This window comes from Glandiceps talaboti, chromosome 9, assembly GCF_964340395.1.
Source record: "Glandiceps talaboti chromosome 9, keGlaTala1.1, whole genome shotgun sequence".
In the NCBI taxonomy this organism is placed as follows: Eukaryota; Metazoa; Hemichordata; class Enteropneusta; family Spengelidae; genus Glandiceps; species Glandiceps talaboti.
The window spans coordinates 10,569,910-10,714,088 of NC_135557.1; the positions used below are offsets into that span (position 1 = coordinate 10,569,910).

The 144,179-nt window shown below is 35.8% G+C and overlaps 4 protein-coding genes across 5 annotated transcripts in view; 1 reads left to right on the forward strand and 3 right to left on the reverse strand.

Moving 5' to 3' along the window:
- The window catches only part of LOC144440136 (protein unc-13 homolog D-like), a 27,553-nt gene extending 14,048 nt beyond the window's left edge, over window positions 1-13,505 (reverse strand). Inside the window, exons 1-10 of one of the 2 annotated variants that reach the window (XM_078129402.1) lie at window positions 13,369-13,505; window positions 12,348-12,447; window positions 9,292-9,405; window positions 7,157-7,216; window positions 6,326-6,392; window positions 5,587-5,788; window positions 4,449-4,571; window positions 3,211-3,403; window positions 624-698; window positions 91-194 (exon numbers count right to left, since the gene is read on the reverse strand). In XM_078129402.1, the coding sequence (XP_077985528.1) occupies window positions 91-194; window positions 624-698; window positions 3,211-3,403; window positions 4,449-4,571; window positions 5,587-5,788; window positions 6,326-6,392; window positions 7,157-7,216; window positions 9,292-9,405; window positions 12,348-12,404 (995 nt within the window). In that variant the 5' untranslated portion in view covers window positions 12,405-12,447; window positions 13,369-13,505. The remainder of the gene's footprint in view (window positions 1-90; window positions 195-623; window positions 699-3,210; window positions 3,404-4,448; window positions 4,572-5,586; window positions 5,789-6,325; window positions 6,393-7,156; window positions 7,217-9,291; window positions 9,406-12,347; window positions 12,448-13,368) is intronic. The other variant, XM_078129403.1, reaches the window with a different exon arrangement.
- A 14,894-nt stretch (window positions 13,506-28,399) lies between these two features.
- Window positions 28,400-39,654, forward strand: LOC144440455 (zinc finger HIT domain-containing protein 2-like). Its single transcript, XM_078129825.1, has 11 exons — window positions 28,400-28,492; window positions 29,373-29,451; window positions 30,331-30,401; window positions 30,873-30,994; window positions 31,639-31,763; window positions 32,584-32,753; window positions 33,602-33,671; window positions 35,439-35,531; window positions 36,271-36,433; window positions 37,748-37,912; window positions 39,285-39,654. Exons 1-11 carry the CDS (start codon window positions 28,410-28,412, stop codon window positions 39,395-39,397), a joined length of 1,254 nt encoding a protein of 417 aa, XP_077985951.1. The 5' UTR covers window positions 28,400-28,409; the 3' UTR covers window positions 39,398-39,654.
- Window positions 39,655-47,889: 8,235 nt separating this feature from the next.
- On the reverse strand, window positions 47,890-53,805 carry LOC144440351 (uncharacterized). The gene is made up of 6 exons (XM_078129712.1): window positions 53,702-53,805; window positions 53,187-53,312; window positions 51,787-51,945; window positions 50,418-50,696; window positions 49,015-49,149; window positions 47,890-48,019 (listed from the first exon to the last, which is right to left on the reverse strand). The coding sequence occupies exons 1-6, from the start codon at window positions 53,754-53,756 to the stop codon at window positions 47,988-47,990; spliced, it is 786 nt and encodes a 261-aa protein (XP_077985838.1). The 5' UTR covers window positions 53,757-53,805; the 3' UTR covers window positions 47,890-47,987.
- On the reverse strand, window positions 53,779-60,966 carry LOC144439785 (uncharacterized). The gene is made up of 7 exons (XM_078129018.1): window positions 60,893-60,966; window positions 59,580-59,888; window positions 58,237-58,311; window positions 56,862-56,995; window positions 55,853-55,999; window positions 53,830-55,133; window positions 53,779-53,782 (listed from the first exon to the last, which is right to left on the reverse strand). The coding sequence occupies exons 1-7, from the start codon at window positions 60,933-60,935 to the stop codon at window positions 53,779-53,781; spliced, it is 2,016 nt and encodes a 671-aa protein (XP_077985144.1). The 5' UTR covers window positions 60,936-60,966.
- Window positions 60,967-144,179: the final 83,213 nt, after the last annotated feature.

A 144,179-nucleotide genomic window follows, 5' to 3' on the forward strand; every position in this document is an offset into this window, starting at 1 on the left:
CGTTACCATAGTTACGATGACGAAAGTTCAAAGAATGAGCAAGATTCTAAAGTAATTTTTCAATATTTATTTTTCTTTTGCCTTACTTACATCATACATCTATTGATGTCAGAGATTCCATGATGGATTGCGAACTGGTAAAGTGTTATGGAACTTTCATTACTTAAAAAGCTATCGACATCATCTTCGCCAAGCTGTGAAAGAGAAAAATGATCATGACCAAAATACGTCCTGATTATAGTTTATAGAAGCCCCACCCCTCTCTCTCTCTTTCTAAATAAAAATCTTTTAAACCTCTGTCTCCTGTTTATCTGTCGGTCGGTCTGTCTGTCTGTCTGTCTGTCTGTCTGTCTGTCTGTCTGTCTGTCTGTCTGTGTCTGTCTGTCTGTCTGTCTGTCTGTCTGTCTGTCTGTCTGTCTGTCTGTCTGTCGGTCTGTCGGTTTGCCTGCCTAACCTAGCCTGCCTGCCACCTGTCTGTATCCCTCTCTCTTCATCCACCCCCCTCGCTCTGTCCATGTCTGTCTGTCTGTCTGTTTGCCTGTCAGTCTCGCTCGAATAAAACAACAAATACAATTATACATAATGTATATATTACATTTATATATAAGAGCAATATGACTCACATTGTTATTCTTGTCAGCATTGAACTTGTAGATTTGTGTTGCAAGTGCGTCATATCCCTCACAGCTGAGACTTGTCTGTATAAACACCAAAACAATTGTAACACCATACATAACTAGTAATAACTTTTTTAGTACCAAGGAGCCAGATGAATAATTCAATGAAGAATAAAAAAACTCGATTCTTTTAGTTAGGGCTCAGACCTCTTTTAAAATAATCGTTCAGAATTAATAATAATTGCATACGTAACAATGAATTCAAGTATGTAGTACAATGTATTAGTTTGAATACACAGTCAGTAGGTAGTAGTGTGTAGTGCTTTAAATACACAGTCCGTATGTCGTGCTATGAATACACAGACAGTATGTAGTGCTATGAATACACAGACAGTATGTAGTGCTATGAATACACAGACAGTATGTAGTGCTATGAATACACAGTCAGTATGTAGTAGTATGTAGTGTTATGAATACAAAGCCAGTATGTAGTAGTATGTAGTGCTATGAATACAAAGCCAGTATGTAGTAGTATGTAGTACTATGAATACAAAGCCAGTATGTTGTAGTATGTAGTGCTATGAATACAAAGCCAGTATGTAGTAGTATGTAGTGCTATGAATACAGTCAGTATGGAGTAGTATGTAGTGCTATGAATACAAAGCCAGTATGTAGTAGTATGTAGTGCTATGAATACACAGACAGTATGTAGTGCTATGAATACAGTCAGTATGTAGTAGTATGTAGTGCTATGAATACGCATTCCGTATATAGTGCTATGAATACAAAGCCAGTATGTAGCAGTATGTAGTACTATGAATACAAAGCCAGTATGTTGTAGTATGTAGAGCTATGAATACAAAGCCAGTATGTAGCAGTATGTAGTACTATGAATACAAAGCCAGTATGTTGTAGTATGTAGTGCTATGAATACAAAGCCAGTATGTAGTAGTATGTAGTGCTATGAATACAAAGCCAGTATGTAGTAGTATGTAGTGCTATGAATACAAAGCCAGTATGTAGTAGTATGTAGTGCTATGAATACAAAGCCAGTATGTAGTAGTGTGTAGAGCTATGAATACAAAGCCAGTATGTAGTAGTATGTAGTGCTATGAATACAAAGCCAGTATGTAGTACTATGTAGTGCTATGAATAGAAAGCCAGTATGTAGTAGTGTGTAGAGCTATGAATACAAAGCCAGTATGTAGTAGTGTGTAGAGCTATGAATACAAAGCCAGTATGTAGTGCTATGAATACAAAGCCAGTATGTAGTAGTATGTAGTGCTATGAATACAAAGCCAGTATGTAGTAGTATGTAGAGCTATGAATACAAAGCCGGTATGTAGTGCTATGTAGTGCTATGAACACAAAGCCAGTATGTAGTTGTGTGTAGAGCTATGAATACAAAGCCAGTATGTAGTAGTATGTAGTGCTATGAATACAAAGCCAGTATGTAGTAGTATGTAGTGCTATGATTATGAATACAAAGCCAGTATGTTGTAGTATGTAGTGCTATGAATACAAAGCCAGTATGTAGTAGTATGTAGTGCTATGAATACAAAGCCAGTATGTAGTACTATGTAGTGCTATGAATACAAAGCCAGTATGTAGTAACTTGTGTAGAGCTATGAATACAAAGCCAGTATGTAGTAGTATGTAGTGCTATGAATAGAAAGCCAGTATGTAGTAGTGTGTAGAGCTATGAATACAAAGCCAGTATGTAGTAGTATGTAGTGCTATGAATACAAAGCCAGTATGTAGTAGTATGTAGTGCTATGAATACAAAGCCAGTATGTAGTGCTATGATTAAAAAGCCAGTATGTATTTGTATGTAGTGCTATGAATACAAAGCCAGTATGTAGTAGTATGTAGAGCTATGAATACAAAGCCAGTATGTAGTGCTATGTGGTGCTATGAATACACAGGATTGGCCAGGTTAATTCAAAGCTATTTCTGTAATATATATATTATATATAACTTTACACTGAGGTTCTATATATAAATAATACCATAAACCATACAGTTCTGACTCAAATATTTCGAAAAGACTGAGCTCCTCTATATCGGTTGGTCTCCAGTTCTGTCAAACAAATCAAGTTCTGTTACACTTTAAATACTGAAGACAGTGGTTATTGTCATGCAAAATAGTGTTCTTGTCTTGGAATGGTATGAATATTGCACTTAGGCAGCTGTGGAGTACTGGTGACTACTGGCTGCTACGTTACTGTTTTCTATTGATGCCATTGGTGCATGAAAATAACTACTGTCTTCAATATTTAAAGTGTAACAGAACTTGTTTGACAGAACAGGAGACCCACCGATGAAGAGGAGCTCAGTCTCTTCGAAATATTTGGGTCAGAACTGTATGGTTTATGATATTGATATATATGTATATAATATATTAGAGATACATATATGAAAAAATATGTGATAGTATGTAATAATGTAATACATAATAATGTAATGTATGTATGAAAATATATGAAAAACGCACACACGCACGCAGGAGCACAGACATACACACGCACACATACACATGTACGCGCACACACATGTACGCACACAAACACAGAGAAAATGATCGCTATCTTACATCTTTTAACGAGAGTTGTAATCGAAGACGGACATCTCCTGTAACCGGTGCACTGGACAGAGTCTGTTTGTGTAATTTAAACCACCTATCACAGCCAATACTTGGGATATCCCGCACTGGAATATACACTTTACCAAGAAAATCGTCCATTGGTTTACCGTGCTCCACAGTCTGACGTAGTTGTCTGAAAATACTGTATGACAAACATCAATTTAACGAAAATTGTTTTTGTAATAAATACAGATTTATATATTAATGAATATTCATTAGATGAACAATGCATATTCATGACTATTTATCAAAAGTGAATACGTACACACTTATGCACTGCACATTCAATTTGGTGTTCCTTAGCAAGCGAGTGAAATTTATTATGTGATGTGAAATCATGAAATGACTTTTCAGAGTACAACGTTATGTTTATGAAAATACCTATATTTCCTGGGAGGCTTTCCTCTTTAAATAAGTGTACGTAATATTTTTTATCCAAAAACATAAATAATGAATTTAACGTGTGTCACTTTAAAAAAAAAGTATTCATACTGGTTAAAGGCTTTAATTTTCAATCTCGGGTCAGTGTCTCAACATCTCCAATGTGTATCAACTCAAAATTTTCAAGAAAGAATTCTTCTAAAGCGCGATTATTTTCAAAATTACAGTGGCCGATTTTTTACTAATACCATAGTCCAATATGAGGACCTAACAAATCTGGAATACTCTATAAAAGGCAGTTTCATGAGCCCTGTGAGTGTGTTACAAAGGTCAAAGTCATCATCTAACTTATACTGAGTGTCATCTTAATTCGACCCGCCTATATATTTATATGCTGAGTAGGCCTTAGTATGTATCTATGAATGAACTATAAGGTTCACAACGATAGTTTTCAGATGTCCTAAAATGCATCAAAATAATTGGCAATCAAAGTTGATCATATCACATGGATGAGAATTGGGTATTTATTTGTGATTTTTGACAAATCAATGTGAAACAACATTGACAAAGTCTGTGTTTGTAACTCAATACACATTGCAAAAAGCTAAAACATGTGTAATAAGTTTGTAATTCTACATACAATAACAAATATTTCAAACATTTTATTAATCTTTTGCAGTTTATTGAGTTACACACAAAGGCTTGGCATATTAATTTATAAAATTGTTTTATAAATTAAAAAATCCAAAATAAGTCAACAATCCTCATCCATATGGCCAATTGAAAGAAAATATATATAAATTTACTTTCTCAGACCAGCAAGGCGATGTTCTCTGTCAAACTGTCGGATACCGTCGATTACTGAACTTTCTTCGTCATAGTCCCACATATACAGATGTAGTTCCTCTATATCAATATTTGACACATCTCTGGAGGGAAGAAAAAATAGAAGTAGAAAATAATAAGATTGTTATTGACCATTTACTTGGATAAGAATATGAACAGTTGATTATGATTGTAAAATAGAAATAAATCGTAATTTTTAATAACATTAATAGTATAATTACAAAAATAGTGTACGTTGGTTTCTGGTCGAAAATAAATTTGTTATATAATTTAACCTATTCTAACCTAATCTAACCTAACCTAACCTAACCTAACCTAACCTAACCTAATCTAATCTAATCTAATCTATTATTCTCATAGAGCGCATTCCATAAATTATCATACAATATCTCAACGTGCTTTACAAAGCACAAAATCTCGAGTGCAGTCCATGTACAAAACAGAATCAAACAGACGTCTTGGTGTACAGGTAGGTCCCAAGACCAGATTTAAATGACTGAAATGTAGTGACACTCTGCAGATACGATGGCAGAGCATTCCACAAGTGTGGTGGGTACAAATTTAGAATGCCCTACCACCATAATAAACAGTATTACTAGGTGGTTGATGTAGATACATTTCGCTCCTTGATTAGGATTATCACTTTCTCTCATATTGGTTACAGGCTTTTAAACTCTCTTTCATAGAATATACAGAGAAAATGTTGTGTATTTTAAAGTGGATAAGGATAACCAATTCTTATTTATTTTGTATTTTTAATTCTTCAGAAAACTCAACTATCATGTTTCCTACTTGAAAAAAAAACAATGAGAAAGAGCATTGACCAAGTTCGTGTTTGTAACTCTATAAATTACAAAAAGATAAAAAGTGTCAAGAGTTTGTTGTTGTATATACAATAGCAACATATTTTACAAAATTTTAATTTTTTGCAATGGAATTACAAACAACAACAACAACAACAACAACAACAACAACATGTTGTTTTTTTCAAGTATAAAAACATAATAGATTTGCCTTAAGAATTAAAAAATAATACAAAATAAATACCCATTTTTCATCGATCCATATGGCCACTTTCAATAATGAATAGATACTTACAATACAAATTCTTCGTCCCATTTTGGTTTTAAAGTTTCCCATTTTATTTTAGTCTTGACAGGTTCACAGATGTCAAAAGAGCCGTACTTTCTCATCTTGTGCCTGAAACTTCGTCTGAGATGATGTGACTGTTTAGGAGGAGTTCCCGAACTTAACTTGGATGGGTACACCAAACTTAACATGCAATATGGATCACTAAGACCTAACGAAATGAAAGTTATTGTAGGATTACAATATGAGAGAGAGAGAGAGAGAGAGAGAGAGAGAGAGAGAGAGAGAGAGAGAGAGAGAGAGAGAGAGAGAGAGAGAGAGAGAGAGAGAGAGAGAGAGAGAGAGATGAGAGAGATAGAGACGGAAGACAGTGCTTCAGATAGAGATGAGACAGACACAGAAATTTAAAGACAGTCGATCAGACAGACAGACAGACAGAGACAGAGGCCGCTATTGAGACGGAGAAAGGCAGTCATAGAGAGGAGAGACAGAGACAGACAGACTGAGTGTGAGGCAGAGACAGAGACTGGGAGCACCAGTGACAGACAGACAGATAGATACATGAAGAGTTACAGAGACAGAGAGAGAACGAGACTGGGAAAGCCAGAGACAGTTAGCCACACAGAGAGGAGAAGAGAGGCTGGAGTTGACACAACAATTAACAAAATCAATTCCCAATCAAAAAATAGAAATAAATATGCATATAAAGCGTTTTACTTTTTTCCATAAAAGAAACAGGGACACTCACCATTTGCATCCATTGCCTTGATGTCTTTTGCCTCCATTACAGTTAGCTTTAGTACTACATTCTCTGACTATAAACAGAAAACAAAACTTTTAATTGTATTTTGTCTGCCTGCCTGCCTGCCTGCCTGCCTGCCTGCATGTCTGTCTGTCTGTCTGTCTGTCTGTCTGTCTGTCTGTCTGTCTGTCTGTCCATTAATACCATAAAACAATGGAACACATTTACATGATAGTTGGTTGGTTATACGTAGTGATACAAACTAATGAAGGTCGCCACTAAGTGTTTCATATAATCGCTCAATGCTAGTAAAACCTACATCCAAATGGAAACGATATTTTCAGCAAAAAACCTCTCCATTTGTAAGATTTGTTTTGGAGAGGGGTAATTCCAGAACCTGTAGATGTCGGGTTTAACATTAAGGTGCAAAGACAGAAATTTTAACTCCCCCCCAAAAAAAATAAATAAATAAAATAAATAAATAAATAAATAAATAAATAAATTAAAAAAAATTAAAAAAATTAGACACGTCAAATTCATTTCCCAAACGAGGAAAGTATGTGTTGGAATCACGATGACAGATTTGCTGTGGCATTAACATTTACTCTCACGATGTCCGCTTTGCAATTGGTTGCCTGCAAATATGACACTTGCATGTTAAACCTGTTGTTTCGCGTCTAGCCTCGTTTTGGACCGATGTTGGGAATGTAAAAATGATAACAAGTGTACAACGAGGGGGTTTCCCTTGATTTGCATATGTTAAAACTCATAGTCGGCTAGATGTAAAGGGCGCCACCTCGCGATAGAAATTGGCAAAGCGCTTAATAGAGATCTTACCTTGTTTACCATTGCTTCGCCTAAACACTGTTCATGCGTAGGCAAGTCAACATGAAATACCTGTGAAGATAAAAAAAAAAATTCTTTGAACATGAATTCGAAGTTGCCCTGTCAATATTTCATCAAGGATTTTGCTTGTGACAAAAATTCTTAGTCGTCATGAACTTGAGAGATAAGCTTATGTGGCGTCACAAAAATATGAACAAGGAAAAATAAAACAATTTTTATATTCCTATATCAAAAATGTTTTTGATTAAATTATGTTAATGTTCGTGTGTGCCTTCTATGACATTGTACGTATCGTTTGGCATTGTTAGAACAGTTAATTGCTTAGTAGGGATTTCCTCAACAATTTTTCATACGTAGAATAAATTACGTCATCGGATCATTTATAAGTTATATCTATATATCAGGTTTGAGGTCAGTCAGCTGTAAGTCATGATTACGCGTGCTTCTGTAAATAAAATACTACGAGTACCTTTGAAATATGTAGCAACAATTACGCCACCCCCCCAAAAAAAAAAAAAAAATAAATAAATAAATAAATAAAAATAAAACAAACATAAAACAAAAATAAAAATAAATAAATAAATGAAAATAATGCTTCTTTAACCTTTGAATAATTAGAAGGTTTATGATCAGAAACACAATCGTTATACGCATGCGCATTCGGAACATGCGAATGAGGGGATTTCCCCGAGTTTGCATATGGTTATAACGAAAGAGCTAAGAAGATTCACCTAAAGGGCGCCATCGCGATAAAAATTGGCAAAGTGATATTAAAGTTTCATTTTACCGTAAACTTCGTTAAAAAGTGAAGAGTAAACGACTAGACAATGTTTTTTTCTGATTCATATGTGATATTTCAAATATGAACAGCGCAAACACTCCCGATTCTGAAAAAAACTTTACAACATGTAAGATACTTTAGCCCTTTTCAATTCGGTTTAGTTAGCAGTGAACAGAAATTAGTCGAATGTCAGCGAGGTCATGAACACAGTCGAACTCTTTATACATCTTTCTATAAATAGACCGACACTGTATGACTGCAACAGAGTGGCCAGGAGTATTTCAAACACTGTGGTCATTGTGAACGCCATTTTATCACCATTGCTCCACTCACTCCATACACCCTCCGTGAAAAGTTTCGTAACAAACATTTAGAATTGATAATGTTTCTCGCTTTGCTTTCCATCATGATTTGCCCATCAATTCATACTATTGGCGTGTGTACAGAGACATTTAAACAACAAATTAGGCAAACTAAATAGTATATCAGTCTTAATCAAGACATGTTGTTTTGATGCCTACATACTCAGTGTGGATGGTAGTGCCACCCATTTCGGATAATTATAATACTCGTGTCCTGTCCTTCTTTATCACACACAGTAAAAAAACCTTGGTATTATTTTAATTAAAAGCACGGAAATCACTATTTAGACTTTATGCAAAGTCTTGGCGTGTATGATAAGTGATGGTAAACTCATTATAATGACGATATGTATGCCAGTATGGAATAATCTTGGTTACAATGTCTTCACCTGCGTTCGAGGTTGGATTAGTATTGCGCCCCCACCCCCACAAGTCTTTGAACCTTATTCAAGCAAGGTAAAACAGCCAGTACTTTGTTGCATAGAGAGTGGGTAATTTCTTCATTCTCCATTGTCTATGATTTATGGACCATTTCACTAAAGTAGTAAACACACACACACACACACACACACACACACACACACACACACACACACACACACACACACACACACTGTTTGAAAGATGTTCTGATTTTACGACTGTCCATCGTGGGTGTAGTTACCAAACCATGCCTATCCTTCGCAGTAAAACACTGCAGTCTAACCCAATCTTCCGAAGGTCAGAGGTTACAACCGTGCTAGCAGTATTTCACACCTGTCCACCGATCACACAGCAGACTATACATACAATTCATATATGCAAAAGCTAGTGTTGACATAAATATATTATACATGGCAATATTTATAGGCCTACATATACGTCATTGTTACAATGTATATTACTACATGAGTAAAGGAGATAAAATCGGTAAAAGTAGCTCCCTGTCCACTCTGTCGATATGTTCAATGGTCAATTTATGTAAATGTTAAAGACAAACTTACTTCCCGAACATGGTTGGTAATTTCAGCTACGCCGACTTCAGCATCGTTGTCTTGGTTACCAAGCGGATGTACAAGATCATGTAGAAGTGCTGTATAGAAGTCTAGACGCAACTCCTGGCAGTGGATATGGGTGGTTGAGAAACAAAATAATGCAACATTTTTTTTAGCTTTCTTAAATCTTTAAGGAGTAGGGACAAGAGAGGGTGAAAGAAAGAAAGAAAGAGACAGCCAGACAGACAGACAGCCAGACAGACAGACGGACGAACGGACGGGCAGACAGACAGACAGACAGACAGACAGACAGACAGACAGACAGACAGACAGACGGACGGACGGACGGACGGACGGACGGACGGACGGACGGACAGACAGACAGACGGACGGACAGACGGACATGAAGGAGACACGGACAAACAAACAGGGACAAAGACAGAGGGACGGCCAGACAGAGACAGACATGCGTGCACGAACATACATACATACATACATACATACATACATACATACATACATACATACATACATACATACATACATACAGACGCACAAAGTGACAGAGAAGGAAACGAATACATGCATATTGACTGGTGTATGGGTAGGCAGACAGATCTAGATAGAGTTAACGTTTGGTAGAAACAGAGACGTTATTTTGAAAGTAATAACGCACATTCATACTTGAATATACAGTTAAACAATGGTCCACCCAATGATAGAAATTTACAGAGAAACCGAAAAGAAAACCAGGATCCACATATACGCGAGTGTTGTGTTTCGTGTGTTCACACAAACCTTGTGTCAACAACTTAAAGAAATGTAGCTGTTTGCAGAGTTCCCCAGGGCATGGTCATAATGTATATGCTAATGAGGTACTTTGGAATAGAATAGAATCTTTATTACTTCTGCAATGAGCGTTTATGGCACTGCGGGTCATTAATTCGACAAAAGGCGAAGGTCCGGGAATGCACTTTGGTTCATCCATGTACATTATTCTTTGTAAACTACCCCTCACTTCGTGACTGTTCCACTTTTTCACTTAAGCTTGTTACTCGTTGACGGTAATTAATGTTATATGCAACAAACGTCGCTTGTTGAATTTTCTGTTATGAATTGTAGGTAAAATAAACGAAAGTGCTCGTATAAGCTCAGACTAGACAAGCATGCAATTAACTTCGCGTGATGACTTTCCGGGAGGTCATAACATGTCAATTTGTTCGAGGTTCAGAGATGACCTTCTGATCTCGTGTTGTTAAATTGAGTATTGAAATGGGCTAATGTTTTGAATAATTGTAACACTTGGGGAAATTGTTGTCACTCACTATGTAACTTGGAGTCGTAAATAAACAAACTTTGATATAATATTGTTGGCATGTGTATGTATGAATGAATGAATGAACGAACGAACGAACGAACGAACGAACAAATAAACGAATAAAGGAATTAATTAATTAGTTATTTGATTAATTAATTAATTAATTAATTAATTAATTTATAATTATTTGATTAATTAATTAATTAATTAATTAATTAATTTATAATTAATTAATTAATTATTTATTTATAATTAATTAATTAATTAATTAATTAATTAATTAATGACTACGTTTGGGCATCATATGTGTTTGGAATACCATTACAAATTTACATGTAATTATCATATATATTTGACACCGTTGGAGAGACTCTAAATAAGCTTATGAATATATATATGTATGATTTGGACGAGTTTATTGATAACCAATTAATGTGTGCGTAGTTGCTTAAAGAATAGCTCTGGATGTATATGTTACGAGGGTCGACACGCCTTTTGGAACCTGGTTGTAATTGTGTAGTGGTCATTTTTTTTCAAAACAACGTACTGGTTTCGAACACCTACGGAGAGAGGGCTGGCCCAGGAGATGACACCGTCCAAAACTTTCTCATTATGTCAATATTAGTGTGTAGTGTACCACAGTATCCTAAGCTGTTACCAGTTAGGCACCACTCCAAAACGGGAGGTTACAATATCGATAAACTGCAGAGTTGCAGTTGAAATTACGTGCGTGCACCACGGAACGACATCACATTCTGGTCCCAGTCACTAATTTGCATAGCCTGCGGGCTAGCGAACTCAACTGATAGCAAACCGAACTGTGTGATGCAGTCACCAAAACATGCTTTTATCTTCGCAGTGATCATCCCAAACCACAAAGTCTAGCAATCGATGGCACATCTAATTTCATAGTGTACGTTAGAGGTGTTTTGAAGGCTAGCATATTTTCATTTTAATTTTCAGTGGTCAAGAACGAAGTTAGTGTAATATTGCATAGATTGTTGTTTCCCAGGTCTACATACTAAATATAACAACCTTTTGACTATATATTCCAACCTGTAAGGAGAAAAGAGAAATGAGGACATCGAGTCACGATCCTGTATAAACTCCTTTGTACGTCTTGCTGTTTTGAATAATCAGCTCGTTGCCAATTGGCTGTTCGAAACTACGCCTATGTAAAGAAAGCTCCTGGAAACAATCACTAATTAAATATGGGCCACTAAAGGTGAAATCAATTCCAGTATTAGGTTGACAGTTTGACACAATGAAAATCCAGTTGTATTGGAAATCGTACATGTAGACTCACCAGGAAGCAGTCGAGAACGTTTGGCAATCCATGGTTCAGGGTTTAGTGAGGGATGTGCTTCTGGTTTTGAAATGCAGCGGTCGTCTGACGTCATTAGCCACCGCCTCATTCTCAGCCAATCAGCAGTGAACAGAGGATTTTATACAGCACTCGCTAGTTGTAAAGGTCATTTTTTGCCCCAGTGATAGTGTATAACTTAATTTGGCACCTAGTCTTCATGCAGGTATGTTTTTGTCGAGCAAATGTGTATGTTTTGTTCAAATTTGAAAGGTTAATGAAAGAAGATGTCCCCGATGTCCACCCTTCTAATATTTATACTAGTATATGTAGCTAGGATGCATGACGTGTAAATGAAGAGAGTAAATGCTGCTAATCGGGGATTACTGTCCGCCACGACTCAATGTGTATGCAGTGTAATAAAACAACCAACTTTAGACTTACGGAAATTTCTGCGTCATCACTCGCCGTGGGTTTGCTCTCTGGAAAGTGTGTCGCCATTTCTCAGAGTGTTTTAGGTAACATCCCTAAATTCATGTCAACACTGCAACGAAATGCATGTAATGAATGTCTGTTCGAATGTTGGTATCGCGTAGTGCTTGCCTCACCTAACCACCCACTCGCCCGCCAGCCCCCACCCTTTCAAATCTCTACATACAGGTACATATTAGATTAGATTTGACTTTTTGCAATTGCCCGCAAGGTGGTAATATTGTTCGCGCAGAAAACCGGCTAAGTCATTCATAACCTAGCTGCTTGATCTCGTGTGTTAATTATTTCGATACAATACGACAAGCGACCGAAGGTCGCTTTCTGGGGTGGAACACTTGCCCTCACAGCGCACTTCGTTCGCGCAACGCACTTTGTTCGATTATCGTATCGGAAGAAAGCCTGAACGTCTACCCAACGAGTACTCTACCAGTTGATAAATATCATAAGTCAACATATACATATAAACATGTAGTTGGAATACTATTGTAAGTATATCTCATCGTAATGCAAGACACGTATAAGCTACGCAGCACATGAAGTCGCAGACACTGTTCTTTCCAAAAACATACCCACCACCTTTGTCGATAGTCAACGACTCTGTCTTGTTGACGGACAAAACGACTCACGTTGTCGCGTACGTATGTTAGGGCACAGATAAGTAATTATCTGTGGTTAGGGTCACGGGTGGAATGATACACAAAGAAGCCCAAGTGCTGATAGCAGTTCTGAAGGTTGTGTATGTCTGCAGGTACACAACAAATGTCTGTAGGCAGTGTGACAGTGTGTTCGGATACAATGAGCAGCGATAGTGTAGTTATTATTCACTTAGATACATATTACCATTGAAGTACTAATACTAGTTTCACCGATGGTAATACTTCCATGAAATAACCATGTCCAGCTGTTTGAAAAGGAGTGGAAAACTTTGCGACAGAAAGTTTCTAAAACTAAGTTAGTAGATCCGAAGTCCTACCTTGATAAGGGTTAGCATATGTACATGTATATACCACAGAAGTTGGTCTCTGCTAGTTACGAATTGTCTGGTGCGTATAACGCTTCTTCCCTCCGTCGCTTGACCACATTCTGAACGCTTTTTTTTGCGAAGAGGTCATCACTCTATTCTCGTTTATGTATACCTTTTGTGTTAACTGACCCAAATCGTATACGTGTTTACCTTTCAATTCTCTGACCTGAATAGTAGCACATGTACTAATAGCTTTCACTTTAATATTCAAAGTAGATAGTCTGAACCTGTTCAACAACGTTTCGCTGCTTACTCTAGCGAGCATGCCTCCTATCGCTTGACAAAACATTAATGACTGCCAGTAACTACGACGCTTAGGTACAATTATGTACGTCAGCATCCCTGTAGGAAGTGTTATATTTTATAATTATCAAACATATAAAAGTACATCTGTATGTATGTATGTATGTATGTATGTATGTATGTATGTACATTTTGTATGTATGTATGTATGTAGGTAGGTAGGTAGGTAGGTAGGCAGGCAGGCAGGTAGGTAGGTAGGTATGTATATATGTATGTATGTATGTATGTATGTATGTATGTATGTATGTATGTATGTATGCATGCATGCATGCATGCATGCATGCATGCATGCATGCATGCATGTATGTATGTATGTATGTATGTATGTATGTATGTATGTGTGTGTGCGTGCGTGCGTGCGTGCGTGCATGTATGTGTGCATGTATGTATGTATGTATGTATGTATGTATGTATGTATTTTTGTATGTGTGTGTGCGCGCGTACGTGCGTGAGTGCGTATGTATGTATGTATGTATGTATGTATGTATGTATGTATTTATGTACGTACGTACGTACGTATGTACATGTATGTATGTATGTATGTATGTATGTATGTATGTATGTATGTATGTATATATGTATGTATGTATGTATGTAGGTAGGTAGGTAGGTATGTAGGTAAATAGGCAGGCAGGTAGGTAGGTAGGTAGGTAGGTAGGTAGGTAGGTATGTATGTATGTAGGTAGGTATGTATGTATGTGCATGTATTGTTATTATTAATGGGATATGTCCACCTACGCATATGTCCAAATGTAACATTTATAACTGTATAGAACATAACAGTAATGGATGGATGGATGGATGGATGGATGGGTTGACGGACAAATATAGTGACAGACAGACAGAAACATACATACATACATACATACATACATACATACATACATACATACATACATACATACATACGCACGCACGCACACACACACATACATACATACATACATACATACATACATACATACATACATACATACATACATATATACATACATACAGATAGACAGACAGACAAACAGACAGACAAACAAACAGACAGACAGACAGACAGACAGACAGACAGACAGACAGACAGACAGACAGACAGACAGACAATAGACAGACAGAATATATGACAACTATCAAACCCATCGAGACACCCAGAAGGATAGCAAGTCTGTATATCGATTGGATCCAGCCAATAATGTTCATTACATGAACAGACACTAACTGATCCGGAATTACCCGTTGAGCACACCTGTTCACAGCCACCGTTGTCTATTGCACATATACCTTCGTTTAAAGTAGATCCAGACATAGGTGTATCATAAAACATATTTTCCTTCCAAATGGATTGTTTGTCATTATCTTATCAGCTGTCATTTGGTATAGTTGCATCGATTTCGACGGAGTATAATGGAGTATAATCAATCAACATATGTTCTTTTTATTTTCATATGTGTACTGTTATATAATGTAATATAATATTTTATATATATATATATATATATATATATATATATATATATATATATGTGTGTGTGTGTGTGTGTGTGTGTGTGTGTGTGTGTGTGTGTGTGTGTGTGTGTGTGTGTGTGTGTGTATTATATTCTCGGTGAGTATCAATCTGCTAAGACAGTGCTCTATACCGCAGTGGCAGAGCGCAATAGTTTTGGTAGTACTGGAACTCTTTCTTGGTTGTAACTCGCTATTAATACATTAGCAGTTGTCTGATGATCGCGCAATGCGTGAAGCTCCGAGTTACACCCAAGAAAGAGTTCCAGTACTACCAAAACTATATATATATATATATATATATATATATATATATATATATATATATATATATATATATATATATATATATATATATATATATATATATAATCAAACATTTTAACTATATTCTACCACTTTAACGTGATTCCCCATGGCCCCGTATGGCATACATCCTTTAATTTATTGATCAATTGTCTATTGTTGGCATGCATGTACCATTTGTACACAACAGATTGCAGTATTTCTTATACAATATTGAGTAGGAAAGTCTCTCCTTTTAATAAGTGACGATGACATCAACCTGTACCATTAGCTGCTTAAAACAGATCAACTGTCACCACTTCTGGCCTAGCAATTTTTTTAATAACCCGAGAGTAGTATCGACCATATTAGATTTATTGTAAGACAGTTTATGTTCATGTGAAAATTATTCAATAAAAACATTTTTGGTTTCATTGAAAACAGGAAGGTACGTGACCTTACATATTTTTAGTTCAGTATTTAAATGTGACCCAGAACAACGTTCAAATGGCAAAGTTTCGAGTTGTCACAAATGGAAAATTTACTCAGTCGAAAAATCCCGAACGTCTTCACTTGTGGATTCCAATACATGTACATCGATAGTGACAGTTATATCAGTAGATTCGATCTCATCAGTGTCAAACTCACCAGTAGATTCTGCCACTTCCGTTGAGTCAGTATCCTGTGGTCTTGAAGTTGACAACATGTTGGTGGAAATTTCACTTCCAGTATATATAGCAGTCGGCTCCGCTCGATACACAAAGCTGTGGGTCTGCATATTGACTGATGGCCAAGCTTGTGTTGTAACCGCCGCCTTCTCTGCATTTAACCTAATCCTTGCTTTCAATTCAGCTATCATGTTTACCCCCTCACAACAGCAACATTGACCTGTTATATATTGAACAAAAACATTGTATTAATAGTCGAAGACACGGTCTAAAATTACATATAATTTAGAATATACATAAACCTTGGGATTACATTCGAATAAACGTATTTAGCTTGGGTTTTGGCAATCTTAGGTAGGATGTTTGCATTACTATGCAATGGTAGTTACTAAATTGTGTGGTAAAAATATCCTCCACGAGAATACATTCTAACCTTGCCCCAGCCACATTAAATATCCAATCAACGGTATATGCATGGGTGGATGTGTATTGATGGATTGAGCATTTGTGACAATTAACTTCCACTACACGTCATTATGAGTTTAGACATAGTACTTCACTTAAAAGCTGGAATTATCATAGAAAGATACCTTACTTTCTGTATGTACCTAGATTTTATTCCGACATCAATGTTTTAATATTTACGATATTGAAGTTTTGATGTCTGTCTGTCTGTCTGTCTGTCTGTCTGTCTGTCTGTCTGTCTGTCTGTCTGTCTGTCTGTCTGTCTGTCTGTCTGTCTGTCTGTCTGTCTGTATGTATGTATGTATGTATGTATGTATGTATGTATGTATGTATGTATGTATGTATGTATGGTAACAGTATGTGTTCTTGCACACATGGAAATATACCTTAATGTATGTATGTATGTATGTATGTATATATGTATGTATGTATGTATGTGTGTATGTATGTATGTATGTATGTATGTATGTATGTATGTATGTGTGTGTGTGTGTGTGTGTATGTATGTATGTATGTATGTATGTGTGTATGTATGTACGTACGTACGTACGTATGTATGTATGTATGTATGTATGTATGGTAACAGTATGTGTTCTTGCACACATAGAAATATACCTTACTTTGTTTATTATGAATAATTATGAATAGGCTTAAAACATTTGTTTCCGGTAACCCGACCACACCTAGTTTTCCACTGCCACCCCTAAACGTATTCGTAAAAAACTAAAAACAATAGCGAAGTCTCGCTTGAAACAATATAAAACTGTTCTTCTAATTTGTAATGGCTGTACATCTGATGAGAAGAAACCAATAATACAGATAACATATGAAAAACAACGGAAAACATAAATACCTGAAATATATACACTCTTACACATGATATTCTTTTTTAAATCTACCTACCCCCACCTATTCTAACATAGCGCGTAATCGGAACCAGACAGGGTTTTAGGCCTTAATATTGTAAACAAAGGCAATGATAATTCAATGTCCTTCATATGCAAATCCATAGTTAAGAAAATGACTTACCATGTCCAATATGGCTAAAATATATAAAAGGCAACATGACAATACATCCCCATACGATGGATATAAACGCCAGTAGCGGTATCACAATAGAATGAGAGACAATAGCCATTCTTTAGTTTTCACTGTGGCAATATCTGTACACACGATGCGCATGTAATACTTTCTGGAATAACGTAAGTACCAAATTAAGTTGATTGCAGAAAACACATTGACGCACTAATATTTTATGGTCTTATGCTCTTATACTCATTTTATGACGTATGAATGTATTAAATGTGGCATTATTTGATTGGATAAGACTTACTTTTTAATTTATGTGCAGATGTATAAGCAATAAATACCTTTCATCTATATAGTACAACAAATATCAGCTCTTTCTGTACATTTCCTGCCTTACAGTATAATAAGGGAAATATGTATTATAATACATTATGGTTTAACAGAAAAAATGGTTAAGTACTAGAAATAACTGTGCAATTACGGATCTTAGAAGTCGATGAAACGGTGGTTGAATGGTAGCCTGCTTCGGATAATTTATTAATCAATATTATGTCTTAATTTTATTCAGTAATTTTCAAGGCTGGAGGACCGAGAAAAATGAAGTCCGGTCTTTTGCACATATGTATAGATATAGCATATCACAGGAATTTGTAAATATTCACAATGGCCGGGTTGTGCAATCTGTATATAAGATAATGCTTAATTAGTCGATTCCAAATGACCAAATTAACAACAACAGATCTCGCTCAAACAAACAATCACTTCTAGTCATTACCCCTAACATTATATTACCAAATTTCATTATAATTGACCCTACCGTGTATAAGAAAATGATGTCACAGACACAGACACACTGACATACATACATACATACATACATACACACATACATACATACACACATACATACATACATACATACATACATAATAATAATAATAATAATAATAATAATAATAAACTTTATTTAAACTCGATAGCCTCATAGGTAACAGCCTTTTTTCATGAGGGTCGAGAACAAAAAAGAACAAATTAAAATACAATGGCAGAAAAGGAGACTACATACAAATTGCAAAAAAAATGCAATAACGGCACAAAACGTCCAACAGACAAAATACAGACAGCAAGTGACAGAAAAAATACGACCATACTAAAAATTTACATTGTCATCTATGAAACCCTGAAAGTAATGTTTATGACATACATACATACATACATACATACCCACCCACCCACCTACAGACAGACAGACAGACAGACAGACAGACAGACAGACAGACATCAAAACTTCAATATCGTAAATATTAAAACATTGATGTTGGAATAAAATCTAGTTTAACCCCCCCCCCCCCATCAACAAAAACAAACACGTCATTTTCATTTGGCTGTTTTTCAAGTATTTCCTTAAAAAGGCTTATATAATCCCTCACAGTGTTCATTTACTGTCCAGTCCGATCCAGAGTCCACAACGTGCTCTGATAGACGTTGTATTGACATATGACGTGTTTAGAGAAGTAAATCCTGATGTCCACTCTGAAGGAAAATTGTGCACAATTTAGTACCTTCAAGAGGTGGGGGTCACAAGGGCCGAACTACAAAAACGCTAATCTGAGAAAAAAGATCATAAAATGCACTCTCGTCACTATTCCCTTATGAACATAAGTCAATTTTATATAATTTTGTTTACCATTGTCTGCCTTCATCAAAACCCCTTTGTAATGAATAGAATCCCGCACACCAGTGGGCTGAGGTGGAATATCTTTAAACGAGTTACAGAAATTGCCCAATGAGTGTGAGATATTCCATTCCATCATTGCCCATTGGTGTGTGGGATTCTTTTTCTCGTGTCCTTTTAGGAAAACAGGTTAAAACCAGGTTATTACTGATTAAAAATAAAAACACCAAGGACGTCTTAACTCTGTGTATTTTGTGTTTCTCTGTAAAAACATAGATCTTTTGATCCACATTCATAACAACTAATTCCAGACATAATGATTGAGATCAACATTGTCTTTATTTCCAAAGACTCACATCAGTATAACATACAGTTATAAATATTAATTTACTAGAAAATATGCTCTCCTCTGATTTTTTTTAAATATATTCTTTTATCAAACTGTGATGGTTAACATGTTTACCAACAACAAATCTAAATAGATATCATGTTTTAATATATATATATATATATATATATATATATATATATATATATATATATATATATATATATATATATATATATATATATATATATATATATATATATATATATTGACAGAGAGACCAAAAATGTATGACCAAAAATTCCAGTGTTACCGGAGCTCGAGTCACACGATGGTTTACTTTTAAACATATTACACAGCGTGAGATCAAATGGACCTCACACTAGCTTTCCTACACTCTCAGCTTGCTGGAATGTGAGAATCCTTTATCCTGTTCAACCTGTCAGCATGTTGTAACTGTACTTAGCATTCAGCTGCAAAGAAATATAGAGAACATCTTGTGTTAAGGTCAAATTGTCTATTATCATTAAAGTGACCATATGGATGAAGATTGGGTATTTATTTGGGAATCTTGATTTATAAAAAAAATTATAATGGCTTCCTACTAGAAAAATTAATGTCAAACATCATATGGCAAGTCATTGTGTGTAACTCAATACATTGCAAAAGATTAATAAATTTGTAAAGATTTTGTTATTGTGCGTGCAATAACAAAGATTTTACACCTTTTTATTGTTTACCTTTTTGCAATGTATTGAGTTACACACCCAGACTTGAGCCATGATAAAAATGTTTTATAAATAAAAAAAAAATAATCTCAATCCTCATCCATATGACCACTCCAAACTGTAAAATCTATTACCCAGACATATTATAGTTCACCATTACCATGGGCTAATAATTTGTGCAGTATTTTAATACACGGTGGAACAATAATTACGTCATTCATGATTCAAAGTACATTCAGAAACATAATGTAAACTAGCCATTGAGTACAGTATTATACAAATTACTTACATATCTGGCATATTATCCGAGGATATGTCAGTTCACATAGCTCGTCATTCCACTGATAAAAGAAGTCTGGCCTATATGTTAATATAAAACAACAACTCAGTAGAATACTCCTGAAATGACGCTTTCTTTCGGGGTGGGGTGGGGTGGGGTGGAGAGAGAGGGGGGAGGGAGAGACAGAGACAGAGACAGAGAGAGGGGAGGGATGGAGAGGGATGGAGAGAGAGAGAGAGAGAGAGAGAGAGAGAGAGAGAGAGAGAGAGAGACAGAGAGAGAGAGAGAGAGAGAGAGATAGTGGATTCTTTACAGTACTGGTATCATTTCTCATGGCCTACTTGGAGTAAAAGCAAGCAGTTGAGTTGGCAAAAGTGGCCAATTAGCTAATCTATGAAGGATATGAATAATTTTGAAAATACTACTATATCTGATTAATGTGTTTGACGAGAGAGATGATACGTGGGCCTAGCCATAATCAATACAGCATTTTTGTTAATGAGGTTTTCAATGCTTACTTCATCACGATGCAATCTTCCCCGCTAGGTTCACCAGGTCTCCAGTAACTGTGTTCCATTCTGCTACCATCACTGTACACCCATTGACCTTCATTTGCCAAGTCGTTGCCATCGATTCTTGTACCATCTATTGAAATTTAAAATTGATAAGTAATTAAGTAATTAGATTTTAGTCCGAACATATTGTTGCAAGCTCATCTGTCTAGGCTTCGTTATCAAAATAGAACTCAACCTTTATAAACACTGCACATATTTGATAATTAGTGAAAGCAAAACTGAAAGCCTTCGTCCACACTTGTGGACTTGTTCACCAATCTGATGGTCATTCAATTCTTTTGTCACATGATTCCAGCTTTGAGTAATGTGACCAAGCCAGAATATCCCCCAAATACATAAACAGGGTCTCCACTGAGACCCATAGTAAGCAGCATTGATTCTATCACATATGCCTTTGCTAAACACCTTGCTGAAATAATATCTTGAGGGAAAGGCGAGAATGGTCACAATGTAAAGACCCCCAAACAGTTTGCTGACATCATGAAAAACTGGCTCATCAATGGGGATGAAACATTTCCACAGTTTTCTCTAGTGTTCCTGTAAACAAGGGCACAGCGGTAATTCAACACGACGTGGAAACAGACCCTACCCTTTGGGAGAGAATATCAATGTAACCAGAAGTTGTCGTTGGACTTCTGACCTGTTGTCTTGACTGTACACATTTTATGTATAATGGTCAATTCTATAGAAATTTCCATGGAGCGGCTTTGGGATTACACATCTCTCCTATCACATGCAAAACCTACATGGAAGACCTGGAAATCAAGGCGATAGAAACAGCAGAACAACCCCCACCCCATGTGGTGGTTTAGATAATGTAGATGACACACACCCAATCATTTTGTACACATTCTCAGTTTTCGGACAGACCCAGTTGGATAGATATCGACCCTATCATGTTTTGTTTTAAAAATTATCTCATGATTACGCAAACGTATCAACGACCTGTTGAACGCTATATAGTGAGGTGACAACTGCTGTATGTAGTTGTCACTATTATAAAAGGAACATACACTAAAAATGGTCAAGAGATGAGCTTGTATTTTGATCAGCAGTATTTATATATTCAATATTATAATGTATAAATTGTTTAAATATGTTTAATTGTGATATCAAATGATTAATTTATATTTACGTATTTTACTTTATCTATCTATCTATCTATCTATCTATCTATCTATCTATCTATCTATCTATCTATCTATCTATCTATCTATCTATCTATCTATCTATCTATCTATCTATCTATCTATCTATCTATCATGCATTGAGACTGGTTGCCGTTGATTTTGGTCATAGCACTGCTGTATCTATAGCCTAGATTTTATTTCCAAGAACACCGATTAAATTAATTCGCCGTCTTCGAAAAATGCAATGAAGTTGGGAGGGGGGGGGGAGTGAGTGCCCTTAAAATTAGCTATGTGTTGGCAGTTGTGGATTATTGAATCCTTACTACCGAGTACAAGACTTGGACTCCATTCAATTCTAACTACATCCTAACTCATGTTTTTTTTAAACGATTGAGCATGGGAATGGTCGTGTTTTAGAGATAAGAAATTGGGGATGGCTATTAATGCGACAGACACCACTAGCCTTTTAAAGCTTAAATGATCCCTATCTCTACACGACTGGGCTTAAGATCCCGTATATTCTGATCTAAGGTTTTTGCATGGTATACTCGATTGCAACGTACTGTACTAACCGTCAATCCCATGAAACTTCAATAAGGTTTCCAAGAACATATGTATGTCCTCGCTTCTTACTCTGGCGAGATTGCCTCCTCTTTCTTCACAAAACAATACCGACTTACTGTAATTACGACCCTTGGGTACAATTATGTACGTCAGCATCCCTGTAGGAAGTGTTGCAGAGAGAAGTTAGCGAAATTACAAAATGTATGCATGTGTGTATGTATGTATGTATGTATGTATGTATGTATGTATGTATGTATGTATGTATGTATGTATGTATGTGTGTATGTATGTATGTGTGTGTGTGTATGTATGTATATATATATTAAACCCACCGTGACACCCAGCATGATAGCAAGTTTGTTTATCGACTGGATCCAACCAATAATCTTCATTACATGTACAGACACCAACTGATCCGGTATTACCCGTTGAGCACACATGTTCACAGCCACCATTGTCTACTGCACAATTTGCCTGGGAGAAAACTGTTCAAATTTAAAAAAATTGAAACGTATTTTTTTTTAAATTTAATGAAGCACAAAATTGAATCAGGGGTATCAGTACATTGAATTATTAACAAGGAGCTCAAAATGATATCAAACTCAAGCCATTTCTTTTCACCCAACTATGTTCTGATAACAATGCCGTTTTATAAACAAATACTTCTTTATCTATCAAAAATTGCAACTGGCACATAAAACATGTTTTGCTTCCAAATAGCCTTTGCTCCATTGGTGTACATCACCATATGTAAACAACAGATTGCAGTCTTTCTTCTAAAGTGTTGAGTAGGAAAACCTCTCCTTTTAATACATTAACGATAGTGTATTGTCATGCCCCACATCTGTTACGATCGCTGTGTGACAACATACTGTTATTTCCATTTGTTAGAACACTGGGTGAGTTTACATTCATCTATGAAGACTCCGTTTTTATTTGTGTAATTGATAATAGAAACAGCGCTAGCTAGGCTGCCTAGCTGACATTACATTTTGCATACGCATGCTGTCGTTTGTACTGAGCGCTACTTTTAACAATCGTTATGTGAATTTTAGAAATAGAACATAAGGGTAACACCTTCCATGTGTGTCATTCTGTTTATAGACAGTGCATGCAATAATACGAACAGAGGACAAGACAATACAGAGAGGCCTCATGACAGTCTTATATTTTGGAAAACCATAAAATGTAATGTAATTGTATTGTTTAGGGTATGTATGCTGTTTTGTTCTCCCAATGTACAATGCTCCTCTACAGTATAAATTTTATTTTTTCATGTTATTAAAAAAACATAGTCCTGTTAAAAAAAACTACTTCGTATAAATTGTTGTCCAATTGCTATCAAAATCAAAAAGCATTCTAAGAATCCAATATGGCGCCAAAATACGATCTCAATCGTACGTTATCTAGGTTGGCTGATAAGAAATTGCTTGCACAAATAAAAGACATGCAATGTGGCAAAATACTAGTCACGCTGACATCAACCTGTACCATTAAGCTGCTGTAAAACAGATCATCCGACACCACTTCTGGCCTAGTTTTTTTTTTAAATAACCCGAAAGTAGTATCGACCATATTGGATTTATTGTAAGACAGTGTATGTCCATGGACGGGCGACAATGGTGGTGCATTCGTCATATAGTGCCTGTTATACTTGGATTTGTATCTGACTGGCCACGCTTAAGCTTTTTTTGACTTGGTTCGCTTCTTTTCAGAGGGTGGGTTAGTCATGCCACTTCTTTGGACCATGTAGTCACACTATTCATGTGAACGAGCTACCTGACCCCCCCCCCACCACACACACACACACACACACACACACACACACACACACACACACACACACATGAGAGAAAGAAATAGAAAAAAAGAACAGATCTACCTACCCAACTATTCTTAAATTGAGCGTAATCGGAACCACAGAATTTCTTTTATTAGGCCTAACCTGTTTTTTTCTCTGTCAAAATTGAATTTGAATTTGTTTCTCAAATATATTCAGTCGAAGAAGCTCTAACAACTTCACTTGTGGATTCCCAATACATGTACATCAACAGTGTCAGTTATATCAGTAGATTCGATCTCATCAGTGTCAAACTCACCAGTAGATTCTGCCACTTCCGTTGAGTCAGTATCCTCTGGTTTTGAAGTTGACAACATGTTGGTAGAAATTTCACTTCCAGTACTTCCAGTAATACTAGTCAGTTCATCTAGATTCGCAAAGCCGGTGGTCTGCATATTGGCATTAGGTATTGGAGATTCTATTGGACAAGCTTGTGTTGTAACCCTCGCCTTCTCCACATTCAACCTGAGAATTTTGGCTTTCAGTTCAGCTCTTGTACGTGTGCTTACCCTCTCAGAACAGCAATTTCGACCTGTTATTGAACAAAAAACATTATTTATTAATAGTCGAAGGCATGGTCCGACATTACATTATTTAAAATACATAAATCTAGGGATTTTTAGTTTGGGTTTTGGCATTCTTCGATAGAATGTTTGCATTACTATACAAATGGTTGTTAATAAATTGTATTAAATATGTATAGCAACAGTATTAGTTCTTGCACACATAGAAGTAACATATTGTTAACTATGATTACGCCTAAAAAAAATTGTTTGGTTCCGGTTGCCGGACCACACCTAGTTTTTTCACTGCCGAATCTACAATTTGTTTACGTATTCGAGAAAAAAATAATAAAATTGTGAAGTCTTGCAAGAAATAGTGGATGCGGAAACTGACATCGATTTAAAAAAAGACAATATAAAACTGTTCTGCCAAGCTATAATTACGGTACATCTGATGGCAAGAAATCAATAACACAGAGACCTTATGGAAAACAATGCAAAACGTAAATATAAATACCTGAAATAAATAGACTTTTACACATGATTTAAAAAAATATCTACCCCACCTATTCTAACATTGAGGGTAATCGGAACCAGACAATGTTTTAGGTACTTAATAAAATTAAAAGTAAAAAAAAAAAGGGGGGGGGGAGATAAGATAATTCAATGTCCTTCATATGTAAATCCATAATTACAAAGAATAACGTACCTTGTCCGATGTGGCTAAAATATATACAAGGTGAAATGATAATACATCCCCATACGATAGAGGTAAACACCGTTATCACAATAAAACGAGAGACAGCAGCCATTCTTTAGTTTTTCCTGTGGTATTATCTGTATATAGATAACAACGTCAGGACTTATTAGTTGAGTTGATTGCAGTAAATACACTGACGAACTTGATAATATTTTATGGACTTCTACACTGACTTATGAATATATTAGATGTGGCATTACGTGATTGGATAAGACATAATTTTAATCTGTGTTAAGATGTATAAGCAATAAATACCTGTCATCTAAATATTAACTACACAACATATGGCAGCACTTATGTGCATTTCCTGTCTTGCAGTGTAATAAAGGAAATGTGTATTAGTATACATTATGGTTAACAGAACGAATGATTGGGTAATAAAAATAACTGTGCAAGTACGGATCTTACAAGTGGATGAAACGGCTGTTCAATGGTAACCTGTCTCGGGCTATTTTTTAATCAATATTAAGGTCCCTTCAGTAATTTTCGGAGTTGGAGGACCGAGATAAATTAAAATCAACTTCGGACTGTTGCATAAAATGCAACCATCCTACCCGACTCTGCATAGATACAGCCTATCACACGAGTTTGTAAACATTCATACTGGGTTGGAATCAAAGAACCCCCCCCCCCTCCCCCGGAAGAGGCAACCTTTCCATGCCACCACATCTACCCAAATATCTTACCATTCTGTTATCCCTTTACTCATGTGAGACCCACTCCTCTGCTTAAAACACAATTCCAGAGTGATTCACTGCATGGTTGTTATGTGGAACCGGTGGCAGCAATGGGATGCCAAATTATAGATAATAAATTGGGTCAAAGCATATGTCACCGTATTCTATTTATACTATTTTATTCTCTAAACTATGACATTCTCCCAAACAATCATTTGTAAAATGTAGATAGTTTCAGCTACAATTTTCTATTAAGCCTAACTAAAAACAAGTGTGTGGTTCCGTTTATGTTCAATATTAGAAGGTGGGGTAGGTAGTTTTTTTTTTTTTTATATATATATTTTTTTCATGTGTGAGTGTCTTTTGTTCAGGTTTTCCGTTATTTTCCATATGGTCTCTGTGTTATTGGTTTCTTCCCATCAGATGTACAACCATTAGAGATTGGAAGAACAGTTTCCGCATCCACTATTTCTTGCGAGACTTCTCAAGTTTTTATTTTCGATCAAACAATTAAGCTTATCTCACTAAGTACCACATACCACTATCAGGATCATGTTTATCATTAGAGATCGATCAGTTTCTTCGGCTGGGTGGGGAGGGGGTGGGGGTGGATTCGTAGTCTAAAATTACCTTAAAACTCAACTCCAAATCTCCCCTACCAATGATACTATCATTGGATGTTCTGACCTTTACTATAATGATGTCATTATAAACTATAGTTTCTGATACTTGAATATGGTGCTGTCTTGTAAAGCTTAGAAATTATTGTCTTAAAGTGTCTGAATAGTCTCAAAATTGACATTTTAAGATTAAAATCCTCCAGGACTTCTAAGGAGAGATCCCCCAAGGACCCCACAAGAGACAGACATATCCCAATCTCAAGCTCTCTCCCTACCTCTTACTGTCAAGATGCTATTAAACTTTATTTCAAACATATTTCAGCCCTATGTAGTTGCTTTTAAAATGTTGTTGTTGTCTTGTAAAACTTGGAAATTATTGTCTGAAAGTCTCTAAATAGTCTTAAAATTGACGTACAAATCATCCAGGGCTTCTAGGGGCCGGGAAGACCTCCTCGAACCCCCCCCCCCATGAGATGTGTACATACCCCCTTCTCAAGCTTTCCCCCACACCTTTCACTGTTAAGATGTTATTAGACTCCTTTTATTTAGAATATATTGTAGTGTGTAGTCATAGACCCTCCACCCACCGTGTAGTCAATAACCATATGATAGTGCTATCCTGGGATCTTATAAAGTATTTGCAAGATGGTCAAGCAGTCCACACTGAGTCACGATAAAAAAAATACCTGTCATGTGAATTTGATAATTATGGGAGGGGTTATCATGTTATAGAATTAAGTGATGGGGGGGGGGGCAGCCTTATTTCAGTTTTACATATGGAGGGGGAGGGTTAGCGACTTTTTGTCTTGCCGATCCGATGGAAAAATCCACCGACAACCCCCCCCCGCCACTGGGGACACTGACCGGTCCCTTACTCTGCCTTGACCAACCGATATGACAGCGACACGACTCTGGTTCGTTATTCATTTACTTCAATGTGCTGTACAAGAATGAATGGTGCCACATAACTTATTCATTGGAAATTCAGCGCCTAGAACCAAGGAAAAAAAATACCTGACGAACGAGGACGGGAATTCCCTTTGACCTTTGACCCGGCTTCATCAGCATGGCGGACAACAAAAACAGTGACACCTCCTGTGGGTTACTTTTGGCGGATAATGGAGAGCAAGACAGAGTTACGTGCAAATTGTAAGTTTTATATTTTGTGAAATGTGTTAACTTTGAAAAGATAGAGGATAAAGAAATCATTGTAATGGTTTCAGGCACGCGTTATCGTAAACAAGGTACCACGTGTTGTCATACGAAGGTGTTACGTACATGTGTTAGTCCTGACTCCTGCTTGCATTCGGAGTAATTAATTCCTTCTCCGTACTGCGAAGAGCCAGCCGTGAAACCCGAGCTTACCAGAAATGCTGGTAACTAAAGAATGTACGCACCCTGTGGTTAAATATTAGCAATAAATCGACTATTTAGTAATTGTTGAGGGTACGTATTCCTGCTTGCAGACGGTGGTGCACGGGTCTAGATAGCTCTGGATTTATACGCTTCGGGGTTTCGACACGTCTTCTCCCACTCCGAGAAGACGTGTCGAAACCCCGAAGCGTATAAATCCAGAGCTATCTAGACCCGTGCACCACCGTCTGCAAGCAGGAATACGTACACGTGTACATGTACATTTCCCGTACGTTCAAATTGTTCAGCGATCTGAACGCGGAGTTACACAAACTTTCAAAACGTTCGACTGTGCGATAACCCTTTAAGCAGCCGATACTTTGAAAACTCGTTAAGATTTTGCGCCTATTTTCTGACCTGGCTGACACTTGAGGCAGATTCTGGCAACTGATTTTAGAACCTCGCTAGCTTGGAGTAATATACTGAAAGTATAATTACTCCAAGGTAAGAGAGAGCAGGCAAAAGGACTAAACACTATATGTCTATGCTCAGGCCACTAGTGGCCTCAGGTCTAGGCATAGACGCTATACGTGTGAAGGGTCTATGGTCTATGGGGTGCTTCTCTGTTTTGACCTTTTAATTAATTAAATTGAATTTTCAACACATTACATTGCAGGTGTTTGAAGCAGTTCTCAAAGTACACATGTCCACGGTGCAATATTGGGTATTGTTCCATTGCTTGCTATAAAAGTGAGGTAAGATTGAGAATAAGTTACTAAAGTTTTGATATTGCAGTCAAATAAGGGCAGTACTGTATTTATTTGTTCAATTCGACACTTTCTTTACCGCTGTGTGATCCACATCTGGGCATTCCCGATGGCTCATTAATTAAAACAAAGAAATATTCAATTCAAACAAGAATTATTCGTTCTTGGAAGAGACATTGTGGCAATTGTGAGGAAGACAACAGCTTGATGGAATGTTTACAGTTAGATGTAAATTTATTCAAAAATGACACCTGACATGTACTACATGTATTTTAGGGTCACAAAAAGGTCATGGAAGCTGACTACAGTTTTTCAGATAAGACGTACTGATCATTTAATAACGATAGTAGATCAAAAGTGTTTTTATAACGCATTCAAATAATTTATACTATGAACGAGCCAGTCAACAAAAAATATGGATTTATAAACTGTCAGTTGTCATGATAACACATGTCTACGTCATTGGATCTGATGTGTTTGAAATTTGAGTCCAATCGCTCTGAAAATTGCCATTACTTTGAATAGGATAATTATATTACTACCCATATATTACTTCATTCAGCCGGGAAAAACTTGTGACCTAAAGGTAGACTGTAAGATAAGTTGCGACGTTTCGCCCTCACCGGCCTCCTCTCATCTGTCAGGGGTTGGCCGATGTTTGAGGGTGTACCTTACAGACTAACCTAAAGGTTGCTAAAGGGGATTAGAGAGAAATAGACAAACCTGCTGACTAAATTTGCCAGAAAACTACAGATAAAATGAATCTGACATTGACACTTTTGTTTACATGTATATGGCCTGATGTTTCCAACCTCTACTTAACTGTGCAGTAATGTCCTAATTCATTATGTTTGTAATTTATTTCAGCAACACTCATCATGTTCTGAGCAGTTTTACAAAGAATGTTTTATGGAAGCATTAAAAGAACAGAGAGGAAGGTCAGTAATGTTTCCTTGTTTTGTAATTTGCATAAACACAAAAATATTAGTCATTGAGGACATTTTAGTCAATCACAGTCACCCACTACACTGTATATGTTAGTGATTAGAACAATCATTACAACATTTTATTTCATTTATTTCTAGATGAGTTGTACAATACAGTAGACTCTCTCACAGTCCTCAGGGCATTGCATTTTTCTTGTTTTGTTTTACCCTTCTAGCATGAGGTAAAATGTTATTACAGATACTTAGAAATGGGATGAATTATGTCTAAACCAACTCTATGTTATCCCCAGGCTAGCCCTGGCCCCTGTTTTAGCATGTGTATAGCAACTGCAGAAGCTCTCAGTGATAACACAAAACTAGCCTTATCAGGCTGTTAACTGGGCAATGAAAACATATACTGGGAGTCTTGAGGTCTACTAAAGACACAATGTGAACAACTGATGTGTACTTGTATCTCAACAGTGATGAGGAAAAGAGGAAGATGCTAGAGATGTTGAAGAGAGTTGAAGATGAACACAATGATCTCGATAGTGATGATGAACATGTAGAATCTATAGAAGAAAGAATAGCTGGGTTAGATTTAGGTATGAAAAATAGAGATGTTAAATATTATGTAGTGTAATCATGTTTGTTTGTTTGTCTGTTTGTCTGTCTGTCTGTCTGTATATCCGTCTGTCTATCTATCTGTCTGTCTGTCTGTCTGTCTCTGGCTGGCAGTCTCTGTCTGTCTGTCTGTCTTTCTGTCTGTCTGTCTGTCTGCGGACAGAGAGGAAAATCTTGTAATACTTGACATACAGATTTCCATTCTCAACTTTTGACCAAATTATGAGAACACTATATTGAGAACTATTCAGTGATCCACTCAAGACCTATCTATGGTTCATATAACTGAATGTTAGAATATGTTTTTATTCTTTGAAGGAGTGTTTTTTTTTCTTTTTCATGGTAACAGTAAAAAGCTACCTGGTCTCCAAGCTATTTTACTGTAGTTTTCAAACCAAATAATGTGAGAAGGTATGGAAATTTATACAAGTATTACCAGATTTGCCCCTTTGTCATTTGGGTTCCAAAACTTAACAAAAAATACTGTACAAGTGCAATGAAAATAGAACATGATGGCAATCTGAATAAAGCTAGAAGGGTTATGAAGCAAGGAGATTTGGAACATTATTTTGTTTTAATTTATCAAAACAGCTAGACCATTCCAACCATCTTATTGATCTTACAGATAGAGATACAGATGCATTGTGGGAAAAATTGACTGCTGGAGAAAAGAAGGAATTTCAATCTTTGATTAAAGAAGGAAACATAGAGAATCTGGTGGAAGTCTGGGAACCATGGTGGAATAAACAGGTGAGAATCAATTTAGTATACAATAATGTTGAATTATGCAAATTAGAGAACTTCTTGAAAAAGCTCACTAAGGTATGAAAGTAGTCAATGACTTGAGTCATCATGTACTTGAACGCCAGGGGTTTCAATCCAAGATATTTGCATTACTGTTACAGTGTAATTCAAATGGCCAGCGTGAAAGGAATAGACACAACTGTGATTTTCAAGATAAACTCAATTGATAAGACCCCTGCATATAAACAGTTACACTGTTTGGAAAGTCCCATTCAAACTATCAATGCCAAGTGTGGTATCTGATGATAACAGGAGGTTGTAAAATACAAGACGTCAATATCTAAACTCAGTGAAGTTGACCTTACTAGAAACTATTGTTATAGATAATTTTGCAATACAATGGATTGAGATTGAACACAAGACATCTATTTTACAACCCCCTGTTATCAGATACCACACTCGGTGTTGATTGAATTGGACTTTCCAAAGAGTGCTAATTGTTTATACATGTATACAGGGGTTTTATCAGTTGAGTTTATCTTGAAAATTGGAGTTGTGTCTATTTATTTCATGCTAGTCATTTGAATTACACTGTATCATATCACTAGTTCCAGGAATAAACAATCCTTCAATCGAAGACATAGCTGGACCTGTTGAAGCAGCACTAAAAGTATTTTGTGTCTGAACATGTGTATAGTTTAGATTGTAATGTGGCTGCCAATTAGTTTCCAGTTTTCAGAACTTGACAGAATAAGCTCAAGCCATCATGAAGTCTTGTTATAATTCAGGTGTAAAGTAAGAATTCTACTTTATTTTTGTTTTCCAGGATAAAAAATTAATTGAGGAGTTTGACTTCAAAGAAGACCCTAAGGAAGATTTACATCAAGAAACAGAATGTCGGTGTCCAGCTGTACTTGAAAATATTCCAAAGCTAACTGAACTTTTAAAAAGTAGGAAACCTGCAGACCGTGTACAATTTAATCTCATAGAAATACTGTATCCTTTGTCACATCATTAGCAAAAAAAAAACCACAAACATTTTGTATCTGAATTTTCTTACAGGGGTCAATTACCATGCTAAAAACCCAACTATTTGCAAATGGGACATTTTATTTTTCACAATATTTATAATATTTATCAAAAATGTTTTTCTTCACATATTGCAGTTTATCACAATTCTTATTTACAACTTACCTGGTATGTTGTTGTATGTGCTAAAATTAAGTGTGTGTGATTCACCTAGTGGTCACACACACCATATCAGCGCCCCACAAATTTAATATTTGTCAAAGTAGTACATAGTTCTTACTCATGTATTAAGTTAACATTTTTTTATTAGCGTGGTTGACAATTTTACCTGTGGTACAATTAATGTATTAATGTTCTGAGTCGATACTGTTTATTGACACACACATTTCCTTAATATTGTTTTATTACTTTTACCTATGCCTATATTATTCACCTAGAGGTCAAACCATATCAATGTCCCACAAATTTAGTATATGTCAAAGTAGTACATGGTTCTTATATACCATTCTACCTATCATTTTATGATGGTCATTAGGACATCTCTAGACATGCATTTAGAGGGTGATACAACTGCCAGTCATCTACATGTACATCAAGTCTATATTATTGTTAAGCTCACACGTCCTATTATGTCACATGTTCTGATTAATAGGTCAACTTGTTGACACAAAATGAAGTATACAATAGAAAATTTCAGGGAACACATTTTGAGTTTTTGTTTTGAACATGAGCTTTATGTAACACATATATTTAGTGGTAATGTTCTGACTTGATTCTGTTTATTGACACACATTTCCTTAACATTGTTTTATCAGTTTTACCTATGCCTATATTGTTAGATTGTACAATGGCTCACACTTTGATCTCCCTTTACAATCTGTACAGGTAAGTAGTCTCCTTTATTAGAATTAGAAAAATTATTGTATGATTTATTTTAAGGCCTTTCTATTGAGAATGGTTCTAGATCCCATCTACATTTACTAAGTAGAATTGTAAATAGAGTGAAATAATCATTAACCCTTTCATGACTGGAGACGAGTTTTAAATAATTTTGGGACCCAATTTATATGAATATTTTCATAATTACAATAATATTACTTTATTAGGAAGTAACATATCTTTAATTCTAGTCTAAAATGAAACTGATATATGCCAAAAACTTGCATAAAAACAAGAATTTTGTTCAAATAATTTTGGCGGCAAAGTTTTCAGTACTGAATGGGTTAAACATTGCCATATGGATGACAAAAGGTTTTTGGATTTCTTAATTTATAAAACAACTTTAATACGTTTTTTCTACTTTCTACAAAAATCAATGTGAAACAATATTGACGAAGTCTGTTTGTAACTCAATAAATTGCAAAACATAAAAAAGTGTCTTAAAATGTTTGTTATTGTACGTGTAATAACAAACGTTTTGCATCTTTTATCAATTTATTGACTTACAAATAAGGACTTGGTATATGTTATTTCACAGGGTTTTTTTTCAAATTGAAATTTTAACATAGTAAAGTTGTTTTATGAATTTAAAAATTCCGTAAAAATAAATACCCAATTCTAATCAATATGGCCATTTTGAATGGAATACCAATAATTGTGGAGGTTTGGGGAGCATAGAACATTGATAATTAGGATAGTAGTGTGCCCTCTGTGTTTGTCAACTTGACATTTTTTGGTAACATTGTCATAAATGATGATCAGTGACTTGCTTGATCAGTCACAGACAAGTTTATTAGTGGTCCTATTTGCATTGTGCAGTTCATCAAGGAGATTTGAACTCTGATCAGGGAAATTTACTCAAGGAAAAACGGTTCTGACTGCCAATGTTCACCACCAGTGAGTCTTCTAATGATAGCCAAATTTTGTTGTTGTGAGTCAAAATGGGAAAAGAAAAACTGGGAATTGTTGTGAGTCAGCACATAGTAAGAGATGGGGGAACACCAAATTTTGGTGCTTCATTACAAATTGTGTGCATCAGTGGCACATCAAATTGGCTTAAAGGGCACACTGTAATCAAACATCTGTAATGAAGGGTTAGTCAAAAGTTGGCAGTAGGACTAGTCATCATGTTGTTGCAGTTCATCACATCAATGAAGTCAAATCCCAAGTCACAATTATAAATTATGTAATACTCAGTAGTAATAGTGATTACTTGCATCAGAGCACATATTATTGGTATTTTCATGCGTGGCAGTGTAATACTGAACATATACATAATATTATTGTATACCTCAGGTGGCATTTCAGTATACAGAAAATGACATTAATATATGGTTAATGTAGTTTTATGAAATTAATATAAATTTATTCTTATCGTTTTGGTTAATTATATGTATTTATACTGTACCCCATAACATGTGAGTGGCAGCGTGTGGTACTCAGTACAGTTAATTCCATTAATGCAGTATTTCTTGCTGCATTTCACTCACTTTGCCAATAAAAATATGGTTGCATGCAAAGAGTACCAGAAGCATTCATGCAAATACCCATGTGCAATACATGTACATTACCACCAGCAATCATGCAATATACAGTACCACCAGCATTCATGCAAATATCCTTGTGCAGCACACTTGCACAAACATCATGATTGGGTTTTGTTATGTAGTTGAATGTCATTATATTTTCTTTATTGTTTTTTTACCCCGACAGAGTATCTTGAATATTTCATTAGTTTTATCTGAAAACCAAACACACGGAAGTACAGTAGAAGCCGTACATAGTGCAATACACAGAATTAATCAGGTAGGTGTATGTGCCATGTATGTGATTTGTGTCAATTTTATTTTATTTTGTGTACGTAGTTAATAGTGTAAATATGTGCTTCAATACTTGTACTACTCTGACTATGGAGGTGTTGAAGGGTCAGCTTCTTTTCATTGAGGCCCTCGCACATCAAATCTCAGACAACTGAGATCAAATTGACAATCACTCAAAGGTCCAATTCTCGCTACCTGCAATACAATTCTACACATCACTGTGGAGTCAAATGGAATGAAGTCGCGCGACAACGCGTTCTAATGTCGACAACTACACTTCCGGTCGCCTATGCTAATACACAGGAATGTTTCTTTCCTATTTTCAGTTGTAGACATCTCTTGTAATTTTGCTCTGGAAAGATACTGTACATATTTAAATTTCCCACCTCCATAATTATATGAGCTTAAAACTTGCGTTTATCTTATTTGTTACAAATTAAACTGTTTGGAAGAAACATTCACATGTATTGACATAGGCAACCAGAAGTGTAGCTGTCGACAAATGCAAGTGCGGTCGCGAGACTGCGTTCCATTTGACTCCTTAGCAATGCATAGAATTGTATTGCAGATAGCGAAAATTATGAATTCTATTCTAAAATACATTAAGACATAAAATACACACATTGTGCCATTAAGCCTCTATGTGTGACATTGTTTCAGAGGTGTCTGGTGAAATGTATTGTGAAGTCTGTTATATTGAACATTTCTTACTTCCATCACTGTAGGAGAAATCTCTCACCAGCAGTGTATCATTTACAATTTCAACACTGGTAGATGTAATAAAAATCCTAACGGGACCAAACAAAAGAGAACCTGTGTTATATGTACTAGCTGCCTTATCTGATTTACACAGACTACTCACGTCAGCCAAGAAAGTAAATGAAAAAGGTGAGGTGTCTTACAGTGTATATAGAAAGTTCTTCAAGTCTTATAGATAATGCTTTCCTGCAAAGACAGTGTAATGAATAATGGAACACTTTTGAGTATTTTACAGGAGAAATAAAGATGCCTTGGTGTTTGACTGATGAGACACAATGTATTTACACTCACACAGACACACAGATAGACACACACAACTTTAAATGTAAGAGAAGCAATTATAGATAATAGAGGTACAGTGGGGATGTAGAAGTAGATAAGTTAGCATGCTGATTATCAGTTGGAAAATAAACAATTAAAGACATTAAAATTATGTAATTCGTGTATTTTTTTTCAGCAGAACCATGTTTTTTCTGCATTTTAGAAGAATTACAATGCTTTATAACTTTTCAATGTGATTAGGTAAAGGTGTGTGCAGTCTAGAATTGAATTGTGATATCTTTATCTTTGTGTTAAAAAGATCATGTCCCATGAGTGAAACACCAAGGCAACTTAATTTCTCCTGTAAATTTAATATTCATAAATTAAATATGTTACCACTGCATCATGACCTAGTGTTCTGGTATTAGAGCAAGAGGAAACTGAAGTACTGGGAATATCCTCCAATTGGTCAGTAGGGTCAAACTGAACAACATTTCTCTAACTTTAATCAAAGTAAATTGTCATTTGATGGGTTTGAACCCATAATGCAGTAACAGGCTTGTCTGGATGGTACGTCTCCTGGTAGAGCCCCCAGTATTGAGAGTCAGGGTTATTGTAGACCAGCTAATTAGCTAACCACTTGCCCATTAGGCCAGACTTGTTGTTGGCATTCTACATGTAATCTAATGACATCAATACTTTTGTATAGGAAATCTGCGAATGTGTGTAGGCATGCATAATACAGCAGAAATATCTGAGGGTCGCCGAAAGACTGTGCGTACGTATCATACATGTACACATTTTGTGTACCCCAAGAACAATTTGCAGGCACTGTATGTGCACACACATGCCATGAGGAACCATGCAGACAGATTCAAATTCTTACTATCAAACTATATAAATCTGAGCCTGCAATGTGATGACTTTCAATAGCTTCTTTGTTTCAAGGACTTGTTTATGCTTGTGTATCAGTTTGGGTCTGATGATGTTGTTTATATTTGCACTGAGTGGTCTGTGGGAAGCCTGTTTGTTATCTATCTCAAAATTGTTCTTGGGGAACACAAAATGTGTATGATATGCACAGTTTTTCGGTGTCCCTTCATAATTTTTGCTATATAAGGCTGACCAAAAGCTTTGATTACAAGTCTCTGAGTTCTTTGTTTGTAGAGATGAAAGCAGCAGAACATAAACTGACAAGTAACAGGAGTGATAGAAGTGAACATGGTACTATGAATATGAAAACACTTTTATTTCATGCTAAAAAGAAAGTGGTCTTTCTTCTGTCTTGGTGTGGTTGCCATGGGGATCTACTGAAACCACTGGCACTGGAAGTCCACATGGAATATGGTAAGTAACTTATTATTGGCTAGAATTCTGGGTAGAATTCTGGGATTAATTAACAAAAAAAAGACATGGTGTTAATGACTGTGTGAGTAGCTTGGTTGAATTTAAAATTTCATGCCAGGACCTCATTTAGCTAGACATGAAGAGATTCAAAGCCAAGGATAGCAACTAGACTACCAGTCTTACGACTGCAGCTAATTCTTGAAGTCTAATTTTTGCGAATGGAGTTACCAGACTAGTATATTGTGTTCATGTACATATAGAAGACGGTGTTTTAGTCACTACTTATTTTTACTAATAACCAGACTGCTACCTTGTGTTCATGTACCAGAGAGCATTCCAGTCACGACTTATTTTTGAATGTTATGTTTTTCTAGTTCAGCAAAATAAGCAAAACCAGGTCTTAAGCAACAATTGTCAGGTTTACTTTAACACCGACGAAAACTATTAATAGCTGACCTTTGACCTTAACAACAGCGACATTCCTATTTTATACCACTGATGTTAGCACGTCTAATTTTGTCCGCGATCTTGGTGCTTATTTGAATCATCGTGCAGATATGAGTACGCACGTTTCGAAAATATGTCAAGCTGCATCATTTGCTCTCCATAGAATTGGCCGAATTAGAAATATGTTAGATCACACAAACACTGAAAGACTTGTGCACGCTTTTGTAACATCACATCTCGATTACTGCAACAGCTTGCTGTTCAATATCGAAGACAAGCACCTCTTTAAACTCCAATTGCTCCAAAATTCTGCTGCACGTCTTGTCACATGCACAAAAATGCATGAGCACATCACGCCAGTAAGGCGCGGGACCTTCACTGGCTGCCTATCCACGCTAGAATTGAATTCAAAATTCTTTTCTTTGTCTATAAAATCTTACACAATCAAGCACCTGCCTATCTTTCTGATCTGATCACAGTCACAGTCCAAAGCGGTTGATACGCTCAGCGTCTGCACCCATTTTGGAGCCTGTGGACTGGGAACAGAAGCACTTTGGCTATCGTTCTTTCTATAATGCAGCTTTATGGAATGTTTTACCTACAGAAATTAGAGTGTCACCATCTGTCGCTTCCATTAAAACATCTCTTAAAACGCACCTTTTCCAAAAGCACTATGGATAAATCATTGAAATGTTGTCCATATCATTCTTTTTAACATTTTACATTAGTTGAACTGGTCTTACTTTTATCGTTGTATTCGAGCTGGTCTTACTTTTATCATTGTATTTTTAAATCATTTGTTATATATTTTATTATGAAGCGGTTTGATATTTTTTTGATGGAAGTCGCTATAGAAAAATAAAGTATTATTATTATCTCCTAGTTTTCATCTAATGACTTCTTAGTTTGTTTGCTTTATCCACAGTTTCTATGGCAACAGAACATGACCAACAGCAGCAGCTTCAGCACAAAATAGAAGATACCTGGGGTGACACTAAACCCCCTAGGCAAGTGAAAAAACTCATTGAAGAAATCTGAACACTGAATGCACATGACTATCTGATTTATTTATAGAATGGAAGTAAATAAAAAAAATAATATTGATGAGAGAGACTGAGTAGCATTGTCAGATGATGATTAACATTTGTCAAAATTCATGTACCTCATTTTAAACCAAGTCATACGGTGAGCATGTGTTCTCGCTAACAGCGCTGTTCTTATACAACAGTATACAACTTGAACTTCATTTGAATAGCAATGTGAAGAATGTGATGTTAAAGTGGCCATATACTAGTAAATGAGGATTGGGTATTTATTTTGATACATAAAAAGAAATTGTCATGGCTTCTTACTTTTAAAAGTCAGTGTGAAACAACACTGAAAAAGTCTATGTTTGAAACTCAATACATTGCAAAAAGCTAAAATGTGTGTTAAAATTCTGTTATTGTACGTACAATAACAAACATTTTACACATTTATTAATCTTTTGCATGCACTTGGCATATGTTGCTTCACATTGACTTTTCAACTAGGAAGCCGTAACAAAATTGTTTTAAAAATTAATACCCAATCCTCATCTATATAGCCACTTTAAAGAGCTAAAATGATTACATACCTTCTGGGTCTGCCATAGAATCTTGGAGAATTTACTCTTCCTTCCCATGTTTTCCCTGATTTGTCTTTTTTCATTTTTTTTTCAAAAAAATGTAAACATTCAAGGAGAAATAAGTACTCTCAATCTGTATAACACCATGTCTGCATATATACAGAGAGTCCCTTCCAGATTCCCATGCACCATCATTTGCATAATCCCAATTTTCACCTCTTCACTTCATATCCAGGAATTTGACATGTGGTGTATGGATATATACAAAAATAGGATTGATTTGTATATTTTATTATTTCTTTCAAGTTCAAGTCGATAACTGTAGAGTAGGTAAGATCCTCCTCTGTAGTGAAAAAAGTTATAGGCCTAGGGAGTCTTTTGCATGAAAAGTCTATGGCCTAGGGAGTCTTTTGCATGAAAAATCTGAAGATTGTTTCATTTATGTTATGTATAATCAATGGAGACATGCAAGTTAAAATGTTCTCAGTTTTATTTACTTAGTAAGTCCAAACGGAGCATATATCCAAATGCATGTATTTATAACCATACCACAGCCTCCCTCACATTCTCGCAAACCAGAGTTATTATTTCTACCACTACATTTCAAAGGCTCATTAAGAACGTTTCACTCTACAACATTTTACCCACAACTCTCTCTGATTTGTAGTGTTGGACATCATCTCCTTCAAGTCAGACAAATCTCACCAGTGTATAGGGTTTTGTAAAAACATTTTTTCCATTTGGCAATCGTAGAATTGCCACTGATGAATTTCTGAATACCCATTTTCATCGGTTCTGGTATCAGTGATTTATTGTAGAAGGAGTAGCAATTTTAGGAATTTGTCATCAGATTTTCTTGAAAGACATGCAGAATATTTGCGACGAAACTAAGGAAAATATATGCACCTGTTATGACTTTGCCAAAGATATAGATTTATTTGAATAGGTATGACAAAAGAAATTTACATACTAAAACTCATCATACACACTGACTACCCAAGTTATTGACACTTTGACAGTGAAAAGTGTTGTATTCACAGCACATGCTTAATTTAGTTGTTAGTTCATTTTTGTACAAAATTTAGAACTTTATTTTTGATTCCCCTAATCGTACTTTTGCTACATATTAATTAAACTTAATTTCTATGCTTAAAATGTTGAAAAGTATGGATTATTGAAAAAGTTATAAAATAAGGAACCTCCAAGCATACCAATCGGAGAGAGTTGTGGGTAAGATATTGTACAGTGCGTTGCCGTAAAACAGGCCGAGGTTTGCGACAATGCCTCCCTCACAACTCAAAAGCGACCCAAACTAAAAGCCTAAGGAAAGAAACATAGATTTCATCAGCCACATTTTTGCCAGTGTCACCTAATTTTATAACTAATGATAAACTTACTCAAGTATCAGAACTTTTTTCATCTATTATTTGAATAAATTTTTATTAAAGTAAATAAATAAATACAGACGTGTGTTCTTTTATTTGAAATAATAAGGAGTGATTGCAAAACAGTCAATATAGTCCTGAGAGAATACTTGTAATTGGGAATGTTCTAAGAATTGCACATTTTGATGTAGGAAAATAAATATGAATGAATGAAATATGAACTAAACGTGTTTAGTGAAGATTATGAGACAAATATAAAAAAAATTACACCATGGGACTGTGGGATGGTTAAATGAATGACAGGGAAGAAAATTGTTACCATGGTTCACTTCAGTGAGTTGGTTCAGCCATTGTGTGTGTCGGCTCTGGAAGCTAAAATTAAACTGCAAATAAATTTAAGAGTTAATAAAGGGAAAAAAACACGGTGGTAGATTTAAGTGTTTACATCTCCTTGAGCTGTGCAAATCGAAGCAGAATTGTCTATAGGTTCTTTCCAGTTCCACAAACGTGGCGTGTGGTATTTTCTGAGTTTGCTGTGCAGGTTTTTCAGGTGCGTTCATATCTACCGGTACTAGTGCAAGTTGAGTTAGCATGGTTGGAATCTCCGTGATGGATAAACAATTCTGGAGTGTTCTTGAACAACACTGTTTACATTAATTTTATTCAGAATCTGTATTGGGCCCTTTATTACTACAATGTACCAAAGACTTTAGTCTAGTTTCTAACGGACTTTACTCCGATTGTATACTAGCCTTATTTTCATCATACTTTGGATAACACTATTAAATGTGAAATCGTCATGCAGTACGTCAGGAACCAATCTGATTAAAATCTGATGTTAGATAGGCTGGTATTCCTGTATTTACCTTTATTCCATCGTTATTGCGTCTTTTACGTGAGTTTTTTTTTCCTGGGCGAACGCCTTTTCATTTACCGACAGCTTGATTATCTGTTGCATAATTTATAATGGCCGCAAAACAAGGCATTGTCGAAAAAGCTGTCAAGGACGTTTATCAGAACATCCAGCAGTACGCCTCTAATGAGTATCGAAAGCTGAGTGTGGAATTGAAAGAAGAGCTAAGTGGAATAGTTGCTAACACAACTAAAGAATATTTACGTCATGATCACAGTCTGGCGGATGTGATCCGTGTTCCTGCTGCTGCCGATGTGGTCATGAAGCAGTTGATAAAAACATCACCCATGATAAAAAGCTATTGTTGGATACCGTTGGTAAAGTATGGACCAAAGATTGTTACGAAGTACCTTATGCCAAACCGGTACCAAACCTATAGTTTGTCTTTCACCCGAAACGGCAAGGAATTCCAACAATATATACGGATGTACAAAGCCGCAGATAACAGAAATGTAACTTATCTCCAAATGGCTAGTATCGTCATTCAGGCTGTTATCATCATAAAGCAGATTGTAGGGTTTACTGTTAAAAACAATGGAACAATAAATGCAAACGTTCGTCAAAAAATAACTGAAGCCATTAAGAACCACCATCCCTTGGAAGAAGCACTGGTAAAGCTATCATTCATTTGGCAAAGTGGCACTGCATGGGAGAAGGGACGAGGTGTGTACAATGTTATCAGAGAAATCTATACTGCAAATATCGTGTGGCTGATCATGCAGGAACTTCTGGGTAGCGAGTTATTATCATGGGATTGTCTGAAAATGTACGGTACAGTAATTGCAATGTTAGTGGCGGCATTTGCAACAGGTGGTACTGCATTGACTGCAAACATTATTCTCGCTCTTCAATCAGCAGACGATTTCTCAAAGAAAGTGAGCAATATCTCTGATCTATTGAAGACAACATCTCGTTTGTGAGGTCGAATTCTAATAGTGATGCTTGCATGCATGAAGACGGAGTAAGTCGGGATTCGAGTCTGGACAATAAATTCAGAATCGAGTTCCAATATACTGTCTTGATTCTTGACAATGTCAGAATTGAGTCCCATACTCTGACGGGCAATATTAATAGCTAGTTCAATGTAGGATAAAAAAACCCACTAAATTCTTTTACCAAGCCAAACTAAAATAATTTTATAATCCTAGATTGAAATATTAATCTCGCCCCTAAGCTCAAACTTAATCTCAAGTTTTATTTTTCGATGGATTTTAGACAAAACTTTGTGCCTTTGATACAACTTGAGGACTCATCACTGTGTATCATGGGCAACATTCCCACAAAGTTTACCAAACTGAGAAACAAATTAATCAGTTTGAAGAATCAGATATTTTTGTCAAAATGCCCCTTGAGGATGGCTCGCTGCAATACTAATATATAATAAGATTCGATTGAAGTGCCACACGTATACACTACTGGCATTAATTTGATTGATCTCAAATATACATAGATACAGCATTAGCATGAATTTCCCATATAATTTATATATATCCAGAAGTATATTTTACTCCATGCAGCAGTAAGGCCACATACATGCATCACCAGAATGTTTTTATGCTGTCACTGTGGTGGTAAAAAACCAAAAAACTATGCAATTTATGCAATTTGTATTGTCTTGCCAAAATCTAACTGTCAATATGTAAAACATCATTCTGATTCATCTCGTTTCAGTCATTCTGTAATGTATCACATGGAGGTTAAGATGTAGTAAATATATGTAAGTGTGTATGCAGGCTGGGTCAAGTACTAGCCCACCGAGATATGGAGAACACACACTACTACACTATTTCCACTACTCTAACTTACATTTTTTCAATTTTCATTGTTGGATAAGCACAGATTCCAAAAAACCCTCAAAATTTCAGTTAGAGTAGCAGAAATAGTGTTGTAGCAGTAGTCCTATGTCTACAGGTACATAGGCTAGTTAAGTACAGGGCAACATGTGGTATGTGTACCTGATGAGGGCACAAGCCGTGTTAAAAAGTTTGGGGATGTAATTTTTTATGTAAATTGAAGACTTACTTACTGAACATACTTGACCACTACTTGCAATTGACTGAACTAAAACTACAACCTATAACAATTAATCTGATGATGTAATTTATCATACACATAACAAATGCAACCAACTGTTCTAGCAATGCCAGAACACAATTGTATATGTTATAGAAGACATCCATCAACATTAACATCATAGAATACTAGTTAGTTAGTTACTAATGACAATTTCTACTCACAGAGTCAAACAATTATATACATGTACACTCCTCATCATGCTGACTAAATGTCAATGGAAATTTAGGACTTGGTTTTGCTTCAAAACTTTGCGAGTAGAAAGTTTCATTAGTATCTATGAACACAGCATCAATGATTATTACTAGGTTTTCAGAAGTATTTTCACCTGAGTAAAGAATTCATAAACTCAGCTTGTGCCACTTTAAAAGAGTTGAAATCCTTGAGTCTAATCTCAATGTTAAAATAAACACACTTTATTTTAAATATTAATAGATTTGTGGTCTTTTGAAGATATTACAGTCACTTTTAATATAAATAATACACAGAAAATTTCAACTGCAGACATCAGACCGTGGAGGAATGGAACCTGTTACAAACAGGGAAAGTAAACAACTGAATTGGATTAATAACACTTGGCGCAGCACGTTGTAACTACAGAGACTTGTATTACATTCCATCATTTGACAAGAACAGTTTTATGGCCACTTTACATAATAGTTTATGTTTCACAAACAAATTTCCAGTTCTCCTGGCATTTCATGTACACATAAAGATGCCATAAAACTGTTCTTATCAACCCATACTGTGTAGTACAAATCTTGTGCTGTTCCAACATGCTGTGCTATTAATATGATTCATTTGTCTACTATCCCTGTTTGTCACAGGTTTCATTCGTCATTGGTCTGATGTCGGCAGTTGTATCTTAATTGATTAGTGTTATGCAAATTATCTGAAGTGTCAGTCTTTTGAATGTGTCTTGTGTCCCTGTGTATTCATTGTTCAATACATCAGTGACATTCTACTTATTGAGTTATGTAGAAAAACATGACGTGTACATGTATATTTTATGCCCCATGCATGAACCAAGCTGTCTGCATACCTGAATAGAATTCATGTTCCCAGAGACTTGGATTTTTACTATTGCCAAACCCACACTGTTAGTTGATAATTTACTTTATCTGAAGACACATTGGTGATTTTTACAATTCACACAGTCTAGTTCCTGATGGACCGTATTCCGATTTTACACTAGCATTATCTTCATACTTTACTGTCTAGTCAATCTCATTATTCAAAGTGTTAATTGTGGTTCAGCGCCATGGTGGATGAAGTGCAAACGGCGCATGTCAGAAGTAATCCATCGCAAATTGATGGGTGTCGTCATCGCTCATTGATATTCATTTGGTACAGCTGTTTCAGTTTTGACTATGATTTTCAAATGTCCAACCAGGACTCCACCTCCAGTCTGTTTAAACTAAAATCACATGGGGATGCGAAGACATCATCATGTTTGTATGAATGCTGTAGGGGAGAGCACAGAATTCTGTGTGAGAGTAACACGATTGACTAGACGTTAAAGTATGAAGCTAACGCTAGTGTGAATATTGTAAAAAGGTCTGTCAGGAACCAGACTACAATTTGCATTACCATGACTGTTAAAGTTCATATTCACCACTGTGTAAATACACGCAAGAATATTGGCAGTATATTAAAGTATACCTCAGTATCACACTAGTCAGCACTATAGTAAATCTAAAAAGTTTAATCTAGCTTTATCCATGGAAAGTGTTTACATACGGTAGTTATCAAAAGATGTTCCAGTGTTTCACGATTATGTAGATAAACAATCACTCGTACCCATTGACAGATTTAAACATATTTTGGCTATACAATGGATGTTTCAGTGTAACTACAAAACTAATCATTATTGTTGTGCAAATATATGAATAAATTATGCAAATGAGGCACCCTGCTATCAGAACCCAATCTGTGAACACTGAGTGTTGTATGATAACGTGATTAGTTTTACCCCATCACCAGATTGACTATATTTACAATGTTCTTTTTATCAAAAAGGAATTTCAGTGTTCCATAACTTTTATATCAACATAATGTACGTTTACCCAATGAACACATTATAAAACATGTTATTTCAGTGTTCCATAATTTGTATGTAAACAAGATGAAAAAAAAAGCCAGTAATGTAATTAGGGCCGTTAATAAATATATACCAAATGTTTATGTGTATCAATTCACAAGATTTACAAGAGACCCCCACCCCTAGTGAGTACACTACAGTATGCAAATAAGGGGTGATTGTACAATGTCACAGGCCCAATAAATGAATTTTTTGGGGGGAGGGGGGCTGGCATCAATGCGATTGCTGAACTTCACTGTTCCACTTCTAACCAAATTTCGAAAACTTTCATGCCTTTAATGATAACAGCTCCAGTATTTACTACTGACATGTTGATAAATTGATAAAAAAGTACTTAAATGTGAGATGCAATGCTGTGTTTCTGGTATGTAATATTTTGATGTGTTTACCATCATCTCAGTAAACATGCAGAAAAGTTGGAAATTCATGTTTATCATGTTTTTACATTGCACCAATCATAGTGGTATGACAGCTACATTTAGCATCATGTTTAACACCATACATGTATATAAATGCGTGATGTCGCACTTATGAACGTTCTTTTAGGGGGAGGGGGGTTGTCCTAAATGATGTTCGCTTATTGCACTTGTGCGACACTGTGTGATGGTCCCTTAGTGAAATGCAGTGTTAAAGTGGCCATATGGATGAGAATTTGGTATTTATTTTGGATTTTGATTTGATAAAACAGCTTCACCATGTTTTTCTACTTGAAAAAATAATGTGAAATAACATATACCAAGTCCATGTTCACATCTCAATAAACGGCAAAACATTAAACAAAGTGTAAAATGGTTGTTATTGTACGTACAATAACAAATTTAAACTTTTTACACTTTGTGCATCTTTTTGCAATATATTGAGTTATGAACATGGACTTGGTATATGTTCTTTTGCATTATTTTTTCAAGTAGAAAAACATGGTGAAGCTGTTTTATCAAATCAAAATCCAAAATAAATACCAAATTCTCATCCATATGGCCACTTTAAGAATTTGTTATAGTCAAGAGCTTACATAGTGATTATAATGCTAGGTATTGTTTTGTCAACAAATTGAATGATGTGTACATCTGTAATGGAAGACCACTGACATTAAATATAATTCACTTGGCAGTTTAAGGTAGTTGCACACAGGTGGAATATTGCTATCTAAATGTTTAATAATCTATGTTGCACCATTTATTTTGATAATGTATCCCATACATGTTATAGGTTTTACTGCAAAGTTCTCATTAGGTTCCTTTGGAGCAGTATTGAATGTTTTTCTAGTCACCCTGTACCTGGTGGTTGTTTCATTTCATAGTCTGTTTCATTATCCCTGTTCCTGGAAAGCCTTTCACCAGATAGCTGGTGTTTCCTCTGGTAAACTGGCACCCTTTCTGGCAAGTCTTTCACCACATAGTAGGTGTTTCCTCTGGTAGACTACCCCCCCCCCCCCCCCCCCCCTTCTGGAAAGCCTTACACATGAACTTGATATTTCCTCTAGTAGATTTCCCTATTTCTGGTAAATTTACCACCACATAGTTGGTGTTTCCTCTGCTCTGGTATCACTCTTACACCCAGATTGTCACCTCTAATGGGTACACTGTGAACAAATGTACACAATAAATTTTAAAAACATTCAAACAAAAAGAATAATATCACTGTTTTACATCAAATTTTCAAATGATAGCCTCGGCAGAAATGTGAGTGAGTAAGCTGAGCTAAAATTCTGCTAATTTACTTTCAAGGAGAGGTAATTTGGACAAAAAGGAGGCCTTCCTGCCATTCCACACTTTCAATTTAATAATTTTAGTTATCCCATTGTACAAGTGTGGACCCTTAACAATTCTTTGGCTGGCTTTTCTGTGGTAACCATATGTAGTCACTATCATTCACTTGGTGTTTTAGGGGAATTTATGGTGATAGGTTTCATTTTTATACAGTGATTTTAACAATACGGTGCAGCTTTTCTGTTTGACAAAACCAAGCAGAAACCAACAAGAAACAGCATATACCACATTTCAATAGCAAGATCGCATTTTTTTGCTACATTTAGTCTAAATGAAATAAACCATTTAAATCTATTGCAATTCCATGCAGACATGCGGGCGTTTAAGTTTTTTTATAATATCAAACACCCGTAAATGTCCTCTGTGGTGTTCATCTGATATGTCTTGTGTTTTGGAATGTGCAGTTCATTTCACTTAGACAAAATGTAGCAAAAAACTGTACTCTTTCAATCTTACTATCCTAAAGTGTAGCATGTCCAGTTTTTTTTCTGAGTGGTTCTGAAAAGCTGCATGGTATTATGACATTCTAGTTGTATTCAAGTTGTGAAAGGTGTCTACAACAGTTGCATTCAGTAAAGTGGGACTGACCAAATGACATATTTACAAGTTGTGACTAATTTTTCATTGCAGACTCTTGTCTAAATTAAAGTGTACCTGACATCTCTTATGTTGCCATTCTGTCAAATGTGTTCATGTGCCAAAATCTGTGCACAGTAAACTGTATATCACAATGCTGCTACAGTTGTAATTTCAGCAAATTCAAAATAAAGGTTTGGGCTTTTTACATAAATAACCAACAACCACCTACCTTTTCTCTTGTCTCTCTCATTGACAGTGTCATTAAAGCGAGTGATGTAACCCTTGTCTACAAGTTTCTCATAGTATTCCATTGACTTCTTTTCATCACCTTTATCTCTGTACAATGCAGCTAAATAGTACAACCCTGCAAAGAAAATAAAACATTCATTATATACATTATACCATGAACAAGCCTCGGTCAACAAAAATATGGAATATATACTCCGGTCGTTCTACATCATGACATCGTGCAGCTATGTCATGACAAGGTGTGTCTACATCGTAGGTGCTGCTGTGGTCTAAATATGTCAAAATACTCAAAATTATCATTACTTTCCTCCAATGATGAAGATGTTTGTTTTCCTAACAGAGCAAGTGACCAGGTTACAAATTCTATATTTTATATGAAATTCTTTTTTTAAATTTTACAAGCGATGGTATAATTATATTATTCCCCAATATTTTTCTTCATTCAGTCAGAAAATACTTGTGTCGTAAAGGTTGCCACTACACCGTCTAGCGACCCATAGTGACAAGGGCCCTTTAGGTCACTCGTATTTTTACTGGCTGAACGAAGAAAAATATTGGGGAATAATGTTTATGTATTCAATCTGACAGCACTCACAGATTAAAGATCCAAACCTGCTTAGATTTACTTTTCTTTCGAATAATTTATATTTCTGTCATTTCCGATACTGTTTTCTTTTCTCTTCTAGCCCAGTAATCTCTGTACTGTGCAGCTAAATAGGAAAATATGACAATGACACACTGATATTTTATAAGCAATGCTCTGGAAATATTCTCCATAATCAAATGGGTGAGAAGGCATTTGTTTTAGAAGTAGTTTTAGAATATACCACGATGGCACTTAGGGTATATTCCAAAAAAAAAAGTTTAATATAACAGTTACTTATCTATTTATTACCCATTTGTTACAGCATTGATGAACAAGAAGATTGAAATATTTGACATTCTTAGGTAAACAAGTAAAGGGAGAACGGAAAATAGCAAAGCTAGTCCAGTCCGTCTCCTAGGATACTGACAGTGCAACATTTGTACAATTTTAGTTTTATCGACAATGTGTATTTTATTTGCTGTATGAAGAACAATATTTGGCATTAATATAATATATACCTCTGCAATTATAATTTATGAAAATTCAGAAAAAATAATTACAATTAAAATTGAATTGTCTGACTTATATCGAACACTGCAGAACAAATGATGAAGATTGTTCTAACAGAACAAATGACCAGGTTACAAATTCTATATTTTCTGTTTGAATATATGCACCTTAGCTTGTGCATCATATTATTAATTAAGTCTAGTGAAGTTGGTACCATTTATTACTATTCATGATTAGCCCACTATAAAATACACAGGTTAACAAACCCCTAGATTTTAAAATCATACCTAGCTGGTACGGATCACTGGCAGGAATCATTCTGCCCCGTTTCATCTCCAGTGCTTCGATGAGTAACTGTTCAGCATCGTCCATCTGACCACCATCTTGATTTCTTAGAATATAGCCCCTTGCAAGTTTGGTCATCGCCAATGCCACATCCACTGATTCTATGTAGCCATATTTAGTCATCCAGTACTCTTTCATAATGTCACAGGACTCTTTCAACAAGTCTTCGGCTGTTTCATAGTCTTGTGTTTCTTGGTAAACACAGCCAAGCTGAAGAATCACTGTGCAAAATAAAAGAGAACAAAAACCATATTAGGATAACAAATAAATAAATAAATACATAGATTTGGAGTGTTTTCATATATGGTACAGAACGATAGACTGGCACAATGTATTATATACCCCCAGTGTGTGTGTGTATATATATATATATATATATATATATATATACATATATATATATATATATATATATATATATATATATATATATATATATATATATATATATATATATATATATATATATATATATATATATACAGTGTTTTATTTAAGGGCGGTAAGTAGGTAAAATCTACAGGGGTTCCCACATCATTTTACCGGGGTTCCCCACCTAAACTATGATACATTGCATGGGAAGCACTACCAGTTTTACCTCTTTCCCCCTTTCTGTTACCGGGGTTCCCAAACCTTAGCAAAAACACTGATATATATATATATATATATATGTGTGTCTGTGTGTGTCTGTGTCTGTGTTTATTTGTATGTATGTATGTATGTATGTATGTATGTATGTATGTATGTATGTATGTATGTATGTATGTATGTATGTATGTATGCATGCATGCATGCATGCATGCATGCATGCATGCATGCATGCATGCATGTATGTATGTATGTATGTATGTATGTATGTATGTATGTATGTATGTATGCATGCATGCATGCATGCATGCATGCATGCATGCATGTATGTATGTATGTATGTGTGTGTGTGTGTGTGTGTGCATTAGAATTACATGGTATATTGTGAAACCATTTCTGATAAATGTCTGTAAATTTGTTCTAATACCAGAGCTGTATTCACAGATATATTATAACATGACTGTTAGTAGAGATCTAAAATGGACAATGCAGTTTGTAATATCTGAATCCACTTGGTACAAACACAGATGTAAAGACATACAAGTCTGTAAATCGCAGTGTATGTATACAGGTGCATTACAAGGTCTGTAAATTCAGAAAGACACTCCAGGCTAAGTTTAATTGTTACAACCCTGTGCCATTATACATCTGTTGACACAGATCTGTAGGACAAGAGGTTACGAGGGACATCACACAGGACCGGAGTGAGAAGTTAGCACCTACCATGAGCAATGTAAAATTTTCCTTCATCTTTCTTATCTTTGTAATATATTTTTTTCTTTTCCCATGCATCTTTTAACAGTTCTACTAATTCTTTTTGCTTAGATTTATTCCCCATGTACTCCTCATCAATCTGCCATATCCTTGCTTGACACTGCATTGCTGAAAAATATAATGTTATGATTATTTAAAATAGTCACATGAATGTGGATTTGTCATTTATTTTGGATTTTTTAATTTTTTAAAACAATCTTATCATGGCTTCCTACTTAAAAATCAATGTAAAATAGCACTGACTAAATCCTTGTTTGTACTTTGAGCAATAAATTGCAGAAGACTGATAAATGTGTAAAATCTGTAAGTACATACAATAATAAACCTTTTAGCCATTTTTAGCTGTTTGGAATGTTATGAGTTACAAAACACAGATTTAGTCGATGCTGTTTCCTAGTTGAGTTTTCATAGAGGACTGAAGCCATGATAAAATTGTTTTATAAATTAAAAAAGCCAAATTAAATACCAAATTCTCATCCCTATGGCTACTTTAATGAGATAAGATGGAGTTACAATTATTTAATAGGACTAGATTTCAGTTCATTTCAATAAATCAGCAAGTATATGTTAGTCATGAGGACCCATGTTCACAAATTAAAACTTGCAGTTACTGTTTGTTGCACTTGAATAGCCCACAAATCAGGGGCCATAATTTTGATGTCTAGGTGTGTGTTGGTTTGTTTCATATTGTTTATACACAAGTAGACTGGTAAAGATTAATGGAAATCACATGTCACATCATACAAATCTCCAAAAGTGGGTACATGGCTATCATAATCTTTCATTCTCAGTCCAATGGTAACATTAATTGACACCATCCTATTGGCAGCACAATGTTTTTATCATGGCAATCAAGCTTTTTTCAATCTGTGCCCCTCGTCTATGGAATGCCTTGCCATCACTGATCCGAGCTGCTTCTTCATTCAACAGTTTTAAAAGCAGTTTGGAAACTTACCTTTTTAAGTAGTTTTAAAACTGGTCATTTTATATATTTAACCTTTTTGCATATGAACCTTTTTACTAGTATGTTTCTAATATCAGGACAGTTTGAATTTTTTTATTTTTTTTTTCAAATGATGTATTTTTGTTGTCTTTTGTTGTTTTTGTTTTTGTTTTTCCAATCAGTTGTACAGCACATTGTGATTATTTTTTTAAGAATTAAAGATTATGAAATTTACATAACAGAGACTGGAACACTTAACTTAATAAGAGTTATCATCTGCCACAGGGTGCACACATTAATAAAAGCTTTCATCTATTGACTTGAAATCATGATACTTGCTGTTTTTATGTATACACATGATTATAATGATCACAAAACACTAAAACTTGTAATGTGCAGAACTCACCCATTGCCACTGCACGATGATTCTCCCCATAACATTTAATGGCAAGGTCTTGACTTATCTTAAAACACTGCATAGCCTCATCATATAACTTTAGTTCAAAGTTCACATTACCAAGGTGACGCATACCTATCAAAGAGAAGCAATATGATATGAAAGTTTTATTTATTCAATAATTGCATCTAGACTAGGTCCAGCACAATCTGATTAAAATCTGATGTAGTGTACATTGTGCGATATCTTTGTGGCTGTTACGTTTACTGTGTTTTGTTCTTTTGTGAGTGCTTGTTCCATACATCTGACACGCTCAGACTCAATACATTTTTGAACCATAGGTTTTCTTGAGCCACACAAGAGTGCTAAGTGACTTCACTCAACAAATGAAAATGCATAATGTGTCAAAACATATGGGTACACACACATGCACGCACGCACACACACACACACACACACACATTATTCCATATCTTGCTGCAAGACAGTTTTTCCTGGACATTATTTACATGATGTAGTATTACCTTCAACATAGTCCTCTTCTAGGTATGGTTTCTTGAATCTAATGAGTCTTGCCATAGTCTTGTAAAGTGTTTTGGCTTCACCTGGAAATCCAAGACGACGAAGATATAACCCAACTACTGTGAAGAGCTCAGTTGTGTTGTCAAGACCCTCTAAGTTGTCCTCCAATAATCCAATCTGTCTTGCCAGAGCAACAGTATGGAAAGCAAGCTGTAGGTTGGACTCCCTAACTTCTTCTTTGTAGAGAACATCAAGGCTGTCTGAGTGTACATCATCTAACTTAGGAAAGAGTTTTTCCAGCATGTGCATGGCATTATTTAAGCTGCGTACCCGGCTTTCTCTATCGGCTAATTTGAAGCTAACAACTTGAACCATGTGGTGGATTGAAAATTTCTCAATGGCAACATTCTGGGGCTGTTGGAATTCATCTCTTGAACGTTGAATGAATGATGTTGCAAATGAAAACTTCATCAATTTCTGAAATAATTCCAGTATTCGGATCTGCATTTTTGTACCATCTTCGTGTCTTTCTTGTACAAAACCTTTTAAGACACCATCGGGTAAGAACTGGATCCCGTCTACCAATACCTTCACTGTGATAACGGTTGCCAAGCAACAACAGAGATGTAGGAAATCACTCATAACTTCATCCTGGCATATCTTCTCATAGTTAACTTTCCATGTGGTCAAAACGTGACCTTTGCTTGGGTCAGCCATCTTACCAAGTTCCTCATGGTCAGTAACTTGACAGGCTTTCCTGAAGGTGTCAATTTCATGATCGTTCATTAAGATTGGGCTTTCTTGGAGGTCATTGTGCTTCAGATCTTTCATCTGGAATAAATTTCCCTTGAGGTATTTACGCAGAACAGGTGCAAAGATTGCATCTAAGTTGTGTACCTTGAGCCATCCTTCTAACGGATCTGTCAGGGTATACTTTAGTACGTCGGTGTTTGAATCACTATAGATGGTCTTGTATTGGGCGAAGGTTTGATGACACGCTTTGATGTATGCACTAGCTTGGTGTAGGGCAAGTGGAAGACCATGAAGAGCATTTTCACTTCCAAGCCACATCACCGCTTCGTATTCCTGAGGATTATCCGTCTTCAAAGTGTTGAGCTGTTGTGCTGCGTTACTCACAGATGCCGCACCGGTCTCTCTTAGCAAATATATGGCAGAGTCATACTGGGACATTGACTGCACTTCTGTTTTTACAACATTGTACCATCCATCCCATCCATCAGAATCTCTAGTTGTTATCAAAATATGCCCATCGAGTAGAACTGGATCATTCGGAAAAACATATTTGATGACTGCTGGGTCATCAACATCATCAATTACCAGTAACCAATTGCTATTATTGAGCAGCCACTCTTGAGCCAAACGTCGAATATTGTATGAAGTCAAATCATCACCATTTTGAACAGCATTATTTCTCTGCATGAGTAAAACAACATACAAAAAGGACAAATGAATATGAGAAATATGTTAGACTACCTATAGATGTTTGAGAGATAAATATTTATTTGGACTAACTGTTGAGTGTTTCCACTGTCAAAAACTATAAAAATTATTATCATCAGGATGTCATCAGGTTTTTTTCCGAGCCACACAAAAAGCTATGAGTGAATTCACTCAAGGATTGAAAATGAGTATTGCGTCGAAACATACAGGTACAGTACTTCAGAGCGCTTTGTTTGAAAAGCTTGAGCACAGAGAGCAGACAACAATGTTATCATAATTGTTTGGTGGTTCTCTTTCTTTCAATTTCGAACGTTGAGTGTAATATTGTAAGAAGGAGTTTGGTTGGCTACTCGTAAGTACGAGATAGGATTAGCGAAAACCTATGGTATTGTATCAGATGTATGTAATGAGCACTCACAAAAGAACAAATGATGGTAAACGTAACAGTGAAAAAGAACTTGCGCTACATCGGATTTTAATCAGATTGTGTGAAGTCTGCAATATTTACCATTTTTTCATTTGCATCAATGTGGGAGAAGTCTCTTACCAGCAGTGTATCAGTTACAATTTCAACACTGGTAGATATAATAAAAATCCTCAAAGGAACAAATGACAGTAAACGTAACAGCCAAAAAGAAATCGCGCCGTGTACACTACATCAGATTTTAACCAGATTGGAATATTACACTAACCTTGAGAAGTCTTTTGAGTCCCAAATCTAGATGACTATTGGAAGTACCACTCAGGGTATAAACTCCACTTATGTACTGCTGCCAATTCTTCCATACATACTGTGTTACTATTTCTGTTTTCCCACATCCACCAAGTCCGTGTAATACCTGGCATTATAAGAAAATTCATATTTGACTATGTCTTTCCACCCGGGGTAAATCTTGAGCACAGGATGTGTAAATACACATGGGGAGTATGAGATGAAGATTCAGCTTTGAATTTATCCCCGGCTGGTGATCTCTCCCCTGGGGGCTGTAGACAGTCAAAAGTGGTACTGTGTCTTGTACTACCCCTGGACAGACATGGTGGTAAGGTCACAGGTAGAGTAAAGTTTGGGCATGCGCAAAGGTAGGTACATTAGATTTTTCATGTAGTGCGTGGATAAAAATCACACCTAATTTTAATTATGAACTAAAAGTACTCGGACTCATCGATTGATGACATCATGATTTCTAATATCAGAACAAATAGCTCACAAGCATTTTATACTAGTATTGCCATACAGAAAGCAACTACAGGAATATTACAACCACTCCATATGTTGATAATTATTACATATATATGTACATACATACATGCATACATACATACTTACATACATGCATGCATGCATGCATGCATACATACATACATACACACGCACGCACGCATGCATACATACACACACACACACACGCATGCATGCATACATACATACATACTTGCATGCATGCATACATACATACACACACATACATACATACATACATACATACATTTTGTACTTTATGAATAGTATAACAACTCTGAGTTGATAATACCCAAAAGTTACCTCAAGTATATCGATATATTCATTGATAACAAATTTACCAAATAACTATATATATATATATATATATATATATATATATATAGTTATATATAGTTATATATATATAGTTATATAGTTACATAGTTATTTGGTAAATTTGTCTCTCACCAACAGCTTACCTGAACAAAAGCATATCTGTTATTTGGATCTGGATACTTCTGACAATGGTCTTCATATTTTTCAACAATGCCCTTCAGGATGTTCACATGATTTTCACCTGTAAATAGTTCTGATGGTTGTCGCAGCTCAAACACTGTTGATATAACATGTACAGAAAAGGATGAGTAACAAGGTGTTCAGGTAAGACAATAGTGAGCACAATACTCAATGATAACTTGGTGTTAGTGACACAGTAGCATGTCTTGGGATCTTAGTGACACTGTAGCATGTCTTGAGGTGTTATAAGTGAAACAGTAGCATGTCTTGGGGTGTTAGTGACACGTACAGTAGCATGTCTTGGGGTCTTAGTGACACTGTAGCATTGTCTTGGGGTCCTGGTGACACTGTAGCATGTATTGGGGTGTTATAAGTGAAACAGTAGCATGTCTTGGGGTGTTAGTGACACGTACAGTAGCATGTATTGGGGTCTTAGTGACACTGTAGCATTGTCTTGGGGTCCTGGTGACACTGTAGCATGTATTGGGGTCTTAGTGACACTGTAGCATGTCTTGGTGTCTTAGTGACACTGTAGCATGTATTGGGGTCTTAGTGACACTGTAGCATTGTCTTGGGGTCCTGGTGACACTGTAGCATTGTCTTGGGGTCCTGGTGACACTGTAGCATTGTCTTGGGGTCCTGGTGACACTGTAGCATTGTCTTGGGGTCCTGGTGACACTGTAGCATTGTCTTGGGGTCCTGGTGACACTGTAGCATTGTCTTGGGGTCTTAGTGACACTGTAGCATTGTCTTGGGGTCTTAGTGACACTGTAGCATTGTCTTGGGGTCTTAGTGACACTGTAGCATTGTCTTGGGGTCCTGGTGACACTGTAGCATTGTCTTGGGGTCTTAGTGACACTGTAGCATTGTCTTGGGGTCTTAGTGACACTGTAGCATTGTCTTGGGGTCTTAGTGACACTGTAGCATTGTCTTGGGGTCTTAGTGACACTGTAGCATTGTCTTGGGGTCCTGGTGACACTGTAGCATTGTCTTGGGGTCCTGGTGACACTGTAGCATGCGTTGGGGTCTTAGTGACATTGTAGCATGTTTTAATTGATGTGTTAGTGACACAGTAGCATGTTTTGAGGTGTTGGTAATACAGTAGTATGTCTTGACATGTTAGTGACATATATACTATTATTAAGCGTTGCAATCCACACTACTATGTAGGTTTAGGATTGATATTATGTATGGGTATGCGGTATTGCCATCTTAACTTGTCAATGTACAGTATAGTCCATGCCATCACTCCCTATGTTTGACGTATATTGAACCCCCCCCCCCTCGTGGTTTAAGATGGGGGTATTGATACTACACAAAGAGAAACAAAGAGTGTACCTGTGTGTCGTGGAGAACGTTGCTGACCAACAACTCTAGCTATCGGTACTCTTGATGAACCATTACTTGTAGTACCTGGAATATGAACCAGACATCAAATATTGTCAACCTTTCTATTTTCAACGGGGTTTAAAATTTCTCTGAAAAGTGAGCTTAGCTGTTTTACATACATGTAAGCAATTTTCACTGCATTTTTATTTTCAATGGAGTTTATTTTTACCAGAAAACCATGTACACAAACAAAGACAGTGAAAATAGATTCAAGTGAAAATTTAATATTGAACAGTAATATATATTAATTTATACATATTTGATCAGAAGTGTGACATGTGAGAATCTCTGAAATCTTATTTTCTAGACAATTTGGTATCAACTATTGAATTGCAATTATGGCTCATAATTAGCTAAAGTCCAGGATGCATTGGCTAATTATAATAATCAACTTTAATCAAATTTATAAGGGCATCATAGTCCAAGGCCTAAACAATTTGGTTCCGACCCCCACCTAATATTTACTGCAGACCCTTATTTTTTTTATTCATTCAAGAAAAAATAAATAAAATGATGAATATTGTGAAGTCTCACAAGAAATAGTTGATGCAAAAAAATAACATCAACTTAAAAGACAATATAAAACTGTTCTTCCAATCCGTAATGGCTGTACATCTGATGAGAAGAAACCCATAACACATACTATTTGGAAAACAAAGGGAAACCTGAACTACACACTCATACATGAAAAAAAAATATTAAAAAAAAAATCTACCTACCCCACCTTCTAATATTGAGCATAAACGGAACCACACACTTGTTTTTAGTTAGGCTTAATAGACCAATCAACAGAAAATTGTAGTTGAAACACTTGGTTAAATCTTACACTACATGTGCAATGAGAAGAAGTTAACTTTGAGCTCTCACTTGATCTATTGAATGTCGTTGAGAATGGGGTCAGAGACCTTTCTTGGAATCAGCTGCATATATTAGCTTTTGTATCATATTGTGGTTGTTGACACAGTCAGAAACAATGGAGGCAAACCTGATACAAAGCAATTCATATATACAGCCCAGACGTAACATAATGCAACAATAGACAAGAGTACCATTCAAGTCAAATGGTTCAATAAACAGTGTTACATAACTGTAGACAGACTTGCAGATACAGTATTTAGCTAAGGCCTAAAAAAAAAACTGTTTGGTTCTGGTTACCCGACCCCACCTAGTTTTTCACTGCCAATCCTCAATTTATGTACCCAAATAGAATTGTCCATTTTATATACGGTTGTAATAAAGTTATATCAAATTATTCTGTAAACAATTTGAAACTCTAAAAATGGAACACTTACCACCTGAAGGATTAGAACTAACGGTTCTGTTGCCGAATTGTGTATCTTGCTCTAAATTGTCAGCGATATCTTTATGTCCACTTTCTACCAACGCATGGTAAAGTTTTTCTATGGTAGCATCTTTTCCTTTAATTTTCATCCATTTTAGTAACATCTGATACTTTTGTTCTGAAGCATTTCCTTGATGGTCATGAGCTATGTCATTGATGTGTGCTTCCTCCACACTGAGACATCTTACTAAAGATTTACAGTCTGCAACTCCAAGTTTTTCACAAACTGACGGAATCACTTTTTTAACATCTCTTGAACCTTTTTAAAAAGACATGGAAAAACAGAAGTTATCATGTGTGTAATGGATAACTAAAAGTGTTTCAGCTATGTGCCCCATTCACTTAGAATCAGTGTGCTCTGTAAGCCAATTTCACATGCCACTGACGCACACAATTTCTAGTGATGCACCAAATTTTGGTATTCCCCGAGCTCTTACTATGTGGTGACTCATAATAAATGCCATTACTCAGAACAACAAAAAATGGCTATCATTTGAGGGCACACGGCTTACAATGTTCTTAGGTGTAACATGACAATGTAGGAACTATGATTTGACTGGTCAATATTTGGTTGCTCTGAAATCTATAGCTGTAAATAATGTTGACTCAAAAGGAAGGGTAGACCCCAGCTGATTAATTGCTATCAGTGAATGAAGTGTCAATCACATTTGCATATATTCTAATTTGTGACACAGTTGGGTTTCACCTGCTGTCACTGCATGCAGCATGGTTTATAGATTGAGTACACTACAACCACTAGTGGGCTAATAAATACTATTATTTTACAAATTACATATGTGACATAAACATGCTAAGTGAATGGGCCAAGTAGCTGAATGCTTTACTTATCTGTTCATGTTAACTATAAAGTCTGAGATACGATACAACGCCAAATGATTACGTCATCGTGACTAGAGTCTATATTTAAATGTCTGGTTTTCGTACCCCCCCCCCAAAAAAAAAAAACAAACAAACAAACTGAAATCGATTTTTTAATTACGTTTTTATGTATCTCCTCGAAACATCTTTATATCTAAAATACATGCACACCTAAATCATATTGCAAAGATCGGAAAATTACTTTCCTACGTGATTTTCAAAGAGGTGAAATATGGGACGGTTGAAATTGGGACAATGTGAATCGCAATCGCTGCAACAAATCATGCCTTGTAAAAAATGTACGTTTGTTTACTACCGACAACACTGAAGCATAGCTAAGAACTAACAGCATGGCCTTGCAAGTTATCGATGAGGGTTACTTACCAATCTCACGTCCCCCTTCTGCTAATTCCTGAGAAGACAACATGACAAAATCACTTCCGCGATAAACATCACCATTGACGGTCGACCAGAGAGAATGTTGTGCTCATTTGCATAAACTTGTTTCCGAAATGAGACGACTAGCAAACAGGGACCAACCGAAAAACAATACAATTGTACCAAATCAAACGAAGGAAGCGTGACAAAATCAAGACAAAAAATAGCACATCTCCGTTAGTCTGTACGTACGTGTAGTATGGTACTTAGGCTTACATTTCGTGTGGTTTTTTTTGTGAGGTCAAAAGTCATGTATGAAAAGCGCCACCACGCGGGTGAAGCTACCAACATATTCAGATTCAATTTGTTTTGTGTGTTTTGAGATGTACAAGTGAGATGAGCACTCAACATTTATTTTTACGAGTACTTTACATGCCAAAATTTAAAAATAAAAATACATATATTGTAAAATAAATTGTTCAATAAAACGTAGCATTTTGTTGAGTGTACCATCTCACTTTATCACTCACGCTGTCTGTGAATGTTGTCGTTAAAATATGATGGTGATGGTAGCAGTGATGATGATGATGATGATGAGTGACACTGATTATGGCAATACTTAAGGTGAAGGTGATGATGATGATGATGATGATGATGACGATGTTGACAATGATATCTGGAAATTGTACAAGTGACAGGATCAGACAGAGTATGCACAACATGGAAAGCACGTTTTAGATGCTAACTAGATTGTGTATGATTATAAGAGAAAGGTGACTAGCCAGTTTTTGTTTTAACTGTTTGTCACTTTATGTACAAATATTGTTTTCTAATACAGATCAAAAATCATTAAATTTGTATGTATATACGTATAATGGGAATATTGATTAACGTTCAGTATATGCAATTGTCATGGGGAGGGTCATGTTTTACAAAATAGGACAAAGGGGAGGGTCACTTTTTACAAATGGTGAATTGGGGGAGGGTCATGTTTTTCTTAACAGACCATGTGTGATTTCCTCCAGCCCCCCCCCCCCCCTGTAAATACTGAAGGCAACACGTTCGAATGTGTTTACTATTTTTATTGTTTTATTATTGTTTTATTACGAAAACGGGCCACATTCATTTACAGAATGGTATTTTAGGGCATGTCACTTTGTACACGGCGGAATCAGACTGAACTGAACCAGTATAGTACATGTAATATTTGTAAAGAAAAACAAAGTGACCGTTATATCACTGCATGGAAGTATGTGGATAGAATTTCCATGGTCACTGCTACTGTTGTTATGTTTCTGTTCCTTTATGAATGCTGTTTCGCTTGTCGATAGGAGTAGGGAAATTATCAACAACCATACGGTGTTGAACTTGTCGAACGTGTTGCATTTAGACAATATACCCATTCGGAAGATTTGCAATGTGTTAATGAACGTGTGCAGCTATCAACATATTCACATTGAGCGTTGAGGTCAACTTTAGAAAGTGAATATGAATATGAATATATTCGTAGCTTCACACCCGTGCGCCACCTAGAGCGCCACCACCGTCTCGATTTCTAAAACATCTGCCCCCCCCCCCCCCCCCCCCCCGAGCGCATATCTCATATTTTCAGCCATTCAGCCTAAATCAGAGCCTAAATAGTAAGGCTTAAAATATCAACACCAACACTACAGAGATTAAGATTAAAACGTTTGTTACATTGTTAAACGTTTACGTACGTACAATAAGGCCAAGTAAAAAAAATTGCGTGGTTCCGGTTTTTTATATACTCGATTTTGGAATAGGCGGGGGTAGGTAGATTTTTTATTTTGTTTAATAATTTTTTTTTTTCTATTTGAGTGTCTGGTTCAGGTTTTCCATTGTTTTGTAAATGGTGTCGCTGTTGTTTATTTCTTCCAATCAGATAGATAGCATTTACAGATTGGAAGAATAGTTTTATATTGTCTTTTAAAGTTGATGGCAATTTCCTCATCCACAATTTCTCATGAAACGTCACCATTTTTGCGATTTTGTTATTATTTTCTCGAATATGTAAAAAAAAAATGGTTTTAGGGTAGGCAATGAAAAGCTAATCGGGGTCAGGTAACCGGAACCAAACAGTTATTTTTTTAGGCCTAAGAAACATTTTACACATTTTTTATAGCTTTTTGCAATGTATAAACTTATGAGTGAACAAACACAGACTTAGTCTATGTTGTCTGACATTGAGTAAAAATCCAAAATAGATACCCAATCCTCAGTCATATTTCTGCTCGTTGTACTCTCTTTTATTTTAGTGTAGCAAGAAATATATGATGTATCATAATTCATATTAAAATTCAAAATCATTTGATCTGTATGGTGGTGGGGTGGGGTGGGGTTGGTGATGTAGATACAAGTTATGAACATTAACTGCATTGAGTATGGACCAGTAGTTTTCCGAAAGGACCAGTAGCTTTTGCTACCTGTCGGTGCTTTATATGACCAGTAGTCGTATACTAATGTTTTCCCTGCCAGTGTAAACTTAGCGCGCGCTCCCTCCCTCTCGCCTCTCTCTCTCTCTCTCTCTCTCTCTCTCTCTCTCTCTCTCTCTCTCTCTCTCTCTCTCTCTCTCTCTCTCTCTCTCTCTCTCTCTCTCTCTCTCTCTCTCTCCTCTCCTCTCTCTCCCCCTCCTCTCCCCTCCCTCCCTCCCTCCCTCCCTCCCTCCCTCCCTCCCTCTCTCTCTCTCTCTCTCTCTCTCTCTCTCTCTCTCTCTCTCTCTCTCTCTCTCTCTCTCTCTCTCTCTCTCTCTCTCTCTCTCTCTCTCTCTCTCTCTCTCTCTCTCTCTCTCTCTCTCTCTCTCTCTCTGATAGAAGCTCTGCATGGTTACACTCAACGTTTAGGCTATTCAGAGCCTCTCAGGCAATAAATTCAAGACAGCACCCTCAAGTATCAGAAATCAAAATATTTCTTTACATAGGGTTGAAGTAAGTTCTTAAAAATAAATGGCATGATCATGGTTAATGTCAGCACATCTGATGGTTGTATGAGTTGCGAGGAGAGTTGGAGAGTTTCTTTAATTTAAGAGTTTCAGACTATCCTGTTAAGAATTCCACATCTCTACTAGACAGTACATCTAAAATTAGCAGTTAATGTTTAATTCCATTATGACATTAAGCAATTGGCGCATCTGATTGTTGGTTGACGGCATGATGACCTCTGGGTTATGGTAGTCCTAGCAAGTCTCCCCAGCAGATATGGAGGTGTTTTGGCTCTATTACGGTAGTTTTAGGTTATCCATAGCCTTTACATGTAAAATAATAACTTACAGCTTAGAAAAGCTTAAGTAATGTGAGTTGTAAATAAGTTTTACATGATAGTGTCCGTAGCATTGATATAGTAAACTCACTGGTATATTAGAGAATGTGAGGTCCTCATACCTACTACTACTACTACTACTACTACTACTACTACTACTACTACTACTACTACTACTACTACTACTACTACTACTACCACCACCACCACCACCACCACCACCACCACCACCACCACTACTACTACTACTACTACATGTATTATGTATAATACAAACTGGAATCTGACGAGATGCCGTGATTGGTAGTGTTCGAAAAAGAAGACATTATTAATCCCTTCATGCTGAAGCGTAGAACAATTAAGATTAACTTCTTTAAATTTATAAACTATCTATATCATTACGGAACTTTCAAATTTTGCCCCAAAGTGCAATATGTGAAGCATATTCGCCATTGATTATGAAATACCCAATAGTATTTACATGGCATTTGTTCTGTAACTACAGTGGTAGGTAATGCATTGTATATGTATAGTATGTAAAGTTATATTGAAGGGTCACTCCAGGTGAACCCAAAACACAATGACCCCCCCCCCCTCCAAACTTTTCAAAACAGGATGACCACACCCCTGCCAATTTTGAAAACAGGGTGACACCCTCACCCGGCAGAAGAAACTGACCTGACCAGTCCCTATGTTTACCGAGCCCGCGTGAAGTGACTCGACAGTTCCACAGTGTACGTGATATGCCCTGTCACATAGTCGCAATCCCGAATGTAACTCTGTAGAATTGTGTGCGATTGTCTATATGTCTGCTGCATAAAACAAAATCGCTGTGAAAAATTCCCAGCACAAAATTTATGTAAAGAATTATTCCAAAGGAAGTTTGAGGAGGCTCTAAATGTTGTGGCCTAGATTTTATCTGCGCTACACAATTGAGAATGACTCTTTGTGTCAAATGATGGGTAGCACACATGTGTACTGATTGAAATGACTGTGACTAACTGCAGCTGACTGCATCTGCTACGTATACGGTTAATAATCAAATGCTCGCAGAAAAGTTTGTACGATTTAATTCTGACCAATGGGATATCAATAACATGGCACCATTTCCCATACATGCACATGTACATTGTTGTTGTAAAAAACTACACAAAAGGTATTATTATTTCAAAGATATTTGCAGTTTCCTATGGACAAGAACAATAACTTAATGGAAAAATAACGAAACGAAGAATAACGAAACAAGAACAGCAATAATTAACATTTATTCATCGTCCATAACAGTGATAACATAATTATACATCTTGAAATAATTCCATAAAGTTTGACTACTATAATAGTTTGCAGCCCAAAAATTGTAGTCTTCAAAAAAACCCACAAAAGCACAAAATAAGACATTGGAAAACTGTCATGTTTTGCTGCCCCGAATATTCATTATACCAACAATATAATTCAATACGGGTGCAAATTTAAAAAGTTGAAGAGACTAGCACTAATAAGTCTTAAATTCATTTTTTGTGATTTTTGAATTATAATTTTTTCATGAGTGACATCCGATCTTAGAAAGAAAACAGTGGCCATATGGACCAGGATTTGGTATTTATTTTGTATTTTTTAATATATAAAACAACTTTATCGTTGCTTCCTACTTGAAAAATCAATGTGAAACAACATCGACCAATCTGTGTTTGTAACTCAATAAATTGCAAAAAGCTAAAGATAATGTGTAAAATGTTTGTTATTGTACGTACAATAACACACATTTTACACATTTATTATGCTTTTGCAATTTGCTGAGTTACAAACAAGGACTTGGCATATGTTGTTTCTCATTAATTTGTCAAGTAGGAAGCCGTGATTAATTTTTTTTTTATAAATGAAAAAAATACAAAATAAATAAATAGTATAAAATGAATAGAACCCGAACTGTGCTGAATGTACATATTAATTCTAATTTATAACACAACATTTCCGTAAACACATGTTCCTCATATCTCTGTCGGTAAAGCTATATACTATAGGATTCAAAGAACTGTGCAAGGAGAAGAAAACCATTGCCAGTCGATGTAATATAGCGTAATTCCCGTTAGGATCGATCGTAACTAAAATATCAGAAGGAAAGTACTGGCAAACGAAACAGAATGCTAAAATCCCAAATATTTTGGCTAATCTAACTTCCTTCTTCGGTACTGTAGATCTAGTTGGGGGTAGGATCCTGACTGACCCTGGATGATCTGAAGATACAACTATCGGTTTAACTTGAAAACTGTGTTTTCTGACGTAAAGGTAGATGAGGAAATAACATATAACTATGACCAGAAAACACAAGTACAAGACACCACTTCCGACATAGAAAAACACAGGTGTTGTTTTGTAAGTAACATCTAAGTCGTACGTGTCCAAAACCGAATTATAAGCCCATTTCAGTACTCCACACGCTGTCAGTATAGTTGGTAAACAGAAGGCAAGCAACCACACAATCAATATCTGCAAACCGGATCTCCAGCCTTTGTAGATTCGGCGAAAGAAATCGACTGATTTTGTAATATGTACATACCGATTGATTGATATTAACGTGTGAAATAATATCGAAGCTAATAATAAGGGACAATACAAGTAAGTAAAAACGATCGCGAGGCTGCTTGATAATGGCCATATTTTCATGATAATGCTCGTGGCGTAGATTGGCAAAATCAGTAAACATTGGATGAAGTCTGAAACAGCTAAATTAGCTGTGACAATTCTCATTTTTGTCCGCAAGGTACTGTGACGTATAACGACAATTATGTACAGTGCATTGCCAATAGTTCCAACCAAGGACCCCACGTACAAAATGGTAGCTTCAAAAATCCTCTCCTCCATTGCAATCAGTTGTAAGTTTGTTGTAGAGTTCTGCTCGTTACTTCCATCCGGATCCATCCTATATTTGAATTTGGAACTGAATCTGCAATTCAAATTGATGAATATGTTTTTATGACGATGATTATAGTGACAATTGTTTCAACAGATACGGTGTGCACGGTAAGAGGTTGAGTACCGGGATAGTAGCTACACAAAACCTTTTTTTTATATTTGATATGAATTTTGGAATCCGACTTAATTCAAAAGAATAAGGATCTAATAAGTCGTTACTCACAGTTTCACGCTTCGAGCGATCTTCAGACTACTAAATTGGGATTGTCAAAATCAGTGCATACACTTAAAGACACAACTGCCCTATATAAAGAGGATTATGGCTAATCTATGCAAATGCGGGAAATTCAAACTGATGTACAGAGCACTAGCTTCTGGGTCTTGTTTTCAGCATTTTTTCTGTGCTTCGAGAAACACACAGGTCATGTATCATGTACAAATTGTTTGTGAATGTCGTAGGATGGTAACTTGATACACAAATTAGTTGAAAATGAAAAAAACCTCTCCAAATCAGACAAATTCCCCTGCAAACAGCTGCTTAGATTGTGTGTCATTCAGGATTATTCAAATATGCAGCATTTGCATGTGAAAAACCCAGATATAGGGAATGTTTATATTTTGCTGATTACTTGCCAGTGAGTCATCACAAGTTCTCCACCTCCAAACATACAGTCAGTCACATGCAAAAATGGTCCCAGGCGCCGCCAGTTGCATGTTATAATGCGTGTATGTATATATTGCGTAACAAGATGGTCGGACTAAACTATTCCTTACGGGGGTTTACTTTTATAGTTGGCGAGCGAGTATTTGCCTTCATGGCGACATTTCGAGACCAGTTCTTTTCAGCATTGATTATACAAAGTTTCTCAGTTAAACACACACACACACACACACACACACACACACACACACACACACACACACACACACACACACACACACACACACACACGCGCACACACACACACACATACATACATACATACATACATACATACATGCATACATACATACATACATACATACATACATACATACATATATGGTTACAGTGGTTGTGAGCAGAAAACATTAGTTTTCACGTATTTGGGTAATCGGCTCACACAGGATAGTATAATCCGTCGAAACACTTGTTGATGTAGCTTTCATATATATATATATATATATATATATATATATTTGTGTGTGTGTGTGTGTGTGTGTGTGTGTGTGTGTGTGTATAATGACTAATTTGTATAATTAATGATTTTCAGTAATTACGTTACATTTGAAGAATATGCACTTTTCAAATTCAATATAATTGACTACATACATCAACCATAACAACGCGTATATAAACAGTTTTGTGATGTAGCGTTTAGTATTAATGACTCACTCGTACAATTAATGATTTTCAGTAATTCGGCTGTATCTTAAGAATGCACACTTCAATTCAATATAATCTGTTAAATATTTCAAACACAACTAATCACAAATGTTCTGAAAAGTTATGCAGTGTAGCTTTTAGTTTTAATTATCCATATGCGCAATTAACGATTTACAGTAAATGCACTCTTCAATTTGGTGCATAACTAATCGCCTATATTATGTTGTATTCCAACAATCATTGTGTGTAGAACCGAAAATCTAAAAAAATGCACTCAAATAAGGCATTCAGTCTAAATCTGATCATCTGCTTCTACAACTATATGTAAATGTAACTACTTTAATTACATATGAAAGTGAATCCCCGTTGTTTACGAATTTGCTGTGATTACAATAGCAATCTTGTTACATATTTTATTTTTAACTTTTACAATTTGACTTTAAAACACTGCCTTGTTCTGTTTCCCCATATTGTTAAAGCAAAAAACAACAACCCACATTTGATGTACGCATTCAAAAACCAACATAGATACCATTACTCATCCGTGTACGGTTACTTAAGAAACCCCAAATTAGTACTCACACATCCATAAAATCAGGACAAGGAAAGGGTTTGATTTTATTTCTTCAAAAAATAAATTGTTGATCATATGTAATTCTTCTGGTGAAAGCAGTGAATGAATTATAATCTATAAAATGTTTCCCTACAAATCAATTTAGTTGGAATTTCGCTGCCTGTGTTCGCTAACAGAACACTTTCTTTTCAAAGAAATGGTCTGTAAAGAGAAAGATGTGTGTAGCTTCTACTCAGGGGTCCATGACAAAACAACAGTTTGGTCATGATCGCTCACGAAACCTTTGGCAATCAGTGTCTGAACATAACCTGTTAACGCTGTTTATATAATATCAACATAACAATGCCATAATCTCAACTTGCAACAACACACCAACTAAAAACTGAACACAACAAGTATCGTTTAGTGATAGTCTATCACTTTACATCTGTCTATATTATCTCAAGTTATATTCCTCAAAAATATACTTCTAATGCGACAGATGCAAACACAATCGGTATCTTAGGCTGGCAGTCATTTTTAATGCTTTGAAAAGAGGAACTTACAACCCCACGAAATGTCTGTTATCGATGTTCGCTCATATTAATTTGACATTTTAAATGTATTTAAACCTAAAAGCCATGTATCAAACGGCCAGTGCCCTATTTACACGTATCGGCAGATATTAGCAATACAACCAAATGATTCAAATACACGCACTATTAACTATAATATTCAAAGAGTCTAATATAAAAACAAAATATATGAAATAGTCTAAGTTTGGACTGTTCATTGAAAATCCGTACAGCCGTGGCAATAAAAGAAAATCATTCTGTTTCACATGCAAGTTGTCTAATATGTCTTCTTAAAGGAAGAATGTCTCATTTAGGTAATAAAACGTTTTCACACATTTTCCCCTTGACCTTTTGCTTTGAATTCAGTTATGAATACAGAGTTGGTCGAGTGTGTGGATTTGTTGATTAGGTATAGTTTGCCGACAGCTGTCTTTATGATATCTCTATTATATTAATATAATATACATTGAATCAATCTTTTTGAAGTGAATTTTAATTTGTCAATGAAATTATGATACCAACAGATAATTGAAAAACCTAAGACAGGTTCTATAAACGATGACTTTATTTTCCAGATGTATAGATAAAAAATAAGGTTCAAGGTCACGATAAACATGAACATGATCACGAATATACTCTATAGCAGTTCACAAATATACTCTATAGCAGTTCACAAATATACTCTATAGCAGTTCACAAATATACTCTATAGCAGTTCACAAATATACTCTATAGCAGTTCACTACATGTTTAGACAAGATAGACAACACTCAGCAATTCATATATCTTTGTAGGGATCAAACTAGGAAAGTAGTATGTAATTTATCACTTTTACTTTCATCTCGATGACAGGAGTTATAACCACTGTGTATCATATATGAAGTTAGAGAGAACGAACAAATTTTTATAACTGATAAACTTAAGTGAAATGCGTCCACGCCATTTTTTCTTCTACTCCTCCCTCCCAAACAAAATAAATGGGAAAACAAGAAAAAGCTAACATTTCTGAAACATTTAATGAAAAAGCTCAAATTGAAACTGATATGATATACAAGGTATATGCATAACCGAGTGCCTGTATTTACCTCAAGTCGAAATACGCCAAGCAGATGAGTGAATAAACCTACATTTAACTCAAATACTGGAAAACAGTGTTTGTTTGTACATTTAACTCAAATACTGGAAAACAGTGTTTGTTTATATTTAAGCGAGTATTATCCCCTTTGGTGAAATAAAAATTAAAATCCTGGAAACAAAAAAACAAAACAAAACAAAACACGGCAACAACCCCCAAAACCAAACAAACAAAACTTACCACGATATCCTCCAAGCTTAACGTGCTATCAGCAGTAGGTAAACTAATTCTCTTGGTGTGTCTTCGATTCAGCGTGTTTACTACACTGTCTCTTACTTTTATCACAGTTTTGTACTGACAGCACGTCTTATATAACACCCATCCACTGAATGCGCGCGCAACAATTGATGTTCATTGTGCAAACCTCGGGCGTGCGTAATGACGTAAACGTCCATATTATATTATTGAAACCGTCTTAAAGTTGCTTATGACATTCACCAAAATTCATCGCGTCTATTGTTACGCAAGAAAAGCAAGTTTTGCTGAATGTGTAGGATAGTTCTTTACGTTTATTTATAATAAACGCTTATCTCCCAAGAAGTCCAGTGAGGGCCATCCCTCATGGGTTTGGTGTTAATGCAGGAAACCCGGGGAAAACCTGCATTGTTCGGTAGAGTCAAACTGAACAACACTCATCCTACTTACAACCTGGCAAATTTAATCAAACTGTGAATGCCATGGGTTCGAACCCCGACCGCAGTGGAAAGAGGCAAGTGGTTTAACCACTCGGCCACTGCTTTTGTTTTTATTTGATAATTTCATTGTATTACTATTTTCTATTAATTTGTCAGCTAGTTTATGTTACTTGTAAATGTTTTCTTTGAATTGTGATTTTCATTAATGAGCATTCGAACGAAACAAAAAGCACAAAAACAGAAGAAAAGCTCAGCAAAGCTATTGTCTAAGTTGACCATACAAAGACTAATTTTAACACAAGGGAATTACATGTACTTTGGTGATATGAAGAGCAGAACTTAGGTGTCAATAGTCAATGATAGTCATTAATCCTTTAGTTATGCTGGATAGGGAAGTGTTCATACTAATATTACAACGCTAGTCGATCGGATCAAGGTTATTTCCTCCTCATTCCATGTGCACATAATGATGATTCTGTTGTGTTAAAGGTGTTAAATCTACTCCTAATACATTAATTAATTAATAGTCCGAAGATACGAATTTAATACTGAACTATCACAGCATTGTCTAGAAGCTTCCTGTTCTACAGTTGGATATATTAATTCCTGTGTAGCTTATCTGCCATCAAAGAGTTAGCTAAGTCGACAGTATCAAGTAAGAGATTATATAAGGCCTGAGTTGATGGGTTCGCAAATAGAAGTACATTTTCTGCCGAATCTTGATGAGCAAAAAAAATCAGAGACGTCTTCTACACACATTGAATTGACGGTATCATGTTATCTTATTGCTAATATTATAATTTTTTCATATTTAATCAGGTATTCTATCATGTATTTTTTCCCAAAATAATATTGCTATGAATCCGTTACCTTTTCCGTCCAGGTTTAGTTTCTATTTTAAATTGCACAAATCAACATTAAAATACACAATGTTTCTATAATCGAATCGGTGGCTGTAAAATCAAACAATCAAAATATACCCATATCGGTTTTGTTCATTAAAGGTTTGCACAGCAATGTATTGACTGGGTACGAATGAACATTACATTCTCATCAATTTTCTGCTTTAAAACTATAATATTTCAAATTCTTTAAAACACATTATATTCAGTTCTTTGGGGCAAAAATGTGATAAAGAATATATTATATATACAACGAATAGAGTATTCTATGAAGCAGTCTACGCTATCTTGTAAACTGAATAAAGTGACGTGCTATAATTGTAAACCTGTCACTATCTCATATAGTGAGTTGCCTGAGGTAATGCTGTCGTTGAACTCTCATTATAAACTGGACAATAAAACCACATCTTGTGTAATATTATCTAGGGTATTGAAAAGTATGGGGTATAAGTTGAATCGAAGTTTGGGGGAGCCAAGTGGGGGTGGGTAATACTCTCCCTTTCCTGGAGATTTTTGAAATTCAACGACTAAAAGAATGTTTTCTGTTGCTATTTTAAAGTGGCCATATGGATGAGGAATGGGTATTTATTTTGGAGGTTTTTTTTATTCATAAAACAATGTTAACATGGCTCCCTGTAGACCACATCCTTGTTTGTAACTCATATAAATTTAAAATATTGATAAATGTGTAAAACGGTCTATTATTGTATGTGCACACATTTTACACATGTTTTTAGCTTTTTGCAATGTACTGAGTTAAAAACACAGACTTAGTCTCTGTTGTTTCACATTGATTTTTCAAGTAGGGAGCCATGATAAAATTGTTTTATGAATTAAAACTCCAAATTGAATAGCCAATCCTCATCCATAGGAGCAAAAATAAAAGGAAGCTGTGTGGGGGTGGGTACAGGAAGAGCTTTCCCCTCCCGCCCCTAGAAATGTTTGGAATTTAATGCCTAAAAGAGTGCTATCTGATGCCATTTTAACATGTCGAGGTGATAACAATACCTCTCCTGATTTGCCTAAGGACATGCTGTCGTTGAACTCTCATGATAAACTGGAAAGTAAAATCATATCTTGTGTAATTTTATCTTGGGTAGGACGTTGAACTGTGTGTTCAACAATTATTCAAAATAACGTTCGATTGTAAAGTTCTCTCTGTTCAAAAAGTAAGGAAGCGAGGTATGAGAATTCCACGATGGAAAAATGTGGACAAACAAGCTTTTTTCATTCGTAAATATGCATGCTCTTAAAGCTGATAAGAATACTAGTAATCTGGTTGTACTTTGTGAACTCGGTAGACAAAATTGCTATTAATTGCGTTTCTTGGTATAATAAAGTGGGTCTATGCAATTGATGAACATAGACACATGTGCAGTTCTTGTAATGTGAGAATTGATATAAATAATACACCATTTGGATGCTGTCTGAAAATAGTATAGATGCCCCACCCCTGCCCTGCTCTGGCTGTATTCATATGGGAGTGACATTTATATAAGCAATACGTGATATTCTATACCCAAGATATCAATGTCGTTTGATGTATGTATGTATGTATGTATGTATGTATGTATGTATGTACGTACGTACGTACGTACGTACGTAAGTATGTATGTATGTATGTATGTATGTATGTATGTATGTCAACCCACATTTAATGCTAATATTTGTAGACATAGTTTGAGGCAGAGAAGCAAACTGAGAATAGAACAGGGTCGAATTGTAACCTGCAAGGACGTCACGAGTGGTGGTAAATTTGGATGAAAAACTGCCCTTTAACGAATGTGACCTTCAACTTAAAATACAGGTTTTTCCCAAAATGCCACCCGCTTCAAGTTGTGTTTCCCAAAACACCCCTCCCTCACCACAAGTACCACCCTGGGGGAGGGAGGCAGCCAGTTAAAATTGACCGATGTAGTGCTAGTCGCATCACAAGGGATTATTGAAACTAAGGGAGCATTTACATTTTACGGTCACTCTCAATTTAGTGGTCAAGGGGGGGAGGGGTCAATTTTAGTGGTCAATGAAGTGAATGGGTCAAGCTTACTATTCACAATTGCATGATAAGGGAGAGCGAGAGAACGAGTGTTTCATATATATGTGTATAGTTTGATATTTTGTACTTGTAAATGGGTTTCTACATGTCTCTTTTTTGCAAAATGTTGAAACGCTGGTGGCGACGTTCCCTCCCACATCCTCCCCACCAGCAGCCATCACAGTTATGGTGTACGTCTACCCCTCCCACCCCCATCCCCAAAAATGTTTGAAAGACAAAACCCTACTGGGTAAGTATAGTTAGTATAGGTTAGAAGCGAGATCAATAGGTCAATGTAGAAAAAACATCAAATTCTGTTAATGGGGATAGGGGTGGGGTGGGGTGGGGGTGGGTTGGGGTGGGGTGGGGGTGGGGGTGGGGTGGGTTAGACCATTTTAGTTCTCATCCTATTAAATCGGTTTTACTTTTACAGGGTGTTTCGTACCCCTAAATACAAATATTTATTTAAAAGTGGCAAACTGACAAATGGAAGATTATTTGCCATAGTCAATGTATGGCACTATTAAAAGTAAAGTAAAGTGTCATAGCACTACATACGACATACAGCACTGTCAACACAGCAAACAAAGATCCCACTTAGAGTGTCAAATTTAATCAAACCCAGATGACTCAAACTCCGCCCTGGGGATAGCGTAGTTCCTTTACTAATGTGTGAAGATAACGTAGTATAAAATCGGAATAGTGTCGTCAGGAACTAGACTACCCTGGGGAGGCAATTAGGTTTAGTCACTCAACTACGAAAACCCACGTTGGTCACAAGCTGTTCACACTGCCGCTTAGTGAAAAGAAATTATTTGAACAAAAGTTTTTCAATTTTATATGGAAAACAAAAATATTGTTTTCAAATTGATAGTTCATTTGCAATAAAGGCCACAAGCCCAAAGAGCTTACACGACACACAATATACAGTTCAGGAGTGATAGTGGAAGCATTGTATGAAACTTAGATTCTCATTGTGAAAGAATAATACACTACAATAAATCACTTACATTACAAACAAACAAACAAACAAACAAACAAACAAACAAACACACTGAACAATGAATGAGGAAAAGGTCTTAGCTCGTTCTTTTTCCAGCAGCAATCGCGCATAATTCGAGTGGTTACAAAAAGAAGTGTTGTTTACTGTACTGAAGTTGTGTTGAAATTTAAATACAGAGCCTTTTATCTTGCAGTACTGGTCAATGTAGCCCTCAACAAATTTGTACAATTTTCATGGGGAAATGGATGGAGCACAGTGGATGGATGCTTCCCACCTGATACAATGTTTCTAACGAATCGACGAAAATAAGGTAGAAATGTCAGCCTGTATTACCGAAATCGGAGCTCATTCGAGAACAAGTAATGATATTCTGGGACTTTGAACAAGGAACGGACTGTGATGCATACTCGAGCGAAGATTACAATCCGCAGAAGGACATTGGTCTTTACAATCTCGTGGTCGACTTACACCAGTCGTACGATATCTACCTGGTTCGCTTTTGTATTCACGAAAAGGAAAGTACTTATACCCATTACAGGTCATATACCATGAGCAAAAATTCGAGATTACAGTGTTCCATTATTGTCTATAATGTCAGTGGTCTATGTGGTCACTGGAAAATTGAATGTTTGAGTGCATGTGCGCGCGCGCGTGTGTGTACGTACGTACGTACGTACGTACGTACGTACGTGTGTGTGTGTGTGTGTGTGTGTGTGTGTGTATGTATGTATGTATGTATGTATGTATGTAGAAATGCGAGTGACACAGTCCGAATAAATAGATGCAATCCGACGTTTCGAATACAACTTCTTTATCACAGAATAAGGCACGACATAGTAAGTACATTTTGTAAATACCTGTCTATATCTCAATGTTATGGAATAGAACGACAACCGCGCTAGATTGACCGTTATACGCGTAAAGAGCTTCAAAAAGAACCCTATAGAACCCGCCTGAAATATAGAATAAGAGTAATTAGGCAGGAAACGAAATAAATAATCTATTAATTCCGAGGGGTTCCAGCGTTCCGAGACGGAAAATGATTTACTCTTCCTTCGAACCCAATCGATTCTCATTGCCAGAAACCTTACAAATTCCTGAAATAGACATATCTGATACACTACGGTCGTTGGTAATAAAATGCATAGATACGGGATAGTTACGATTCTTTTGTTTTGTAAGATGGAGATATTCCACGAAACGATCACCAAGACGACGTACGACAGTCGAACATATGTATAAAAAACCACAGTTTTGGCATGTAATGCAATATACTACGTTAGTTATAATACAAGTAAATCTACTCGTAACAGCCACACTGTACTTAGAGTCAAAACATGATTAGTATTAATAATGAAACGACATGTACCACATCGAGTAAGATCGCATGGAAATGAACCAGCATTAACTTCCAATTCACGTTGTTCTGTATGGACCACCATATCTCTAAGACTGGTATCACGACACCAAGCTGTTAAAGGTGCTTCAGGAAATAATGAATTGGTAACCCTATTAGAATGTAAGGTATTAAAATGCTTGTACATAATGTTTTAACTCTAGTGGAAAAGGGATGGCATGTGAGAGCTAATTAATGGAACGATCGTTGTTACTCCTCTGATCATGTGATTTGATATTCACTAGACAAAGATGACTCCCTACGTTTCTTATTGGTTTCTGCGTGGTTGTATTAAACAGAAAAGCTGTACAGTACAGTATTTTGAAATCGAATGTACATGGTTTGTAGTGGGTGAGTGACCCATGATCAAAATCATTGTGTTAGAGGCGAAGTAACTGTTAAAAAAAAATAGTATGAAATGTCAGGTTGTTGGTCTTGATGATCGCTTCGCATGACTGGGTGGTATCCAACGTTAATTAAATTTGAAAACAAAATCTTGTTGCTTTCAATCATATGATAGTATTCAGTTTATTTATATGATTTAAGATACAGTATGAAAACATACACACCACTGTATAATGAGTGTTTGATCACAATTATCAGACCTCTACCCTACAGTACTGTTTAGAATCTACAAATGCAAATAATATTTATATATAATGAACTGTGGTGCCTAGCTTGACATCCACCTAGTCTTATTAAGCAGGCTACTTACGTTTAGTCATATTTATAAGTGGATGAGTGGTTAAACTATTTGACTCAGACAACTGCCGTCCGGCGGGGACGGGGGGGGGGGTGGCTATCTCTCTCTCTCTCTATCTCTCTCTCTCTCTCTCTCTCTCTCTCTCTCTCTCTCTCTCTCTCTCTCTCTCTCTCTCTCTCTTTAATTTATCAAGTCGTATCTTACACTAAACCATGACATATTTTTTTTTCATTGAACTCAGTCTTCTTAGTCCCCCATACTCTATTTGATTATTACATTAAGATTTATCACCCTCTCCAATACAAGTCTAGTACAACCACAGCTTATCTCCAGAGTGATTATTGTCAATCTCTGTGAGTCCGAAATAAAATTTCGAGCGTAGAGTGCGCTGTTTGCCTCCGAATGTTACAATTTCGTTTATACACGCCAAATAGCATACAATATGAGAACAGTAAATGGTCAAACAATACGCAAAAAATAAAGTACATTTCACATACTATGATAATTATAAGTGAGTTGGATTTAGCAAAAAATGATAAATAAAAATCTTTTTTATGTACCATTTGACGTCTGGTATCGTTGCTGCCATCACCCTTACAATCAAACTATAACTCTTAAATACAAATGCTTGTTTACTCACTTGAAAACTAATGATTATGTAAGAATTGTATCGTTATCTTCACATGGCTCAAAATAAATTGCCATTTGCTTGTATGTTACAATATTTATTTATAATTTAATCTTTTTAGAGATACTTGGTGAGGTTCAAACTTCAGTCACTCTGAAATAACTGTATTGAAAAAATCTGTACATAATATACAATACAGATTAGGAAAAATACCAAAAAATAGGAAATAAGACAAAGTACAAAAGAACCTAAAGCTATTTTTTGAAAATTTAAGAAACCCATTTATGTTTACAATTCCTGGACAGAGAGAAAAACAAACAGCAACAGCACCACAACAACGTTAACGTGCGGGGAATTTGAGGAGACAATACCACACAGTCATATAAAGTTACTGTGAAACGTTCTGAACATAGTGTTTTGGCTATCAGAGTCATTTAAACCTAAATGAAGATTGGGTATTAGTTCATCATCACATATTTTCTTTTTACTTTAATGATATTGTAAAATAACTAATCATGAATATTTAATCTCTGTCTGCAGGTACATCTTCGTAGTTGTATTCTCTGATAAAGATAAGAATCAGCTATTAACCTCTATATTATGTAAAAATAACTAGACCATTGTTCTAAATAAATTAGAGGGACTTAGTACTGGACCCCAAAATATTTGAATAAATCTTAGCTTTCAACCCGAGACACCACGTCTTCTTCAGGGATGTGACGTCACGAGTATTGTTTACGTGGTGTAGACCCTTGTTGGTTTCAAAATAAATATAAAAAATAATGCATTACAATAAATTTGTCATGTTTTGTTATTTATCTATAAAGTTTTGATTTCCACTGCATATAACACTTTGGGTATTCAAGCATCACAAATCTAGCAGTAGTAAAAGAGTTAGCCTGCAGACTGGTGAGACATATATCTCCCGGTTTCAGCTCTACACTAGCCACATCAGAGTCACAGATCCAGACAATACACAGGTATAGTTAAACTATGACCTGCGTTAAATCATACTTAACCTAATAGATCGACACTTCAGCTAACCTTTCGTCACTTGTTTAAGTCCAGCATGGTGAGTGGTTTTGCAGTTCTCACGTCCAGCATCTCAGAAGCATGCTCACAGTGAGTTACAACTACATAACCTCTCTTCGACTAACGTTTTACAACATAATATATTACCTGCTTCAACAAAGGGCTGACATGAATGTTGAAACTACACTGGGGCTACAAGCGTAAATAAACAACCACTTAATTCATATCAATCATTTTATTTTTCTTCAAATACAAACTGGTGAGATCTTCTATACAGAAATCATATGTCCTTGCACTATTCTTATTTTTAACTGCACACACACACACACACACACACACACACACACTCACTCACTCTCTTTTTGTACTTTGTTTGGTTAAACTTCTTCCAGCTAAATCGTCTTCTCAGAAGGATAGACTGCGGTAAAACAATAGAAAGTAGATCCATGGGTGTGCACTATGACTTGTTGACGCTGCATATGTTAATCATTTGTCGATATTAGCCATTGGCAGTCCAGAAACAGCTTGAAACCATGATCGACGTTGAGGGCGCTGATTATTGGGTACAGGCCCGAAAAAACATTGTTGCATGCTATTGACTAGAAATTGCATTTTCCGTCCGTGTTCTACTTGCGAAAATAGAACGTATGGTGGAATAATGGATTGAATGCAATGCACGGAGGATGAGACGATCTCTAATGGTGGTGGTGGTGGTGGTGGAGGTGGTGGGCTTGAAATAGAGATTGCACATAACAATAATGAGCATAAAAGACGAATATACAGTTTCTCGTCCAAAACATGCAAAAATGCTAAACTTACATGTACGTGGTTTTGGGGTCCGTATTTAAAAATCATCGCCCTCAACGTCGAAAAATGAACATAACACGTCGATGAGGGAAAAGTGTTATGTTTTATTTCAATTATTTCACTTACTCTTTGACTAAACTTATTAGTTAATTTGAGTTTTAGTACAGGAATGGAATACATTTTTATATAATACATAAAATCGTAGCTGTATATTTAACAATTCATAATAGTGACCCCCTTGCGATTCATCCACAAAACAATCCACCCCTCTGACAAATAAAAAACACTGACCCCACCAATATATTTTGAATGTCAGGTTCTTCGTCGGTCATTGTCCAATTCTAATAGTAACGTACACTTCATATTGTTCTAGGTGTTCGATATACAGTTAGCTTACAGCTGTGATCGTATCCAAAACTTCTTTACCACATTTTAGTTTAATTTCGCCTCAATCGCCAAATTATAGAATACTGTTTTATTGTATGGTTTTATGAGGAATTTCCTGGAGCCACTGATGAATATCGTCGGCTTCCGCCATGCTAAGATAACTATAGTGTACATGACGTTTTGTACAGTATGGCAACAAGTTTTACAACACACATCAACACCCAACGGGAAAGAAAGTAGTCTAAATTCCCCGCGACTGACCTTATTTGAGTAAAGTGTAATACTCCGTGACACGTAAAGTGAAGTGAATGATTTGTTAGAACTCGCGATTTCTCCATAGAAATATATGGGGGCATGATTATTTATATACGACAGGCTTTGTGTTTGCTCGGAATAATAACGCGGTGGCATACTTGGAGACTGGAGTGTTCTGGAATGTGACCCTTATGTTTCAAGTAGATAACAGGAATTTCCCCTACTTTGCATACTGATGAGATGCACAAGCAGCTAGACTGTAAAGGGCATCACTGAGCGATAGAAATTGGACGTGTTTTTTTATATTCCCATAACAATCTCTGTTCTCAACACCTTAACTTAAACCAAAACCAAAATATTATTATTTGGACTTTGGAGCAAATCTAATAAATACGCTGTACATGTGACTAGACATGTTACGTTTGTCAGTGTCTGTATTTTGTTTTATGTAATCTGTAACAAACAACCCTGTGTGAAATTAAAGCCTTTGCTGTGTATACTACAATTGTTTATAGCATCCATATTAAGTGGAAAAGTTTACTCTTCCATTAATTTTGCTAATTGACCTCATTAGAAAGGATACATGCTAGACTTGTAAATAAACCAATTGAAACAGTTTACATTTACACTTGATACGAATGTTATACACGAGTGTAGTACACATGGAAAATGCTTTACTTCAACGTTACTCGTTGTAAACACATCTTACAATTTTGGAAATTGTCGCAAGGACATCAACGTACACATTATTCGGTATATTTTATCATCTGTTGTAATTCAATATGATTTCCTAATACGTATTTTTATTGTGGAGAATATATATGCTCCCGTAAAGACTACGTATAATCCAGTTCATGTATATGTCAGGCAACAAAAATCATGTAGTCTTAAGCACACCTTGTAACAGTCGCCTAGCTTGTTATCCCTTGTATCCGGCACCTACATACTCGGGTGCATGTAATACAGGTCTCCTAATGCTGTACGTTTGGTCGATTGCCAACATTGTTATTAAATACCAAACATTACAGTTACAAGGGGTACGTAACCAGGTCAACACAAATCCGTGGATTTTAATTAGAACAAAAACAAATAGTTACCTGATATGAAAACAGCCACCCAGACAAACATGCGTGCATGCATGCAGACGGAAATACCGACTGACTGCAGGAGATAGACAGGCAGACAGACAGACAGACTGACAGACAGACTGAATGACTGACTAACCTCTAGACAGACACAGACAGACATATAGACAAACCGACAAACAGACAAAATATTAGCTGAGATTAAAAGACGGCAATGGGCATATAGAGATACAAGCGAGACAGAAAGCAATGCGAGATAGATATATCTGTGTTCTTTTTTTTCTTGTTTTGTTAGCGGGGGTGTAATAAGGAGATACATCCTAGTGAATGTAATAAGATACATGTTAACAGAGACCTGTAGGCAAGAGACAAAAGGTCTGACAGACAGGAATGACAAATAAAAATAGATGAGTTGACTTAGACAAAGAATATAGTGTCGCCAAAATACTATACTCAATTGCGTCACATTTTATAGTTTTGCGTCTTGATTTAGAGAAAAATCATAAGAAATCTGATGAAACGCCAGATGTGTCTTTTAAATGTAAGGGGTTAATCATTCCACTGTTACCAAGTTTGTACCGGAATGCAATTTGATATTTTATTTGTTTCTCTTGATCCATGCTTTATTTATTTACGGGGTGATGTGATGAGCTGTTTGATTAGGCTAAACCAACTTGATCCTTTGCCAACCATTGTTCAATAAAGAGAAGTACGATTACGTTTGTGGATGTACCATGAAGCTATCCTTACCAGACCCTAAGTAAACTATCACATGATGAGTAGAATTAACGTCATATCTATTTTTAAAACAAATCACTGACAAAACAACACCTAACAGTTAGTCGTACTATTCATGGCGGCTTGAAATCATAAAAAGCAAAGAATAGAATCGCACTACTTCGTTAATCAGACGCACTCTCACTGAGTCTGTATATTAAACAGACAAAGCGCCACCATTATATCTTAGGGAGTGGTCAGTTTTTACGAATGGGGATGGGCCGGTGACTTCTTGTTTGTGTTGGTGGAAAGAAATTGTCATGCAGTGTTAAGATGTTACAGCATGATGAGAGAGGTATGGAGGGAGAGAGAGATTACAGACATAATATAGACACAGCATTGGGAATAAAATAAATAACAACTTGAGAGAAATGAATAGCAGTCTTTTGTTTCCAAAATATAGAAGTATTCTACAACCCATAACACCAAAGTAAAGCGTTTGCTGTGTATACTACAATTGTTTATAGCATCCATATCAAGTGCAAACGTTTACTATCTCATTTGCCAATTGACCACATATACAGGATACATTCTAGGCTTGTAAATAAACCAATTGAAACAGTACACTTTTACACTTGATGTGAATGTTATTCACGAGTGTAGTACATAGAGAAAGTGCTTTCCATCAATGTTACTCGTTGTAAACACATCTTACAATCTTGGAAATTGTCGCAAGAACATCAACGTACACATTATTCGGTATATTTTATCATATCTTATAATTCAATATAATTTCCTTGGGCATATTTGTATTGTGTAGAGTATATATGTTCACGTGTAAGTCTACGTATAATCCAGTTCATATACCTGTCAGGCAAAAACATAATCTACTCTTAAGACTTATGCAGTGCCACCAACGACATGTGTGTCCCGGCTGTCTGATACCTTGAATTGATGGCATCATCTTTATATGTTCTCAAGTGAGTTTATCACATGTACCTGTCTGCGACCTGACAACATCGATTGGTTTACCAATCAGTTTTGAAACATTGTCAACGATTACTTTGACAAACAATGCGGATATTGTTATTACAAACAAGTACACCTGGTAACATTCCTCTTGTTATCCTTTGTATCTGGCACCTACATACTCAGGTGCACGTAATACAGGTCTCCTAATGCTGTACGTTTGGTCGATTGCCAACATTGTTATTAAATACCAAGTATTACAATTACAAAGGGTACGTAACCAGGTCAACATAAATCCGTGGATTTTAATTAGAACAAAAACAAATAGTTACCTGATATGAAAACAGCCACCAAGACAAACATACATGCGTGCATGCATGCAGACGGAAATACCGACTGACAGCAAAAGATAGACGGGCAGACAGCCTGACTGATTGACTGACTGACTGACTGACCTCTAGACAGACACAGATAGACATATAGACAAACCGACAAACAGACAAAATATTAGCTGAGATTAAAAGACGGCAATGGGCATGTAGAGATACAAGCGAAACTGAACGTAATGCAAGATAGAGAGATCTTTTGTTTCTTTTCTTGTTTTTAGTGGGGTGGGGGGGGGGGTAATCAGGAGATACATCCTGGTGAATGTAATGATACACATGTTAACAGAGACATGTAGGCAAGAGACAAAAGGTCTGACAGACTAGATGATAAATAAAAATAGTGAGTTGACTTAGACAAAGAATATAGTGTCGCCAAAATACTATGATACTCAATTGCGTCACATTTTATATTTTTGCGTCTTCATTTAGAGAAAAATCATGAGAAATCTGATGAAACGCCAGATGTGTCTTTTTAAATGTAAGGGGTTAATCATACCATTGTTACCAAGTTTGTACTGGAATGTAATTTGATATTTTATTTGCTTCTCTTGATCCATGCTTTATTTATTTATTTATGTATTTATTTATTTACGAGGTGATGTGATGAGCTGTTTGATCAGCTAGGCTAAACCAACTTGGTCCTTTGCCAACCATTGTTCAATAAAGAGTAGTACGATAACGTTTGTGGATGTACCATGAAGCCAACCTTACAAGACCCAAGGTAAATTATCACGTTATGAATACAATTTACGTCATATCTAATTTTAACACAAATCACTGACAAAACTACTAATAACACTTAGTCGTACTATTCATGGCGACTTGAAATCATAAAAGGCAAATACTAGAATCACACTACTTCGTTAATCAGACGTACACTCACCGAGTCTGTATATTAAACAGGCAAAGAGCCACCGTTATATCTTACAGAGTGGTCAGTTTTTACGAATGGGGATGGGCCGGTGACTTCTTGTTTGTGTTAGTGGAAAGAAATTGTCATACAGTGTTGAGATGTTACAGCATGATGACAGATGTATGGTGGGAGAGAGAGATTACAGACATAATATAGACACAGCATTGGGAATAAAATAAATAACAACTTGAGAGAAATGATTAGCAGTCTTTTGTTTCCGACATATAGAAGTATTCTACAACCCATAACACCAAAGTAAAGCGTTTGCTGTGTATACTACAATTGTTTATAGCATCCATATCAAGTGCAAACGTTTACTATCTCATTTGCCAATTGACCACATATACAGGATACATTCTAGGCTTGTAAATAAACCAATTGAAACAGTACACTTTTACACTTGATGTGAATGTTATTCACGAGTGTAGTACATAGAGAAAGTGCTTTCCATCAATGTTGCTCGTTGTAAACACATCTTACAATCTTTGAAATTGTCGCAAGAACATCAACGTACACATTATTCGGTATATTTTATCATATCTTATAATTCAATATAATTTCCTTGGGCATATTTGTATTGTGTAGAGTATATATGTTCCCGTGTAAGTCTACGTAATCCAGTTCATATACATGTCAGGCAAAAACACCATCTACTCTTAAGACTTATGCAGTGCCACCAACGATATGTGTGTCCCGGTTGTCTGATATACCTTGAATTGATGGTATCATCTTAGTATGTTCTCAAGTGAGTTTATCACATGTACCTGTCTGCGACCTGACAACATCGATTGGTTTACCAATCAGTTTTGAAACATTGTCAACGATTACTTTGACAAACAATGCGGATATTGTTATTACAAACAAGTACACCTTGTAACATTCCTCTTGTTATCCTTTGTAACCGGCACCTACATACTCAGGTGCACGTAATACAGATCTCCTAATCCTGTATGTTTGGTCGGTTGCCAACATTGTTATTAATTACCAAGTATTACAATTACAAAGGGTACATAACCAGGTTAACATAAATCCGTGGATTTTAATTAGAACAAAACAAATTGTTACCTGATATGAAAACAGCCAACCAGACAAACATACATGCGTGCATGCATGCAGACGGAAATACCGACTGACAGCAAAAGATAGACGGGCAGACAGCCTGACTGATTGACTGACTGACTGACTGACCTCTAGACAGACACAGATAGACATATAGACAAACCGACAAACATACAAAATATTAGCTGAGATTAAAAGACGGCAATGGGCATGTAGAGATACAAGCGAAACTGAACGTAATGCAAGATAGAGAGATCTTTTGTTTCTTTTCTTGTTTTTAGTGGGGTGGGGGGGGGGTAATCAGGAGATACATCCTGGTGAATGTAATAATACACATGTTAACAGAGACATGTAGGCAAGAGACAAAAGGTCTGACAGACTAGATGATGATAAATAAAAATAGTGAGTTGACTTAGACAAAGAATATAGTGTCGCCAAAATACTATGATACTCAATTGCGTCACATTTTATATTTTTGCGTCTTCATTTAGAGAAAAATCATGAGAAATCTGATGAAACGCCAGATGTGTCTTTTTAAATGTAAGGGGTTAATCATACCATTGTTACCAAGTTTGTACTGGAATGTAATTTGATATTTTATTTGCTTCTCGTGATCCATGCTTTATTTATTTATTTATTTATTTATTTATTTACGAGGTGATGTGATGAGCTGTTTGATCAGCTAGGCTAAACCAACTTGGTCCTTTGCCAACCATTGTTCAATAAAGAGTAGTACGATAACGTTTGTGGATGTACCATGAAGCCAACCTTACAAGACCCAAGGTAAATTATCACGTTATGAATACAATTTACGTCATATCTATTTTTAACACAAATCACTGACAAAACTACTAATAACACTTAGTCGTACTATTCATGGCGACTTGAAATCATAAAAGGCAAATACTAGAATCACACTACTTCGTTAATCAGACGTACACTCACCGAGTCTGTATATTAAACAGGCAAAGAGCCACCGTTATATCTTACAGAGTGGTCAGTTTTTACGAACGGGGATGGGTTGGTGACTTCTTGTTTGTGTTGGTGGATATAAATTGTCATGCAGTGTTAATATGTTACAGCACGATGAGAGATGTATGGAGGGAAAGAGAGATTACAGACATAATATAGACACAGCATTGGGAATAAAATAAATAACAACTTGAGAGAAATGAATAGCAGTTTTTTGTTTCCGAAATATAGAAGTATTCTACAACCCATAACACCAAAGTAAAGCGTTTGCTGTGTATACTACAATTGTTTATAGCATCCATATCAACTGCAAACGTTTACTATCTCATTTCCCAATTGACCACATATACAGGATACATTCTAGGCTTGTAAATAAACCAATTGAAACAGTACACTTTTACACTTGATGTGAATGTTATTCACGAGTGTAGTACATAGAGAAAGTGCTTTCCATCAATGTTGCTCGTTGTAAACACATCTTACAATCTTTGAAATTGTCGCAAGAACATCAACGTACAATTGTGTGAAATTAAAGCGTTTGCTGTGTATACTACAATTGTTTATAGCATTCATATTAAGTGTAAACGTTTTCCTCGATTAATCCAATATATCAAGAAGCGTGTTCTGTCGAAATGGATAGGCGTTACTATAATATACATACTAAGTCTAGTCCGCGGTAAGAATATATCGCAGTTACCTGATTTACTTTTTAGTGGTAGGTTAAGTGAAGATTATCAAAAACGTAAGTGTCCTTTAGCGCCATGAACGACAGGTATAAGCTTTCTTTATTGTCAATATGTATGTCGACTTCAGTACAATGATACTCCTTCCGTATCGTCTTTGTCTGTCAAATTCTAATAAAACACAAATGCAAACATGAAATAATAAAAAAAAATACCAGACCTACCAAATGCCATGTTATCGGAAACTAACAATTTGGCAAGGTATGTAAACATGCCAGCAGATATACCCGAGGTTTTAACTAGTCTAAATGTTAGACACTTTAATACTACTAAATAATGTGTTAGCCTTGTATAGTCATGTGTTAAGATGTTACAGCATGGTGAGACAGGGATATGGAGTCATGATGAATGGTTAGCGTGACCGGCGCTTGGAATCTACAGGTTGCAGGTTCGAGCCCTGTCGCTGATTCCTATTTTTTCTGAGTGGCTAAAGTCCTTGGGCAAGATTTGAACCAGTCAGCCCAGCTGTATAATTGGGGATAGGATGTAGGTTGCAATGTGAAGGCTTTTGCGCGTAAATGGCTGCAATGGATTGTATGCTCCCCGGTTGAGCTGAGGAAGACTGAAGGGCCGCGGCCGTTGTGCCGTTCTGATCAGAGCCAGGGGTAATAATTGTAAAGCGCTTTGAGCACGGAGTGGGAAAAGCGCTATATAACAATATTATTATTATTATTATTATTATTAAGGGAGAAAGATGACAGACATGTAGATGAATAGCAGAAATGAATAGCAGTGTTGTTTCCGACATATATAAGTATTCTACAACCCATAACACCAAAGTAAAGCGTTTGATGTGTATACTAAATTGTTTATAGCATCCATATTAAGTGTAAAAGTTTACTCTTCCATTTGCTAATTGACCAAATTAGAAAGGATACATGCTAGGCTTGTAAATAAACCAATTGAAAAAGTACACTTTTACACTTGATGTGAATGTTATACTTTTGGAAATTGTCGCAAGAACATCAACGTACACATTATTCGGTATACTTTATCACCCGTTGTAATTCAATATATTTCCTTGGGCGTATTTGTATTGTGTAGAGTATATATGTTCCCGTGTAAGTCTACGTAATCCAGTTCATGCATGGGCATCATGGAACAATAAAGCTGAGATTATGGATATTTATAATCTAATAACAATAGTATGTAATACAAATACGCGTAAACAACGTATGTGCGTGAAACTGACAGGTAGGAAGTGAGCGGAAGATTGTGACTGTATTTTTGCAATAAAGCTTACTGATGTGTATTTTCAGTGTTCACCTCCTTCCTTTGATGTAATAATGTTCAGATTCAACGAGAATATCAATACAAACACTTGAAACCCCAGAAAATCTAGTCTGTCTCACTGTAGAACAACACCATGTCCCCGTACCACCACCGTTATACGGTAGCTTCCTGGTTTACCTTACATCTACGTTGGTGGCGCACTTTCAAAACGAAGCGCGAGCGCGAGCAGACGGTCGATATTTTGTTGCGTGAAGGACGAGGAAGCGCTCTCATATTCATATGAAGACAGGGTATGAAATCGCTCACAAAAAGTCTGGGGACGTGCGTTACCAAAAGGGGGGAACAGGGGGGGGGGGGAAACACTTTTTACCCAGCATCACAAAGAATTCACAGGGTAACCTAAATTAGTATTTTTCATTATATTTCGTATTGGGAGTACTCAAACCTTCATATGAATCAAAATATTGAAAAAAGGCAAAAATGACCCGAGAAGTGAAGCGAGACTAGACGAGACATAGCTTGGACAGCGATCTTGATGGGTGTACAAGGAGGTGCTGAGCTCTAAACAACTTCTTCAGCAACACCACTCGGTTGAAATCTATTGAAACAATCAATCTTTATTACACTCACAATAACACCATCTAATCTGAGTACGGTACAATGAAAGGCAAGGGGGAAAAAGCCTTGTTTATGAAACAATACAGTAAAAATATATGCTGACTAGACAGATTATCATTTCACCTTGGCTTGTTTACTTTGCAGTAATATCTCAAAGAATTATCAATGAATTTACATGAAACTTAGTAGAAAGATTAATAATGTAAGGACCCAAGTATGTGTTTATTCACGATGGGATCTTGGTTACATTGTATGGTATGGTGCCAACAAGTCTTGAAAACTATAAACAATGTAGCAGTTAGAGAGACGTCTTTCGAGAAACAATTTTGACCAGCTGTCCTTGATACATCTTTCTTTAGTCTATCAAGAAAACATACATCATTCATCACTGGTCAATAATAAATTGCATGATTTTTTAGGTTAGGTCATCGAATCAACTGCAATTTTTTCCATTTTATTTTAAAATAGTTCTGTGAAAAAAATAAACAAACACTAGTGCTACTGGAGGAAATATAGTGGAAGTAAAAGAAATATATTGACATGGGACATGCACAAGAGGAAATATTTAGCAAGATTTTATATAAATGTTGAAATAAAAAAAAATAATATTGATATTTATATAAAGGTTAGAACAAAAATTCTTCATATTGACATGTCACAATATAATGTGATTCTACTTATAATAACTGATCATGAGCCAAAAAAATCATGTTATGCTATATTATTTTTATATATGAATATAATAATTTCAATTTTAATTAGGCCATGACAATTAATATTGTCCAGTATATTATGTACAGAACTGTTTTGTACCTGCAGAAACTTGCTGAGTAATATTTGTTGACAATGGCAATAAGCAAATGAAAATATAAATCGATTGCAAAGGTGCATATTTAGACCACAAAAATTATCAACTATGTGGACTCACTGGACAAGTGATAAGTTTTCATAATCTTCAATTCTTTTTTTCACCCCTTCAACCTGTCCTACTAATGTTCAGCTTGGTATAGGAAATGAATAGAGAAACACATGTAGGTTCTAAAAAAAACAAGCGTGCAATACTCCATGGATCTGCTACATGCAGGCTGCAAGAGAAACAAAAAAATATAATTGACAATAAACAAGAAATGGTCAGGCACTACTCAAAATGCTATGATTAAATAAAGTGAAAAAATACAATCAACACACACAATCAATACTGACATAACCTTTTTTTGCTAGAGCTGTTAATTTACAAAGATTTCACAATGTAGTGTTCTGATGCAGCCAGTGATGACACTAAATTAGATATTTTTACCACTGAAGAATATCATCGACAATTCAAATAAAATTACATCACAAATTACAAATAATGGCAAAAGTGATAAACACATTTTTCTCAACAAGAGACATTTGACTGGTTTTGGTATGTAAATACAAAGTCTCAAATGTTGGGTGTGAAATCATCAAGGTTTTGAATAAAATAGGCCATTGCATGTTTGATATATGGCTTTACACAGACAGACCTTGGACACATTGAAATAGCACCCACCCCTTTTTTCAGGCATAGAACAAAAAAAAAAAATCTTTTTCAAATGTCAATTTATTTCAATGAATGACCTGCAATTGTACATGCCCAGTCATTTATGATTTACCAATTGAACCTTGCCCTTGTATTTTAGCAAGATATATGGTAAATGTGTGAGAAAAATGGTAACATTTACAAACTTCATAACCTACATGTAGAGGCACAGGTAAAAGGAAGGAGACAGAGCTGTGGGAGTGTTGTTTCAGTGTTTTTTGTTAAGGGCGGTAAGTTGGCAAAATCTACCTGAGTTCCCCTTTCATTTTACCAGGATTCCCCATCCTACCACAATCCTTGTAAATAGTATATGGGGAAACTGCCAGTTTTACCAGATTTACTACTTCTTGAATTGTTACCAGGGTTCCAAACCCTTAGCAAACACACTTTCCATTAGAAGAGTACAGGACAAATTTAGTTTCCTCAAGAATGCTGAAATGGGGATTTAATGGATGATGCAGCAAGGCACTGTCTCAGAAGTTGGATATTTTGGAGCAATCTATTTCGATGAAATAAAATACAGCAAATCAAACTGTCAATTTATGATTAAATTAGGATTATGTTGCTTAATTGACACACACTATTACTTCAGACTTTCTAGGTGCAAGAAAACCTAGATTTATTCTTAGATATTTTTACACCAAATGTGATTTGTTTTTATTTATTATTATTATTATTTTTTTATTTTTTTTTTTGGGGGGGGGTTCATAAACATTTGTGTAAAATTAACACTTCAAGATTGACTGAAAATAGCATTTTATAAAAAAATAAATAAATAAATAAACAGTACTGAACTTTCTGAGAGTGAATTTTATTATGATCAACAACAAAATAAAGCTGACCCGAGGCACGCGCCCAGCGACTGCGGCCACCGATGCTTCGTACACATCAACAACGCCCAACAAATGCAGCTGATGGAGATCGTGCAACACAATCCTCAGGACCATCAACCAGCCAGAACGCAGTCAATCAATTCCCACAGTTATGCGGAATGTTTTGAAAATACCCGTATTAGCGGTGGATCTTTCAATTTCACATTTCATGTCGCCGGAAACACCTCTGTCAAAGTTCTTGTCAGTGTATTTACATTATAAAACGCTGCAGACAATCCGTAATCTTTTCCGATTCTGATGAAGACTAACTTTTATAATATTGTACATTTTGAAAGATTTTACTGAAGTACTATTATATAGGACACTAAGAATACCACGCTGTTGAATTGTATCTGTTTCTACTACTAAAATAATCGTGTATGCATTTCTTCTGATCGGTTTTGTGAATGAATCACAGCGGAGCTAGCTAGCGAGAGCAGGTCAACACGTAATTTGCATATCAATACTTATTGTTGTTGACAACCAATCATCGCTCATAATTCACGTCTGTGACCTCTGCCTGACCTGAATGACATGAGCTGGTGACCTGATACATATTCATGCGAATATGTTGTTCGCCCTTCCCCACCTGCATTTAATTGCGTTTTTGGTGTACATATGTAATAATAACAGAACCCCATGGCCTCGCAATGGACGGCAGGGCATACAGAAGTTATTTTCACTCGTGATTCGGTTTATTCTGCTGTATTTTCACTCGCTATCGCTCGTGAAAATACGCGGCAGAATAAACCGAATCACTCGTGAAAATAACTTCTGTACGCCCTACCGTCCATTGCGAGGCCATGGGGTTCTGTCATAGTCTATAGCTGTTTATTGTATGACAGAGAAAAGAAGCACTGAAAATAAACCTCATGAATGGAATGTACTGTTGCATGTTGCACACCAAAAATGCAACAATTAATACTTTTGACACATACTAACAAGTATTTACAAAGTGTTTTACGTGACTGGAAACTTGCAAAAGGCGCGAAAATGAGAATGGCCTAAGTGTCTGTGTGAAGTTAAACCGGTAAATTTATATCAGCCGATACATTTTCTGAACAGGCTCTAGTCGAGAGTGCAAAGTTACTTGCTTCACGCACGACCCCGGAACCTGTAATAAATTCACGACGAACTTTTACTTGCATATTATAAAGTCACTGTCCCGGCACGACGTTCCGTCGGTTTTTCATAAACAAATGTTACAAATATTATTCGGGAAAACTTGACCATAAACAAATATGCTGGATTACAAAATAACTAAGCAATGACTAGACTGAAAGCAACATTTTCAAAACTAATTTACTGCAACTACCACAACATGTTAGGCGTCGGCAAGACGTAATCAAACTCTGGAAACAAGACAGGTAAAAAAAATCACTGTAAACATTACCTTGTAAGTGAACTGCTCATATGTAATCACGCACGGTGACCATTGTAATATATTGCCAATGATGAAGCAATGAAGGCATGTCAAAACAAACACATAGGTGTTACCGTGGGTTATACTTCCATGGCCTTACCAACTACTTGAAGATAAACAAAGCCGATCGCAACAAGGTCAAGGACGTACCACCATCGAGGCGAGATTGATCGAAACACACATGTGAACACAGCTATCGTACATTACGGCAATGCCTGCTTTGCGACGAAACAGCAACACGCGGGGCTCTCTGCGAGTACCATGTTACGTTAATCGGTAACGCACGTATCCAGAAAATCGGCGTAGTTTTTCCTTTAAATTTTCATGGGTTATCGTTAAAATATGGACATTCTGGTTATAGAATATTTACTTGTAAGACAGTGTCGATGAATTGTGATTGTATTGCATACCCTGTCTATGTTGTAGTGTGCGGAGAAGGTGACATGAGCGAGCGCGTCCTCGCCCTTAGCAACCAATTGCAACAATGTATCATCCGACACTCGCTACAGAAGTGAGCCACCAACGTTCATTTTGACGATATATTTCTCGAACTCACACATCACATGCATTATTACATCAGAAATCTACCTCTACAATAGGAAAAACTGGGTTTTTTGTTTCGTTTTTAAATTCCATTTTCATTTTGTTATTTTATATATTCACAATCTTAGCTTTATTGTGCCATGATGCCCATGGTTCATGTACATGTCAGGCAAAAAAAAATATCATATAATCATAAGACTTTAATATGTAGTGCCACCAAGGACAGGTGTGTCCCTGTTTTTTGACCTGTACCTGTCAGTGACCTGACAATATTGATTGGTTTACCAATCAGTTTTGGAACATTGTCAACGATTACTTTGACAAATAATGCGGATATTGTTATTACAAACAAGTACACCTTGTAGCAGTGTCCTTGTTATCCTTTGTATCTGGCACCAACATACTCAGGTGCAGGTAATACAGATCTCCTAATGCTGTACGTTTGGTCGGTTGCCAACATTGTTATTAAATACTAAACATTACAGTTACAAGGGGTACGTAACCAGGTCAACACAAATCCGTGGATTTTAATTAGAACAAAAACAAATAGTTACCTGATATGGAGACAGTCAGCCAGACAAACATGCGTGCATGCATGCAGACGGAAATGCCGACTGACTGTAGGAGATAGACAGGCAGACAGACTGACTGACTGACTTACTGAATGACTGACTGACTGACTTGTAGACAGACACAGGCAGACATAGAGACAATCCGAGAAACAGTCAAAATATTAGCTGAGATTAAAAGACGGCGATGGGCATATAGAGATATAAACGAGACAGAAAGCAAAGTCAGATAGAAAGAATTTTTTAATTCTTTTTAATTTTTAATTTTTAATTTTTTTTTTTTGGGGGGGTGTTAAGGAAATACATCCTGGTGAATGTAACAAGATACATATTAACATAGACCTGTAGGCAAGAGACAAAAAGGTCTGACAGACAGAAATGATGAATAAAAATGAGTTGACTTAGACAAAGAATATAGTGTCGCCAAAATACTATACTCAATTGCGTCACAATTTATAGTTTTGCGTCTTGATTTAGAGAAAAATCATAAGAAATCTGATGAAACACCAGATGTGTCTTTTAAATGTAAGGGGTTAATCATACCATTGTTACCAAGTTTGTACCGGAATTTAATTTGATATTTTATTTGCTTCTCTTGATCCATGCTTTATTTATTTAGGTGGTGATGTGATGAGCTGTTTGATTAGGCTAAACTAACTTGGTCCTTTGCCAACCATTGTTCAATAAAGAGAAGTACGATTACGTTTGTGGATGTACCATGAAACTATCCTTACAAGACCCTAGGTAAACTATCACGTGATGAGTAGAATTTACGTCATATCTATTTTTAAAACAAATCACTGACAAAACAACACCTAACAGTTAGTCGTATTATTCATGGCGGCTTGAAATCATAAAAAGCAAAGAAAAGAATTGCACTACTTCGTTAATCAGACGCACTCTCACTTAATCTGTATATTAAACAGACAAAGAGCCATCATTATATCTTGGGGAGCGGTGAGTTTTTACGGCCGGGGTGGGCCGGTGACTTCTTGTTCGTGTTGTACTTAATAGTCACCCCCCCCCCTTGCGATTCATCAAAAAAAAACAAACTAATCAACCCCTCTGACTATTAAATAAGAAAACACTGACCCCTCCCCCACCAATATATTTTGAATGTCAGGCTAGCGATCTAATGTGTTCATGTATACCTTTCTTCAAATATTGTGTGATGTTAACGTTTTTGTTTTCCATTTGTTGAAAGTTCAATCCACCTTGCAGGGTAAGCACAGCAGGTTTCACAATTTATTTCCATGTGTCAAGACAGCAAAGGGATAACTATAAATTTACTACAGAAAACCAGAATGCAGAGTATTTTCAATGAAATAAAGTGCGGAGCATTTGACAATGCAGAGAAAGTACACACTCCCATTTAATAAACTTTGCGTATGTCCGTTTTTCGTTTTGTGTTATATTTGTTAAATAGATAAATAAAATATAAATGTATTTAATAGCTGAAAAGTTGTGTAAGTGGTTTTACTTGAACACTACACAGTCACAATTCTACTGTTTGATGTGTTGCAATCTAACATTGTTTGCAAAACATATCCACACGTGGTTGGTTGATATGGAAAAAAAATAATGACGCATTTAAGAACCCCTGGGAATGTTGTGCCCTGGGTGCTCAGCCAGTTCATGATACATTTTCACAAGCGTAAATGAGAGAGAGAGAGAGAGAGAGAGAGAGAGAGAGAGAGAGAGAGAGAGAGAGAGAGAGAGAGAGAGAGAGAGAGAGAGAGAGAGAGAGAGAGAGAGAGAGAGAGAGAGAGAGAGAGAGAGAGAGAGAGAGAGAGAGAGAGAGAGAGAATGTGCATCACAAGAGCTTAGTCTATACTAAATGGGATCGGGTTGACGGTTTGTCAAGGGAGAATGTTATTGCATGAGGGTTATTGGAGGAATGCCCAGGACCTGAAGTGAGAGTGATGTCAAAATGAGATAGACCAACAGAGAGACAGTATAGCTGGTGGCCCGAGTGACAGTCCCAGACGAAGCGCGCACGCATTCTTGTTACAATGTTAGGAATTTCTGTCGCTGACTACTGTCCGATTCTAATAGCAACGTACACTTCATCTATGTCTAGGCGTTTGATACAGTTAGTTTACAGCTGTTAAAAACCGTACAGAGCGGACCGTATATCGTTGGCTTCACTATTTGTACATCGGTGATGGTATCCAAATCTTCTTTACCAAATTTGAATTTAATTTCGCCACAATTATAGAATACTGTTTAATTATAAGGTTTTATGAGGAATTTACTGGAGCCACTGTTGAATATCGTCGGCGTCCGCCATGCTCAGATAACTATAGCGTATGTTTTGTTCAGGATGTCAAGTTTTGCAACACGCTCAACATGCAACAGAGGAAAAGTTGTCTAAATTCTCCGCAACTGACCATATTTCGGCAAAGTTTGATGCTTTGTGACACGTAATACAGGTCTCCTAATGCTGTACGTTTGGTCGATTGCCAACATTGTTATTAAATACTAAACATTACAGTTACAAGGGGTACGTAACCAGGTCAACACAAATCCGTGGATTTTAATTAGAACAAAAACAAATAGTTACCTGGTATTGAGACAGCCACCCAGACAAACATGCGTGCATGCATGCTGACAGCAATACCGACTGACTGCAGGAAATAGATAGGCACACAGACTGACTGACTGACTGACTGACTGACTTGTAGACAGACACAGGCAGACATAGAGACAATCCGACAAACAGTCAAAATATTAGCTGAGATTAAAAGACGGCGATAGGCATATAGAGATGTAAACGAGACAGAAAGGGGGGGGGGTAAGGAGATACATCCTGGTGAATGTAACAAGATACATGTTAACAGAGACCTAGGCAAGAGACAAAAAGATCTGACAGACAGAAATGGTGAATAAAAATGAGTTGACTTAGACAAAGAATATAGTGTCGCCAAAATACTATACTCAATTGCGTCACAATTTATAGTTTTGCGTCTTGATTTAGAGAAAAATCATAAGAAATCTGATGAAACACCAGATGTGTCTTTTTAAATGTAAGGGGTTAATCATACCTTTGTTACCAAGTTTGTACCGGAATGTGATTTGATATATTACTTCATTATTTCTCTTGAATCCCTGCTTTATTTATTTAGGTGGTGATGTGATGAGCTGTTTGATTAGACTAAACCAACTTGGTCCTTTGCCAACCATTGTTCAATAAAGAGAAGTACGATTACGTTTGTGGATGTACCATGAAACTATCCTTACAAGACCCTAGGTAAACTATCACGTGATGAGTAGAATCTACGTCATATCTATTTTTAACACAAATCACTGACAACTCTACTAAAAACAGTTAGTCGTACTATTCATGATGGTTTGAAATCATAAATGGCAAATAGCATGGCGTGTCAATGTTTTGCCACGATGTCACTGCACGACTGGTCACTTATCACCATTCAACTGGGTTGTCTCATTACATCATTTTATATGTTCTGAAGTGTGCTTATAACACATGTGCCTGTCTGCAACCGGACAGTATTGATTAGTTGACCGAACGAAGTCAACGATTACTTTGACAAACAATGCGGATATTGTTATTGCAAACACAAGTACACCTTGTAACGTTCTCCTTGTTACCCTTTGTAACCGGCACCTACGTACTCGGGTGCACGTAATACAGGTCTCCTAATGTTGTACGTTTGATTGATTGCTAGCATTGCTATTAAATGCTAAGTATTACAATTACAATGGGTACGTAACCAGGTCAACACAAATCTGTGGATTTTATTGAGAACAAAAACAAATAGTTACCTGATATGATGACATACATGCGTGCATGCATGCAGACGGAAATACCGACAGACAGCAAGTGAGAGACCAACTGACTTCTAAACAGACACAGGCAGACATATAGACAAACCGACAAACAGACAAAATATTAGCTGAGATTAAAAGAGGGCGATGGGCATATAAAGATACAAGCGAGACAGAAAGCAATGCGAGATAGAGAGATATTTTCTTTCTTTTCTTGTTTTGTTAGTGGGATGGGGGGGGGGGGTTAAGGAGATACACCCTGGTGAATGTGATAAGTTACATGTTAAGAGAGACCTGCAGGCAAGATACAGAAAAAAGTCTGACAGACAGAAATGAATAATAATAGAGAGTTGACTTAGACAAAGAATATGGTGTCGCCAAAATACTATGATACTCAATTGCGTCACATTTTATAGTTTTGCGTCTTGATTTAGAGAAAAATCATGAGAAATCTGATGAAACGCCAGATGTGTCTTTTAAATGTAAGGGGTTAATCATACCTTTGTTACCAAGTTTGTACCGGAATTTAATTTGATATTTTATTTGATTATTTCTCTTGAATCCATGCTTTATTTATTTAGGTGGTGATGTGATGAGCTGTTTGATTAGACTAAACCAACTTGGTCCTTTGCCAACCATTGTTCAATAAAGAGAAGTACGATTACGTTTGTGGATGTACCATGAAGCTATGCTTACAAGACCCTAGGTAAACTATCACATGATGAGTATAATCTACGTCATATCTATTTTTAACACAAATCACTGACAACTCTACTAAAAACAGTTAGTCGTACTATTCATGGTGGTCTGAAATCATAAATGGCAAATGACATATTCATACTAATTTGTTAATCAGACGTACACACACTGAGTCTGTGAAGTAAATATATAAAACCAACAAATAGCCGCCGTTATCTAGTAAACTAGGTGACTATTGATTTAGAGGGAATGGTAAAACAGTACGTAGACATTACACATGTATGTTATTGCTAAGCAACATGTATCTAGGGAATGTGTCTGTTTATGAAACAATGCTCAATGGAAACCATTTCTGATGAGACAATACCTTTAGTACAATGCGTTCTATGTCTGTCGTTATCACATGATTGTGTAAATAAAGTACAATACTGCTAAATGTCTTAAGTAAGAAACGAGGGTATGAAATGTATTGTTTTTCCTTGTTTTGTCCTAACGGACAGCCCGTCCATTAGGCGAACTTTGTATTTTGTGTGCTTCATGAATAATCACCCCGATGAAAATTTAGTAACCACGACTTTTTCGACGACGAGTACACGTCGCCGTTATCAAGTTTTAAGTGTGTCATCCCGAGACAGTTCCCTGTCTCTAGTGGGTCTCGAACCCAACACCTCCCGACTACCAATCTTGAGTTCTAAGTATGTCAGAGGGAGGCGGCATTACAAGTTTGTTTCATTGAAACAATAGTTTTCAAAAATAAAAACAATTCAAACGATAAATTCAAATAAAATACCCAATCTACGTAACCTATTTTCTGAGGCCATGTTATTGGAAACACACAATTTTGGTATGGTATGTAAACATGTCATCAGTCGATATACCCAAGGTGTTGAATAGTCAAAACGTTAGACATTTGCATTAATAATTTGGTAACCATGTATAGTAACCGTTATGCATTGGCACGGACAGCGATAGCATGGTAAGAGGGTGGGAATTGAGGGGGGGGGGACATATACATACATAATTGGGAAGAAAATTACTGAATAAGAAACAACAAACGAGAAATTAATAGCGAATTCCTCGCAAGAACATTAACATACACGTTATTCAGTATACCTTATACCATATGTTATATCCAGGGAACCTTCAGTATTCACTAGGGGGAGGGCCGGAGGTATCGGGGGGTTGGGGGTTGGTCACATTTTACAAACCTGTTCTTGTGAGGAGGGTCAGATTTTGCATTATAATTTTTGGGGAGGGTCACATATTACAATCCGTAGTTTTGTGACCAAATTGAAGATTCAATTATTGTTAATTTGTTTTGTGTGTTTTGATATGTAAAAGTGAGAAGAGCACTCAACATTCATTTTTACTAGTATTTTACATACCCAATACAAAAATAAAAATACATATATTGTAAGAAAATTGTTTAATAAAACGATGCATTTTGTTTGAGTGTGCCATCGCACTTTATCACTCACTCTGTCCGTGAATGTTGTTGTTAAATTATGATGATGATGGTAGCAGTGATGATGATGATGATGATGATGATGATGATGATGATGATGATTATGATTTAGTTTTGAATGTCATAGAGAAGACGGACAGTGATACATGTACTGACTCAAGTAGTACCAACGAGTCAGATTAGAGTGACACTGATAATGGCAATACTGAAGGTGAAGGTGATGATGATGATGATGATGATGATGATGATGATGATGATGATAATGATATCAGAGAACCTTTAGAAGTGACCAGATCAGACCGACAAACAGATAAACAATTAGTACCGCGTACCTAATGTAGATATTTTTTGATACTTTAACGACGTCCCCTACATCCAGTTCTCTAATGAGATGATTTTCATTCTTCAACAAGACTACCTGGATAGTTAATCGGGATCGAGTTCAACATTTTGTAAACTATGAAGCCCTTTCTCATCCGATCTCTGTAAGTTCGCGAGTACGAAAGAATCAGATCACTTTCGATTAGAAATCAATAATTGGGAATTAGAATGTTCCATTTGGTTCATTTCAGTGACATTTTATATTTAGAAAGTAGTGTGCTGTAGGTAAAAGACACGAGACAGGATGTGTTTACATGTAAACGTGGCTCTGAATTCATATGCTACGAGGTTCGACCAGCCTGAGGGACGTATAAACTTCATCCTTCTATTTTTTATCGTCATTATAAACCCCTTCACTTTTTTATTTTCCTGACATGCAATTTTGAAATTACTTTTATTATATTTTAGGGCGGCATTTGTTACGTCGGAGCAGCATGTGTCTTTCATGGCTGAAGTCACTGAGGTTTGACGAGGGACATGGCTTAAAATTAATGCCGTCGCGCGTACATTTTGCTGCAAAGTAATAATAGCTCAGAATATTTCTATCATTTTCATAATTATGATTAAAATTGGTAAAAGTCATACTGCATTCATAAAAAAAAAAAAAAAAATTCTTGACCAGATTTAAGATTTAAATCAGTTGTATCATTGGGGACAAATTACGCAAGCTTCAATGGTGTCATAAACACAGGTTTTAGGCATGGATGTTACAAAAATTACTCAAAAGGAGCAGTGATTGATGATTTAAATAGTTTCAGCATTGGAATGTTTGAATGTAAATTTGTCGGTGTCGACATGCAACAACGTCTTGATATTACATTAGTAACAACACTTACAAGTTACAGAAGACGCGTAATGTATACTGTTCTAAAAGGTCAACCAAGACTTGCATGGCATGTTACCGATGTTTACATTATTACTTTTAATTACTTTTAAACAGTAAACGCCAAAGGAGTTCTAAGTTCTAGAAATGTTTACATGTTAGCGAGGGGATTGTTTTGACAAGTTCACACTGAAGAAAAATGTTTCATAGAAGTAATTATATATATATATATATATATATATATATATATATATATATATATATATATATATATATATATATATATATATATATATATATATATATATGACAATTCCTCTAGCACGCTGATAACAATCATGCAAGTGTTTCAAAAAGTTACATACTAAAGTTTAAATTGGATAACTTGAAAAAATATTAGCGATATCAATGCCACTTTGATTAATAGGAAGAATGTATTAATATTCCTAATAAAATCATACAATATTTCATGGCTACAGATATACACCCATCAGGATGATAAGTATTTAATCATCTTCTTACAAAGTTGTTCTACAGATTTGTCAACCTTGCTAAAATGAAGGAAAGAGACTTGTAACAAGGAATTCAATAAAGAGAAGAGAAACAAAGTTGTAGAGAGACTGACAGGACAGAAAGGACAGAGAATAGAACTGAACAAAATACAGATTTTTTTCCCTTGCCCTCCCCTTACTTTATTTCGCCCGCCTGGCTATTCCACTGGAGATGAGAAACCAAAAAAAGGTCACCCTTAGACTCTCACAAATTGAATGCTGAATTAAGTATGTACAGATAAAGTTGTGAAAGGGTGCCTTCAAACGTCAGCCTGCATAGCAAATAGCAAATATGAGCAAGCATAGCTAATATATGCTCAAACAGATACATTTTATTGACAATAGGACCAAAAGGCACCATTCGTCTAAATTGTCTCTCACACAATGCTTTATAATTATATAATATTTAAACCTCTTCACTTGTAATAATAATAATTAAATAATAGTACATGATAATAATAATAATAGTAATAATCGGGTTTACTCTAATATTAACCACCCTACCTGGGGTAGTTTTGTATGCTGAGTTCAAAAAAGGGGGTCATTTTATGAACATCTGTTGCCATGGTAACCAAAATCACCATAACATGTTAATCATTTTTCCAAAAATTGACATAAAACATTGAAAAAAAAGATAATACAGTGAAAAAATGTCCTTGTATTAGACATGTATGAGTTAGTGCTACCTGGTGTAACATAAATTGTATAAAATTGGATGGCTGTTTCCATGGAAACATAAGGTAGGCGTGAAAATTATGTTTTCATTGCATACACATACATCTCACAAATAACATTATAAATCGGATAAATATCTTTTTATTTGCACATTGACCCCACTACCATGGGTAGTTTGTCATGCTGAATTCAAAAAAGTGGTCATTTAATTAACATCAGTTGCCATGGTAACCAAAATAACCATATTATGTGATTTTTTGAAAAATTAGTCATAAAACACTTTAAAAATTTCAAATTTAGGAAAAAACATCATTGCTGTTTGAATGTATGGGTTGGTGATATATGTTGTAACAAGGTTTCATGAGTTTTGAAATTATCTGTATCAAACCTATGCAATTCTAAAACTCTAAAATCACCAGAATAAATTGTAAATACCTAAAATATACCAGTAGTCCTTGACAATTCCATTTACGCAGCTTGGTTCAGTCTTTTATCACAAAATCTTCAAATAAGTGTACACACACATTTGAGTACAAGTTGACATGATCGTTGACTCCAACTGTATGTTATTGTTTGAAATTGTACTTGGATTTTATCCAACAAAATATCGTCTGCTTTTAAATTCTCCAACTCAACTGACAACATCATGATGTGCGGATGCGTACGTACATATTTCCGGGTCCCAGTGACACATGCCAAATTCAAACGATAAGGACACAATATAGTTGGGATCGATCACAGTATCACTACATCGATTGTTACAGGAATATCAATATTATTATCCAGAATTTCTCAGTCGTGAAGCTTGCTGACAAGTGCAAGGTTATAAAGTAAGATGGCAACTTTTATATTTTGCGCGTGCAAGTCAACTGATGTCACTAGAATGTATTACAATGTAGCTATAGTTATCACGCGAATCACGCATGTCATGTGCACTGCATTTATGTAGATGTGTGTATGCAACGGTACACGTGTGCCATACACATATAATATACACAAGCAAGATAGGCAGTGACCAGGTCACTACTTTATTGTTTACACGACTTTGCCGAACGACTAGGAATAATCAGTAATTTACAAGTTGCTAAAATTTACGCGAAGTTGACTTAAAAACAGAAAGGGGCATTGCGAATATTTTGTAATGCATGCGTAGTCCGGATTGTTTGTCTTGCCATTGTTGCGTCTACCTGGAAAATTACATACATCTCGGCGAACACACATTCATATGGACAAAGCAGTGCAGTGCATATGCCACGCTCCCACGTCAAAAATCAAAAAAAAAAAAAAATCAAAAAAAAAAAAATTTGCACTGTAAGACATGCCTAGCCATAGTTCTCTTCATCATGTTCAAATTTTATTTTATTTTAGGAGACAGGAATGTCGATATTATTATTTTATTTTACGAGACAAAAATAGTCGTAGACGATATATATGGCACACTGTGTAAGCACGGGTAGTTTTTTGAAAGATGACAAAACTGCTGCTGTGTGGATGGTAATGAACCCAATCAATAGAAAATGAAATAAAAAAAAGTGAGTACATAGTTATCAACAGAGATAGTACATCCGACCACATTTCCGATGACTTTGCTATTTGTGAGGCTAGCTAGCCACTTCGCTGTAACACTGTGAGTATTAATCTTACTATATTGTACTGCGATGACACATGATGCGTCTAGATCAAAGGGGGACCTAGCGTTCGTTCGATACTGACGTGGCCATTGAAAACCAGACTGCCGTATTTTTCTCAAAAGAAACAAATCAAAGAGATGCAGCAACCCTAATTTGCAGCTCCGACATCAGAAAAAAACTGTTTTTATTTCCGATCGACTCCTGAGTTCAACACAGCAAGATTGTAAGGTTTGAACGAACATCAAACGATCCACACATGGCGTCTTAGACCAGTGTTCCATTGTAAGACAGATTATCTAAAATTGGAGAGTGGCGTCCATGGAAACATAAAATATGCTTACATTACAAATGCCATGTTTTAGTAAAGAAATACATCTGACATACACCTTAAGTACAAACGTAGTCCTGCGGAGTAATCCGGGACTCGATTCTGACAATTCTCCCACCTACCTCAGAGTCAAGTCAGTAATATAGACTCGTGCACCGTCATGTAAGTAGGACTAGTACAAACAAACCCCATCTTGACATATTCTTGTCCTTTTCAGTTGCGCTGACATTTACAACCATGTACGTTAACGAAGTCATCAGCTCTACATACCTTTTGCTATGAACAAAGTTCAACTTTCCTTTCTTGGCAGTGTAAATCATATATACATATATATATATGCACACGTAGTACATAAACTTCAGTTGAATATATGACATGATCGTGATGGATAAGCGATGTAACATTTGATTACGTAGGTCTTTGAGTAATAAGGTCCTGTTTGACACAACATTGACAGTCGTGTACCAAAATATCCATCCAAAGTTGCGTTCAAGGAAACTGTTAGTTGCGTTATGATTGAACACAGTGCCGCTTTATATAGTTGAGTATGAGTAGCCTTCCATGCCTTCCATTTTTTAGGGAATATTGATAAATTATCCATGATTTCGCAGTTGTGTCACCATCAAGGTCGTGACCTTTTATGTGCGTTGTTTTAGTACACACACGCTGTGCATGATGCACACGTAAACACCTTGTGAATGTGATACAAATCATGCCTGGAATGACCTATATCACGTGAACTCCACATGTGTGCCGTACATTTCATAACTTCAGGTACGTTTTTGCATTCGGATTAATATATTATTACATGTTATCGGCTATTCATGAAAGTACAATTTGTAGTAAATGAAACAATATTCTACAACGTTTTACAGTAGCAGAAGACACAGGTCAAGTCAACTTTATGGCATGCCAGCACAATGACATCGCATTTTCGATTACGATCAAATCAAATCAAAACCATACGATTTTAGAAGAGATTCAAATGACTTAAAATCTCACAATTGTATCGCAAGTAACGCAAAGATGAAAAAATTAAATCAAGCGATTGTAGGCTGAGTGCGAATTTGACATTTACTTCCGAATACTATGTCAGATTTCCCATAGAAAAACAATGGCCATGTTCTTTTATGACAACTGAACTTTGCTCACGTTCAACTTTTTCAAATGCGCACCAATCGGTCTGAAAATTCATAAATAGAGACCAAAGGGGTTTTGTAAAAAATCTCTTGGTTTTAGATTTGTCATTTTTTAAATTCTTTTCTGGAAAATGGTGTGCTATCGCTGACTATGTTGTTAAAACTCATTAAGAAAACCATAATGTTGTAATCTGTAAACCGACACATTTTACCATGTACATCTACATAAATACCGCTAACTTCGTTATTCTGTAAGTAAATTACACGTAATACATACAGACTGACCTAGCAATTGCTTTCACAAAAATCAGTCTTTAATTTCATGAAAGCTGTGTGGCAAATAAAATCGAGAGTTTCGAGTTATTCCGTATATTTTAGTTTAATACCCGTCAGCAAATACATGTAATGCTATCAGCAGGTCAGCGATATGTGTTCCACGGACACTCACCACAGTCAGTACAGTACTACTGCGTTCATATCAGAAAAACTTTAAATTGATATTCTTTTCACTAAACTTTGCAACATTATTTTATGACAACTAAACTTCGCTCAGCTCAAGTTCAACTTTTTCAAATGCACACCAATTTGTCTGAAAAATCCAAAGGGGATTTGTGAAAATCTGAGTCATCATTACCAATACCGTAGCTGTCAATCAAATATTAGTGCCTTAAATGCTTCGGGGAATACTGGCCAATTGAGATCTTCGCTGGGCCGCAGTGCTAGTGCCAATTTAGTCATAAATAAAATAATATTGTCATACCTTTATTCATATACATGGCAAGTACCAAGCTCCCAATTGTTACGACTTGAAGCTTGAATGGGAAATATTGAACAATTAGTTATGGGTGTAAAACGTCAACCTTTACACCTCCTACGTATACACACCAACCATAAGTGATATTCCTCTAAAGTTCTCCCAACATTTTTCATTATTATGTACTATTTAAACCCCTCCACTTGTAATAATAATAATAATAATAATAATAATAATAATAATAATAATAATAATAATAATAATAATTATAAAATAAGTATAAAATAATAACTAAAATTATAATAATCAGATTTATTAGAATATTAACCACCCTACCTGGGGTAGTTTTGTATGCCGAGTTCAAAAAAAGCGGTCATTTAATGAACATCGGTTGCCATGGTAACCAAAATAACCATATAACGTGATTTTTTGAAAAATTAGACATAAAACATTTTAAACATTTCAAATTTAGGAAAAAAACATCATTGATGTTGGAATGTATGGGTTGGTGATATCTGTTATAACAAGGTTTCATGATTTTTGAAATTATCTGTATCAAACCTATGCAATTCTAATAGTAAAACTCTAAAAATCACCATAATAAATTGTAAATACCTAAATACCAGCAGTCCTTGAGAATTCGATCTACACAACTTGGTTCAGTCTTTCATCACAAAATCTCCAAATGTGTACACATACATTTGAGTACAAGTTGACATACGTGACTCGATACTGTATATCGTTTGTTTATGGATAGAAATTCAAAATCCGACAGTTTCAAAGATCGTCTGCTGCTCCAGCTGACACTGTAGTGTAGTATTGTGCTGATGATAGGTGTGGGATATTTATGACATCAATTTGAGGAGTATTTCTATGAATAATAAGCACTGGTTACCTTTGATAAACGGTTGCCTAATAAAGTACACTGAATCCACTGAACTTTAACGATGTCTATATCGCGAGCAAACGTGAAACTGAGATGACGTGGGGAACGGTTATTTACGTATACTTTCTAGGGAATTGCATAACATACATGTATATCCATGGCCGATACATGTATTTGACCTAAAACCTGTTGTTCTGTATCTCTTTGTAACGTCATCATTGTTGTCACTCCCCCACCTCGGGACATAGTGGGGGATTTGGAAATTAGTCTTATAAAATTTGTGAAATTCCCCACTCCCTGGGGCAAGCATTCTGGAAAATCACAACCTAAAAGAAGTAATACTCCCAACATTTCCCCCACCCTAATGGGTGGGGCATTCAAAAATTCTGACTGACACACAACCACTCTTTTACGTCCATGAAAATGACTAGGGGGTGAATATGAGGCAATTGCCCCACCCCCTCGGGCATTGTTTCATGGCAGACATGGTCTAATCCCCCACATTTGTCCTGTATCGCCTGAGGTGGGGTCCATCGGGCATTACATTGACTCGTGCATTAGTAGGAGTATGTTGCGTTAGACAGGTTAGTACCTTGCCTTTACCACGTTTCCTACCCCAACCCGAATTATCAATTACGATTTTATGTGCATTTCACCTGTTTCTATTTCAATCGTGCACAATGAACCAAGAAACACAACACTCTAAAAAATATACACACTATACTTGCCAATGGTCATCACAATAAACTTTACCGATTCAACGAACGTTTTGAAGGCCAGCAGTAAATGTAACTGGTTCCCTGACCAATTTAGTAGTTCCCTGCTTGTGGCTCATGATCAAAGTGGAATCGAAAATTGTGTTTGAACTGATATAAAGAAGGCAAGTCAGCTTCATGATGATATTTTTTTTTTGAATAATGATGCGTAGTCCGATTGTCTGATTGTCAAGCAGACTACCGAGAGTTGATTGCTTTTATTTTGATACATAATTATAACATGTATCATTGTCGAAATCAACATAAAATGACACAACGCTGTACAGATGTTGCAATTCAGTGTTGCCATTGTTGTGTCTACCTGGATCATGGCAAACACAGGTTCATGTAACATATATGGACACAACACAGTACAGTCAATATGTCAAAACAAAATGATAAATAGATAAAACAAAAAATAAGACATTCCTAGCCATAGTTCTCTTCAGCATGTTCAAATTTTATTTTACAAGACAAAAATAGTCATAGACGATACACCATGCCACATGTACAGTGAGTCTTCAGTACACGCACGGGACGGGAAGTTTTTTGAAAGACAACGAAAATGCTTTGTGTCACTCTGTGGATGGTAATGAATGCAATCAAGAGAAAATCAAATAACGTGAGTACATAGTTTTCAAGGTGGCTGGTTATCAGACAAAACTAAAAAGCCCAAAGTGTAAAATAAGATATCTAGAAAATATTTGACGATTACGCTGCAAAACAAGACTAGCAATGTTATCATGAGCAAAAGTGTTCTAGGTGAATTTAACCCTTGACCTATTTTCATAAGGACGTCGACGGAAACGAGGTCAGTGTGACATCTCAAGCATGGTCAACAACGTTTACATGAGTGAGTACAACTAAATGTTGTCTAAACTTTAGTGGAAGAGAAATTCTGTTGATCAGACACAGACTATTTTCAAATTCTTACAACATCTTGATGATAAGAAGCAAATGTGACACTGACAGACAGGCTAGTCCGTCCATACACCATACAGAGGTACAAACATACCACATGTGCATCTGGTTGACTGTGATTGATTGTGATCATGTAATATTTAACACTAACCTTATGCTGTTGCTTCCAAATATTATTGAACTACAATCTTCTATACAAGTCATGGAAATTGCCAGAAACCGGATTATTTTATGCGACTGAATATGTTACGATCATAAATTCCCTTACTTTCAGTTAATTTTTCTGATGGGAAGCAACACATTTAGTGTGAAATCTGATGAGCGACATAGATGTGTACAGTGACGTAATTCGTAAACAAATCTAACGTTGGTAACTATTATTTTTGTAAATGGTCCTTAAATATCAAGTACACCAGTCTTCATAGCAAACAGAAATCTGAGGCCAAATTTTGCCACGAATGGATACATCATTTGACTTCACAATATAATAAGCACGGCAATAGCTCAAAAACCTGGCTCAAATTTTACAACACTTTATGGAATATTTGTAACAGTATGTTGTGAAAGTCTACGATGATTTGAAAACAGCAGTGATTTCGGAATAATATTACAAATATAATGAGACGCATTGCAAATATTGTTTTCAGGGAATGTCATCAGCAACTTTATAAATCATTAGAGAACAATGTATTTGTCTGTACCTTGCTCGGTCGTGATGCGAGCTGATCAGACAAATATCGGGGGGGGGGGGGGCTAGTCCCTTATTTGAGTATACATTTATGTGCCACACTTTTGGGTTCGTTTTCTAGCCATTTGGTCTAAAATGGGGTCAGGGTTTTTTCGAACTCAAGAGTCTAAAACGGGTCCACTTTGCATTATGTTTGATTTTGTTTGGTCTAAAATGTGTCCCTTTGTCCTTTGCCAAATCGTATTTGTCATTAGTTGCCCAAAAATGTTGTCCCTCAGGAAAATGTATTTTGTCTAAACTTTATGCTAAAAAAACCCTGTAAATTAATGGTCTAAAATGGGATATTGATTTTTGGTAAAAGTGGATCTAAAATTGGGCCTATGATGACACACGCCTATAAGAGATGGCCACTGGTTCCGCCCCGGGAGAAATATTGGTAAAAGCCAAACTAGTCCGAAACATGTGAAGTCACAGTCAGTTACACTGGCATATAGAAATAAATAATTTAGGTTCGAACAAACTCTATAGATTCCTGAGGATATTTCACACTGATCTATGTTTTGTCATTGCACAGAACTGCTAATAGTATATACAAACATTTAGACTTTTGTCGACAGGGCACACTCCACAGTATTATGACAGACATTAGATTGGAATTATTAAAAGTTCAGTTATTAAAGTGTGGAGTGTGCATAATTAGCAAAAAATTAAATAATACTTATATTTATATTCATATACAGAGGAGTAACCAATCTCCAAACTGTTATAACTTTAGCTTGAATGAGAAATGTCGCAAAATTAATTGAGTAGTAAACTTCAACTTCAGTGATATTCAACTAAAGTCCTCCCAGACATTTTCATTATGATATAATATTACACCCCTTAACTTTTCCTAACATGCAATTTTGAAATTACTTTTACTATATTTTAGACTCTCACAAATTGAATGCAGAAGTATGTACAGATAAAGTTGTGAAAGGGCGCTCTCAAACGTCAATCAGCATAGCAAATATGAGCCGGCATAGCAAATATATGCTCAAACGGATACATTTTATTGACAATAGGACCAAAAGGCACCATTCCTCTAAATTGTCTTTCACACAATGCTTTATTATTATATACTATTTAAACCCCTTCACTAGTAATAATAATAATAATAATAATAATAATAATAATAATAATAATAATAATAATGATAATAATAATAATAATAATAATAATAATAATATTGAAATAAATGAAAGCAACCAACTCACTAGTTTATTGTTTACATGACTTTGCCGAACAACTAGGAATAATCATTAATTTACAAGTTGCTAACATTTACACGAAGTTGACTTAAAAACAGAAAGGGGCATTGCAAATATTTTGTAATGCATGGTAGTCCGGATTGTTTGTCTTGCTTCCAAGCAGACTACCGAGAGTTGATTGCTTTTGTTTTGATACAATACCATGTACCACTGACGCAGTCAATATAAAAAGACGCAACAATGATGCTGTGTCTACCTGGAAAATTACACACATCGCGGCGAAAACACGTTCATATGGACATAGCATAGACGCACAGTGCAGTGAATACCTCACGCTCCCACGTCAAAAATCAAAACAAAATGAATAAATAAATGAAACAAAAAATTGCACTGTAAGACATGCCTAGCCATAGTTCTCTTCAGCATGTTCAAATTATATTTTATTTTAGGAGACAACAATAGTGGTAGACGATATACGGCACCATGACACACTGTTTCGGGTAGTTTTTTGAAAGATTACTTGACTTGACCTCGTTTCCTTCCCCAATACAAATTAGCAATTACGATTTTATGTGCATTTCATCTGTTTCTATTTCAATCGTGCACAATGAACCAAAAAACACAACACTCCAAAAAAAATACTAGTATACACACTATACTTGCCCATCACAATAATAATCTTTACCGAGCCAGTAAGCATGTAAATATAACTGAGTTCCCTGACCGATTTAGGAGTTCCCCGGTTGTGGCTCATGATCAAAGTGAAATCGAAAATTGTATTTGAACTGATATAAAGAAGGCAAGTCAGCTTCATGATAATATTTTGTTTTTGAACAATAATGCGTAGTCCGATTGTCTGTCTTGCTTTCAAACAGACTACAGAAAGTTGATTGCTTTTATTTTGATACATAGCATGAATCATTGTCGAAATTAACACAAAAAGATGCAACGCTGTACTGATGTTGCAATTCAGTGTTGTCATTGTTGTGTCTACCTGGATCATGGCAAACACAGGTTCATATAGACACAACACAGTACAGTTATGTCAAAACAAAAAAATAAATAAATAAAACATAAATAAGACATGCCTCGACAAAGTTCTGTTCAGCATGTTCAAATTTTATTTCATTTTACAACTAATACAAGGCAAATATAGTCGTAGACAATACACCACGCCACATGTACAGTAAGTCTTCAGTACGAACGGGATGGGTACGTTTTTGAAAGACACTAGCCCCGTCTACATGGCACTAAAAATCCTACCTGAGGTAGGATTCAGGATAATTTGAAGCCCATGTAGACGCAAACGCGTCCTGAATCTGTCCTGAAAGCATCCTGTCTTAGGACACCTTTGGGAGGTTTCCTGAAACCCTCCTGACTTCGTCCTATGACTGTCAGGACGGGAGGTGCGACATCCACGCTGTAACCTTCCTACGTGTAGACACAAATCTATCCTACCTCAGGTAGGACTTGGGACTGCCTCAAGTAGGACGACCTACGTGTAGATGGGGTTAATGAAACTGCTTCGTGTCACTGTGTGGATGGTAATGAACCCAATCAAGAGAAAGTGAAATAAAGTGAGTACATAGTATTCAAGGTGGCTGGTTATCAGACAAAACTAAAAAGCCCAAAGTGTAAAATAAGAAATTTATTCATAATTTACTGGAAAATATTTGATGATTACGCGGCAAAACAAGACTAGCAATGTAGCGAAAGTGTTCGTTCTCGGTGAATTTAACCCTTGACCCAGTTTCATAAAGACGTCGAAGGAAACGAGGTCAGTGTGACATATCATGCATGATCAACGACATTTACATGAGAATACAACTAAATGTTGTCTAAACTTCAGTGGAAGAGAAATTCTGTTGATCAGACAACGACTATTTTCATTTTCTTAAAACATCTTGAAGATATAAGAAGCAAAATGTGACACTGACAGTCCGTCCGGTACCATACACATGAGGCACAAACACACCACCATGTGCATCTGGTTGACTGGGATTGATTGTTATCACGTAATATTTAGCGCTAACTTTATGCTGTTGCTTCCAAATATTATTGAACTGTAATCTTTCTAAACAAGTCATGGAAATTGCCAGAAACCTGATGATTTCATGACTGAATATGTTACGAAAGTAACCTTCAGTTAAATTTTCTGATAGGAAGCAACACAATCATTTAGTGTGACATCTGATAAGCGACATTGACGATGGGTACAGCGACGTAATTCGTAAACAAATCTAATGTTGCGTTGGTAACTATTATTTCTGTAAATGATCCTTAAATATCAAGTACACCTGTCTTCAGAGCAAACAGAAATCTGAGGCCAAGTTTTGCAACGAAAGGATACATAATTTGACTCCACCATAACGGCACACAAATATATTGTGAACAATAAAATAAGTACCAATAGCTCAAAAACCTGGCTCAATTTTATCACACTCGCACAGCTCTGAACGCCTGCAGGGTGTCAGAAAAAAAAATCGATAATCTTTTCAGTAAACTTTGCAACACTGTATAATCAAAATAATTGTACCTGTCAGCGCTTTGGGAATAATGATATTACAAATATAGCAAGACTCATTGCAAATATTGTTTTCAGGGAATGTTATCGGCAACATTATAAATCATAACAGAACAATATATTGCTTGGTCATGATGCGAGCTGTTCAGACAAATATCGGGGGGGGGGGAGGGGGGCTACTCCCTTATTTGAGTATACATTGATGTGCCGACCTTTTGGGTTCGTTATCAAGTCATTTGGTCTAAAATGGGGTCAGGGTTTTTTCGAAATCAAGAGTCTAAAACGGGTCCACTTTGCATTATATTTGATTTTGCTTGGACTAAAATGTGGCCATTTGTCCTTTGCCAACTCGTAATTGCCATAAATTGCCCCAAAATGTTGCCTCCTAAGGAAAATGTATTTTGTATTTTATTGACAATAGGACCAACAGGCACCATTCCTCTAAATTGTCTCTCACACAATGCTTTATTATTATATACTATTTAAACCCCTTCACTTGTAATAATAATAATACTAATAATAATAATAATAATAATAATAATAATAATAATAATAAAATAAAAGTGATGGTGATGCTGTTATTTTTTTAACAGAAAGAGTTTAATTGGATTTAAACCGGCTTGTGTTTTTTTTTAATTAAAACATAGAGTATGTGAACGTTATTGTGGTTAGATAAAAAAAGGAGACCACATATCAATATGAAGTATAATTTTCTACTAACTTTTTTGTCACATGTTTAAAAACACAAAAACAATCTTCGCCCTTAATTCATAAAAAAAAACTCCTTGTCGACGCTATCTACATTGCCATTGACAGACAGTTAGCAAACCTTCCGCAGAGCCTGAAGCTAAAATTTGTCAAAAGTAATTGGTCCTTTATTCAATAGTGTTTTATGAGAAACGACAATGCACATGAAACTATCACTCCCGTAAAAACAATAATGTTCTCAGAAGAAAGGATAGATGAATAGATGTACAATGGGGCAAAGTATCGCTTTGGGGCCGGCTATATTCACCTGTATGTCAAATGTTTCAAATTCTAGAATCACTCTTATATCGCCACTTGTACATGGATCAAATTCAATTTTAGGGAATAACTGGAACTGCATACAATCTCCATCGTTCGTTTGGATCTTTTTAGAAATCGCAACGGAAAAGATGGACGTTCTTTACCTTGCCTTCAGCTCGCTTGCTTCTAAAGTGAATCCATACTTTATTCCAATTTTACATTCTTATATACATAAGTTATACAATAATCGAAAGACTGGATGATGAAATCACCAGAACCATAAATGAATAAATCATAAAATATTGTTGCCTTGATTCAATGCAAATACTATTGACAAATATGAACAGTAGCTAAACATAGTAATAGTGTCATTGTTCATCCAGCTGCCTTTAACTAGTCATTATTTGACACTGTTGTTTAATGACTTACATAATTATATAGTATTTTATTTGCCACAAACTCAAAATCATATCAACATAACAAGAGAGAAGGTAAAAAATACAGTGGAAAATATATTATACATAAACTTATGGATTTATGGCTGGACCACAAAAATAGTTTGAAACAAACTAGTCAAGTTTGTGGCCCATACTACAACTGATTTAACAAAATAATCAAAGCAAAAACAAAAACAAATTTGAAATTAAAACAAAAACAAACAAAAACAAACAAAACACAACGCGTTCTCATCAAAAAATATATAACAACTTGCATTAAATGCAATGTAAGGTAGAAAAAGCTGAATTAATTTTGTAACAAATACTGTGATTTAAAAGTAGTCCTTGATTGTATTTTTTTCAATTCTTCAGGTAAAGAGTTCCAATGTTTTGCAGCTGCATACGGGAAATTGTGTTGCGTCAAATTAAAGTAAGATTTACTTTTGGAATGCAAAAGTTATCTCTCGTTGTATTCCGAGTGTGATACGTATTTGGTGGTGTGTTGAAGTAGTCGTTAACTGTTTGCGGGAAGTGACCGGCCCACAAATCAAAAATAAATAAAGAAGTATTAAATTTGCATTGCTGGTGGACATTTAGAATTTCTAGTTGCTGAAAAAGAGGGGAGGAGGGAGCATCAATATTTGAAAAAGTTATAAAGCGAATAACTTTCTTTTGAAGGTTTAACATAGGCTTGAGAAATGTATTGTATGTATTGCCCCATATCTCTATACAATATGAAATATGGGGCAAGATCATAGAGTTATACAGCAGAAGAAGAGTAGATTTAGGTACGTAATAGCGAATTTTGGAAATTATGCCAATAATTGGAGAAATTGCTTTCCTAACTTTTTCAATGTGTGATGTCCAAAGCATATGTTGATCTAAACACACGCCGAGATAATTGGTTGACGTTACTTGTGAAATTTGTGAGCGATTGATGCCCACACTTCCCTCCGTTTTCACCAATCTTTACGAAGTCTTAATAATCATGAAACTAGTTTTTTTCTATATTGACAGTGAGCCTATTGGCGTTGCACCAGTCACAGACTTTCCTGAAGTCGAAATGGAGCTGATCGAGCTGAATTATATTTGTGGGATTGTTGATAAATTGAAACAAGTTTGTGTCATCGGCAAATAATCGAAATTCAAATGCTTCAGTAGCGTTCACAATATCATTGATGTAAATCAGAAAGAGAAGGGACCTAAAATTGAGCCTTGTGGTACTCCACATTGTATTTCGCTATATGGTGAGGTAACATTATTTATACAGACACACTGCTTACGCTGGGAGAGATAACTTTTAAACCAAAGTAAAGGCAAGCCTCTGACACCATAGTGACTCAGTTTCTGTAGAAGAATACTTTGGTCTATTGTGTCAAATGCTTTCCGCAAATCAATGAAAATACCACATGTCAGATAACCATTGTCCGGCTTATTAGCAATACCACTGATCAAATGCTTTCTGCAAATAAATGAAAATACCACATGTCAGATAACCATCGTCCGGCTTATTAGCAATACCAGTGATCAGGTCAACCAGGGCAAGCTTAGTACTGTGTTTTTTTCTGAAACCAAACTGAGTTTTGATGAAGATATTGTATTTTTCAAGATATTTAACAAGTTGATGATTGACAAGAGATTCAAACACTTTACTGATTACGGGCAAAATTGAAACGGGGCGATAATTGCCAACATCGCATAGCGAACCTTTTTTTTTTATAAATAGGTATTACCTTGGCAACTTTAAGTATACTTGGAAAAATACCATGGTTGAGAGAACAGTTAATTATATGTGTGAGAGGGCATGCAATAATATGAGCAGCGTGTATAACTAAGAGGGGATTAATTGTGTCCTGACCAGTAGCTTTGCGGGGATCAAGCTTGAATATTTCTCCAGGGACGTCTTCTTCAGACACGGGGTGAAAGAAAAAGGAGTTGAGGTAGTTCCCATCCCGGTATTGTCTAAAGTCTTTGTTGCTTGTAATCTTTTGAGCAAGATTGGGCCCAATACCAGTGAAATAATTATTGAATTCTTGAGCAATATCTCTTGTATCTCTTAAGCATGTATTTCCAGGGTTGTTTGTAGTTAATTTATCGGGAGTACATTTGGTATGTGTTTTGTTCACCATCTCTTTAATAATAAGCCAAGTTTTGTTGGTGTTGCCAGAGGCATTTGGAATTTTATTGGTGTAGTAGTTTTTCTTAGCCAACCCACGGAGCTTCGTCAATGTATTCCTGTACCTAGTATACTTATTTTTAATTTGGTTATTCCTTGGGCCCTTTGTGACCCATGGTATTTTAATTGACGTGTGTTCTTGTAAATGTTTTTATTCGAAGATGTCTTCTGATAACAGTATGAAATAAATCATTAAAAATATTGTATGCTTCAGACGGATCTTCGCACATGTGGACTGATTGCCAGGATACATTGCTTAGGTCAGATAAAAAGGCCTCTTTGTTGTAATTCCTGAAATCGAAGGTGTGTGTTTGGTAACGTTTTCAAAAACGTGATGCAGACTTTTAATAATGCCGAAAATTGGATAGTGGTCTGAATGTCTGTTTAAATTGTACCGGTCTCAATAAAGTGGTCAGTAATATTTGTCACCAAGTGATCTATTACCGTATGTGAGGTGTTAGTAACTCTGGTAGAGGTGTTAATTAATTGTGTCATATTGTATATATTCAGGAGAGTATTGAAATGTGTAACGGGTGCGCTATCTAAAGATGTGTCAATATTCATATCGCCAAGGAGAATACAATCATGCCCGTTCACTGACACCTGATCAAGGCATGCTTCGAAACTGTCAATGAATTCATTTAAAAGGTGTGTTGGGTCTTCTGTAGATAACGCCTATAACAATCTTTTTGTTATTGAACAGAGTTTCCCCAAAATGGATTCGCAGTGATTAATTTTACATTTGTTAATGCGAGAGAAGGACAACGAGTTGTGAAAATACAGAGCGACTCCACCACCTTGTGAGGCTTCACGATTACAAGTAACGAAAGTATAGGAAGGCAAATCATAAAGACAGCAATTTGAATCGGGATGTAACCATGTTTCCGTTAGAGCTATAAAAAGAACATTTTGATCGAACATGCTTAGAAAGTTAACAAAGGTATCAAAGTTTTGGTAAGGGATCTGACATTGCAATGTAGGAAAGAACGTGAACTGTGTAAAAGATTTCTACCAGAATTGAACTGGTTGACTGTGCAAGACTTGCAGCTGTATTTGACTATGACTTCTTCGTTCATCATGAAATGGCTGACATACTTAGAGAATAAGTAATCGAAAATGGTTACCCAATACTTTGAATATCTTCAATGATACAAGTCTGATGATATTGCATTCAATATTCAATACATGTAATACTAGTATATTTAGTTAGACGATACGATCGAGATCTCTTACAGTTTCTACGATGATTGCTAGGTCGCCGACATTTTTCCACACGTAGATTTTGCCATTGTGCGTCCAAATGAATTTCCAGTGTTTTTCGTTGCGTAGCTGATTTACCTGGAAGAAGAGTTGCTTATTAGTTGGTGTTAGGTTCTCGTTGATGTAAATAAGATTGTTGCTTGTGACGCCAATGTTACGGGTAGTCTTGCCTTTAAGGTTCTTTCTTGAGGAATACAGTTTATGTCGGAGGGAACGACGAACGAACTTGACGATGATTGTAGCTGGTTTACGCTGGCCATTACTTTGCCGGCTCGGTCTTTGAGGAAGACGATGTGATATATCAATATCATCAGGCGAAACATTGACACCGGCGATCTCAGCTACTTTAACCACGACATTATCTGTGTCTTCATTTTAATCCTCAGGTGTACCTGATATTTCTAAGTTGTTTCTTCTGGTGTATTGATGTAGTTCGTTGACTTCCTTTGTTGTGTTAGCTAGTTTGCCTTTCAAATCTTTGTTTACATTTCGTAGACTTTGCAGTTGCTTTGCGAAGTCATCAGAAGAGTTACTCACATAGGTAATGGACTTCTGGAGTTCACGTATGTTGTTTTTCATTGCAGTAAGCTTGTCGACTTTAGCGATGAGCGTAAGCAATATCGCCTGTACAGTGTCAAGTTGTGATTTCGCAGGCACGTGATTGTCATTGTCAGTAGTAGCATCGGCCATCTTGACTGCACTTGAACTTGCTGTTGGAAAGCGTTGAAGTTTACACGACTTGCAGAGATGCAGGTCGCCCTGGCACAGCTTAGCTCTCGAGTTACCACAATCCTGACACTTCATAATTGTTTTCAAATGGTTGCACTTGTAGAAAGCGTTTGTCGATAATGGAGAATTTGAGGTTTTTGCTGGAGCGAGGTGCAGATCGACCTTGTGCACGCTACCCTATTGCTCTGTCGTCTCAGAATACTATTCGTGCAATGAAAACAGTGTTATAAGAATTAATTGATCAGATCTTGGACCATCTTCCTGTACATTTGTGTATTGAGTATTGAAAAATATTATTTCATGAAGTATTGTTCGAGGTGCAAACAAAATATCTGAAAGCTCATGCATCTATAATTATAATTTCAACAATTTTAAGTCTTACGGAATTAGCTAAAATGAAATATTAGCAAAGACTATTGACTCCTACTTTTTAAGCGTTTTATTAATAAACCTATGCACACGTTTTTATTTTCGTGCAAATGGAAAACGTTGATGTACCTCACAGGAAAGCCTAAAGACGCTATTTATTAAACTTCTTTTACCTTCAATGGCATTAATGAATATACGTCATTAGATAGATTATCAGAATGTTTGTTTAGCTTTCCCGTCTGTATCAGTGAAGTAACAATTATATCATCTACTTGCACATGTGCTAACACATAAAAGGTAACTTTGATTTGGGTACGGTATCTAGGTTAAATATTAACCAAGTTTGCTGTCCACGCGCGTATTTGTGTGTGTTATTCAGTTATATTCTACCATGCTTGGTCTTTTCTAAAAGGTTATCCATCACAGTGTGATGTCAATTTTAGGAAGGATATGCACTAAATACTAAACAATCGTATATTTACTGTCATTGACTACTCACAGCAACCTTATTTCATGAACGTGTAAGTATAAATCTCATATGTTCAGCTGTGCAAATGTTATGTGACATACAATAAGGTGAATTTTTTAGAAGTGGGACATAATTACGTGTCTCATGTTGGACGATTCGCCATTTGTTTAAAACAAGCATTCTGAATTTTGTAGTAATCTACACTTATATGTACGACCTGCTTTGATCATGGCCATACATAATGTCCGCCCACGACGCCAAAATCACTTTAAGAAATTTGAACCCGAGGACCTCCAGATCTAGCAATTGCAACCATTAATCATCTCGATAAGGGACACACATTGCGTGCGATTGTTTGCACTATAATTCACATAGTAGGCAACGTAAGTTATTATCGACACCCATTTTCAGGTCATTGTGTATATAACCGATGTGTTTTGTTGAAATTTAGATTAATTATATAATACAAACATGCCCGAGAGTCATGAGTATGAGGATGCCCTTAACGATTAGTTTGAAATTTGATATTGAACAATTATAAACGGTAATCTATTCGCCTTGCTATTATGGCAAAATAATCTCATTCAATCTTATTGGAGATGACAAGTGGCATGCTTGGTGCTTCCTGACAATATTAAATTGATCACTAACAGTACCTGAAAATTGGCCATATTGATATACATAGCTATCACATAATTCGCCATATTGTAACTCTTCCCTGATAGCACCAAAACTATATGACCAAAGTATTCATGAATTATCTAAATTCTCTCAATTCCCATGACAGAATATCCTATATGTATGGGTTTATATATAAAGTAGTGGGTATTTCATTACCTAACATACAATTTGCTTGCCAAGGTAAACCCAACATATTATATAAGACATTCTCAAGAATGACATTCAGAAATGTGGATAACATACATCTCTAAACAAAACACAGGTAGGTTAAAACTTAATAGCTGAAGAGATGTTACATTTCTGACATTGTTCAATAAAAATCAAAAGCACTTCTAGAGTCACGCGAGATTTGCAAGTCAATATTTGTTAATTTTATAATCACTGTTTAAGGTTATCGATCCGAACGAGGTTATTAACTATGTTTAATTCCTTTGCTTAATTTAGAGGACAAAAGAATGTAGGAATACTTTAGAAGAAATTAGGTATATGGTAGTTAAAAAATATGTTTACAGTTCGATATTTAAGATTACTCGGAACTTCAGTGTCATCACACATGTCATAAAAATCGACTATTTAATGTTGCCAGCTTCAGAATATAGTGTCCATGAATAAAATGAGTGCCTATACTAAACCAGAACGAATCGAGAACAACTCGCCTTAAGTTTATAATAACTCTTCTAACTCTGTAGATTTCTCAGACAGATTGATATAGTCATGCTCATCAAAGTTTTTCATCGTTAAATATACCTGAAATGAGAAGTAAAATTTCTTAGAGATTTTTGATAATACAAAGTTAATCTCCAAGAAAGTTAATCTACAAGAAACATAAAAGGGACTCAAACGCTATTTAAAAATGAATTGTTCGATGTAATTTTGACATATAGTGGTTTGTCCGTTTATATTGAGTACCTGACAAACAACGGACAAGTGAAATCCTAATCTATCTTGGTAAAATGATTTTATTGTTGTTGTTTTTTAAATGTAATTGCGAACTATGAATTCCTATTAAGCAACTTGTAATACAACTGTAATACAATTGCGGACATCTGTAATAAAACTAACAACAATTGTAATTTAATTGCCAACATTTGTAATAAACTATAAGGACATTTGTAATAAACTAACGACATTTGTAATAAAATTGCCGACATTTGTAATAAACTAACGACATTTGTAATAAAATTGCTGACATTTGTAATAAACTAACGACATTTGTAATAAAATTGACATTTGTAATAACATTCAGTTATTTGAATGACATCATCTGCACTGTGAAACAAGTGAAATACAGTCGCCACTCTATAGCATAAGTGAAATGACAGAAATACAAGTGAGTTGCACCGTGAATGACAGCGTTTACAGCACTTAAACAGTTGAATGGCATCGTTTTATACGTACATTTAGTCAGTTGAATGACACAATTTGCTTTTAAAATGTGTATGGTCCACGGTCCAAAACTGGGTCGGTCGGATTATCGAACGATTTTTACTTCTAGTTATTAGAGCTAGTGTAAAGGTCATGTTAGGTTTGTGTGCACAGGGTTGTTTATATATTCAATATCCACATTACCACTGGACACGTTTGTTACCATTACTACCTAAAAATACGTGCCAGTACAGCAAACCATAGGCGAATGTACTGTGTAAAATACACAGCCGGTTCCAATAAGGCATACTCATGCCTACAGAAACCACTAAATATAAACTTGATAACAACATAATAACTTTAATGGGTAGCTTGTTAGATGAGCATGGAGAAAGTATGAACCATCATTATATATTGATGATAATTCCATGTTTACCCCTTTTCTCCCGCTTGTCTCATACTTTTGTAATTTTGCTAGAGATGTATTTATGTATTTACCTTTCTGGTGTCATTTGCTATTTTTCCTACAATGGAACAAAGGCGTGCGAACATTGGTCGCTCATCTGGATCTTCTTTCCAACATTGTAACATTATATTGTAACTATAAAAGAGAAAGATGTTTAAACCTTGTATTTGACCTTAGTTTGATGACACATGTGTGTTCGAGTTGAGAAAAGTGTATAACAACAATATATATTAATATTATTGAAATGACGGTCACTCGCATGTTAAACAGGTGGTCGTGCTATCACAAAAATGTAATGTGTTATACTTTATTGTCCTGATGTGATAAAAGTGGCACAAAGAAATGCAATGAAGTAGAACATTTGATGAAAGACCGAGAATATAATATTGTTACGATACAATCTTTATACAGTATTTAGTATTAACGTCAACATGATATAGATAACGTTTTCCTACCGAACACAGAAACGGTAACCATACTCCATAAAAATATCAATATCGTTGCGCAAACTTACATTTCGTTATCACAATGTCTGGGTTTCTCCATTCTGTAACCTCTGTATATTGAGTTGATGACCTCATTTGATGACATAGCACCATACGGAGATGAACCTAGAAATGTTTAATCGGAATAAACACCATTATTAAATAAACACAGAAATAAAACACCGACAGAATACACGAACGAAAGAGATTAAATTTCCGACAAGCTCAGTAAATATAGTGTAGCAACCCTTTAACGCATTACACCCCATGCTTAAGATGTAGATTGATAGTGTTACAAATACCATGTCATTATTAAATATCATTTTGTAATGAAACTCCTAATGATAGATAGACACTTAGTATACTCGTATTATACCAAATGGTTCACATGTATTCCTTGGACTTCCTGTGTCTCTTTAAAACGGCCTCTAGGGTTACTCCAGGATCTGGTAAATGCGAATGTAAATAATACCTAGTGTTACTAATTCCCACAGAAGGATTCCGTACGACCACACGTCACTCTTTGATGTATGTACAGCGTCACGGAGGGATTCAACAGCCATCCATCTTATCGGCAACTTTCCCTTTAATTACAAAACATCGAAGGAGTGAAAACAATAATGCAGGAAATACGAGGGCCATGCACATTAAACAGTTAAATGTCATCGCATCCTATTTTACATATATGACAAATAGTTTAATATTTTATGGCAAATTTGCAAGCTGGTCACTGTATTCTGTCTTGTATTCTGATAAGAAGAGAGACCTGCTGGCATGTCATTGTGATAGCCGTTGTATTGTTTTATTCTTGTATGACGAGGCCACTGATATTCCTTTGAAATAAAACACACAGGTGACCGAAACATTAGCAATGGCACACCATTTCAATCGTCAAATGTAAACCGTACATGTTATAGCCGACACTTGAACAGTTTTGAACGATATATTTGATGTCACAGGAAAGTTGTTAAAATCTCAACCACAGAACGACGGGCACACAGTCGTCATGCTATAATAGTAAACATGAATTACTGTATTTAGTAAACATATCAAAATTGTCGCCAAAACATGTACGCATACCTATAACCCATACATCCCCATGCATGTACGTTTCTTTAATGAGAAGATAAGAGATCAGTTATATGCAACTAAATAGTTCATTGATAAAGATGATATCCATTTCACACACATGCCAAACTATGCAAAGATCACGGTTTTCAATACAAAACGAACAATACTGTTGTCAAATACTTTGATACGCAAAACCATGATATGTTGGTACAACGGCACTCATTTCGTTACCTCAGAGTTTCTTCTGTACACTCCACAATCATTTATGTCTCTAGCAAGACCAAAGTCAGCGATTTTGCAAGTTTTATTGGCTCCAAGTAGGATATTTCTTGCTGCTAGATCACGATGAATGCACTGAAAATGGTAGAATTACGCGCACCTGATTATTCCGTTTGTAGATTTAAAGCTAGCAAAGTTTAATATGGAAAATGAAATGATCAAAGATGATGAATCTCAAACTATTGTACTAACACTTCTTACATGACTTAGCATAAGTATGTAATAATTATCGACTGTGTTCAGATTTTCAATGGTGAAATACGATCATCTTAAGACGAGTAACAATTTGTTTTTAATATACAGAGGAACAAACCTGGTTTGGATTGTTGGACTGGGATTTTGGGCTGAGCGTTTGGAAACTTAATTGAATCAGTCTATTAAAGGGAAGGATACCTTGTTAAATGATATGGTTAATAAAAAATAACGAATGTTAAGCAAGAACGTACATGTTAGATTCGTTAACTGTCATTTATCACATCAAGGATGGCATCAACTGGACATCTTGGCTAAGGTTACACACGGGACTTCAGCGTGCGAAATTAAAACCGGTCCTTCGGTCCGAGACCAAACGATTTCCGTTCGGACCGACAGTTTTTCAGAATTACAATTCTTATCGGACCTTATGACCAATTCAAATTTGGAATAAGTAATAACATTTTTATTCAAAGATATACCCAATTTCACCTACACGAATCTGATCTTGTGTTACCTATTTTACTCTCGACATCTCGTTCAAGTCAAGAGACAGAGCTAGCTCGCTATGTGTTGTTGTCAATGTTGATAACATGTCTACATATGACGTAGCAAACAGCATTTACTTCATGAAATTATGTTAGCAAACACATGATTGGTTGAATTTCTCTAATTATTTGTGTCTTGACTAATCAGAATGTCCTAGACATTCAGACTCATTTTACGCATTCAGCGCAAGCGTCCCTTTTCCGCCTTGTAATAATCACTGTTGAACTTGTGATGTTTACGGTTCGAAGTGTATGAAACTTTTAACGTGTTTGATATGGTTCCACGTTGTATTTATAAGTATGTGGCGATATTTAGAAGGTTGTAATGACCTTCCGAAAAAGACTAAACAGACACTGTGCTTTTTTAAAGGCTGGTATTAACGCCGCTAAATGTTAGCGGGTTTCCCGATCAATTTACCGGAGTTCCCCATGTGTGTGGCCATGATCAAAGCAAAATGACGGAAACCTTATAAACTACTCTGAAAATGGCGTTTTAATTAATAAAGAAGGCAGGTATGCTTCGTAAAATATCTTCAGAACGATAGGTTATTGTTTGTTTTGTAAAAACAGTAAAGGAATGTAGTCTGATTGTTTTCAATTTGATGCATATGATAATGTAATCCTGTCATGTTGTAATCAACGTATAAAACCTATAAAAGTATAAGGGTTGCATCATGCCAAAAACGGGCTTATAGTGGTTGACACGGGACAGTACAGTCAACACATCACGCTTCCAAGTCAAAAAAACTCCCCACTGTAAGAAATGTTTAGCCATAGTTCGTTTATGATATTCATAATTTTTAGACAAACAGTCGGAGACGATACACAATACGTGACAACGGTAGGGTACATGTTACGGGTAGAGCGTCATAGGGGGGGGGGCTTCAGTAAATTTTTGTAAACACTTAAAGAAGACGAAACCGCTCCGTGTCACCGTGTGGATGGAAATTGAAATGAAGCGAATACATATTTTTTCAAGAGGGATAGTTATCCAACAAAACTTTCTGCTATGATGAAATTGTGGGTCTACGTTTGCTAAGAGTGGAAAAGCTACATCAGCTGTTGACACAGGCGATGAATCTGACTTTGGATTATGTTTTCGGAATTTAGTGAATCGTAAAGTGAGGAAGGAGATTTCTGTGATATCTTAGAGATTGTAGATAGTGTAAATTTAATAATTCATTCACCAATATTATCTACAATATATGGATCTGTATTTCTGTGGAATGAATACATTCAGTCTCAGACCACTACAGTCTATAGGAACAGATTATGCGAGAATGAATATTCATCGTCTCTGGGTTCATAGTTACAAATGAAAATCGCTACTCACATAGTCAATCTGTGAGTGAAAATTTTCAATTGTAAAAAGAGATTGATGAAATAATAGTGGATAGTAAACAATGCGTTGTACTATTTTATTTCAGTTGATCTGTAAGTGGGGTTGGGGGTGATGTAGATACAGGTTGTGAACGTGAACTGCATTGAGTATGGACCATCAGTTTTCCTTAAGGACCAGCAGCATTTGCTACATGTCGGTCCTTATGACAAGTAGTCATTTTCCCTTAAGTTCACACACTGCTGGACTTGCTGGGCAAATTCTGCCAAACAATCGTTAAGAACCTTTACAATAACAATAACAGTGACGATAAAGAATGAAAGGTATCGACGATAAATATAGCGAAAGTTGGAGGATCGGATTGATGCCAATTCCAAACTAATAAGTGAACGTAAATGGAAACAACTAATTTCGTACAGACATTTTAGTTCATACATCATGCAGGAATAATGTCAATATGATCATTATAGTATGACTGTGCTATGAAGTCATTGCTCGATATAACCTTTCAAAGCGTCGTATCGCATGTATCGCTTCGTGAATCACGCGATCGATGATAGGTGACATTCGCTGACCTTGCCAACCTGATTGAAAGGTCGTCAATTTTCACCAGATTTCAGTGCAGCATATTCATGTCAAAATACAAGTGTGGTAGTAACTAGACTAAGTATGGGTTCTCTAAAAGTATCAGAAAATGTTTTCAAAAACAAATATACCAAGTTTCCTCAACCCATGTACAGTTTGACACTCCCTGATGTAACCCGAATGTTGGCATAGAGCAATATATGTCATGAACACACAAATCCTTGGTGTAGTACGTATGAGATCAATTTTATTTTACGAAAGCTCAACCAACAACTGTCCAAGTGCAATTTTTTTACAGCTACTATAAAGATACTCACATTCGCCGATTCCAAGAAACTCATGCCCTTAGCTATTTGCCAACTGAACCAAATAATATCACCTGGGGTCAAATCTCGGCTATTTGCATGGAGATTGGAATATATACAGCAGGAACGATTTTTCCGTAGATAGTCTAGTAAATTACCATACTGCGCAAGTTCTACAATGATCAGTATAGGCTCTGTAAAAGCATAACAACTATAATCATTGGATCTAGAAAACTTGGAGATTTTTTTTTGGAAAATTTCTCCCTTGGACAAACTATGTTTGTTATCACAGCTACTTCACAATAACGCTAATAATAATATATTGTTATGTTACTTTGAACAACATGTTACCTTCTGGAAGGAAAGGTTATATTTGTTGTTTGTTTGTTTGTATGTATGTATGTATGTATGTATGTATGTATGTATGTATGTATGTATGTATGTATTTATGTATGTATGTATGTATGTATGTATGTATGTATGTATGTATGTATGTATGTATGTATGTATGTTTGTTTGTTTATTTGTTTGTTTCTTGTCTGTCTGTCCGTCTGTCTGTATGTATGTCTGTCTTTATGTATGTATATTTAAACATAACAATTATTAACTAACACGTGTGATTTATTATGATTGGTGTGTTCAAAATTAAATTAAATTTGAAGTTCGATTCTTAAGATATAGCCTAATTTCCAAAAATCACTAATTATGCAAATTACTTATCAAAACTACAATCTATACCAACAGGCGTTCTTTGACATGTGCGCTTTGTCATGGCTGATACATGTATAATTTACATGAAATGAAAAGTTTGCATTATATACATATATGACTCAATTACCAAATATCAATTATACAAATTACTAGTACCCATTAAAACTAGAAATTAATGGCACGTGTGTGCTTATTCTGGTTTATGCATGTACCATATGTTGCGGAATGTTGGCGTGGAATCTTTAGACCTAGCCTAATTACTGGAAATTAATGTACTCATTACAACTAAACAATATGGCTACTAGCTGCTTCGGAAATGTATGCATTGTTATGGTTGATATATGTGTGTGTGCAAAATGTTGCAGTATTTGAAGTGTGCATTCTTAAGATATGATATGGAATAATTATTTCAAAATATCAATTGTGTGATCTGTTCATTTAAACTATATGCTATATGCTACATCAACAAACTATAAATACTAAGATTAGTATGGTTTTGAGAGAGAATGGGACAATGTCTTAGGAATTTAATCTCACAATCTCATCTAATTCAGTACATACGCAGAGAATAACAAAGTGTGCTTGCATTAGTCATTGATGGATGTTTACTCATACCTGACTTAGTACAACAACCCAACATCGACACAACGTTCGGGTGACATTTTCGAAATGACTTCATAATTGAAAGTTCTTTCATAAAATCCGATCTGTCTTCACTAGTCGCATCATCTAGAGATAAGCAAATATTGTTTCCTACGTAATTGATAGATGTTAAAATGTGTCATATGAATGTAAATCGAACGAGGCAAAGTTATTCATATATGAAAGTTTAAGAAACAACATATTTTTATGCTTGAGGTAACAGGATCTCGATTTATTTATGATTCCTGTATCAGCAGGTTGCTTCCAAACTGAACAATACAGTTATGCTTTCTTAAACCATTCTAATATTTTACACTGAAATGTATAAAATGACACCTGTATATGGAAGTTGCACACAATGAATAAGGGTTAAGGGTAGACTCTGGCGAGTGTTCAGCTTGAAAATAGTCAATCTGTGTTAGTATTTTTTTCTGCGAGTTAAGACGTATATATATCTGCTTCTGTATACTTAAACGAATTGTGAGAGCTATTTAATCAAAAATCTATTTTGACCTAAATTGTGTCCATTTTTTTTTTAAATTCAAGACTGCCGACAAACATACTTATCAGGCTCTACAGATCGTAACTGAAAAGAAATAATTTGTTTATCACTTAACCTATGATCATACCTCGTAAATTCTTTACGGCTACGTCAATATAACCATGGTAACCACGTATATTGTAGGCTTGAGCTCTACTGACAACACCAAAGGCGCCTTCTCCAAGGCGTTCATCTAGAAAAATAAGGTTTTCCCTTGGATACTCCCATGGGTCATCCAGGAACAGTTCTGTTTCCTCATCAATGTGATCGGGACCAGTTGTAGTAACTGTATTGTTTGGTAGAGAGGTCAAGTTGTAGTTTGTGATATTATTCGTAGTATTATATATTGGGACTGTATGGCGTTCGGTGATTTGAAATCTCTGAAATTACAAACAATACACAATTCGTAGTTTACTAACGCAATCACATTTCTATTCCTATGAACAACACATATTACTACAGCTATCATACTATATAGTCAACACTGCCTGTGGGCATTTACAATCCTACTATAGTGTACCATTGACAGACCTGTCATAACAGTTGCCAACAGATAAAGTTCGTCCGTACGTCTATGTATGTATGTATGCATGCATGCATGCATGCATGCATGCATGTATGTATGTATGTATGTATGTATGTATGTATGTATGTATGAATGTATGTATGTATGTATGTATGTATGTATGTATGTATGTATGTATGTGTGTGTGTGTGTATGGATGGATGGATGAATGGATGGATGGATGGGTGCGTGCATGCGTGTATACATGTATGTATGTATGTATGTATGTATGTATGTATGTATGTATGTATGTATGTAAGCACGTACGTAAACATGTATGTATGCATGCATTGTACAACCGACATTTGTAATAATTGCCGGTTTATTACAAATTTCGGCAATTATTACAAATGTCGGTTGTACAATGCATGCATTTATGTGTGTGGTATGCGTGTATTCGTCCGTGAAAATCAAGCAATCCTACAACCAACACCAGGGGCTGTAGCTATATCGGTAAATATATCACTTGGTATCCAATAATATAAGGCGTTAATGGAACAAAATGAGAGTTTGGTTAAAGGATATGTATGACAACGTCTATGGATCCCAATATTCAGTTTCATAAATGACACACAATGGCAGTGTCCGTAACGTCTGTATTTATAGCGAGATACTACATATATACCAGAGACTGTAAAGTAGTATTTTGCGGTGATGTGATATGATGATGTGCATTGTCCGTTACATATGGTGTCCGTAACATACGGTGCTAGTAACATAAATGTATGTAAAGGTTAACTACTTCATACCCAAATTGTAGGACAATCGCGACGTGTTGATTAACCAAATCCTGAACTACCAATGTATGAGAGTTAACTTTAAATCAATTGCTGAACTTTCCGAGTTGTTTCCTAATATAACACAACATACATAAATCATTGATTATAAAACAACCTAACACGAACCTATCTCAAGGCCAAAGATTTACTTACTTACGCATAATTTCTTTCTATATATTTTCGCGCTGAGAACCAGTGTGATTGCAACAGCGAATCCTACAGATATTATGATAACAGTGTATATGACAGACATATCTATAGCAGGATTCTGTCCACTTTCCTCAAATGGATAATTATTTGATATATCGGTATATGTTGCATCTACATCAAAACATGGAAAATAGTCAATTAGTTAGAGAATATTCCTTCAAACTTACATTTATAATTCTATGTAATTATTAAGGTTATTCATTTCTTACTAGTTCGTAAAAGTCCATCCTGCTATAAAGTTTTTATTATCACAACAAAATATGTTTCCATTCAGTATGTGTATAACATAATAAACGTCGCACTTTTGATATCAGACAGCAGATGACAACGTTCTCAAATAAACAACATTGGTGCGTGATATATAGACCCCAATTGCATTAGCAACAGTTAAAATTAGTTTATTGGCAAACGCATTTGGAAATGCTGCAGATATTCATTCATTGTGACGTATATCCTGCTTTCCATTTAAAATTATATTCTATTATATTATATTCTATTATATTATATTATATTATATTATTATTTAAAATATAGACTTGCCATTTATAACTGCAGTGTGTCCAATTTCTGTCTGTGGAGGCCTTGTGAAATCTATTATATAAAAATAAACAAAAACTATCAGAGAACTATATCACACGATAGAGAGAACATATCTTACTTTCATCTTTCACTGACTGCTACACCCACCCTTTCTCCCACTGCAATAATGTCATTTTCTCCCAGTGAAATATATTTGAAAACTGAGTAAGCCCCTTCACAGTCACGTCGCCATCTTGATTTCCCCATATGCATTGCGATGAGGCAAGGGATCTCAATGAAACCTACAGCTCTAGGAGCAGACGATACATATAAACACACCATTCGAGCGCTATACATAAAGCAGATCTGGATTTTGATACTTAACTGACACCATATAACAATAAATAAAAGTTGTACAGATCAAATGTGTTTTTTATTTCATTTCAATGGTATTTTATTGCGTGCAAGAATTGTAACTTTAACTGTCGCGGTCGATATCATGATACATTGTGAATATAAATTAGGTTGCACCTCTGTTGACTTTGTGCGCGAAATCTTAAGGTTTTACAATTATGAAAATCAAACACATACAAACAATCTAAAATTACCAATTCAAGCAGTATTAATTATGAGTAGCTGTGGTTCAACGTTACTGGGTAAACTGTAATTAATAATTTTGTACAAATTATATATGGAACAATTTTTGACATCTACGTGAACTTGCTGTAAAGACTAAAACCTTATTCTTCGAATGACAAACTTACCTTGTTTGTGCATTTGTTGCGATTCACCTTTTCGTAAGTCGGACGGTTCCTCTGTAGAACTACTTATAAAAGTTTCCTTCGATGTTGATCTGATGTGTAATACTGTTGAAGAAAATATAGCTGCTGAACACAATTAGATAAATAAGTTAATACAAGCTAATAACAAAATGCTTTATGGTTACGTCAATCCATCATCAATCCTGGAAATATGAGGGTCTATGTACAGACACACACACACACATTATATATATATATATATATATATATATATTTATATTCTGTTATGCTATATTATTACAGTAATAAATATTCCCTTACCTGTGCTGGTATACATATAATTCATATAATTTTTAGCAGTTTGAATTATTGTCGTCGTTTTTCTCTTTTGGAGGTTTTCAGTATGCTCATGTTGTGATGTTGTATCGTCAGGTGCTGATAAGATACATATATTTATAATCAGAGCAGGTCGATGTGAACAAATAAGTTCAAGGTTTGCTTATGTTTACCGTTTGGATAGTTTATTTCTTTAAGTTACATATTCCAGATGTCTTTTGGTATAATTATGATGTCTCTCAATTCTAATTTAATAGCTTATTTCAAAATAGAACATACATTTGTCGCATACAGAGATGACTGGCTATGTTTACATTTGGAAGTAGTTTAAATATTAAAAATTGATGCAGTAATTGCACATGTGTTTATATTCTTACCTTTGACGTTAAGATTGATTTCAGATGTCAATTTATATATCCGTTGGCTTCTGTCGATTTTGTATGACATAAAGCAGAAATATTTATTTTGGTCACTAAAAGTTGTGTTGAATATTACCAAAGATAAGTCGTCAGCTATTGAATAACGTTTACTATTTGAAGATACCATTTCACGGGTTTTCATCTTACCACCCAGGAAGACATTTCTATTACAATTGTCACAATATCTGCCAACTTTGCAGCATCTTTCCCATGTAACGCGCATAGACGATATTGCTGGATTGTCTGGCAAATCACAGGAAAGAGCTGTCATTCCATACAATTTAGCAAAATGATCCATTGCATCTGTAAATCCGAACAAAGCTAAAAGGAAATTAAAATAATTAGACATGGTGTGGTAAATTATTGTTGTCGTTGTGCAAAAACTTTGAATGTTTATCTAAAAAAAAATAAACAAGACGCCCAGTATCCTGCACACAATTTATACAAAGCTAAAGACAGGCGTAATGTACTGTACTCATTTGAATTGTGAGGTAGGGAACGATCAGTTTTTACGGCCGGGAGTGGGCCGGTGACTTCTTGTTCGTGTTGTATTTAAAAATGGTGACACCCTGCGATTCATCCCCTAACAATCCCTCTGAGAAATAAAAAACCGCACTGCTCCCCCCCGGACATCTGTTGACAAGAAATATTCTTCGTGTTCTTGCAAAAGACACTCTAGATTCTCACAGCACACTACAGCACATTGCAGAGTTAATTTTACTTGTTACATTTACAATAATTTTATGTGTATCAGCAAAATTGGTATCCAAAATCCACTGCTTCGTGTAAATAATGCTCTTAAGTCAGGAACTTTGAAAAGTATGATTGACCGTTCATTGACATGCAAAATATTAGTAACAACAGTTTTAAGATATCTCATAGATTGAGTGAACTACCCAGTGAACTATTACCACTATATATTAAGTCAGCTAATTATAAAGTACAATATTAGAAATATAGTTAATGTAATTGTAAACCTAGGGGTTGCAGTAAGTTTCAAAGAAGGGAAATAATTCGAAAAGTATGAGGAGAAGTGCACTCTACGCACGTGCGCGCCTGCTATTCAAGCCCGGGGGTCGGGAGGGGTGTAACCCTCTCATGGTAAGATCTTTTTGAAAAAAATGAACACCTTTTGAAGACGATTTAGAGCACCATTCGAATTAAAACAAAACTAAGTTATATCTTAAAAGTATCACGAATTGTAGGGTTTTAAATGTTTGAATCAATTCAAGTCATGCCCCCGCCTGCTATGCAAGCATGGGGGAGGGTTTTGGAGGGAGTATCACTATTGGCTGTTTGTGTGCAATTCAATATGTTCAGGTCAATGGAGGCACATATTTTAGAGACAGTCCATCCATTAAATTTCAAGGTATTTAATTTCTTATGTGTTACATGTACAGCTACACATGCAAGTTTTTATACCACATGATGACAAAATGCAACTAATATCCTGCAATATTGAGAAGTCATTTCTAACAAAACTGTTGCTTAAAAGGTGCAATGTTATGACTCCATGTAATATGCTTAGGATGTATCAAGATACAATGAGTTATATGTAAATATATAGCCATTGTTTATGGTTTATTGTATGCACAAACATTTGTTGTATGGAAATTTAAGTACAGCAGGTTGGTTCATAATTTCGTTCTGTTGTTGAAAATAAGGTGACCCCCCCTATTCACTTTGTAAAATGATGACCCCCTTCTTTGAGTCCCAAATTGAGTTGTTCCCCCCCCCCCCCCTGGCCTCCTAAGTTGATACATGTACAGTCTTAACCAGGCCTTACTGTGGAGTACATTCACTTTTCGAACTTGGTGGTCAAGTTTAGTTATAGATAAACAGAGAGACGATTATTTAATATGCTATTTTTCAATAGGGCCATATGGCTAAAGAGTTTGTAGAAAGTACAATACAAAGTTCAGGAAAGATAGTAGAAGCACTCATTTTGAGAGAATAATAAATGAAACATGCTAACTCATATAACCTTGTGGCATTTTTGCGAGCTAAGCAGTGACTTAGATTCATCTTGGGATAAACTACCTTGGGAGGTATCTCCATCACATCATAATATTGTCTGAATGCTAAGGAATGATATTCATTTTCTATAACAGAAACATTTTCTGAGGTAAGGAAGATACTGTGGCATTAAGTTTCGTGGAATATGCTGATGTCTTCTTATCTCGAGATTCAGATCATGGGAGGAACAAAGAAGTCTAGACATTGTAAAATTCAATCTACATGGGTAGACACACCTTAAAAATTAACCTGAAAGACGAATAGGTTCGCAGTTTTTTGGGTTGGCGTTCTTTCATCAGGCCACATTTGTATTGTGCAGTCTTTTATTTTGGGGTTATTAGTATTGAAAATCAATGGTTGGGCCAACCTCCTGATTGAAACACACATGCCCATTGTAAACCCAATCCACTGTTTTATATCCCTATTTTATTCTAACCATTTTAACATTTACTAGCATATTTGGGAATATACATATATAATTGGGCCATTTTAAAGTGTTCTTAACCAATGTGTAATACATCTCTTGAAATAAAATATACATGTTGATGTATTATGCACATTAAACTATATATACAATTTGTAATGTACATTTTAAATATTTAGCCTAAATCGGTGAAATTCTGTAATTATGAAAATTATCTATCAGTCAATTTTAAGAGCGTTACTCAGAGGCCTTATATGAAATATTCGCTCTGTTAACATAATGTATTTACAAAATTAAATCAAACTTATAGCGTTTACTATATTATCCAATTGCCCGACACCAAACAGACGTTAACCATTTCCCTAAATATGTGTGTATGCAGTTTCTATTGAATTGAGTGTGTACGGAATTGTAACCATTGCGGAAAACGTTGGTACCAATGTTAACATTCATTCCAGCGTTGTTTAAACATATCACTTTGAACTCACATACACACACGCACACGCACGCACGCACACACACACACACACACACACACACACACACACACACACACACACACACACACACTCACTCACTCACTCACACAAAGTTGATCACCAACACTAAATATGTGTTGGCACAGGCCGTGAGTCTGGCTTACCTGTTAGAGTTAGAGTCAGTAACTTTGCAAGCGTCAACATTGTGTAGAATTCTAATCCAAGTTAACAAATGCTCACGAAGGGAAGTCAAGCACAGTGCATACAATCACCAACGCACGGCAATCTGAGCTTGCTTAATTTGTACTTCCGGAATACTTCCATAATATGACTGATTATGTATTACATAATCAGGGTTAATGAAGTAGTGACCTTTCTGTTCTTCCTCCACCATCCCTGTCAGCATTTCTCAAGAGGATTGCACAACACTAGCATTCCCAGACCTATGACCTTCTGTTGTCTGTCACTTAATATTCTGCTACTCCATTCATTCTGTTCTGGCAGCTAGCACGAGCACATCACTTTACTCCCACCCACCCTCTCCTTTGAAGTTCATTTTGTCAATTTTACTACGGCTTGATTACAATAAAGAAAGGGGGTTGTCACAACAGTGCATGTGGGTTCCACAGTGGTACCAAGCTGCCCTATCACGTCAGGGTCATAGAGACCTTGACCCTCGGCGGATATGCCGCCACGATGCCACGTGTGCTTCTGTACGTGACGGCCTCATTCAGGTACCACGCATCCTCCTCCAGATGCTTCTCGATCGTGCGATTGGCATCTGGAGACATATGTTGTTACGATGCCTGTTTGAGGTTACACTCACCTCATTTATCCCAACCCTGTGTCTGTGTCACTTATTTCATTAATCTCGCATTTCCGATTTCGAGTTGGTTTTAAAATGTCTTTGATTTTCCTTTCATTTTCCTTCCATGTTCTTACAAAATGTCGGTTAAGGTTGTTTTATGATTGACTAGACTTGTCCTATTTCCAGAAAACAGTCAATGTTCACGTGCATGTACTCCTCTGAGTTATACTGGATGGCGAGTATCACTCGAGCTACGTATTTCAATTTTCAAAACAAACCCGTAACAATCGAGTCTAGTTTTGTTTATCCGTCTGTCTACGGTATCAGTCGACGTGTCTGATACGCAGTGATGTGCCAATACATTTTGAAAAATATTTTTAATCAAAAGACTTAGCCATTTTCAAATGCCAACATGAGCAATGCGTCAGACAATCAAACGTGAAAGACACCACAACTAACTAACTAACCAACTAACTAACTAAAAGAAAACGCTTTACATGTAATTTGTAGCAAGCTATATGTGTGGAAAGATTTTGGGTTCATTGTAACAGCCAAATTCGGCATGACATCTGTAACAAGGCAAAATTTCCCCTTTTGGATTTTATAATGGAGTGTGTACTTAGACGTAAGCTGACACTAATTTTTTGACTAAATGTATGTGGCAACGTGTAAAATCACGTACATGTAGGTTACCCCTTTCATCGCGCATTCGAAGCTTCAGATAATATTTTGAACGAAATACTACATGGTGATTCCGCCGTGGTTTAGAAAGTGGCCATGCTACTAGTATTACATCTAGTTACGAAATTTCCCGTGTTTGACGATCGAAACTGAGCAAAATTTAACGTAATGCAGTTTTTCCGAAATTCAAAACGAAATATTTGTATCGAAGTTTAGACACACTATTAGATAGCACCGTGGATCTGCCGCCGGACAGAGTAACATCATAATAACCTTGGACTTGACTTTGGCCACGCCTCTGATTACTAATTAATGAGATGACGTCAATAAACTGGGCTTCCGCGCCATTTGCAATGTGATCTTGTGTATCACATTCCAGACGAACGACCTCGATCTGCCGTGTTTCTACGATGCTGCACTTGTGTTAATCAAAACGACAATTAGAATAACTGGAGACTCGTTTTATCCACTGCTTGGTGATATTGTTATTGCATGACACGCCGGGAAATCTTCTGCAAGTCAAATTGTACGCTGTATTTCGAAAATCGGCATTTTCTCCGTTTACATTTTCAAGCCCCCATACTAAGTTCTAAAGTGTCGTTGTCGACAGAACTTCCTTGCAATCAATCGACATTTTCGCTGGTGCTTTTGTTACGGATGAGAGAATAGAACGTTTTAATATTCGCTAAGTTTTGATGTTTTGCGTGGTCACCGTGAACTCTTAGCTGTCATGAATTAATACTTAGAACAAATGTTTTCATTTTGCGAATAGTATTCTTCTGAGATGACAACATTAAGTTATTATTAGATCAACAGTGTCAAACAATGACTGATTACAGACAGTTGGAAGAACAATGACGTGATCACATTGTTTAGCTATTTTTCATATTTGTCAATATCATTTGCTTTGAATTAAGGCGACGGCAATACTTCCGTTTTAGTCATTTATGGTGCTGATTACTTTCCAAATCATTTGAGTATTGTATATTTTATGTTTATAAGAATTTAATGGAATAATAAAATTATGGATTCAGTCTTTTGGAAGAGACGGTCCGGAGTCAGGAGCTTCGATCTGCTCCGTGGTCCCCTTCCAAATGATCCAGGTTAACCATGAACTTGTGTGTAGTCTGAGCTAATTCCCTAAAAGTCCAAGTCGATCCAGTGTACAGAGTGGGGAGAGAGAGAGTAACATTGAAGGAGGTTACCGTAAACAGTAGAGGTCACACCATCAATTTGTTACGACATTGGTGGAAGAACCGGCCTTGGACTAGATGGACCATTGTGTGCGTAATGAGACAAATCTAAACTTATGAAGAATAATTGACAACCTTTGAGAAGAAGAAAGAAACGCCACTTGGTGAGTGAGAATTCGATGACTCGATAACTTTTCGAAAGGAAACTTTTAATGATTACGTTACAATGGTGGGAATTCAACTCGAACTAGAACTCGTAAATATTACAGTGATGGACTAAGACATCTCAGAAGGAGGGACTGTGTTTCAAAACGTGGAATTGTGAATAAACAGACAGCGATAGAGACTTTGACAAACGTAGCAGTGAAACGTTCAACGAGGACCGAACAGCTGACAGGCGATTGTAGATATCGCGTATTGGACGCTGATGCAGACCGAAGCAGTTCACATGTGAACTACATTACATGTTTAAGACTTTTGAAGGACAAACAACACATTAATCATACAGTAGTAGCGATTTGCTAAAGATTGTCATTATTTTATTCCTCGAATTCATTTCTATTCATGATCAGCAATTTTTTATTGTGTGTACAGAGAAATGTGTAAGAAATAATAACTGTGCTCGATTTAGTTTGACGATGAACACTTTTTAAAATCCATTTCTTTCATCAAAACCATTTCAGTGATGCTGTTTTACACCTGAACAGTCGCGTACAAGCAGAAAGAATACTATTGACGATTTATCTATGGAGAAAATTTTAGTTTTAATAAGAATATTTATCGAAGTATGGAGTGTTGGAAACTCCTCGAAGTTTTGTTGACACTTAGTTTAGTTAAGTTTAGTTGTTGTGAGCCGAGAACGCTACAGACAAATGCGTTGCCCACAAGTTGAGTCTGATTTTGTGATGTAAAGTTCCTACACAGTAAAGGAAGGAACCATGTTGATATAGTATTTTATTGAATCTGCAGTACAAGATAAATAGTTGAATTCAAATTTGAGTGTGAAACAGAGATCCGACCGAAATGAGCTGTATTATTGTCTCTGCAAAATTTCTTTCAAATTCCACAAGCATTTCTGAAATGCCTCAAATTATAAAAACCCGTATGATAACTGCTAGTCCAACTTTTTTCAATCGTACACGACGTAAAGTTGTTGTTTTTTCACAAAAAGAAGGACATCACTTGTTTAATGAAATTATCATTTATTTCATGATTTTGAGTTGTCATTGAAGAGTACCTGTATGATAGATTTTACAATTCAAAATTCAAAAGGGTTTCATTTTTATCTGGATAAAAGATAGGCACGGCTGTGTGAGTGATTGTATAGTCAGGCTAGACGCTGTATGATAGAGGAGCTGTATGACAGAGGACTCTAAAGGTACTTCTTGAATAACCACTCGCATTATCGTCAATGTTGAAAAAGATAATCGCTGCAATTCCGATCTTTGAAAGTAAACTGCCTGTCTCGAAATCAGACTGCTGTTCAAGAAATGAGCACACACCCATAGTATTCCAAGTTTAATTTCTTTACTTGCTTGTACTTTTCTTCTTTTCTATCGATTTACAAAATCATAAAATTATTCAATTTATGAAAGGCAATTATTTTGAATATTTTAATGTGTGACGGGGACGTCACACTTTGAGAGAAGGTGATAGTGTTACAAAGTATATAACTGTATTATAAACACAGTAATTGTATTTAGGTTACCTGACCGTGGGAGGTCTAATTGATTAATGAGATAGTAATACGAGCTAGGCCATGTTATTACAAAATGTACTTGTAATTAAGTGAATGTTTCAAGTGTCACTACAAGTGATGAATCACAACTTTTAATGAATTCGGCTATAGTATAAAAGCATAATTTCAAGATCGTTTATCTCTTGATTAGATTAACTGTAGTTCATAAACACTTCCTATATATGGAAAAGAATTGAAGTTTACTGTAAACATGTTATTTACTAACCATATTTGTAATACGGAATGAAACTTTGAATTTGAATAAAATGTGAATGTTGGGTGTATGCAAGGATACAACTGATACGAGGAGAGATCTTGCGGGGCGGAAGAGAGCAACACGTCCTTACTTTACGGTAACTGATCAGCGTCGTAGTAGGAATACTACGGAGAACTAATTGTTTCTATCTAGTTTGAACTGCTGTAAGTGAAGGAAAACGAATCCAAAGCTCTCGTATTGTTGGTTTAAGCATACACCTTCTTCACCAAAAGTAATATTTTGTGAGCTTGTGAGTTTTTCCCCTGAATACGTGTCCTGAGATTCTGGTACCTCTGAGATTGACTGTGTGCGTCTGAAGTTACAACTTGAATTTGGTCAATAACTATCAACACTAAAGACATGTCGGTAGCAATAGTGTTACGGATGAGAGAATAGAACGTTTTAATATTCGCTATGTTTTGATGTTTTGCGAGGTCACCGTGAACTCTCAGCTGTCATGAATTAATACTTAGAACAAATATTTGCATTTTGGAACAGTATTCTTCTGAGATGACAACATTAAGTTATTATAAGATCAACAGTGTCAAATAATGACTAATTACAGACAGTTGAAAGAACAATGACATGATCACATTGTTTAGCTAGTTTTCATATTTGTCAATATCATTTGCATTGAATTAAGGCAATACTTCCATTTTAGTCATTTATGGTGCTGATTGCTTTCCCAATCATTTGAGTATTGTATATTTTATGTTTATAAGAATTTAATGGAATAATAAAATTATGGATTCAGTCTTTTGGAAGAGACGGTCCGGGGTCAGGAGCTTCGATCTGCTCCGTGGTCCCCTTCCAAATGATCCAGGTTAACCATGAACACTGTGTGTAGTCTGAGTTAATTCCCTAAAAGTCCAAGTCGATCCCGTGCACAGAATGGAGAGAGAGAGAGAGAGAGAGAGAGAGAGAGAGAGAGAGAGAGAGAGAGAGAGAGAGAGAGAGAGAGAGAGAGAGAGAGAGAGAGAGAGAGAGAGAGAGAGAGAGAGAGAGAGAGAGAGAGAGAGAGAGAGAGAGAGAGAGAGAGAGAGAGAGAGAGTAACATTGAAGGAGGTTACCGTAAAAAGTAGAGGTCACCCATCAATTTGTAATACTTTCTTGGGTATTGTTCTTACAAAGTGTGTCTCAGAATTTGTAAGTTCGCTCTATTACGTGAGAAATTTATGATGACGTGGAAAAATCTGTCAATAAGCTTCCCATTATAATTTGTCAACTTTCAAGGCATGTTGTAAAAGAATGACAGATGGCAGAAAAAAAGTGAGATACACTTTTGTTTTGTGTGAAGTGAACATTCTAAAACACTAAAGAAATGGAAAATCGGGTGACAGGTGGTCTCTTCCGAGGCATTTACATTGGCGCCTTGAGATAATCAAGACACCTCTATTCCTACCTTAAACAAACTCTCAGTTTCAGTCAAAGACAATAGAAAATACAATAGCATTTAAGAGGAGAGAAAAACCTTTCAGAAAATATATGAGTTGATTGTGTAAACTTTATTCATTGTTGGGAAACAATAACTTGAAAATATGTCACCCTTAAAATCTTCCCTTTGTGCATCTCCACCTTAAAAAGGTTAAGCGTTGGCACTTTAGCTTCTTCATTACTCAGTCTGGTAATACTCTTGTTTTTAAGGAAAATATAAATGCGTAACACAAATTTAAGATACTATAATTGATAACTCATGCAATCAAGCTTTTTATTCATGTTGGCTTGCTGGGCTATACTGAAAAAAAAAAAGAAGAATATAAATTTACAGGTTTGTATATGTTATATACATGTAATAACTTAATGAAACAAAATCCTTCATTTTGTTTAAGAAGCATTAAAGTACACGTATAATTTGCTGTGTAATACATGTATACTAAATTATCTTTGTACGACCACATTAGTTGATGCGTTATGTATACAAGTACATTTTGTACAGTGATTTGTACGGAGATTTTGATAGTTGACTATGCCACAAATTATTTACCTCATTACGACACATGTATTTAACAACAGCAACAACAACTCCTACTATTACTGTTGATATCACTGCTATTGATATTATAAGTAGTAAGATTTTAGTATACACTGGCAAACTTCCTGTTTGAGTATCAACGAAAATCTCTGCAGTGAATAAACAGAATTGAAGTTAGTTTCTTTTCACATTGCATTTGCGTCAAATGCGTATGCATATGTCACATTATGGTTGAAGTAACAAATCGTTTCTGGATATCACGATAAAGGATATGAAACTGGAAACTGGGTATATTAATATACATGATATCATGCAGGGAATTGGATGGCTCTAAATACCCAAGAAAACTCGACTTTGAGCCAAACGCAATCAGTTAAACAACTAACATGACAACAATGTGCAAGGACAAGTTTTAAATTCTTAATCACTAATTCCAGAACGGATATAGTTTGAACCCTGGTAACCACTTTACACCTAGAGTAAGTGAATGGAATTAGAAGTAACGGTATGATCCAACGATATTGGTAGTATTTAAGGTATTTTGATAATGTAAATGCATTGGATGTCGATTAATCCACAAAAACGATTAGTGATAATTCCTAACAACCTATTCTTGAATGTGCAAGTCTTTAGTTTTGAAAACCTGAACATTATAACATCCGTCACAATGCTGATAACATTTGCACTAATACTATTATTACAAAGTTGTAATCTTCTCATACGAACCTGCAATCGTAAGGTTTACAGTATTACTCTCCATATCCAGACTATCATTTTTATTCAGACATTTGTATACTCCAACATCTTCAATCGTAAATCTGAATATTTTCAATATACTTCTTGTACCATCTATCGTTACTGTCCTGTTAGTATTACTTTCCTGTGTATAAGAATGACGTATGTAGGTAATAAGGTCTAAATAATAACTGTTTGGTTCCGGTTACCTGATCCCTATCTACTTTTTACTGCCACCCCTAAGCTTTGTTTACGTATTCGAGAAAAGTACAATGAAATCATGCGAATTGAAGTCTCAGTACAAACAGTGGATGCGAAAACGGATATCATCAACTTAAAAAGACACTATAAAACAATTCCTCCAATCTGTAATGGCTGTACATCTGTACATCTGAGAAATTAACAACACAGAGACCACTTGGAAAACAATTGGAAAACCTGAACTAGACACTCACACATGAAAAAAAAAACTATATAATAATAATTTTGAAAAATAAATCTACCAACCCACCTAGTCTATAATTGAGCGTAGTCGGAAGTACACAATATTTTTATAAGACCCAATTTGCAATAATTGCAATCATTGATAATCGTAAATATACTAACATTGCACCTGCTATGAAAATATACACACATACACACACCAACACAGCCACAGACATATCCATGGCTGCCCACGCACGCAGGCGTGTTTGAAAGGAAGTACCTGTTGTTTAATGAGGGTGTCGTTACGATACCAATCATACTCAGCAGATTCTGGTCCTCGACATATCAATTCAGTGGGTTCATTTTCATTTATAGCATATTTGCCATTCCTTGTGTCCAATGTTATGTTACCTGTAATGATTGTAAATTTATAGTTCATATTAATAGTGATCGAAGGATTTTTTGTTTCTAGTTTAAAAAATCGTTTTGGTGCATGATGAAATTTTCATGGCCCATACATGTAATATATTCGTCATCAAAATCATCCACAAGACTAACGATTACAATGCATATGTGATTTTCTGATAACATTTCGAATTGCTGTATTCATCATTATATGACCAGTCTTTCACTATTAATCGTTTTATATCTACTCTAAAATTTACGGATATTGTAAGGAACAAAATTTTAACCAACATAACGAATGCAATAACATATACACCTGCAAATGAGAAAATGCCATCGGTAAAAAAATGACATTTGGGAAGAACCCGTTAAAGAGCCCCTAAACTATTG

Bases quoted from the DNA above. Each gene is read 5' to 3' on its own strand.
- LOC144440351 (XM_078129712.1), bottom strand. From the start codon at position 53,756: ATGGCAAGACTCATTAGATTCAAGAAACCATACCTAGAAGAGGACTAT. The intron at 53,313-53,701 runs GTAATACTACAT...TCTCTTTGATAG, and splicing joins AGAAGAGGACTATGTTGAAG to GTATGCGTCACCTTGGTAAT. The intron at 50,697-51,786 runs GTAGGTGCTAAC...TATTTTGCACAG, and splicing joins AAAATTTTACATTGCTCATG to TGATTCTTCAGCTTGGCTGT.
- LOC144440455 (XM_078129825.1), top strand. From the start codon at position 28,410: ATGGCGGACAACAAAAACAGTGACACCTCCTGTGGGTTACTTTTGGCG. The intron at 31,764-32,583 runs GTGAGAATCAAT...TTTGTTTTCCAG, and splicing joins AACCATGGTGGAATAAACAG to GATAAAAAATTAATTGAGGA. The intron at 35,532-36,270 runs GTAGGTGTATGT...CCATCACTGTAG, and splicing joins CAATACACAGAATTAATCAG to GAGAAATCTCTCACCAGCAG.
- LOC144439785 (XM_078129018.1), bottom strand. From the start codon at position 60,935: ATGTTGTCTTCTCAGGAATTAGCAGAAGGGGGACGTGAGATTG. The intron at 59,889-60,892 runs GTAAGTAACCCT...CTTTTTAAAAAG, and splicing joins AGAAGGGGGACGTGAGATTG to GTTCAAGAGATGTTAAAAAA. The intron at 55,134-55,852 runs GTTAGTGTAATA...TTACTCATGCAG, and splicing joins GACTCAAAAGACTTCTCAAG to AGAAATAATGCTGTTCAAAA.